At 46.4% G+C, this 142,052-nt stretch overlaps 8 protein-coding genes and 1 long non-coding RNA gene across 15 annotated transcripts in view; 2 read left to right on the top strand and 7 right to left on the bottom strand.

Moving 5' to 3' along the window:
• Positions 1-787: 787 nt before the first annotated feature.
• LOC121849564 (small glutamine-rich tetratricopeptide repeat-containing protein 2-like) lies at positions 788-10,055 on the bottom strand. Its single transcript, XM_042337380.1, has 4 exons — positions 9,916-10,055; positions 3,437-3,721; positions 2,388-2,481; positions 788-870 (listed from the first exon to the last, which is right to left on the bottom strand). The coding sequence occupies exons 1-4, from the start codon at positions 9,979-9,981 to the stop codon at positions 788-790; spliced, it is 528 nt and encodes a 175-aa protein (XP_042193314.1). The 5' UTR covers positions 9,982-10,055.
• Positions 10,056-12,191: 2,136 nt separating this feature from the next.
• tfip11 (tuftelin interacting protein 11) lies at positions 12,192-24,703 on the bottom strand. Of its 2 annotated transcripts, XM_007910533.2 has the most exons (13): positions 24,575-24,703; positions 22,884-23,092; positions 22,152-22,311; positions 21,632-21,788; positions 20,976-21,103; positions 20,440-20,598; positions 18,170-18,673; positions 17,397-17,503; positions 16,768-16,936; positions 16,304-16,547; positions 15,182-15,324; positions 14,134-14,299; positions 12,192-13,699 (listed from the first exon to the last, which is right to left on the bottom strand). In XM_007910533.2, the coding sequence occupies exons 2-13, from the start codon at positions 23,084-23,086 to the stop codon at positions 13,344-13,346; spliced, it is 2,496 nt and encodes an 831-aa protein (XP_007908724.1). In that variant the 5' UTR covers positions 23,087-23,092; positions 24,575-24,703; the 3' UTR covers positions 12,192-13,343. The 2 variants fall into 2 exon arrangements, with proteins under 2 accessions (XP_007908724.1, XP_007908723.2); XM_007910532.2 differs by lacking the exon at positions 24,575-24,703 and having other exon boundaries at positions 22,884-23,275.
• Positions 24,704-25,733: 1,030 nt separating this feature from the next.
• On the top strand, positions 25,734-29,299 carry srrd (SRR1 domain containing). Its single transcript, XM_042337728.1, has 7 exons — positions 25,734-26,172; positions 26,450-26,490; positions 26,573-26,814; positions 27,468-27,566; positions 27,924-28,075; positions 28,182-28,227; positions 28,658-29,299. The coding sequence occupies exons 1-7, from the start codon at positions 25,997-25,999 to the stop codon at positions 28,874-28,876; spliced, it is 975 nt and encodes a 324-aa protein (XP_042193662.1). The 5' UTR covers positions 25,734-25,996; the 3' UTR covers positions 28,877-29,299.
• A 1,228-nt stretch (positions 29,300-30,527) lies between these two features.
• Positions 30,528-47,179, bottom strand: LOC103189952 (clustered mitochondria protein homolog). The gene is given in 27 exon segments (XM_007910531.2): positions 30,528-31,320; positions 31,856-31,929; positions 32,352-32,498; positions 32,664-32,757; positions 32,947-33,068; positions 33,288-33,413; positions 33,591-33,671; positions 33,977-34,116; positions 34,705-34,858; positions 35,206-35,290; positions 35,799-36,040; positions 36,376-36,438; positions 36,567-36,719; positions 36,971-37,071; positions 38,055-38,150; positions 38,587-38,678; positions 38,976-39,670; positions 39,816-39,908; positions 40,076-40,223; positions 40,363-40,488; positions 41,158-41,312; positions 41,909-42,063; positions 42,280-42,378; positions 42,381-42,422; positions 42,572-42,743; positions 42,847-43,007; positions 46,871-47,179. Coding segments are annotated over 27 exon segments (4,482 nt in total). The 5' UTR covers positions 46,944-47,179.
• A 2,428-nt stretch (positions 47,180-49,607) lies between these two features.
• LOC103189956 (testis-expressed protein 26) lies at positions 49,608-50,390 on the bottom strand. Its single transcript, XM_007910535.1, has one exon. The coding sequence runs from the start codon at positions 50,388-50,390 to the stop codon at positions 49,608-49,610; it is 783 nt and encodes a 260-aa protein (XP_007908726.1).
• Positions 50,391-59,046: 8,656 nt separating this feature from the next.
• On the top strand, positions 59,047-60,665 carry LOC103189949. Its single transcript, XR_489109.2, has 3 exons — positions 59,047-59,365; positions 59,898-59,973; positions 60,143-60,665. It is a non-coding gene; the product is annotated as an uncharacterized LOC103189949 (long non-coding RNA).
• A 1,562-nt stretch (positions 60,666-62,227) lies between these two features.
• On the bottom strand, positions 62,228-93,440 carry LOC103189950 (protein-tyrosine sulfotransferase 2). Of its 5 annotated transcripts, none has more exons than XM_042337211.1 (9): positions 93,381-93,440; positions 79,862-79,957; positions 75,571-75,653; positions 70,328-70,429; positions 66,656-67,586; positions 65,362-65,560; positions 63,954-64,004; positions 63,253-63,301; positions 62,228-62,879 (listed from the first exon to the last, which is right to left on the bottom strand). In XM_042337211.1, the coding sequence occupies exons 5-8, from the start codon at positions 67,513-67,515 to the stop codon at positions 63,266-63,268; spliced, it is 1,146 nt and encodes a 381-aa protein (XP_042193145.1). In that variant the 5' UTR covers positions 67,516-67,586; positions 70,328-70,429; positions 75,571-75,653; positions 79,862-79,957; positions 93,381-93,440; the 3' UTR covers positions 62,228-62,879; positions 63,253-63,265. The 5 variants fall into 5 exon arrangements, with proteins under 5 accessions (XP_042193145.1, XP_042193144.1, XP_042193147.1 ...); XM_042337210.1 differs by having other exon boundaries at positions 66,656-67,591; XM_042337213.1 differs by lacking the exon at positions 75,571-75,653 and having other exon boundaries at positions 66,656-67,591.
• Positions 93,441-94,439: 999 nt separating this feature from the next.
• Positions 94,440-100,923, bottom strand: LOC103189948. Its single transcript, XM_042337495.1, has 7 exons — positions 100,616-100,923; positions 98,169-98,279; positions 97,843-97,998; positions 97,042-97,178; positions 96,404-96,554; positions 96,064-96,199; positions 94,440-95,511 (listed from the first exon to the last, which is right to left on the bottom strand). Exons 1-7 carry the CDS (start codon positions 100,901-100,903, stop codon positions 95,411-95,413), a joined length of 1,080 nt encoding a protein of 359 aa, XP_042193429.1. The 5' UTR covers positions 100,904-100,923; the 3' UTR covers positions 94,440-95,410.
• Positions 100,924-110,337: 9,414 nt separating this feature from the next.
• The window catches only part of grk3 (G protein-coupled receptor kinase 3), a 69,769-nt gene continuing 38,054 nt past the window's right edge, over positions 110,338-142,052 (bottom strand). Inside the window, exons 1-20 of one of the 2 annotated variants that reach the window (XM_042337252.1) lie at positions 140,579-140,601; positions 140,242-140,315; positions 137,422-137,523; positions 136,650-136,724; positions 135,352-135,413; positions 134,401-134,452; positions 131,650-131,741; positions 130,680-130,779; positions 127,544-127,622; positions 127,055-127,185; positions 125,992-126,086; positions 125,501-125,608; positions 123,979-124,045; positions 123,213-123,313; positions 121,962-122,028; positions 121,226-121,321; positions 120,650-120,812; positions 119,429-119,565; positions 112,525-112,638; positions 110,338-111,975 (exon numbers count right to left, since the gene is read on the bottom strand). In XM_042337252.1, the coding sequence (XP_042193186.1) occupies positions 111,814-111,975; positions 112,525-112,638; positions 119,429-119,565; positions 120,650-120,812; positions 121,226-121,321; positions 121,962-122,028; positions 123,213-123,313; positions 123,979-124,045; positions 125,501-125,608; positions 125,992-126,086; positions 127,055-127,185; positions 127,544-127,622; positions 130,680-130,779; positions 131,650-131,741; positions 134,401-134,452; positions 135,352-135,413; positions 136,650-136,724; positions 137,422-137,448 (1,728 nt within the window). In that variant the 5' untranslated portion in view covers positions 137,449-137,523; positions 140,242-140,315; positions 140,579-140,601 and the 3' untranslated portion in view covers positions 110,338-111,813. Of the gene's footprint in view, positions 111,976-112,524; positions 112,639-119,428; positions 119,566-120,649; positions 120,813-121,225; positions 121,322-121,961; positions 122,029-123,212; positions 123,314-123,978; positions 124,046-125,500; positions 125,609-125,991; positions 126,087-127,054; positions 127,186-127,543; positions 127,623-130,679; positions 130,780-131,649; positions 131,742-134,400; positions 134,453-135,351; positions 135,414-136,649; positions 136,725-137,421; positions 137,524-140,241; positions 140,316-140,578; positions 140,602-142,052 lie in introns of those variants that run through there. The other variant, XM_007901920.2, reaches the window with a different exon arrangement.

Here is a 142,052-nt window from a genome sequence, read left to right on the forward strand (position 1 = left end):
CCTGGGGGGGTGAGGAACCAGTGGAACCGGGCGAGGATGGGGTGATCGGCTCACGGAGAGGATCCGAGCTGCAGAGTTCTGAATAATCTGCAGTTTATGGAGGGAAGCAGGATGTTAGGCATAGTCATGCTAGATGTGATTAAAGCATGGATGAGGGTCACAGCGGCCTGAGGGGAAAGGCAGTGGCGGAGGCAGGCGATGTTGCGGAGGTGGTTGTGGGGGGGGGGGGGGGGGGGTTGGAGCCAGCACAGGTCGTGGCACGGATATGGGGCTAAAAGGACAAGGACAATTGAGGGTCGAACAAGGTGCCAAGGTTCTGTACTGGCTCGTACAGCATCCATGAATTGTGATGCTGTCAGCGCCTGAGGTGAGGAGGCGCTGATGGGAACCAAAGCAAGGAGGACCTCCGTCTTGTCGACATTCAGCTGGCTCATCTCACACATTACAGCCTCCCACCTCCTGACAGGAATGGACGGTCGGATGGACAGTTGGCTGGCACTGGGCTCGGGGGAGGAATTGTCCTACATCAGAGGCTGGAGCAGAGCGTGTGTTAAGAGACACACCGTTACACAGTGAGTAACCCTCACCCCGTGCGGAGCGCTTGTTTGTACACAGAGAGGAGAGTTATTTGCTGTGTAGCTGGTCTCCCTCTGACACGCACATGTAGATTTGCTAATGGAGGGCAGGTACTTGTTAGTGCTGGATGTGTATCAGGGCCAATCACGGAGGTTTGAGAGCAGGGAGAGCCAGTGTGGGAATCGTGGCTCGCACAGGTGCGTCCTGTCCCTCAACAGGAAGCAGGTTCCCGGGGGCAGAGAGCTCCTTCCATTCTGTATTCTTCCATCAGGAAGTCTCCCGTCTGAACCTCAGCTGCCGGCAGGAAGTTTGGGAATTTCAAGAGCCTGAAAAAGGCCCCACCAGAGACATGAGATGAAAATTACAGTACATTGTCAAAGAATAGAAATCAGTAACACAATATCAGCCGCTCGCTGTGTGTTTAGCGGAGGGAACCATGGCAATTCTTAGGAAAGTGCTCTCTCCCCACACAGCTCCCAGTCGCTCTATCCACTCAGCTCCCTCTCTCCCCACACAGCTGACTCTGTCTCCTGCCCTCTACGCGTTCCCTTTCTCTAATTTAAGTCTCTGTCTACATCATGTTATCTCATATTCTGTCTCTTGAGGCCCCTCCTTCAGTCTCTCTCGTTCTCTCGCTCAATAGAATCAGCCACGGTTGATGGAAGTGGACTAACGCCCTATCGTAAACATGGCTGGTAGCGCTCTGGGGCTCTACCCAGCACGAGGGGCGCGATATAAAAGCAAGCTGTTGTCGTCGGCGCGAGCCGTGCTGTGTTCTGCACGCCATGGCCTGCGTGAGAGCTGGCGTTAGCCCCTGCAATGCACGCACTGTAACACACGGTCAGTGAGCTGGAGCTGTGCTGCACATGCCCTGCGTTACACATGGTCGGGAGAGCGCTCGATTGAATCACATTTTAGTTTCCATTTAATCAGCACAAACTCACTGACAAAGTGCCAGCAGTCCTGCAAGTAAGTGTGCGTCAGGTTCCCTCTGCTGGCGCACACGAATCGCTGCACACTCCATCCAGCACACCAGGATCAGGCAGGTACCCACTACGTATGATCAGGCAGGTACATTATTATCCCAAGAGAATATTCCATCTTGGTTTGTATCTGGCCTCGTTTATCACCGATCGCTGATCAGATACCCTTTATTTTCCTCTTTTACAGTGGCTAAGAAAGAACGTGCCTTGTTCGACAGCACCTCATCGAACTGGAATGCTTAGTAATTATTTAGCGTTGTGACTGATTTGGGGCAAAAGCAGCATCAATGTATCTGGAGGACTGTTGACCAGGACAAGGGGAGGGGAGGGGGGGCGAGAAAAAGTCCCTTCTCTTCTCCACGTTGATTTCTAACATCAATCTGAACAGGCAGACGGGACCTCAGCTTAACGCTTGACCAATGATTGGCATCGCCGACAATGCAGTCGCCTGCCCCGCTCCGTTGTTTCCTTCATTTAGTTATTCATCACAAGCCCGATCAAGCCTTGCTGCTTTGAGTTCAACTGACCTGCGGACACAGTAACTCTCAAACGTGCCAGCAGAGGCGCGCCACATCCACAGAATCCTAGCGATATTCCCACTTTACGGCACATTATTACGCGTGGACAGACAGATGTACACATTTTGATATCGTCAGCTTGATCCAACGGTAGCGTTCTCGCCTCGGAGACTGAAAGCTGTGGGTTCAAGTCCCCACGTCGAGACTCGAAATCATATTGTCTAAGCCAGTGGTGTCCAGTCTTTTTGGTCGGCCAACAAAATAATTGATTTATGCCATAAACGCAGAACCCGATAAAACGCGGACTTACCTAGACTCGTGTGGCCGTAGTTTGGCTGTCCCCGGTCTAAGCTGACATTCCAATACAGCACTGGGGTGTGTGTTGCGTTGTCAAAAATGCCGTGCTTCGGATGAGACATTAAAACACAGTCCCGCCTGCCTGTCCAGGCGGACATCAATAGATGCCCCTTGTATCTCCCAATTGATATCTTTCAAGATCTTCTCGAGCTACGCAGAGCCATAATAATATCACCCTCGTGAGCACCCACCGCTGTGTCTCACTGAGTAGTTCAATGAGCGCCACACACACACACACACACACACACAATGTCCCCAGGTGCGTCAGTCTGCCCAACAGCACAAAATCATCTGCAAACGCAAGCACCGCAATTCTATCGGAAATACCCGGGACAGACACACCGAGGCCACCCCAATAACATACTGGTGAGTGAGTACGTCGAATAAAGCGCGTGACAGGTGGACCCTGTTTTAGAGAGGGAGAGGTTTGGGGAGTGCATTGAAGCACAAGAGGTTCCGATTGCAAACACTGGTGCAATACTGAGCGCTATCCCTGGAGGGCACCAACTCTACCAGAACCACAGACATGACCCATTGGTGAGACCAATACATAGCTTTCCCCCCCCCATCCCCACCCCATAGAGATGGGATCAACGGCTGAACAAGCATCCTTTACAAACCTCTTGTGGAGTGAGGAGACGAGACAGGAATGACGTTAATCCCTGCGAACCCAAGGCAAAGCCTTGGTTTGCTCGTGCCCCTCGCCCAGCCACAGCCAGTGTTTGGCCATCAGATTTCTTTCCGAAATGTTTAACCCGCCGCACAAGAACGGAATAGTTTGCCGGGCGAAGGAAGACCAAGCTCCGTCTCGTTCGCCTTCCACCATCCAGGCCGTCGCTTGCTTGACGTGTCGTGACCCAAACTACATACTGTGCCCCCGAGATATTACTTTCTAGCAGAAACGCAATACATTTCATCGCGATATACCAAACACCCTGTGGAGCAGGAAGCCCGGAAGAGAAGCCCTGAGACTGGGTACAATAAGGTGTTGCTGGCTCCTACCTTGGCCCACTTGGGGTTCAAGTGACACGCTGTCAGAGCGTCCTCCAGGGCTGCTTGATAGTCCTGCAGCCTGACCAGCACAGCGGACCTGTTGCTGTACAGGATGCAGTTCTGAGGGTCGGCTGTGATGGCTTCGGTGTAGAGCTGGACGCCGGCGGCGAAGTCTCCGCGCTGGCAGGCCGCATTGCTCTCGCGCACCTTCTCGATGAACGCCGCTTTGCTGAGCGTGTGGGCCCCGCTGCTGCCAGAGATCCTGCGCATCAGACTCTCCTCAAAGACTGAACTCTGCAACGGGAACAGCCGGACCTCAGCACCTCCGCACGCATGCGCACACACACGCGCACACACACACACGCGCACACACACACTCGCACACACACACTCGCACACGCACACACACACGCGCGCCTCACCATCACACTCAGTCTAACACCAGTTCAGGTACCAGATCTTCGTAGTCCTCACCCTCGCACAAAAGTCTTCCCTTTGTCCCCTGGCCCTTTAACCTGCCGCCTTGCCCTCCCCTGAAGCCCCCCCCCCCCATCCCCCACCCCCCACCCGTGTGCCGTCGGACATCGACCTGTCAGTCAGTCGCTCTCGGAGCCGGGAGCAGGTCAGGATGTGGCACTGATAAATGTTTCTCCTTCACAGCGACGTGTCTCAAGAGACCCACAGCAGCACCGAGAACGCTGTGCCAACACCATAGCAACCAAACATCTTCACCATAGTGACGGCCATCCGGGGAGGTGAAGGGGTGGGTGGGGTGGAGGGGGGTGGGGGGGAGTGAGCGGGGGCACCAAGTGGCGACGAAGAAAACTCTCGACCTTCCACCCTTTAAGCAGCCGACGTCTTTCCGTTGCAGCTGCTCAGCAACGGCTCGAGCCGCAAAGGAGAGGAGGCGCACGTCAGCCTTCGCTCGTCTCACGCGCACACGCAGCGCACACGCAGCGCAGCGCACACGGAACACACATCCACAGCACAGCACACACACACAGCGCACCCACAGCACAGCACACACACAGAACACACACACACAGCCCAGCGACACAGCACACGCACAACAAACACACACAAACACATACACAGCTCACAGTCCAACACACACACACACACACAGCACAGGCACACAGTCCGGCACACATACACATACACGCACGCACGCAGCACGCTCCAAAGCATTTTCGGACCCAGAACAAACTCCCTGATTCTCTGTTTGAGACCTGAAATTGAGACCTTTAAGCGCTCCGGGGGCACTGCCCCGTGCGAAGGGCGCTGTATAAATGCAAATTGTTGCCGTTGTTAAAATGTTGGGACCGCGTCATTCCCATGGCCTCCCCCTCCCTGCAATAACTACGCTGCTCAGACGAGAGCATTCTCTGCAGAGAAGATATTTGGGGGACGGGTGTTCGGGTGAGGGTGGGGGGACAGAATTTGGGGACATGCAAATAGCGAGCCAGGAGGCAGAGCGTGCGGGACTCTGTGTCGCTGCGAGGGCTTTAAAAGGCCTGAACATTGGTTGCTACAGTAACTGACGGTGGAATTCTGCAGCTCCGTCACACAAGCTCTCGACACCAGGAGCCAAATCTGACTTGAGGTTTAAACCTCACTTAAGACATTCGGGGATTAACTTGCGAGTCCTTTCTCCTGGGAGGCAGCTGGCGAGAGAGGTGGGCACCCACGTCAAACAAGCTGTATATATTTCTGTACGTATATATGTGCGCGCGAACGTGTTTTGAGACTGTGTTTGTGATGTATGTGTTTATTTATTTGTGTATAATAATCCTTGCATTTGATAGTGCGCCACAGCACGTCATCGAGACGTCTCAAAGCACCTCACAGGATTATACTGTACAGTGAATTGATTGTACATTTTGTGAGATAAAAATGTAGCCTGACCCCAGCACGCTCCGACAATTCACTGCTATGACAACCCGGGAGCATTGGAGACTCCAGAACTCATTCCAGCTTCTGTCACACCACTCACCTCTCACTCATACCCTCACTCATATCACCCAGAGGTAAATGGGAACCCGGTTGTTAGACAAAACCAAAAAACAATAATAAATTGGTCATTTTCAATCCACGACTGATTGCGGGACATTGCTGTGCGCAATTGGCTGCCGCGTTCGCCCACAAATATACAGTCAATTCACTTTACGGTGTGTTCTGTGAAGCGCTTTGGGACGTCCTCCCGACGTGAAAAGCGCTATATCAAATGCAAGGATTATTATTATTATTAATAGACGATCGGCGGATCGCTTTTCCAGGGGTAATAATCCCTTCGAAAAAAAATAACAAATTGGTCAATTCAATTCATGGCTGTTTGTGGGACACTGCTGTGCACAATTGGCTGCGTGGGGCGTTAGAGGATGTGACGACAGCATGATTAAGGCAAACAGAGTTTGAAAAGCAAGGAGAGAAATCAGAAGATGAAGGTAATTCAGGGAAGGGTTCGGAGGGGGGGAGGCAGGAGGAGAGTGGGTAGATATAGTGGCTGAAGACTGGACAACTGATGTCAGAAGGAGTTAGAGGAAATGGTTCAATCCTGGTCTGCCATCCGCAGTGCTGGGTTAAGGGAAAGGGGAGAAAAATCATCATGGGTTCACTTTCCTGACTGTCTTCGGGAACATAAAAACACAAGAAATTCTAGACGGAAAAAAGACCAAGGTCCATGAAGTTCGCCTTCCACCTTCCCGGGCGGTGGCTTGCACATATGTCCCGAACTAGAATCCCGTAGCTCAGTGGTAAGAGCACTCGCTTTGCAAGCGAGAGACCTGGCTTTGATTCCCGGCAGTGTGAAACCTTGGGCAAGTTTCCTTACTCCATACGCCTGGTAATAATCCCTCAAGAAAATAAAACAATAATAAATTGGTCACTTCAAACCACGACTGTTTGTGGGACAGTGCTGTGCGCAATTGGCTGCCGTATTTCGCCCTCAAATGTACTGTCAATTCACTTTACGGTCTATTCTTTGAAGCGCTTTGAGAAGTCTAGAAGACGTGAAAAGCGCTATATCAAATGCAGGGATTATTATTATTATTGTAACTACTTGTGCAATATCCCACAATGTTATTTCCTAAAAGAAAACTATCGAATCTGCGTTTAAAAGAATCAACACTTTCTGCTTCAACCAGTCTCCATAGGTTCATTATTCGGGGAACGACTGTCCACAGGGGAATGACTTATTGCCCTGAACCTGAGGGTGTGTGTGTGTGTGTGTGTGTGTGTGAGAGAGGGAAGAGTATGTGTGTGGGGGGGAGTTGGGTGGGGGGAGGGTGGGAGCCAAATTATAGATTTCTCTGGCAGCTGTCATTCTGTTCTCGAGCATAATGGGGAACATGTTAAGTGTCCGCCTGGGTCAAAGACATGTAAAAGGTCAGGGTTTTGTGCAAAAGGTCATAAGTACAAGTTATAAGGTTGCCAATGGGTGGATTAATGCTCTCAGCACCCCCCCACCCCACCCCCCACCCCCCACCCCCCACACCAACACACAACGTGAAAAGTGGAGGGAATCCGACAAATCCCACTTTTGCTTAGAAATAAAAACTGATCCAGTCCTGGAGTAGCCGAGGACTTTGCATGCCTTGTCTGTTTCCATGTGAATTCAGTCTGTTGCGTGTGTTTGGAAAACACAACAAAGGGTCTGACAGCGAACAGAGGCCTTTCTGCACAATATACCAAGCAACGTCACCTCTAATCAACTGCAGATCAGGATTCCTCTTGATCTTATGGGGATTGCATCAGACTTTTATTGCCATTTTTCTCCTTCTCTCAGAGGTACGTTATCTGATGTTCAATCTACCTGGACTCACGAGGAGTCCATCTCGTCCAGAATCCCCTCCGCAGAGCTACTCGGGAGGTACAAGTCCCCAAAAAACACAAACACAAACACATACCAGCCCCCTCCCTCCCGACACACACACACAAGCTGGATTTACACCATCCAATGTGCCTCTGTTATTCTTAACTCAACATCAGAAACCAAGTTGGAAGTGAGGGGCAGCTGGTGACAAGGCTGGTGACGCACACTCATACTCCAGACCCCTTAATGCCTCTTTAGCCAACAAAACCATTATCATCTGACACACCACCACCCCCCCCCACCCCCCCCCCACCCCCACCGCCGTAACCAGCAACAACTGTCCCAAACACCAACAGTACACCAGTTAACAAGCAGGGATTGCCGAGTGCTTCGACCTGATTTATCATCACTGACACACAGTGAGTGTACGTGACACACTCGCTTGTGGGCACGATCAGGGCAGAGGATCCCACTTACGAGCAAACCCAAGGGGGTTGGGGCAGGTTAAACTGGACTTTATTTATCAGGAGTGGGAAGGGGGGGCATCTAAAAGTAAATGTCTTTTTAAAAAAATACACAAAATACAAATTCTTCCACAAAATACACAGTGACTACGCTTTACAACAACAACAACAACAACAAAATACATTTATAGAGCGCCTTTCACGTCGGGAGGACGTCCCGAGGCGGTGAAAGTCCATTCTGTGAAGCGCTTTGAGACATTTCGAAGATGTAACAGTAATAATTTTACTAATAATTAAAATAATAATAATCCTTGCATTCGATACAGCGCTTTATCACGTCTTCAAGACGTCTCAAAGTGCTTCACGGAATATACTGTAAAGTGCAGTGACTGTGTATTTTGTGGGTGAAAATCACTGTAGAATAATATATAATAGTAAGGCACGATATCAAATACAAGGGTTATTAGCGTTATTATTGTCTACGTTAATGGGATACGTTAATGCTACGATCGTTACCACGTCTGCTACAATTGCAGAAAATCTTGTGTCGGTGAAGCTATGAAGAAGAGGCGGAAACAAGAGGCTCCGAAACCGTTAGAAAAGTGAGACCTGTTTGCAGGTCACTCACTCACTATTCCCAGGGGTTGTTTCTCAGGTAGATGTGTGTGGGGGGGGGGGGGGGGGGGGGGGGGGGGGGGGGGGGAGAGAGACTGAGTGAGTGGGGGAGAGAGAGACTGAGAGAGGGGGGGAGAGAGAGACTGGAGGGAGAGGTGGGGGGGAGAGAGACTGAGAGGGAGAGGTGGGGGGGAGAGAGACTGAGAGAGTGGGGGAGAGAGAGACTGAGAGGGAGAGGTGGGGGGGAGAGAGACTGAGAGAGTGGGGGAGAGAGACTGAGAGGGAGGGGGGAGAGTGGGGGAAGACTGAGAGGGGGGGAGACTGAGAGAGTGGGGGAGAGAGAGACTGAGAGGAAGGGGGGAGAGTGGGGGAAGACTGAGAGGGGGGAGACTGAGAGAGTGGGGAGAGAGAGACAGAGGGAGGGGGGAGAGTGGGGGAAGACTGAGGGGGGGGAGACTGAGAGAGGAGTGGGGGAGAGAGAGACAGAGGGAGGGGGGAGAGTGGGGGAAGACTGAGAGGGGGGGAGACTGAGAGAGTGGGGGAGAGAGACTGAGAGGGAGGGGGGAGAGTGGGGAAAGACTGAGGGGGGGAGACTGAGAGAGGAGTGGGGGAGAAACTGATAAGAGAGGGGGAGAGAGAGAGAGACTGAGAGAGAGGGAGAAGGGGAATGACAGAGGGAGGAGGGGGGTGTGGGGGGGAGAGAGGGTCTCCAGCACAGCACAGGCCCTGAAAAACTCTCTCAAATTCTCTCAACAGTGGCAGAAAAAAAGGGGGGGAAGAGGAGGGAGGGAAAGAAAAGGGAAAAGCTTTGGGGGGGAATTAACTTAATGCAGGAGAGAGAGAGAGAGAGAGAGAGAGAAAGAACAAGTCGCACTCAAAGAAAAGAAAAGAAAAGCAAAACGAGGGGACAGTGATTTATTTATTTTGTGCAAAACATTACCCCCCAAAACCCCCCACAACCCCACAAACAACAGCGAGGACTCAAGATGGGACTTCAGGCTGTGTGTGTGTGTGTGTGTGTGTGTGTTTCCCCCCTTCTCTCCCCCCAACACACACATCTTCCAGGAAAAAAAAACAAGAGAGAGAGAGAGAGAGAGAGAGAAAAAAGTTATATAAAAGTGGGACCCCAAGAAAAATAAAAAGTTTTGTTTGACAGTTCTGCCCCACCCCAAAGCCACAGAGAGAGAGAGAGAGAGAGAGTGTGTGAGTGTGTGTGTTTGCTACAGGGATCCTGCACTCTTTTTTTTGGGGGGGGAGGGGGAGAGGGGGGAGAGAGAGAGAGAGTTGGGGGGGGAAAGGGGAAGGGAGGGGGAGACAAAAAGGGGGAGGGAAGAGAGAGAGAGAGAGAGAGTGGGAAAGAGTGTGTGGGGGAGAGAGAGAGAGAGTGGGAAAGAGTGTGTGGGGGAGAGAGAGAGAGGGAAAGAGTGTGTGGGGGAGAGAGAGAGAGTGGGAGAGAGTGTGTGGGGGAGAGAGAGAGAGGGAAGTGGGGGGGGGGGGGCAGTGGGTGGGTGGGTGGGGGGTAGACCGGGGTTCCCCCCCCACTCCCCCCCCCCACTCCCCAGGGAAACAATGGGATCAGGGGCTGGGAATGGCCTCACCTTCTCCCGGGGCTCAGGTCTCAGCTCCATCCTCACTCCGCGCCTCAGCGCTGCGCTCCAACCCATCTCACTGCGGCCATCGAGAGGGACAAAGGGCTTCACTCCTCCTCACCCCCACTCTCTCTCTCCCTCTCTCTCACTCTCTCTCTCACTCTCACTCTCACTCTCTCCTCTCTCTCTCTCTCTCTCCCCCCTCCCCCTCTCTCTCTCTCTGGCGGCTCCTGTCCCACTCAAGTTAACAGTTCGCCATTGTTGTTGTTGTTGTTGTTGTTGCTCCTCCTCGCACTTTGCCTTTGGCACCACAATCCCGTCCCGTCCGCCCTCCGCTGTGGCTCTGACTCCCCCCCTCTCTCTCTCTCTCTCTCTCGCTCTCTCCCCTCCACTCACTCACTCACTCACTCATTCACACTGCGGGAGGCTCACACACCCCGTTCAAAGGGGGAGGGCTCCACTGAACCCCAACCCCCACCCCCCAAACCCCAGCCCCCAAACCCTCAAACCCCAGCCCCCCAAACCCTCAGACCCTAGCCCCAACCCTCAAACATCAACCCCCAAACCCCAGCCCCCCCCAACCCCCAAACCCCACCCCCCCAAACCCTCAAACCCCACCCCCCCAAACCCCAGCCCCCACCCCCCAAACCCTCAAACCCCACCCCCCAAACCCTCAAACCCCACCCCCCAAACCCTCAAACCCAGCCCCCCCCCCAACCCCTCAGACCCTAGCCCCAACCCTCTCAAACATCAACCCCCAAACCCCACCTCCCAAACCCTCAAACCCCAGCCTCCACCCCCCCAAACCCTCAAACCCCACCCCCCAAACCCTCAAACCCCAGCCCCCACCTCCCCAAACCCTCAAACCCCAGCCCCACCTCCCCAACCCTCAAACCCCAGCCCCACCTCCCAAACCCTCAACCCAGCCCCCACCTCCCCAACCCTCAAACCCCAGCCCCCACCTCCCCAACCCTCAAACCCCAGCCCCACCTCCCCAAACCCTCAAACCCCAACCCCCCCAAACCCTCAAACCCCAACCCTCAAACCCCAGCCCCCCCCAACCCCTCAGACCCTAGCCCCAACCCTCTCAAACATCAACCCTCAAACCTCAGCCCCCCCTCCCCCAAACCTCAGCCCCCCCCCCCCCCCCCGCAAAAAAAACCTCAGGCCGCAACCCCCAACCCTCCAACACCAACCCTGACCCCTCTAAACCCTCAAACCCGAAGGCCTCCGACCCCGAACCCCCTGACGGAGAATAACCGAACCCATCAGCCCCCGGGGACCGGTCTCGTTTTAGTTTGACCCCCACCCCACCACACTTCCTCTCTCTGCCCCCGCAGGATATTTTAGACCCTGCATTCTGCTCATTTCATTAAACCTCGAGCAAACCCCCCCCCCCCCCCCCCAGGACTCTGACCCACAATCTACTGATGTCAAATCTGGTGCTTAACCGCCTAAGATTAATCAACGCAAGAATTAGCAGCCATTGGGGAAATTAACTTCAATACCTGGTTAGGAAAATTGTGCGCACACACAGGAGAATATGGACCTTATATAGAATATGAATTATTCTTATTATACTGAGTTTGCAGATAACTGGGGATTTTTTTTTTCCTCCCCACACTTGTGAAGGAAAAATATAAAAGCAGCAATTTCGTTTAATAATCATTGCATTTTACGCGGCACCTCATCACGTCTCCGCAAAAGTCTCAAAGCCCTTCGTAGCAGTCACTGGCCACTGGAGAGTGTGTTTTGATGGCAAATGCTGCAGAGCGATGTCCTACAAGCAGCCATAGAGCCAATCAGCAATTTTATTCAAATTTAATCCAAAACAGAGGGAAATAATAATTCTTGCATTTGATATAGTTCCTCATCACATCTTCAAGGCGTCTCAAAGCGCTTCACAGAATATACTGTAAAGTGAATTGAGTATGTTTTTATTATATGGGCAAAAAGTGGCAGCCAATTGTGCACAGCTTATCAGGACAGGAGATACCTTATATGTTATATAGAATGATATGGCATAGAAATAGGTCTGACAGAGAATCCTTGCCCACAGTGACAGGTCTGCCCTTCCACGTCCTGGAGTATGGAGGACCCACCTGGTTCAGGAACTAGACCACCACAGAGGGTTGAGTCCATTCTGGCATACGGTTGCCAAACACGTCACCTTAGAAGAACCAGTTCAGCTCCGAGGAGACCCCGCTTACCTCTCCCCCCCCACCCAACCCGGCCGAAGGATTGTCGCAAGTTGGGCCAAAGTTGAATAACACTGAATGAACATCTTCAGAATGTCAAAACTTTGGTCACTTTAATAAGCCATTGTCACAGATATTTACTTTGTACGTACAGGAGCTGTATGTGTTGTACAGGAACAAATCACTACTCGCTGTACTCACAAGAAATATTAGATGAATTAATCTCACCACCAGCACAGTTTGCCCACGGAGGGCAGAAAATAAAGATGAAAATCAACCTGACCCAATCTTATCCTCACCCAATACGATATGTACACTTTAGTACAGTGAGGATCAGGAGCTAGATTTGACTCTCCTGAGCCCAGGGAGCAGAAAAATTGTACTTCATCAATAACATGACTTTCCCCGAAATGAAATAATTCAGGACAGACCAGAACTTGTACCTGGGACTATTCCCCCCTTGCCCTCCGCCCTCCCCCAGCCTGACCCCCAGCTCGGATCCGTAACCGTCTGTCCAGCGCCTTGGAACGTCCTCCTGACGTGAAAGGCGCTTTACAAATGTAATTATTTTGTTGTTGTTTGGGCTTTGTGGTTCAGTGGTTTGATGAACCAGACCCCGGGAGTGCTTCATTTATGTCGCATTTTAGAAAGACTCCAGAATTTGAGAAATTGCTTTAACTTTGAAGTCGGTTTGCTATAGTTCTATAATAATAATCATTGCATTTGATATAGCCCCTTATCACGTCTTCGAGACGTCTCAAAGCGCTTCACAGAATGTACTGAAAGTGAATTCACTGTATATTTTGTGGGCGAAACACACAACATATAAGGACATAGACCCAGATGGAATTTTTCTCCTTGGGAGAGTGAATGTGGTGTCCTGTCTCAGTTATGTAACACTGACGTTTGACAGAATATCACAATTGGGAGTTTGAAGTTTTAGATAAAACTCGCTCAATTGCTCAAAAACCATAGATTGCAGCAATTACTCCAGTTCATAGTCCAGCGACCGGGATGGGGCAGTGAGCGGCCCTTTTTACACTGGGCTCGATTTTACAGATATAAAACAAAGGTCATCCATCTTCTCAGCGATGACGATGACTTAAGGTTCTTCATTGAGATGAACCTGGGGCAGAACGGATGCCATAGCGCAGAGCTCACCACCTAACGCAGTCAACAGAATGAAACGGGGAGGGAGGGAGTGGCAGAGCCTCTGTTATGAGAACACAGAACGTCCCATTATTTAGCCATGTCGATCAGGCTCTGCAGGGAGGTGGGAACCCAGGTTTTCTCCCCCTGGACAAACACGACCCCCCGGTCTATATAGATGATGATTCTACCAAAGGTGTAGAGCTGTTTGCCCTCGTGCCGTTTGCCCATGAGGGGCATGAAGACAATGTTGTGCTCCTCAGCTTTGGCCTGGATCAGATCCTTGAAGTTCATGGGGATGGAGGTGGAGGTGACCCCGATGCCACGGTGGGCCATGCTCTCTGCCTCCCGACGCTCCTGCATCGCCTCGTACTGGAAGTCACGGCGGCGCTCAGTGTGAGTGAGGTAAGCGATGTTCTCCCGAGCCCCTGGCTGCATGTATCCGCCTGGTCGAGAAAAAGCCCCACCATGAAATGTATCACACAAAGCAAGCAAGCCACGACTTACGCTGTAATTGGCCAGAAGCTGATTATCCATTGGCTGCCCGACAGCATTCACATGGCACTCTTCACATGGGGGGGGGGGGGGGGGGGAGAGCTTCAGCGCGTTTCAGGGTGGTGGAGTTTGCCGCCGAGCCAGAGAGAGAGTGAGAGAGAGTGAGAGAGAGGAAAGTGACCGTAGGCACGAGGGTCGAAGAGGAAGATCTTCAGGTGCGGTATGGAGGCAGACAAGGAAGGGCAAGGTGGAAAGATTGAGGCAAAGAGTTCCAGAGACTCGGGGCTGAAAACACATCAACTAGGAGTGGGCGGAGTAGTACGAAGCCAAGAAGTAACCCAGTCAGTAAATTATCCGGGAGACCATTAAGCTCTGACACACTTACCCACTGTGGAGGTGACTGCCCTGTTCATGATATCCAGGGCCTCATTGAACTTCTCCTTGATGGTCGGATGTGCCAACACCTGGTCAGAGAACATGGATTTCCAGCCCAGGTACCACTTAGTAATCTCCTCATAGTTGGGGCTGTTACTGAGCCATGAGCACAGCACCTGGTAACAAAGATCAATCCACAGGGATGAAAGTGTCGTGTTTCTGGCTGTATAAAGTAAATCACACCTCACAGACCCAGCGAGAACGAGCCTATTTGGTGTACTATCCCAGGTGTTAATCGTGTGTAAGTTAAAGGTGCCCTTAATTCTAGAAACAGACACTTTCAGACATTTGATCCATGATATCAGTGCCACTTTTTAGTATTCATCCCATTTTCCACCCGTTTACCCAGATTGCCCACTGCTCAATTGTTATCCAGTTCTGTTTTGAATGAATCTATTGATTAGCCACAATAGCCATTTGTAACAAAGTCTAAAACCCAACCAATACCAGAGTTCAAGAGGACATAAATTTCTCACCATTCCGCTGCTAAAAAAAAATTGGGCACTCAATCCCATTCTGACCAATTCCTCAACTGCTAAACAACAACAACAACAACAAGATTCCATTTATAAAGTGCCTTTCACGTCAGGAGGACGTCCCAAGGCGCTACAAGCAGTTTACCGCTATTTACCTTGCCGTGCCCCTTTGGAATCTTAAAGGCCTCAATCATACGCCTCTCAATCTCCTCAAATGATGTAATTAAAGATCACAGAATCAACTAACAGAGAAATACATCTAATACACAAAGACACCACAAAGTATCTAAATACACCTACCCTGCACCGCAGGGACATGCATCTTACACACATACACACAACACACACACACACAACAAAGAAGAGATCATGACTAACACACTTACAAGATGCAAGGATTTATACCGTAGCACAGGGACGCACCTCTCACCTTCTCACACTTGACAGAGACAGGCACCTCACACTCACGCACCGCACTCAGAGAGGCAGAGCACGCACAGAAGAAGTGCTTCTGCTGCTTACCTGCAACCATTTTGCGAAGAAGTGTTTCTCGAGGATTCCGATGAGGCTTGACGGAGTGATCATGTCCTCCCAGTCCAGCACCCAGTGGAAGGTATCCATATGTTGCTGGTGAGGGTTGATCACAAACTCGGTCAGACACATCCCTTGGGGTGGGGTGAGGAAAGAGAGAGTGTCAAGAAGAAGAAAAAAAATCCTTTCACTTCACCTTCCGGGTGCCTTTCACATCAGGGGGTAACCCCAAAGCGCCTTGCAGGATGTACGTGAAAGTGCAGTGACTGTGTTTTGGTAGAGGCAGCCGTGGAAAAATGGGAATCAGACTGCAGCGAATCGAATCGGGAATTCTCATTCAACGGGAAGTCACTGATGTGAACACAGCAACCTCGAGAATAACTTGTTAATAACTAGGGCTCTGGATTCTGAAGATGCTTTGTGACGTACGCGTGGGAAGGAAGGGAGAGCGAATGAACACTGACCGATTTCAATGGGAATATGATTCACTCAAAAATGCCACTTGAAAATTATTTATCACGAATTGCGCGGGTTCTGAATTGAACGCAGGGTTTGCTGACTGTCAGCTCAGTGTTACTGCAGCCACATGGAGCCGGTCGGTCCCAATTAGTGCAGCTATCGAGTGCTCCACTCTTGCCGTAAGTAATTGTGATTAACTTTAGCCTCTGACTTGTACTGTCGCTCTCAGATAGTGCTGACAGCAGAGGTACTGGCGTGAAGGAGTAATTGAGCTTGACATACACTGCAGCACCCCTGATGTTTCTATCAGTGCAACTGTCTATCACTTTGCTCCCTTCCCTGCTCAGGCTCACTGATTTTCAGTCCAGCAGCGCCAAATGGGTCAACAGCACTTTTGCTGTTTAACCAGTAGAGATGGACAGAAAATAATAATAATAATCCTTGCATTTGTTACAGCGCCTTATCACGTCTTCGAGACGTCTCAAAGATCTTCACAGAATAATACCGTGAAGTGAATTGACTGTATATTTTGTGGGGGCCAGGCTGTTCACAGCTAATGTCGTACTTTGATTATTTATGACGGTAAAAGTTTAACGCACAGAGAGAGAGGTGCTGCTGCCCGAGTCAAGGCGCCATGTGGCTGGGAATTCTTACCTAACTTTGGGACGATGTTCTTCAGCATGAAGGCTTCCCATGAGCCTGGGGTGAACACCTCCTTCCACGGCAGGAGGATGAGTTTAGCGGAGGAGTCGCTGGGATGCCACTTCTGCAGGGCGTTGGCGAGCTTGTTGCGGATGGGCGAGTACAAAGGCTCCAGGCGTATCTGCATGAGCGGCAGCCAGGGATGAATCCAGGCGTGGATTGGGACTGTATCCGTCAGTGGGTTCCAGCTCTCAACCTGGCAGTGTAATAATAATAATAATAATCCTTGCATTTGATATAGTGCCTTGTCAAAGGGTTTCACAGAATAAACTGTAAAGTTAATTGACTATATTTTGTGGGGGAATTTTTTTTGTGTAAAATAAAAGTCTGAGGCCTTTGTGGGGAGACTTGATGGGCTAAGTGTCTCGTTTCTGTGGCGTGACGTTCTACAAGTTAAGAACAGCGAGTTTGCCTACCTCGTGCTGTAGTTTGGGAAAGATCAGCTGATCCAGAATGTTATCCAGGATCCAGAGAGGAATCACGGGCAGCCAACTCTCCAGGAAATCCACCATCGGAGCACAATTCCGGGGCTGCCACTGAGACACGACATTCCGAACATACGGCATCCACATCTCCCACATCAACCTGTGGAGTTGCCGGGAGAGAGAGAAAAGGAATTCAGCTTCAAGTAGGCAATGAGGAAAGGCCATTCATCCCCTGGTGTCTGCTTCTTTCCAAAGAGCTCAGATACAATATGCTCTCTGGATTCTTCCCCAACGTATTTCATCTATTTCTTTCAGTCCTTTTAATTAGTTAAAATATTTTTCTCTTGTGTCTTTTTGAGGACATCTCTTGGGATGTCCTCCCGACATGAAAGGCGCTATACAAATGTAATTGTTGTTGTTATTATTAGCGGTACTAACCTGTCCAGGCACCAGCAGGGCTCTGGAGCCTTCACTGAGTGGCCAATCAGACGGCTGTGACTGTAAAGGAAATCACAGCCAAACCCAAACCTGTACTCAACCGACGTCCGTCCTTTGCGATATGCACTCGCAGTTCCAGCTGTCAGTTTGAAAGGCTGGATTACTCAGTCTCCTGGTCTTACCTGTGGTAGGGGTCTAAAGACAGCAGGTCCTGTCCTCCATGTGGTAGCTGATCCCGTTCCAGGAGACGTCTCCACTTATTTATGAGCTCCGTGCCATACGCATTATCCTGAAAAAGTTAAAAACAAACAAAACTGGGTAACTTCATCCTGCGCCGTTTTGCAGACCATGAGAACTCGGCTCCGATACAAACCATTTGTGTGTCGGCCTGAGCAGTTCCTGCAGGTTGACATGATGTTCACCCGCTTCCTCGTAGGAGGCAGTAAACAGTATGACTTCCTGCTACAACTATTAATTTCTAGCTCATTGTGAGCATCCTACACTAGGTCACCTGTGGGGGGAGCCATGTGTGTTTTTTTTACGGCTCTGGTCACTAAGAATGCCCTGAATCACAATTCAGACATGCATCATCTTCGTGCAACTACAACTTGCATTTAGAAAGCGCCCTTCACGAGGGGTAGCATCCGGGAGCAACCAACTCTTCCTAATGGCACGTAACCTAACCTAGAGAGTGATTTACATGGTCTGAGGGCAGGTCCTAGCTCCCTTTCCCATTAGTCGATTCACTTATTTCAAGTTACTTTTTTCCTTCTCGTTGAAATGAACTAATGCTCGACTACCACCACTTTAAGAGGCGACACGTGGGCAGTAAGGTTTCCATACAACAACAACAACAAATTACATTTCCACAGCACCTTTCGCATCAGGAGGATGTTCTCCAAGGTGCTGGATGGTCAGGAATCCGCACCCGAGCTGGTTGTTTTTAAGTCTTTACCTGTAAAGGATTCCAGTCCTTGAAGTACTCTCGGAGCAATGGGAACACGATGGCGATGGACAGCTCTGCCAAGTCGAACACTTTGTACTCCTCGTAGTACTTGTCCTGCAGCATCTCAAAGATCCTCGCACACTCTTCTAGGGTCAGGGGGTCCTTGCAGTCGCTCTGCAGTCGGGCCTCGCAGTCCTCTACGATCTTCAGCACGTGGCTGAGCTTCTCTATGGTCTTCTCCTCGTGCGTGAGCACCTCGGACAGTTTCTCACTCTCGTGGGACAGGTTGACCACCATGTCTCTCTCGTACTGTAGCTGCCGGTCGTTCTGGATGATCTCCTGCTCAGTCATGTCTATCAGCAGCTGCAGGTTGTGCTCCAGCTCTGGGAGGGTGAAGCCCTCGGTCTTGGCGTCTTTGGGCAGCGGCTGTGTGTCATCTGGGATATCGTGCTTCTGGTTCATCTGCTTGTAACTGTAATAGACCCGCTGCTCCTTTCCAGTCATGTCTATAACCTACAGGAAGAATCAGCCTCTGAGTTCACTAGGAATTACAATATCACCAACTAGCTCCAGCAATTAGTTTTACTGAACTAATACCCACAGTTAGCAATGTGACTATATTGGCAGATGTGTTTAATAGCTAACCACCAAACAGGCCATTTTAGTAGGTAAGCATTTAATTATTTGAATGTTCCTGGAGATAGTAGCCAAGGTCACATCTCTGCTCCAAACCCCTGGCTTAATGCAACACGCATGTAATAATAATACTTGCATTTGATGTAGCGCCTTATCATGTCTTCAAGACGTCTCAAAGCCCTTCACGGAATATACTGTCAAGTGAATTGAATGTATATTTTGTGGGCCAAACGCAGCAGCCAATTGAGCACAGCAGCGTCCCACAATCAAGACGCGGATTGAAGCAACTAATTAATTACCTTTTTTTTTAAAAAAAAGGAATTATTATCCCCGGAAAAGCGATCCACCAATCGACTAACAACCGGGTTCCGTAAGGAAACATGCCCAACATTTCGCCCTGCCAGGAATCAAACAGTGGCTGTGAAGTGGGGAGCACTGTATGGGCAGTGAAACAGAGATGCTGGAGGTCTAGAAACCGTAAAGAGACCAGAATGCTGCAGCAAGCAACACACTGCAACGAGTCTAGCACAGTAAAGAAAAACTTATAATTTGAAGGGTCTTGTGACCACTATCACAACACCAGACATTGAACAGTGGCTGCTGAGAGTGTGCCAATCTCACAGATAATAACTACACTGGTTAGTATGTGCAGCATACACTGCATTTGGGGAGGTTGAAAATGACTACTCACCCATGTTTCAGCTATTTGCAAACATCACAGGAAAAAAGGATAGAATCATACAATTGTTCAGCACAGAGAAGAATCCAGCCCACCGTCCCTGTGCCAGTTCTCAGTAATTGCTAACTGTTTAGTCTCCTACTGTTCTTCTTACCCTTTTATATTCTTCCTTCTCAGTCGTTTTAAAAATCACTTTTGAAAGCAATTATGGAATCCGCTTTTACCAAAATCACAGGTTTTGGTAGAGCATCCCACGTCCCAATAATCCTCCAACAAAATACATCTTTTGCCCTCTCTCTTTGTGCTTTTGATAATGATGTGAAATATATGCACTCTAGTTACTAGCTAACCAACTAGTGGAAGTAGTTACCTGGATTATTCCCCATAGTTACCCAGATTATTCCTTTAGGAACAGAGGTTACATTGGCAACACTCCAGCACAACATTTATATCCAAGGATGTTTGAAAGATTGTGGTCAGAGACACAACAGGGTTGTGATCCCGGTGCTCTTTCTGAATCCTGGGATATTGGAATTATAATGCTCCAAATCCTGGGATCCCGACATGCTAAATCTTACCTTATCCAAGATATCTGTGGTCATTCTCTGCACTATCATCACAGACTGGAAGATCTGAGAGAGAGTGTCCCACTGAAGGGGGGAGGGGGAAGGGTGCGGGGAAGGGAGGGAACGTCCAGGAGGTTTAAAGGCAGGTTCGCCCAAGGGGCAGCTCCCGAAATTTAAAGAGAATCATGGGATTTGGGGAGCACCATTAACACATGGGATTCCCGGGATTGCTACCCCCTATTTTCTAGACTGTGCTCGATGTTCTCCTGGATCGGTCGGTCATATGTCTTTTATTTTTTAAAAAAACAACTTCTTTTAGTTTCTCAGCTCAGCCACGAGGTTCAATAAACATTTGGAAATATTAACGTGAAGCAGCCTATTGTTAATTCACTGCGTACCTTGACCTGTGAGAGCTCCATCTGTGGGACTGTCATTTTCCTGCCGATGCCAGTGGCTCCCTTTGCCTTCAGCTCCTCCACCGTCTTGTACGAGTACTTGGGTTTCTTCTTCCCGCCTGTGGGATCCTTGCGCCACTGGCTCATCTCCTTTTGATAGTCCTGAATCACACACATTCAGTCAGGCTTTGTGTACCAGCAGCTCCTTGCAATTACAGGCTATGCAATGCTCCTTGCACTGTTGCCAGCAGCTCAGCAATTGCATGTCTGCAAAATACCAATTGTTTCTCTCCCGACCCAGCCTCTTATTCGCATTCTCCTTTATAAGAAGGCCAATGTGTTGTGGCTGTGAAATCAACTCCCCACCAGACTTCCCCCCACCTCAACAGACCCCATATATTCCCACCACTTTGCTTCCCCACCGCACCAACGCACTCCTTCAGAATCTGACACATAAAGTGACTTGGGGAAGGGGATTAGCTGTCCTGTATCTGACCCTACGTAGGTACAGAAACAACCCTAAACTTTCTTGCTCAAACCTCATCGGCTTCTTCGTCTGAGTCCACAACGGGGAAGTCCTTGAGCGACTGCTCAGTTCGCTCAGATCCGTAAGCACCGATTGCTCCTTTCCCCTTCCTCATCTTTGCCTCGATCGGGGCCACGATACCTGTATAATAAAACAATCAATGGTACCAGAGACCCAGGAGTGTTCATCTCCATCTGCATTGGTGATCACAGAGCAAGTACTGAATCTTGTTCAGTGCACAACTATCCTTCAAATGTTATGCCCTGGCTCTCACTAGTTCACCTTTCCTCCACCTGCACATTACCCACCTCCAATACTACATCTTCCCCCACCCCCACCAGCTGAGGAGACCCTCTTTCATGCTTTCATCCCTCCAGGCTCAATTATTCCAACGCTCTGCTTGCTGGAGTCCCTCGTCCCTCCCTACACAAGCTTCAGACCATCCAGAACTCTGCAACCTCTCCTGTACTGCACCACCACAAGCCCATCACCCCCATTTTTGCTCAGCTCCATTGGCTACCTATCCCTGGGACATCAAACTTTGCCCTTCTCTCCCACACCGGTTATGTTTTGCAATCTCTGAGTAAATTAGCTAATTTATGCTGAAATATGGTGAAGTTGGTGCTGTCTCGTTACCATTACATATTGTGATAGTCGGCCAACTCATACCTTGTGCATTTTTTCCCAGGCCTCTCCCAGGGACATAACCCATCTTCTGCAGCAGTTTCTGCCCAATCCCTCTTGTATGTTTCTCCCAGGTCCCAATTTCTTGGCCGGTCCTGTGTCCTCCTGTGAATCCTTTTGAACTGGATTTGAAAAAGCCGCCCTGTGAAAATACAGCAATCAGGAGCAGTGCAGAATGTCACACCATGGAAACAGATTAGATAGCAAAGAGCCATGATTGTGCAACCAGGAATAACGATAATAATAATAATAATAATTAGAGTACAACAGTCACTTGGACTTCTTCTGCCGGCCAAATCCGATTCCCTTTTAAATGGTTCAGCTTCAACAGACACTCAGTAAAGACTCTCTTTTTCTCCCCCCCATTTCACCAACTTGTGGAAACTTTGACAATCAGACCTCGGGTTCATCCACCAGATGGTGAGCGTTCCTCCACCCCAGTCGTGTCCGGGAACGAAACAATAAGGCTCTTCTTTACTGTGATGGGAGGTAATGGAATACTCACAGTTTTCAGTCTCCTTGCTGCAAAGTCTTTTGGAAACTCCTCACGTTTGACTTTCTCTTCCTCAGAGTCTTCTGAGTCCCCTTCTTCCTCCTTCTCCTCAGCCGCGGGTTTACGAAGGCCGGCACTGATGAAGCTCACTGGGACAGTATAATCTTTGGAGCTACAGAGGGACGACAAAGATATCGCCAGGTTAGTGCACCGGCATCACACTATAGCGTTGAGAAACAGTTGCAAGATATGACAGCAGCGCAGATCATATATGGTGTTAATCTGTGTGAGTGCGTTCCTGGGTTCACTGCAAGTGTACAGTCAATAAACAAAACCAGTAACTTAATTAGTACACGATATCTCTTGGGTCCCTGCCCACTGCATATGGCGACTTTGAAAGAAGGACGGACAAAACAACACCTCCCAACAAGAGAATGACACAAGAGCTTAGAAGAAATGTGGTCACTCAATCCACCACTGCCGCGTTTCGCCCATAAATATTCAGTCAATTCACCTTACAGTATATTCTGTGAAGCAATTTGAGACGTCTCGAAGACGGGATAAGGCGCTACACCAAATGCAAGGATTATTATTATTGAAAGCACCGGCAAACATGAACGCACAAGACGAGAAACCACACGATTCACTAAACCTCAAGGTCTTTATAGTCTAAAAATCTCACGACTGATAAACGCAGATGTTAAACAGTGGCTAATGGATACACAACGTGACAGGCTCAGGTACCGTTTGCCGCCAAAGCTCGGCCTCTCGTCGTCCGAGTCGTTCTCAGCCCATATCCCGTAGATGGCGTCCTCCTTGGTCTGCCGGTAGCGCATTCGGTCCGGGTTAAACTCGTTCTCCAAGTCCCAGTCTGAGATCTCAAACCGCTCCATCTCCACGCCATCGTCATCATCCTGATCCTTCCCGTACAGATGCGACATCGACATCCTGACCTGCAGGACCGGAACGCACCAACAGCAGCAGTGAGACCCCGAGGACGACGACGACAACGACGACGACAACAACAACAACCACAGATGACGTGACATTCCTGCGATGGGACGCGCACCCTCTGCCCGGAGGGAGCGACGCCCCACTCTCTCCCGCCTCGTGTCCAGCTGGGACCACCCTGCCCACCCCCGGTAGGGCTTTGGCTCGCGAGGTTAGCGAGAGCGGGAGGATTCCCTGCCCCCAGTGACTGGTCTGCCCTCCCAGGTCCGGCCGGCGGGCGAAGCTCGAGGATCCCCTGATGATGATGATGATGATGGTGGTGGTGGTGGTGGTGATGGTGATATTATAGTCACTGGGGGTGTGTCTGGGGCTCAGCTCCAACCTCAGGAATTCCAGCGGCAGCTTCGCCACTGACTCTCACCTGCACTTTCTTTCTTCCTTTCTCTCTCTCTCTCTCTCTCTCTTCCTCTCTATTTCTTTCTTCCTCTCTTTCTCTCTCTCTCTTCCTCTCTCTCTTTCTTTCTCTCTCTCTCTCTTCCTCTCTATTTCTTTCTTCCTCTCTTTCTCTCTCTCTCTTTCTCTCTATTTCTTTCTTCCTCTCTTTCTCTCTCTTTGTCTCTATTTCTTTCTTCCTCTCTTTCTTTCTCTCTCTTTCTCTCTATTTCTTTCTTCCTCTCTTTCTCTCTATTTCTTTCTTCCTCTCTCTCTCTTTCTCTCTATTTCTTTCTTCCTCTCTTTCTCTCTCTCTCTCTTCCTCTCTATTTCTTCCTCTCTCTCTCTCTCTCTCTATCTCTTCCTCTCTATTTCTTTCTTCCTCTCTTCCTCTCTCTCTCTCTCTTTCTCTCTATTTCTTTCTTCCTCTCTTTCTCTCTCTCTCTCTTCCTCTCTATTTCTTTCTTCCTCTCTTTCTCTCTCTCTCTTCCTCTCTCTCTTTCTTTCTCTCTCTCTCTCTTCCTCTCTATTTCTTTCTTCCTCTCTTTCTCTCTCTCTCTTTCTCTCTATTTCTTTCTTCCTCTCTTTCTCTCTCTTTGTCTCTATTTCTTTCTTCCTCTCTTTCTTTCTCTCTCTTTCTCTCTATTTCTTTCTTCCTCTCTTTCTCTCTATTTCTTTCTTCCTCTCTCTCTCTTTCTCTCTATTTCTTTCTTCCTCTCTTTCTCTCTCTCTCTCTTCCTCTCTATTTCTTCCTCTCTCTCTCTCTCTCTCTATCTCTTCCTCTCTATTTCTTTCTTCCTCTCTTCCTCTCTCTCTCTCTCTTTCTCTCTATTTCTTTCTTCCTCTCTTTCTCTCTCTCTCTCTTCCTCTCTATTTCTTTCTTCCTCTCTTTCTCTCTATTTCTTTCTTCCTCTCTCTCTTCCTCTCTCTCTTCCTCTCTCTCTTCCTCTCTATTTCTTCCTCTCTCTCTCTCTCTCTCTATCTCTTCCTCTCTGTTTCTTTCTTCTCTCTCTCCCTCTCCCTCTCCCTCTCTCTCCCCCTCAGTCACTCACTCAGCGCTGACGCGGTGCGGTTCTCTCGGCGCTGTTCTCTCAACGCGACCGAAGTCGAATCTCTCCGACGACGACGTTAACCGGAGACACAGCGATGAGCCGCGGCGGCCATGTTGGGGGTTCCGGTCCGGTCCCGGTCCGGGTCCGGGTCCCCGGGGGGAGCGGCGGGTCCCCGCACAAAGGTTCCGCCCGCGAGCGGCGGCCGTTGGGGGGACTCTGCACCCGCCGTCCATCCGGTGTTCCTGACCTGACCACCAGCCGCCTGGACCGGACGCGGCGGTGACCCCGACGACCGCGCGGCACCGACGGCCCCGGACTGTGCGGTCAACAGCGGAGATCCGGAACCGTCGGCGAGAGTTGAGCGCTCGGCAGCCGAACCGCGGGGAGTGCTGCACCACAGCGGCAACCACTGGGGCAGGAGAGGGACACACACCCACACACACACCGTGACACACACACACACACACACAGTGACACACACACACACAGTGACACACACACACACACACAGTGACACACACACACACACACACACAGTGACACACACACACCCACAGTGACCAACACACACACACACACACACACAGTGACACACACACACACACACACAGTGACACACACACACACAGTGACAGACACACACAGTGACACACACACACACACACACAGTGACACACCCACACACAGTGACACACACCCACACACACACCCACAGTGACACATACACACACACACACAGTGACACCCACACACACACACACAGTGACACACACACACACCCACAGTGACACATACACACACACACACAGTGACACCCACACACACACACACAGTGACACCCACACACACACACACAGTGACACACACACACACACACAGTGACACACACAGTGACACACACCCACACACAGTGACACACACACAGTGACACACACCCACACACACACACACAGTGACAGACACACACCCACACACACAGAGTGACACACACCCACACACACAGAGTGACACACACACACACACAGAGTGACACACACCCACAGAGTGACACACACCCACACACACACACACACCCACACACACAGAGTGACAGACAGATACAGGGAGTAAGAGACACACACACACACATACTAGAGAGAGAGAGACAGACAGACACACATACACAGACAGAAGTACAGGGAGGGACAGACACAGACGTACAGAGTGAGACACATACACACGAGGACACGGAGAGAAGAGAAAACAAGTGTTGAAGGTCCCATCGTTGATGCGGATGTGTTAACTGACTGAGGAATCCTCTCCTGGAGCGTTTGCTGGAGACAGCGAAGGGGATCTGGTGTGACCCAGTCCTGTCCCAAACAGAACCATTTTTACCCTGAAACAGGGAAACCAACCCCGACTCAATCAATCGGGGACTGTAACATGTCTGTCTGCTCAGAGGAGGGGAGAGAATGGAGAACTGTCCAGAAGAAGAAGAAGAAGGGAATGAATAAGAAAAGAAAAGATAACGTCAAAGACACAAGGGCCATTCTGCTGGAGACAGAGTCGCTGAGTGCGCTTGAGGGACAGAGGATCCGAAGCAAAATAAAAGAATCTGTGTGAGTAGTCGGGGGGGGGGGGGGGGGGCGGTTGTCCACCCCAAATGAGAGCACGGAGTCTCTGCTCTCTCGGGTGGAGGTGTCAACCTGCCAAACTCGTGTCACGATATCATATTGGATTAAATGAGTAGGATACGGTGTGCTGGGGAGCGCTGTGGGGGAGGGATGGTGGGGTGTGCTGGGTGAGGAGGATACCTGGTGCTACCCTCACATCTGACAGCTGCAAAGATGAACAGTTCAAGACGACTGACCGTGACCTGTGAAATCTGTGCTGCAGGGAGGAGCTGCGGGGGTCAGAGTTCGGAGCAGCTTGCCTCGGTAAGTTAACACGTCTAAAATGGTTCGACATCCCCTCGAGTTTTCCGTCAGCCCTCGCCTTCTGACCGCAACTGCGTTTCAGAAACCATCGGCAGAAGCTTGAGGGAGAATCTCGGCGGGTTGGAGAGCAGCAGGCCCTGCCCTGAGGCTGGTGGGGGAGTCGCACACCTGGTCTGTCCTGTGCCGCAGGATGTGGAGACGGACAGTGTGGAGCCTGGGGGAGACCCACTGGACTGCGTGTGTTACGGAATCGGAAACTTCTCTACCTCGGTGACCTCTCGCTATCAGCTCGCTCTGCTCCTCCTGCTCCTGGAGTCCTTACAGGTGAGAGCACTCAGGACAAAACACCATCGTTCGCACCGGGCCTGTGACAGCAAATGTTGCATGGAAGCAACGGAAATTCTTTTTTGAAGGGGAATTAGATTGTCGAAAAGGAGAGACGTCAAAGCAGTAAGCAGGAGAGTGGCATTGCACTAAGTGGTTCACCTGGACTTGAATGGCTTGTTTCTGTCACACTGTGGGTAACCCCCCCCCCCCCCACCCCCCCCAACCGCTGGAGGGCACTGGTGTCAAATCACCAACGCTGCAGCAGTGGGCCCCCGTTCTCACTCACTCCGTAGAAACACTCCATAAAGGGTTAGTGTTAACATGTTATTCCCTTTCAAGAACAAAAAGCCTCACATCGCATTGTAGCTGAAAGATGTACTCGTTTAGGTCTTATACAGACCAGTACAAGACCGAAACCTGATGAAGTACTCTTGACCTCCCTAATCCACAGGACAGAAACAAGCCATTCAGCCGTCAAGTCTGCGTGCGGGGGTGGGCACCAATCTCTTCAAACACAATAAAGCTCGGTGACCGCTGTTGACAGGAACGCTGGGCTGTGCTGAGCTCCTCCATCTGACCCCATCACTTCCTGTCGTCGTAGTTTTGTTTGGAAAACACTGAGTTTTGAACAGCACTTTCCTGTATGACAGGTCCCCAGAGCTCGCTGCCTTCTCTTTGATCCTTTGTTCAGTGAGTGGGAGAGAGAATTCCTGAGGGAGCTCGGGATGACAGTGCTGAAAGACAACGAGGTGAGAGTTCGGTGACGGGAGTTTGTTTATTCCTTCGGGAGACCAGCTGCAGTTTGTTCCCAATAGTCAGCACTTGCTCTTATACAGTGTCTCACTGAGGATGAACCACTTTATGACAATAGGAATGAAACAGGGAAAGTTTGAGCACATTTACCATAGACACAGTCAGAGATAAGAGTGACCTGAAGTGAGAGAGAGGGAGAAATGAAGCAAAGGGATTTGGGAAGAACTGTTGAAAGCAGAGTAAGTGTCTTAGGAAACCGTCCCTCTACCTTTGTGTGATGCCCTTGTTCACCTGTGAGCTGATCTGAAGCTTGGCTCAGTTTCTTGTGGTTACTGGAGTTTTTGTTTCACCAGGAGGGGAAGCGAGCTGTGGACAGACCCACACTCTTCTACATGATTCACTGTGGTAAAGCTCTGTACAACAACTTGCTGTGGAGAAACTGGTCGCCAGGGCGGTTGGCGCAGATCACACTGATTGGAAACAGTTTTAAAGGGATTGAAGAGAGGTAAGAGGAGCAGCAGCTCCGGTCAATCCCAGGGGATGTTGTTGCAGGTTTGTAGGTGTGCGTTTGGGGCAACCGTTCTTCTCAGACGTGGGTTTGTGTTTTACAGATTGCCATCTCGGACACTGCAGAGCGAGTACACCTGCATCGCACACGTATCCTTCAGTGAAGTGAGAGAAAACTATTGAGATGAGAAATATTACCATTAAGTTTAGGGAGAGTTGGCAGTTGAGAGTATAAACGATCTTGCACATTCCAGCTGGATTGGGAACAGAAACCTCTTCTGTTCCGTTCCTCTCACCTCATTTCGGCAACAACAATTTGTATTTATAGAGTGCTTGTGGGTAGGGTCTTAGAGCACTTAAAACAGCAGCATATCCATCTCCAAAGTCAGTACAAACCAGGGTGGATATGTATAGATATGTGTATTATATATATATATATATATTTACACACACACACATCAGGGCAAATCTTCAGTTAAGGTTGGGTAAATGCTGTGTTGCCTGCTTTGGGTGTTGCAATGTGACTATTTCTGTACATTGTGGGTACTTGGGAATTAAACTCTTAACCCCCACTTGTCAGATTTTGGACATAACTGAAGAATGCGCTCTACCTGCCAGCTCCAGGTACATGGATGTCTTCAACGACACTTCCCTTCATCACTTTCCCAGGGACAAACTGAATGTGAAACCTCCAGTATTCTGGGATGTTCCTGCCGAACCCACGTACCAGGAGTGTGAGGACCTGGAAATAATTCGGAACCTCGTGATCACAGAGACGGACCAGAGTGGAGTTAAATAAGTTCAGTGTGGGTGTCTGCTGGGTTCAGCCTTTCACACACACAGGGAGCGGAGGGTGTCTCGTGGTTTGGGATCACCACCCGCTGCACAGAGGATCCTCCTGGATGTTAAGCTGTGGGAGCGGCTGGTTTTGCAGGGTTTGAGGAAGTGAAGATTGCTGATGATGATAATCTTGCATTTGCTGTAACGCCTTATCACATCTTTGAGATGTGTCACAGGTTATACTGTAAAGTGAATTGACTGCATTTGGACAGTTTGTCACCTTTTATTAAAGGAACACCCATTACCCATACAATACTGCGTTAAAAACAACTTCCAGAGAAAACTTTCGATACAAACAACTAAAGTCACACTTGGGCTTATAGAACCTGCAGCCACAGCAAGAGGACAGTCGCAGAAAAATAAAACCAGTTTGAAAACATGATTCGGTTGGACTTTTGTACATTTGTTCAGTCAGGACCGAGCAATAAGATGTGTTTGTTTAGATGGGGGTAAATCAAAGGGATGTGAGCCTGCACCAGTGTCTCATAGTAGCTTCTGATCTCTCCCTCAGCCATCAGTAAGCACGGCCTTGGTGGCAGGTTTTGGACAGTAAAGTTTCCAGTGCAGAGGAAGAAGGGTGGTTTGTTGAGCGGAGGCAGACTGCAGGCAGGTCAATACTCACTCCACACACATTTGCTGAATTTCCCCATCCTCTTGCTTGTTTTTGTCATGGTGGGGGGACAGGGATCCAGCAACTCACAGCTTCAGTATCTGGCTGTTCACCAGCTTTTAACCTTGAAGACAGAGAACTCAACAACAACTTCCATTCGTAACAGCGCCTCATGCAGGGTAGCGTCCCAGAGCGCTTGACCCAATCATGACCCAGTGAAACAATCACCAGGATAAAAGTTTCATTACAAAAAAAGGTATAAATCGGAAAAAAAAAAGTTCCAAGCGGGAAAGGGTGTGGAAAGAGTGAGGTTTTGAGGAGGCCTCCTCCCTGCCCTGCCTCAGACTCCGGTCCGGTACAACAGGTGGAATATGAGGTGAAAAATGGGGATTCCTCGTGCCTGCACGATTCCATTTGTTCACTCACGAGACTGACACCAAACAGTGAGATGTGAGAATCACTATCTAGTGAGAGTGAGGAAAACTAGTGTCTTATATACAGTTGCTGTACCAGTGAGGGAGCTGCAAACAAGGCAGTGAGGGAAGGGTATGTGGGAGTGCTCTGAGACACTACCTTTACGTAAATGCAAGTTGTTGAGTGTTACAATGTGAGGTTTTTTGAATGTTACAGTGAAGCGCGTGTGTGAGTGTAAAATAACCCAAAGCTCACGACCATTTCAAATTGGAAACTAAATAAGAGCATCGAGTTGTAAACATTAAGGTACAATTAATGGAGGTCGAATGGTGTCAGCAACGGGCTGTTTGTTAGGCCAGGTCCCAGTGGAGGGTTATAGGGAGGAATATGTGCCAACCCCGACCTAAGCACAGACCTAGAGGGGAAGGGATCTGCCCCTTTCCCTCCAACAGTAGAAAAGCCACCCTTGCCAGACCCAGGTCAAGTCAACACTTAGTTACCCCACACAATACAAATTCAACCACTCTCCAAACAATGAAGTGTTGTCAGAAGCCATTGCAGCACATTCAGAATTAAAGCCACCAAGTTACAGAGCATTCTGTCCCAACTCAACTTTGCTCTCAGCCACACCTACAGCCACACCCTCACTCACTGCCACACCTCCAGCCACACCCTCACGTATGGCCACATCTCCAGCCACACCCTCACTCACAGCCACACCCTCACGTATGGCCACATCTCCAGCCACACCCTCACTCACAGCCACACCCTTACTTATGGCCACGCCTCCAGCCACACCCTCACACACAGCCACACCTCCAGCCACACCCTCACCCATGGCCACACCTCCAACCACACCCTCACTCACAGCCACACCTCCAGCCACACCCTCACTTATGGCCACACCACCAGCCACACCCTCACTCACAGCCACACTCTTACTTATGGCCATGCCTACAGCCAAACCCTCACTCACAGCCACACTCTCACTCACGGCCACACCTCCAGCCACACCCTCATTCACAGCCACACCTTCACTCACAGCCACGCCTCCAGTCACACTCTCACTCCCAACCACACCCTCACTCATGGCCACGCCTCCAGCCATAGCCTCATTCACGGCCACGCTCCCAGTCACACTCTCACTACTGGCTACGTCCCCGGTCTCTCCGCCAGCTGAAGGCTGGTTTTCAGTGAGGGCTTTGGTGCCATTAGCAAGCTCCCTCAGAGCTGCAATCTGCGTGATCATTGTCGAGCTGCTCGTCCCACTAGCACCCGCAGCCTTCAGTCGCTGGGTCATCTCGGCCTCGGCCCGAATCAGCTGTTTTATCCTCTGCGCCGTTTTCTCCAACTGGAATTTTCTTTCTGCTTCAGGATCACTGAAACACACAATAGAGCAGTGAGATCAGCAGCCAAAGGAGGGATTTCGCAAACTGACAAACCTGTGTATTGGGATGGGATGCGCACTCTCTCCCTGGAGTTACAGTGAGGGGTATAGAATAATAATCCTTGCATTTGGTATAGCGTCTTATGTTGAGACGTCTCAAAGCGAATATACTGAATAGAGAATATACTGTAAAGTTAACTGACTATTTTGGGGGTGAAACTCTGCAGTCAATTGCGCACAGCATTGTCCCACAAACAATCGCGGATTGAGTGACCAAATTATTTATTTTGAAGGGATTATTATCCCGGTAAAGCGATCTGCCAATTGACGAACAACTAGGTTCCTACTTACTGCTAGGTAAACAGAAGCTTGTGGAGTAAGGAAACTTGCCCAAGGTTACACCCTGCCCGGGAGTCGAATCTGTGTCCTCTCGTTTGCGAGGCGAGTGCTCTAACCACTACAGGACTCCACAAATATCAGAGAGGTTTACAGCGAAGGGTTTGGGGTATATTCTGGGGCAGGGTTACCTGACGGGAAGGATGGAAACTCCATTGATGGTGTTTAGCTGCTCCAGCATTGTGTCAATACTCGGGGGGGTGATCTGCAAAGCAAACCATGGAGTGTTAGTGACACACAATGCGCCAGCAGCCAATACTCCAAACACCAAAATATCACTGTGACCCTCTTTTACCCCTACCCCGTGCACACGATAACAACCAAGGTTCAGGTTTCCGTTCCGCTTAATGAGGCTCAACACTCAAGTCCTGAAATGCAATCCAGTCTTTATCCGGGTGAAGATATGTAAAACGAAGAGCCAATGTGGCTGTGAAGAGCTCATGCCTTTACTCACATTCTGCTCCTCTGGTTTAACCTCTGACGACTGGAAACTACAAGCAGCAAATTAGACAAGAGTCTGTGATGTGGGTGTCTGAAACCCGGTCGCTGGAGGAGCCAGGATTTCTCTCTGTACAGCCGCTTCTGTGAACAGAACACTGAGTAGCCAGCCCTCGCTCTGACACTGACCTGCACCAGCGGGAGGTTGGTGTTGGTGTTGGAGCCGGAACCATTCTGGTAGATCTCATTCATGGTTCTCTGTAGGTTCACTGCTTGCTGGGTGACGTGTTTCAGGAACTCGGAGCTCACTCTGGTCTGCTGGTGACTCTCACCGAGCTGGTTTGCAAGGAAACGGATGCGTTCGGTCAACAACAACTTGTATTTATACAACGTCCCCCCACGTGGCGTAGCGTCCCAGAGCACTTAAAGCTACACTGCTTGAGGGGTACTACATAAATACAAGTTCCCATTAAATATTGGACGGTCTACCCTTCCACAGACCTGGGCTCGGTAGATGGTGTATGTCTCCTTCTCGTGCTGCATAGCTGTGCGGAACTCGGCTTTGCTGGCGCACACCTGAGCCAGGAGGTGGTAGCTGGTCAGTGCAAGAGAAAACTCATTAGACAGAAGCAGAATCCAACTGATTGGCTGTAAAACACAATCCACAGACTACACTACACGGCCTGAGAGTACAGACTGCAGCACCTGGAGGGAGGGGTGACAGTCGGGGGGAAGGGAGGGGTTTTGAAGAAGGTGGGGGAGGAGGGGAGGTTGACGATGGTACCTGAGCGCAGTCTGCAGCGACTGGAGCCCGAAATACTTGAGGTTTATCTCGAGAGCTTTCTGCAGGAACCGAAGAGCGAGATCACACTCCAGCACAGCCTGCAGTACCAGCCCGATGCTGCTCTGTGGGCACAAGACATAGTGAATTAGATCTTCCTCCAGAAGTCAGACAGCGAAACACCCACTGACACCACAAACAGTTTTCACATGCACAAACATACTGCAAAGATCTCCCCATGTACACACACACATACACAATGCACAGACACATGCGCGCACACACACATCCTGACGCCCCACCCTGTCCACACATACATTTAAAGCCAACAGTTAAACACTTACATCCAGCACTGCCATGGCAGGGTGGTCCTCTCCACTCACGGTGAGCGTCAGGTAGCGAGCACGGTACAGCAGCTTGAGAGCCACACACACCTGGCTGTTGGCGAAGGAGTACAGAGCCAGGCTGATCTGTGAAGAGAGGAGCGTGGTCAGCAGTGACTGAGCAACGGAACACAAGACCTCAGTGATGGACGGATTAACCGAGTCGACCAGACAAACCGATCCCACTGACACGAGTGTTTATACGCGAGGGATGAACCGGAAAACTTGGAATGTAAGAACGGAATGAGAGTGGGAGAGACTCACGTATTCCTGGGTGGTCCTTGGATGGTCAAAGCCCCGGGTTCGCTCGCTCATGATCACAGTTTTCTGTTGGTGGTTCACAGCCTGTGTAGACACAAGAGCAAAGGTTTGTACAGCACAATATACAGCACAGAGATTCGCTTCCTACGGAGAAGCAGCTATCAAGGTTTTTGGGGAGATGTGTGTATGTGTGTGTGGAGAGGCCATCAAATCCTAAACAGTACAAACATTTCCCTCAATACATGGAATCGACACACAGAACTCGTGTAACAGGCGGCCTGGGCTGCTGAGCAAGACTCTCGGGGAGGGGAAGTTAAGAATCTGTCGCGGTCATTCGTCAGGGAGACCTAGACACTCCAAGCTACCCAGTGTCTCAGGCGAGGCCTCACCTCGGAAACGTCTCCCTTCAGGTAGCGGAGCCGGGCGAGTAGGTGTAGAGCATCACACATGTCCGGGTGCATGGCTCCGTACACATTGTTAAACTGATTCAAAGCTTCAGTCAGCAGCTCAAAGCCTTCTGTGAGATTGCCTGTAAACAGAGAAACGCTTGCGGTCAGTGTGTGAGGGAACAAGCTCTGGGAGGCTGCTCCAATGTGAGAGGCGCTATATAAATGTAAGTTGTAAGAACAAAACCACAAGTGGTCAGGATTATAATAAATATACTACTAATTATAATAAATATACTACTAATTATAATAAATATACTAATTATAATATACTAATTATAATAAATATACTTATTACAATAATATACTACTAATTATAATAAATATACTACTAATTATAATAAATATACGACTAATTATAATAATAAACATATGACTAATTATATTACTAATAATTACAAGACTTGCATTTGATACAGTGCCTTTCATGTTGGGAGAACATCTCAAAGCTCTTCATAGTATTTACTGTGAAGTGTAGTGACTGGTATTTTACAGGTGAATGCAGCAGCCGGTTTGAGCACAGCAATGTCCCACAAACTGCTTTCCCAGACATGGTCTAAAATAGGTGAACTCGGGAGGTGTAACTGAGCCATACGAGCTCCTCAATCACTGGGTTGACACTGGCTGGGAGCAGCCCGTCTCTGACACCCTGCTCACGGGAGGTTACCCACCTTTCTCCACCTTCTCTTTTGCGCTCTGATAAATGCGCTCGCCATCCGTGGCCCTCACGCTGACGTGCTTGGCCACGGGGAAGATGTTAAGGACGTCTTCCTCTGTGAAGGTTGGCTTGTGGCGGCTGTCAAAGCTGTAGTCTCGCAGCAGAATCTGAAGGTTTCCAAGAGAGGAATGAGCAAGGAATGGACAGCAGCAAATGGCTGCGTGGTGTGCACGTTTCTGCATTTCGGTGTGTGTGTATTTGTGTGTGCATATGCACATTTCTGCCCTGGTTGTTGTAACTGTGTGCAAATACGTGTCTGTTTTCTGCCAGCATGTTTCTGCTAGTGTATGTGTGTGTGTGTGTGTGTGTATGTGCGCGCGTGTATATATATATTATATGTTCCGCTGTGTGGGCATGTGTGCGCATGTGTGTCTGTGCCCGCTGTGTGTGTACGCGAGTGCATATGTTTGTTTATATCTGTGCATCTCTGTGTTTGTGTTCTGAAGGGCAGCACCTGGATTCCAGCCTTAATACAGAATTCCCGGAGAAGAGACACCTTCTGGAATCCGAACCGCTCAACAGCCTGATCGATCCCATCACTGAAACACCAACATCATCATCAGCAGGCAGCAGAGAAAGGGAAATAAGCCTTGTATTTGAAGCAACCCCTACAGTGTTGAAAAGGCTTCGCAGACAATTGTCAAAAGTGTAGTCCTACAATCAGCCATGAAATGAATGATTAATTTTATGAGAAGTACTGCTGGCCAAGACATTGTTAAATTCCCTTCTCTTTTCAAATAGCACCATGTGAACTTTAACGTCCACCCAAATAGGTGGACAGGACCGAAGTTTGATGTCTCATTCAGACGGCACCAAAAGCAATGGGAGTGCCCCACTCAACACTCCACTAGAATCTCTGTGCCTCACAGGAAAATGTGCCTTTCACAGTGCCGTGACCAAGTGCTTGGAAGGCGCTATATAAGTGCAAGTTGTTGTTGTTGGAGGTTCAGAGTGGGTGATGAAAAGGGTGGAGGATACGTGTAAGGGCATGGGGGGACGGGGGGCGGTGGAAAACCAAGGGAAAATGTGACTCGAGCCAGGACCTACCATGCCAGTGTGTAGTTGAAGCACTCACTGGCCTCGCTGTTTATGTGCCTCCACAGCTCACAGGGCGCCAGGCTGCTCCAAGCTGTGTCAACCGCCCCAGGGCTCCGCAGCTTCCGCTTGCTCTTTTTCCTGCGAGACACAAGTTCATCGGGGGGCAAGTGGGCGACGGGATTGGGGTAGGAGCTGAGCAGACAGTTCAGGAAGCGACTGACCGCAGATGACAGCCCTGACATCTCCACGCCCTGGGGAAAGAGAAAACAAAATCCTTCCAACATGGAGACAACAGCCACAATGCTATAGCCCACCACCATGTGGCACTGTCCTACCTCTGCCTGCTTGGCGAGAGAATCTAGTAATAATCCTTACGTTTGCTGTAGCTCATTACATTTTTAAGACTTGACCAAGCATTTCAGACCTCGATTTTGTATCTCATCTAAAGGATGGCACCTCAGACAATACAACGCTCCCCCAGCGTTGCGCTGGAATGCCAACCTTGACTATGATATGAGCTCAAAGTCCCAACTTGAGGTTTGGGGTGCGGTGGGTGGGGGGGTAACGCAAGGGGAAGAGAGGTTACCTGGAGGTAGGTGGTGAGGATGTGAGTGGCAGCCCGGGTGATGACCTCACTGACCAGCAGCCTCTGTCGACAGACAACAAACGTTCAGCGTTTCAGCATATGGAAATCTGCTCAAAGGTTCAAACCGGAAACTCGAGGTGTGCGGGCAATAATAACAAAGCCCAGCCGGGGCCAGTACCCACACGACTCACCATAATGTGATCCAGTCGTTGCCTCTCCTCTGATTGACTGACCAGCTGCGCTATGGTGCCGATGTATCGGATATTGATCCCGCGCCGGTGTAAGGCGTCCGTCATGGTCACTCCGTCGGCCGGCACAACCTTGTGCCTCAGGCAGTCTGTGATCTGGAGATCGGGGAAGAGAGCTCAGACCCTACTTTACACATTAAAACCTCATTCTCTCTCTCTCCAGTTCTCGACTTCATTCTCTTTTGGTGAGTCAGCCCTTGCCCTGGCCCCCACCCCACCGCGTGGTACACTGGCGATCCACCCCACCAGGCAACACCTCCCCTCCCCCCCCCACACACACGCACAGCCTTGCCCACACCCCCCCACCCTCCCCCGCCGAGTTCACAAAAAAACAAACAATGACGTACGAAGCTGGGGATCTGCTCTGCCACCAGGAAGGCTGCAGCGTCTCTGAGCAAACGCTTCTGGATCACAATCGCCTCGTTCTCCAACTCGTGGAATCTCACACCTGCAAACAAATCCCGTTCGGTTACAGCCCCGCTACACCAGCACCACACATTCCCATGGCACCAGCCCACACACCTGCCTTCAGCACCCACACCGCACCAAATTCAGTCTTGATGTTATTTCACAAATTCCTATTAAGATCTGGAACATTGGCGTGACCAGATGGTGCAAGGACAGACACCGTTGGAACTCGCCCCTTAACCACCTTCCAGGGCTCAAGTGCTGTATCTGCCAACAATCGCTGTCCAAGCTCACACGTGAAGGACAGTCACTTGGGACAGTGACTGCCGGAAAAGAGCTTTCGAATCAAGAGCGAATTTAGCAACGTACAAAAGTTCTGCACGTTCCTAAATTCAGAGCTTGTCTGTACATGTCTGTCACTGACACCCATTGCACCAGCCCCGAGTAAAGTGGATTAGTCGGCCCAGCTCCGGGTCCCACACATTCCCCTAAAAGTTTCCTCCTTAATGTCTCTAAACTCCCCTTTATGGTATGGGATTAACTCCCACATGCATGCAGTTGACACCCAACTCTATCTCTCTTCCATACCCTCAATTCCAGGACCACTGCTGTTCTGACTAATTGCCGATTGTCGGACATCACTTCCTGGATGAGCTCTAACTTTCTCCAGTTGAATGTCTCCAAAATAGCTTTCCTGCTTGGTTCACATCAGCACCTTCTGACCTCACGTACTGACTGCATCAATCTACACATTATGCCTCATGGAGCCATTGCATAGTCTTGTTCGATTTGAGTAAGCTGAGCGGAGGGGACGAGAGAAGGAGGTAGGGTGGTGAATGGAATTGTAGGCGAGGGTGAGGATTTTTCTCCGCTGAGAGACTGACAGGACTGTAGGTGATGAGTTTGCGGAGTTCTGTACAGGTGCAGATGTGGGCAGCAGAGACTTAGATGATCTGTTTATCTGTTAATCCTGGAGTTTGACACAGCGCTTTGTCATATCCCCACTGCCTGCTGCCTTGTTACCTGAGGAATACATGTTGGGGTTGAAGCGAATGTCAAAGACAACGTCATTGACGGAGCCCACAGCACGACACGCTGCCTTCAGTGCACTGCATTTCTCTGCATCACGTGAAAGAACAAAAATGATTTATAAATAAGGCCCAGCGGGCAGTCACCGTGCTCCATCACATCACAAACACTAGCACACCGAGTCGTCCACACGCACACACCACAACCTCCGCCCCTCACACACACAGCTAAACCCCACACACTCACTGGCAGAGAGCAGAGACTTTTGTGGTTTTACTCATCCAAACCCTTCTCTTCCCTCCTCCCCCCCCGCCACCACCTGTTGTTCTCTTGTTCAGAATTCAACACAATTCTACAGTGTCCGACTGTTCATGATCCCAGATTCCAACATTCTGCCAATTGGAATTTGTTTGGTTGATATCTGATCCAGACCCGCACATCCTAACACACACACACAGATACGCTCCATAACCCCCTCCCCACAACACAACTCCCAAACACCACAACAACCCCCCCCACACCTTACCATCAGTCTCGCTGTCCCCCTCCTCCTGGCCGTTCTGCATCGAATCACTTTCCTTCATTTTCTCCTTCACCAGTTTCGTAAAAAGTGTGTATCTAAAGCACGAGACACAGAAGCGAAATGCTACAGGTGATGACCGGGAAACTGGGGGGAGGGGGAGCATAGGCAGCAACCTCACAAGGGAGGGGGCATAGGCTTACTGTAGAAGCGTGTGGAGTTAAGGAAACTTGGTTTAGGTTTCACCCCACCCGGGAATTGAACCCGGGTCCTCTCGTTTGTGCAGTGAGCGCGCTAACCACTGAACTACGGGACTCCACCGAGTAGCTGTTTATGTAACCCTTTCCCTACTCCTTTGCACACCGGCTGTGATGTTCTCAGGTCGCCGTCCTTACTTGTGTTGGACGAATCTCTCGAGCAGCTCCGGCCGGAAGCTGCACAGCTTGTGTCGGTACTGCCTGGGGAAGCCCCATCTCCGGCACTCCTCCGGCATCTCCTCGCCCTCCACGGGCAGGAAGTTCAGGTCAGGCGGGAAAGTGCGGAGCAAGTCCAGGATGTAGAAGCGGCCGTCGTTTCCCACAATCCCTTTACACTCGACCGAGGAGCAGAGGAGCACGGGCTGGTCGTGTTCGTTCAGCACCAGGTGTTTCTGGACACACAGCGCCTTGGCGCTCTTCAACAGCAAGTCCACGTACTGATGGTTGGACATCACTGTCTTCCCGAAGTCTACGGATCCATACACCACACTTTGCTCCTGCTCCCGTTCCAGAATTCCCGGGATGATGGACTGTGCCGTGACCCGGTATCCCCGGTAATCCAGCACCACGGTGCCCAGCGTGTACAGACCCGAGGTGTCCTCCAAGCTGAACGCTCGCACCCCCTTCAGATCATGGCCCGAGGCTACGTACGCGGCACAATCGCCGCCGAAGTCCTTGTAGTGGTCACGCACGTCAAAGCCCAGACTGAAGAAGATGCTGTTCCAGATGAACATCTGCATCTTGACCTCCTCGCCCGGGTTGATGGCCATGACGTTCCCATCGATGATGGCCATCGCTCCCCGCGTGGCGGCAGCAACAAAGTCACTGTTCACCTGCAACACAGGGTCACCAACTACTGTTTTGTGTAGTGATTGCATTTCTAGGCCAAACACAATAGCCTCCCTCCCTCCCTTCCTCAGGCTGACAACACTGATTGACTGGCTGCTCATTGGGAGGGGTGTAACTACCATTCCACACCTTAAACATGGCGCGTTCCCTCTGCAGCCGCTGGGTCAGAACCTCACGGGGCAACTCTCGCGTCGTCTGTAACTCCTCATTCCAGTCCCGCGTCTGCCAGGGAACAAAAGTAACAGCAGTGTCAACGTCATCGCCGCTCGCACTGAACCACCCCCCCCCGCCCGCCCTCGCGCCGTCACCCCACTCCTCGCACCCGGCCCCCACCCGACTATTTCAAATGGTTTATTTTATTCTCTCTCAGCGCCGCCACGCCCCCTCACCTGGCCGGGAATGTGCTCCTCATAGCCGAGCCGGGAGGTGAAGGCATCCTCTGCCCGCACACAGTCGATGGTGTGCTCGGAGTGGGGTGTGGTCCAGCTGTACAGCTGGTAGGGGGTGGCGATCCGCTTCAGCGGGTGGCACTGCACTCTGCCAGCAAGGTGCACAGCACAATCAGCACAGGTTCAGCCTGACATCCCTCAATCACCCACCCACCCACCCGTCCACGCACCGCAGCCGGGCCAGCATCGTCCGCCTCCACCAGTCCCCCGGAAGCCTCCAGTCTTACCTTTTCTTCTGCAAAGCTGTGAAGTTCTTTTTGAAGGCGGGGCTGATCTGGCTGAGCAGCTCCACCAGCGAGTGGCACAGCAGGCTCGGGCTGGCCGGCTTCGGGTTAAACACGTCCATCGTGGATCTGGACAAAGGCAGGAGAGGAGCTTCTACACTGAGATCCGGAATGAGAGCCCTACAGCTATCAGCTTTCATCGCTACCTGCTGCATAGCACTATTTCCAGAGGCTGATCACTGAGGTTGGAATCTACATCTGTTTGGGGCACAGCACACACCAGACACACGGCACAACATGGCAACAAGACCAGACACCACATGGCACTGGTAAACTAGCTGAAAAACCTACAAGCCAGTTGGATCTTTCAGGTTTCCCAGCCTCGGGCGTGGTCTCTGTGCTCAGTCACTAAGCAACAAGAGAGTGGCTTTTGTACTTTCACAAAATTCAGGTTCTTCTTTTGTTCTTTCTTAAATGACATAATTGATGAGCCGGGCAACTCTCACAGAACAAACCGGGGATCCACCTATACACCTATACATTAAAACTCCCTGTGTCTGGGATGAGATGATCATGGGGTGGTAGGGTAATCAGAGAGTGCTGGACTTACTTAGGGTCTCAGAGTGAATGGTCCATGGTCAGACAGTGTTATTTTCCCTAATGTCTAAACCATAAGAACGTGTCCGAACCACAGAATTTCCCAGATCCCCAATACACCATTCTCTGAACCATTCTGGAGCCTCAATCTCCCTCAACGCGCGCCCCCCCCCCACAGTGCTGCCTGTGGGTGTCACTCACTGGTTGATGTAGAAGCCACGAGTGGAGGCGGTCAAGCTGACATGCCGCTTCTCCATGGTGATGACGTACAAGTACATCAGGTCCCCATGCATCCGGCGGTTCCCAGGGGGAGGGTTCCAACCACTTAGCATCAGAGCTTTCAGGCACTGCACAGACTATAGAGAGACATGTGTTAGTGAGAGCCCGACATGGGAAACCCAAGCTCCTGCCCACTCCTATACTCGTGCTCCTACTCCCTCCCCCCAGGCCACCCACAGTGAAGGGAATCAACATATTCAGTAAAATAACTGGATCAAAACTTTGATCAATGCCACATAACCAGCGACCACATACACTGGTTTATTTCTCCGGGTAGTCAGTCTGACACCTGATCTCAAACAAACTGGGCTGAATTGTGATGTTTTAATTAAACTCAGAAGAGCCACGCTTAACCTGAGCCCGGGAAGGTTTCCAGATTTCCTGCTAGAAAGTGAAGTTAGAAAGAGACCATTTGATAGCTCCTGATACATCAAAACAACTTACACTTACGCAGCAGCGCATTCATGTTGGGAAAGCCTCAATACGCTTTACAAAGACTGAGGGGATACTGGGTGCTTCCAGCACAAGTCCAGGGCTGAAAGTTCAGCCCCTCTGTCCCTCCACATATATCATTGATCCCCACCCCACCCATGCTAACCAGACATTCCAAGCAGACAGTGACATTACAAAGGTTCATTGCCACACATCAGGCCGGGGATTCCTCGTCATGCACCTTGTTATCCAGGACTGGTGGCTGAAGAGGGGACAGAAGCCGATCCTTGGATCCCGGTAGGATATACTCTGGTGGGGAACAGTCAACGGCATCAAATATCTGATCCGAAACTGAACGTCTTTTCTTCTTTCCATTGTTCCCAGAAATTGATTCACCTGGAAAAAACTGTGTTGAAACGTTTCTCCTCCTTCTCTTAACAATAATAATAAACCTAGCGTTTGCTACAGCGCCTTATAAAACTGTTGAGATGTCTCAAAGCGCTTCACAGAATCTAAAGTAATGTAAAGTAAATCAACTGCATATTTTCTGGGCGAAACACGGCAGCCGAATGCTCTAACCACAAAGCTACCGGGCACCTATCCAGCTCCTACCTGCAGCATCACCCTCTGAGACCTCAGTGAGGAAGGACAGGGAGTTGCAGTTCATGCCATTGTAGGCATCAGCCAGATCCAGACTCTTCAGCAGATCCTGATATGGCGGATGTGAATCCGAGCTTCTCGCGCAGTGTAAGGCTCTGGGAGGGGGAAAAAAAATAGCAAGAACTTTATGCCGGAACGGACATGAGTTCATCTTCAAACTGCTGTAACCCCAGAGGGAAGGTACATAAATTCATCCTTTGGCCACTAAAGTTGCTGTCAGTAAAGGAGACTCCAGAGGCCTCACCTTCCACCACTTTGAGGACCGATCCGTCCCCCAGCCCCTTCACGCTGCTCAGCTCAGAGAAGTTGTCCAGGATGTTGCCCCTGTGCTGCAGCGAGAAGCAGGTGCGATGACACGTGTCCTCTCTGTCCATCAGCACCTGGATAATCTCTTGCACCAGTTCCTGGGGGGACACCTTGCAAAGGAGCACAGGGGTTGAAGGTCAGCCATACCAATTACCATTTCCTCACCCAACTCCATGCGAAAGGAGCTTCAACGGTTATGGTGACGACACTTACCTGCAAGTCAAACGCATCACTTCCCGTCACCTGTATTTTGATGTTCAGTAGATCCTGATCAGGAATTACTTCCTCACCATCAGGCTTCATGACCTGGCCATTCACAGATGGAATCTCCTCCCTTTTCCTGCCATTCAATGCGACTCGCTCAGCCTTCGAGTCTGCACCAAACACACAAACACAACCTTCAGCAAACTGAGCCCAGCAACCGTGAGCTTAGCACCTTATTGTCCCCAACACCATCCCTTCCACATCTCCTGCCAACGCCTCTCCCTCCCCACACCTGATGAGAGTTTGGGGGTCACTATTTATCCAAGGTGTCAACTTGGCTCAGTTTATCGTACTCGGGCCATTGGGTCAGACAGTTGTGGGTTCAAGTCATACATTGGGGTGTTTGAGTTCACGGGTCCAGGCTGATACTCCAGTGTCATCCAGAAGGAGTGCTGCATTGTCAGTGGTGCCATTCTTCAGATGAGATGTTAAAACCAAGGTCGATTCTTCTTATTCAGGTGGATATTCAAGATCCCACAACGGTATTTGAAAAGGAAGAGAGTTACTCTCAGTGCCTTGGTCAACAATACTCTTGATATTGATCATTCACTTGATGGTTGTTTGTGGGACCTGACTATGAGCAATTGGCTGCCTAAAAATACAGTCACCATGAAGTGACTACCATCAATTACGGTCACTATAACGTGACTACCATCAAATATCTGTCCCTGTGAAGTTCTTTGAGGTGCTTTAGGCACTGCATCCAATATGAGTCACATGACCAGTTCACTCCATTTAAAGCTTCACATTGGCTTCATCCTCAGGTTTTCATCCCAAACAATTCCCCCGCTCCCCCATTTGAGGCATATTTTCATGGTTTCTAAAGCTTTTTCCTCCATAATGGTGCCAAGAACAGAGGCACTCCTCTCACACTGTTTGGGTGGGTGGCTGTAAACACTTGTTTGTGTACAGGTCTCACTCAAATGTACTGTAAGTAAATGGAGCAGCCAATTTGCATATAGCAAAGTCTTGTTATATTATTGTTGGCTCGGGCTCTCTTCTTTGAGGGATCTTTATATTCGTGGAGCACTGCAGAACCGGCGTTAAAAGTCTGAAGCAAAGACAGAGAGCACTGAATGAAAGTTCCTGGTCTCTTGCCAGCAACTAACTTGATGGCCCCACCAAGAGTGTGACAGCTCTTCATCCAGCACGATACTGACGCACTGCAGTACAGGCAGCAACACGACTGTGCACATTCAGCCAGGCTGATTGCTCCCAGCACCTAGTCACAGCGCAGTACACTCTAGCTACATGGTAGAAAATGCGTGGGATTCTTCCAATTCAGCTCCTGGTATCAAGTGCCAAAACACAACCCAGGGATCCAATGACACAAGTGAAACTTCCCCAAGGCAACATGGTTCACAGGAGCCTCCTCACCCCACCCTGGGTGCAGCTCAAAAGCTAGGAAGTGACTCTTGAGAGTACATCAGAAGCATGGAGCTGACAATGCGGAAAGCCATCCACAGTGACCACCAGCAGCTGACACGTAGGGTGGCAACTCTAATCTGTACTTATGTAGTACTTGTCACACAGGGCGTCGTCTGAAAGTGCTTCACAGAAATAATGATGAGCACCACACAAGGAGAACAAGAAGTTAACTGTTGACCAAAGGCAGCTGTTATTTTTAAGAGGGTTTTGAAGGCAAGGAGAGAAGGACAATTGGATCTTATAATAATAATCCTTGCATTTGATATAGTGCCCTTATCACATTGTTGAGATTCCTCAAAGGGATTGACGGTAAGGTGTCAAGTCAACTTCTTCCAAACTTTCTTGGGAGGGAAGCAATAACAAAGATGCATTTTAGCAAATGGGCCTTTAACCCAAAAGGTAGAATGGAAAATATTAAAATGACACCAATAAGAGATCTGTTCCTTTACAACTGTCAGCCTGGCTCAGTTAGTAGCAGTCTCACCTCTGAGCCAAAAAGGTTTTGGGTTCAAGCTCCGTGTGGGGGCTTGAACTCACATAGTATAAGATGATACTCCAACCAGTCCCGTGGCTGTACTGTCGGAGGTGGTGACCTTCGGATGAGATCAGATGTTGAAATGAAGTCGTATCCGCTTGTTCAGGTGGATGTTAAAGATCCCGGACACGACTTAAAAAGAGAAGCAAGTTTCTTGTTTTCTGGCCAACAGGCCCCCAAATAAAATTGCTCATTCACTTCATGGCTGTTTATGGCACATTGCTGTCTTTGATTGGCTGCTGCGTTCACTTAAAATACATGTGTGGTCACCTTACTTCACAGGAGGTCCTGAGAAGCTCTTTTGGAAGCCTTCCCGACGTGGAAGGAACTATAGTGAGTGCGAGGATTATTATTATTATAGTAAAGGGCACTGAACTTGACCAAGAGTGGAGTGTGAAATACTTTGTGTCAAATGGTGTTGGCAGCTGTGCAGACAATCGTCCAGGAGTCACGCCGGAGCTTAATGACAGCGAACTTGTAATTCCAGAACCTTCTGCTGCACCCACAGGAGACTTCCACGTTGCTTTCACAGAACAGGTGTTGGTGACAACATTGAGTGGGGCTGGGGTTTGTCAGAGAGTTGCATAAGCGTTTGTTCCCAGTCTGTGAGGAGTCAGCAGATCACATCCAGGTCGGTACAAGTACCACTGCAATAAGCTGGGTTCCCATTCCTGATGCCTCACTGGTGCCCACGGAACACAAATTAACATCGGAAAAGGGCAGAGTCAGACTCCGCAGCGATGCCCCCACGGCTGAATCACCAGCCCACGCTCACTGCCCAGAAAATACGCTATTCACTAATGGTGTTCCTTCCCATCGACCCACAGCAGGTCCCCTCCTAAGCAGAGCTCCTGTGGGTCAGCGCGATGTGCCTCCAATTACCCGGTTTCGTTCCCCCATTAAAGTGTGACAGCGATTCCTTCTTAGGTGTCCCATAACAATATAATAATCCTTACACTTGATATAGCGCCTTATCACATCGTTGAGACGTCTTAAAGTGCTTCACAGAATGTACTGTGTGGGAAAAACTTAGCAGCCAGTTGCACGCAGCAGTGTCCCACAAACAGTTGTGGACTGAGTGAACAAATTTTTTTTTATTATTTATTACCCTCAGAACGCCAATCGACTAACAACCAGGTAACTGGAGGCACATCGTGCTACTTATTGCTAGGCTTGTGGAATAAGGAAACTTGCCTAAGGTTTTGGCCTGCCCATGAATCAAACTCGGGCCTTCACATTTGCGAGGCGAGTGCTCTAATCAATACGCTACAGGGCTGCAGCACGAAATATCGCACATAAAGAGTATCTACTTGGGTGAGAAACCAGGGGACGCGACCTACAGAACTGTGATCCACCCCCAACCAGTAGGTCCAGGAGCCGGAAGCTTACAGCGAGCAACTAGAATGTTCAGCCTCCATGCTCCTCAGAATAAAACTGTTTTAACTTCAGTTTGAGCAGCATTGCACAGCCTTCCACTGACAAGCTGCACCACTGCTTAAAAGAAACATTTTTCTGATAGATAGCAAAGCCGAGTGTGCCGGGGGGCAGAATCTTCCTCTCTCCACCCAGTGCCACTCCCAGCTCCTGTAGAGCAGATTAGCTGCCGTGAAAAGTCCACACGGCACCCCACGTCCTTTAATCTCACTGCCACAGCCCCAGGAACACATTCCCCACCCTCCCTCCCCATCACCAACCGACCCGAGACCCAATACCGGTTCGGCCGCAGTCTCTGGAGAATAGGTTATCAGGTCTTAAAACTCATTTGACAAGTTTCCTATCGACTGTGCACGTCCCAAAATCTTGTTTATGGTAATCCCAGTCCAGATGTCAGTGTTCAATCCTCAGCAGAAAACTGCACACGGACATGGACAGAAACAATGACCGTCTCCCAAGCGTGATCCTCACCAGCTCTGCACATTACGCTCCTCGTTCCCCGCCCACCCACACCCCCCCCCACCCCGGTTTGCCCCCACCCCGGTCAGGCCGGCTCCCCCTCCTCATTCCTCTCACCTGCTGTGGTGGTGGCTGCCGTGACTGGGCCAGGGCGAGAGGCGATAGCTTTCTCCTCGCCCCCCTGCACCATGTTCCCAGGGTACGTAAGCACTTAAGAGACACTACCCTGCGTGAAGGGCGTTATATAAATGCAAGTTGTTGTTCGCGGTCACTCCCTTGGATTGGGTGCTCTCTCTTTCCCTCAGTGACTCTCTCCCCTGCCCTGTGAGCCTTGACTATGTGTTCCGCTTCTCTCGCGTGTTTATTCCTGTCTATCCCTCCTTCCTTTCCCTGTCTATGTCTCTCTCCCACTTCAAGGTGTGTGTGTGTGTGTGTTGAGTTGCAGGTGTCTGTCTGTCTGTCCTTTCCCCTCCTATACCTGTTTGTGTGTCTCCCTTCCCCACTCCTCTCTCTCTCCCTCTCTCCCTCTCCCAGGACTGATGTGTGAGCTGGTTTCCGCCTTATCCTTTAATGAGTTTTGGGCAGGTATAACCAACCTTATGTCTCCCATTGGCTTCCCTACACACACAGCCCCCGCCCTGTGCTACACATGGTGCCAATGACCTTGTGTGGAGAGGGAGTGGCCCGAAGCCACACACACACAAACACACACAGGGTGGGAGGTCGAAGCAAGGACATACTGCAGGGAACGCCTGACTGGGTTCACACACAGCACAGAAACCAGCAAAGGGACAGCAGTGAACAGGGAGGAAAAACCCAGACCAACAGCAGCACCTGGGAATCAGGTCCAGGTCCTCAGGGCAGTGTGCAGGGATCAGCACTGGGCACACACATCTGCCCAAGGAACGAATGTGTAGCTGAATCCCAGTCACAGCCTCAGCAAATCATTCTGGTCTCTGCCCCACGCCCTTCCCTGTCTATGTCTCTCTCCCACTCCAAGGTATATATGTATATATATATATATATATAAACGTGTGTGTTAATCTGCCTGTGTGTGTGTGTGTGTATGTGGGTGGGGTAGAAGGAGGCTGTGTATCTCTCTGCCCCTCTCCTCTGTCTCCTTCTCCCAGTGTGAGATGGTTTCCCAGACAAGCCAGAATATTTGCTGAGGCTGCTACAAGTCAGCCACTCTGTCCCTGTCTCTCTCTATCTCTGGCTGGTAACTGTGATGAGATCACTGAATGAGTCACAGCTCCTGGGCAAGTCCCCGAAAAGGGCTTGTAGCCAAACAATCAGCAAGTGTCTGTTTGCGGTCTCACTTCCCCGAGCAGGTCGGCGGGACAGGCAGACCTGTCTGTCTGACAGATGGCACTAATTCAAGGGCTTTTGGTGGCGGCAAGCCACTACATCGAGGACGGTGCTGTCAGTGCCAAGGATAAACCCAAACTCCTTGACTTGCCTCCGTCATAGTCAAGTCAAGGTAGAACGCAGTAATAAATACTGTGTGTCCAATCAGCTTTGTTAGAATCAGGTTAGCAGGTTGCTGGTAACATGTCAGTTGGATCATATTAACTGGGTACAATCCTGCACATTTATCCACCAACAAATTCACTCTCACAGTGAGTGACAACAATAATAATAATAAACATCCTTGCATTTGATATCGCGCCTTAATAGATATTCGAGACGTCTCAGGTGCTTCACAAAATATGCAGTAAAGTGAATTGACTGTATATTTTGTGGGCCAAAGATAGAGGAAGAGTTGCATTACATCCCTCGGCCACGCTGCACTTTCTTGTGGCCGGTCATAAGAGCAGGAAATGTGGGGGATTCCTTGGACCTGACATTGCTCCTGTCAACCAGGCAGACCCAACAATTCTCCTTCCTCCTTAAGAATAACAATAATCCTTACATTTGGTCTAGCACTTTCATGCCAGGACGTCCCAAAGAGCTCCACAGCATATACTGTAAAGCGTATGTAAAGTGCAGTGACTGTGTGTTTTGTGGGTGATTCAGAGTGGGAACTCAATTGTAAGGAACCACAGCTGTTAAGTCTGTACTAATTCCCTGCCAGAGGGTGTTGGGGGCATCACCAAACCGTCCTGCTATGAAAGCAGTTTTACGACAAGAATTTGAATCGCAGTTGTTTCTCCTTATCTGTCAAGGGTCCAGTCTGCAAATGGCTTCTAGTTACTGGGAACAGCAGTGAACAGGGAGTGACCAGAGAGTGACATTCTGAGGCGCGTGACTCCAGCTATTGATCTAGCCTTTTAAATAATAGTCTTTGCATTTGATAGTGTCTTATCACAGCATCAAAATATCTCAAAGTCCTTCATAGAATTTACTGTAAAGTGTAATGACTATGTAGGAGAAATTAGCTGTAGATGTATCTGTGTGGGTCAAAGAACCTTGGAACTGTGACACAATCTGTCCCCTCTCTAGTGCAAGGGACTATAACACCCATTGAACTGCCATCTTAAACATCTTAAACAGTTCAGTAAATGGTGGATACAATTCCCTGTGGGTACCAGCTGTTAAATTAACACTTTGTTTACTTTCCTGCTATTTGAGCACAGCAGTGTCCCACAAACAACAATAAAGTGCATTACCAACTAATCTACGATCGTTGTCCAGGACACCGGGAGAAACTCCCTTCGCTTTTCTCATATCATTAACGGCAATCCAAAAAGAGGGAGCCAAGTCCTCAGTTTAATATCATTCCAAATTTCGGGCACCTCTGAAATGTGTGCTCTTAGCAAAGTGAACACATTTTTAAAAAAAGTAGCTGCAACATTTTAATGAACTGAGAATTCTTGGACACCAGCAGCTTTCTGCCTGGTCCTTGCCACGGGGACTAGCAGATCCTGGATGCTGTGGGCCTCGTTTTACAGGGTGAGACCACACTCTTGAGGAACTTTTGCAGCAGAGCTTTGTCCCTCTTAGACACCGTGCACAGGTGGGCATTGATTCTGGCAGGTTCCATGTTTTTTAGGATTGAGGCGAGTCCATCGTAGACGTTGCTGTAGTCCGTCTGGTAGGTGGTCATCTTTTTCCTTTTCTCCTGGTTTTTGACATGAGCGTAAGTTACATTTGGAGTTATTCCTTTGGGAGGATAATCCCGGTGGGCATTGCTTCCATATCGGGAGGTATCAACCATCAGCTCGCAGTTTATGTACGGTAAGCGAAACTTATCCCGGAATTCAGAAATGAGGGGATGTGGGACTTCCTTCTTCCAGTCAGGGGGTCTGGGGATAATGGGTTTCATCTCAAAATCTTTAAACTTATCTGGGAATTCTTTCCGGTACATAGTGCAGTAATCCCCACTGAGCCGCTTGAACACTTCATCCTCACTCAGTGGTTTATCCCAACAATCATCGATCTTGTGGTCCTTGTCGTGTTCTTTGCGATGCAGATGGTATATCATGAAGGTTTTGTTGGGGTGGGGATTGTTCCTCTTACTCTCAGTCAAGCAGCCGGTTCGGAATATGGTCGGTCTGGAATAAGGATGAGCCACATAATCGTGTCTGTTTGTGGTCTCGTGTGGGTCAAAGTGTTTTAAGCCTCTCGGGCAATCTTGTTTCTCTTTTGCTCTATTCTTCCTTTTGTCCTCAGTTTTGATACAGTTTAGTGACTCCATTGCTCTTGAGGAGGCTGGCCTGATTCCAGGGAGCTACCTCATCACTTACCGATTGTTTGATCCTTTAAATCTGGCACAGGGTAGATTTGCTCTCACAGCCAAGGTCCTGACCAGAGACTTTCCTCAGAGATGAATAGATTGTGGTTAAATTGTTCCAAGACGCTATCCTGAGTAAAAGGCGATATATATAAATGCAAGTTGTTGTTGTTACTATGCGGTTGACAGTGAACTGAAAGGATTGTGATGTCTCCAGCTGATGGTTACATCATGCTGACATGGTCTCTGCTGGTCTTTGCTCCTGTGTCAGTGTTTTCTCTATTGTATGACACACGTTACAAACTAGGCAGAAATGCATAAAGGAAAGTGTTTTTCACTTTGTCACCCTAATGTTCGCACAATCCATCACACTTTACCATAATTCCTGTGAAGCACTTTGAGACGCCTTGATAATGTGATAAAGTACTATATCAAATGCAAAGATTACTATTATTATACATCACCAGCTATTTTGCAAAATAAACATGGTCTCAGGGCAGCACTTTTGCCTGCGGGTCAAAAGATTACGGGTCAGTACCTATCACGACTTGAGCTCACACTCTAACATGATATTCCAATACAGTACAGTGGGAGCACTGCATTGTCGAGGTCTATTATCTTTTGAATGAAATCCTAAATCAATTCCCACCACCACCAGTGACGTGATCTCATGAAATTATGCCCAAGATCTAATGGCTGTTTTGTGGGCTATTGCTGTATGCAAATTGGCTGCTGTGTTTGCCTACAAGAGTGCTTGCGATTGAGCCAAGCTGACAATAATACTTTTGACATTACCTTCTCCAGCTCCCTGGCATCATCAGTCTCAGTACGGTGTTAGTGACTTTCTCTGGTGTACCTGTACCTTGTGGGAATGTGACTGGACTACAAATTTCAGAATGTGGTGTAACAAACACAGCATATACATATGCCTCATGACTTTTTCCGTTTTATTATTGAAACAGGCCTTGTTAGCACTTTCCCCTTTCCGTTTCTAAGAGTTCTCTGCAGTAGTGAGATCTATTTCACCCCTGAGGTGGTGAAAGGCTGGGATCGGAATCGTGGATGCAGTATTGGCTGGTCTCACGAGCCCTAGGATCTATCACTTTGCTGGTACAAGCTTCAGTCACATTTTCCAGAAACTCTTCCAGCACTTCCCTCTCTTTGCCACTGACAGTCTGTAGGTATCTCTCAATTTCCGATTGTTTCAAGGAGTTTACGCTTGGTGAAATCTCTATGCAGCTGTTGCCAAAGTCTCGCTCATATGTGGTCAAAGGACTATTGTCCTTGCTGTGGAATCGAGAATACTTCACAGTGGGGATCATTCTTGTCTGAAGCTGGCTAGCATTAAGTTGACAATTGTTTTTCAGCTTGGGCAAACAGCACGTCTTCTTACTGCAAGACAGTTCAGGAAGAGTGTTTTTTCCCTTGAAATACTCTGACTTTTTCCGATAATCTCTCTGATATGTGCTGCTGAACAGTATGTCCATCGCTTTCTTCACCAGGCCTTCGGGAGGTGGTTTCTTCCAGTAGGATTGTTGGTCAGACACGGCTTTGACCTGTTGCTGACTGAGGTTCACATTAGCATTCTTGTTGGGGTAAGTCACAAACAAATGAGGGTACACAGGCTGCAGGCGCCCACATCGTTGCCAACACAAATTGGCAATGTTGCTAGGCACACACGGGTAAGTATATCCTTTAGAATAGTGTGGATGCATCATCTTAGTTCGCGAAAGTGGTCTGTAAACATAGTCATGTTTAGTTGTCGTCTCGTACGGATCCCAACGATTTGAATATTTTGCACAATCCACCTTGGTTTTGGACGAAGTGGCTTTGCTGCTTCCTTCATCTTCATTTTCACTGCAGTCACTTTTTTCTTTAGCTGAAAATGTCTGATTGGCAGCATTTTTCCTCTGCCTCATTCTTCACTCTTTTAGTCACAGGAATGACACATTTAGGGGTATGAAAGAAATCCCATTAGATGTGACGGAAGTTCTTAGAAGACCAAATTCTGCCCAGGAGGGCTGATGATCTTCTTAACCTTCAACTCCTGCGTTGTGTCACTGGTTAGATAAGCATGACATTGCGTGGGATAGGTATTTGGACTAAAGATTAAAGCTTGTTAGATTACTAATGGTGCAGCAGCATATTAACATGGACATGGATTAACATGTGACATCACATTGATGTTACACATCACAGCACACGGGTCACTGCCTGGTTAGCGCCACTCAGGGATCAGTATCAAAAAGTCTCTTGTCCTTTAATGACCTTCTCTGGTTGGAACCCAACTGGACACGGGACAGCTGTCAGTCAGTGCATTCCAAGATAGCAACTGCATGGAAAACTTGAAGGGGGTGGAGGGGAAGAGGATATGTAGAATAACAGAGAGCAGCAAGTGATTACCATGTATAATCTGCAATGTTAGTGTGAAAATCAAAGTGAGTTCATTGACTCCTACTCACTCATTCTTCTTCATACTGACCTCCTTCTCAGCCTCCTCCTCCCACAACCCACAGGCTTTTAAATCCCAAGTTTGGTGTTCCCCTAACCATTGGTTCTTGGGTTATGTCAGCAGCTCCTCTTCTCTACTACCTTTGGTGGTGACTTGCACTGGGATCCTTGGCCTTTCGTCCAGATATTTTAATGAACAAAAACCTAATCTGTGTTTGTAAGTGTTTCTACAAAGAATACGTCAATAATTTCATAACATAAATCTTGAGTTGACAGTGATCACTGTCCAATGTTATTCACGTGGCTTCACATTACCATAGAAGCTTTACAGACGCACATTTCTTCTGGTGACACAAGCTTGCTATTACTTGCTGTGATAGTGGTCTGACCCCGAGGCATATCCTTAATTCATAACATTGTATAAATAGCTGTAAATTTGCTTACAAAAACAGTCGTTTTTGTAATTACAAGTGTAAATTATTGTAAAGTCTCCTTTCAGCACACTAGGGAGCAATAGGAATGAAAGTTCTTTTCCGTTTCTGTCGAACCGAAACAATGAAAATCAAAAGCAGCATTCAGTTAAAAGTTACGTAAATCTGTATTAGGACATGCCTGCTGTGCTGTGTCTATGTCATTATGAAAGTATATTAAGGATTATTATGTCATCATTAAAGTACTCACCCAGTCACATCTGCATATCTGCCAGTACTGTGCTACCCTGAAAGTCCATAGATAATTTCTGGAGGTCTACAAACCTCTAACACAGAGACTAAATTCAAGCCCCAGCAGAGCCGGGACCTTGGGTTCAGCTGCCACAGTCATTTACCTTCAATAACCATTTGCAGTAATCAGATTGCCAGCATCAACAGTACCGGGGTCAAATCTTAGGTACTGTTGATCAGCAGGATAACAGACTTGTTGGTAAAGGCCAGGGTTAGGTCACGGTTGTCGAGTTGCTATCCTAATTCCTGCTGAGTCTTCAGAACACAAATTGTTCTAAGAATGAGTCTCACGCTGGCCTGAACTGATCTATCTCCTTCTCGCTCTTGAGGTGAGAGGGATCAGCTTAAAAGCGTTTAGTGCTTAATTACAGGATTTAGTTGCTGCAAACCGTTCCACTGAAGGACTTTGTAAATTTCTGGTCTCATTTTAGGCTTTGTTCGTGAGTTGCATTTTTAGACCATAAGGAGTTAACAAAATATTGTTAATCATATCAGCAGAAAACCAATCGCTGGGTGTGCATGCTACCATGCCCAAATTTTACAGATTAGTTTCGTTTTTCTCCCTATCCATTTAGCTCAAGTTACTCTGAATCCACAAGTGGTGCAGTGTGATACAGTGATGACCACACTTTAATGTTAGAGATCAGTGCAAGAAATCTCACCAAGGTCTAGATTTACTCTATTTACGTAGGTTTTAGAATATCAACAAATTGGTAAATTGTTGAATTCCATCTTAACTTTGCTATTGATTTTCTGAAAGCTCTTAAAAGAAACTTAACAAAAAGCAACTTCAAAAATAAGTTACTTCACTGGGGACACTATAGAGGTACAGTTATTAAACGGAATTGAGAATATTTAGCACAGAACAAAATGCATCCAAGAGGAGGGAAGAAAAGGATATGGCAGGGAGTAAGAAATAGTTGAAAATTCATATAGGGTATAAAGACTGGCACAGACTGGTTGGGCTCAGTGGCCTGTATTTTCTTTGTAAATACTTTTGGTTGCAGAGACAGTAGAAGACGATGTAGGTTTAGAGCTGCAAATGACAATATCAGGACCGACACCAGGTTATTTCTTTAACCAGAGGTTAATTATCAATCACAACAGGTTACCAGGAAGAATGGTTGAGGCCTCTACGTTGGACTCATTTTAAAAAAACAGCTTGATGCTGTGATGGGAAGACAGTAGGGTGGACATTCGGGAATGATGAGATCAGATGGCCTGAAGAGCCTTCTTCATCCAAACCAAGCTCGTGAACATGAACTGGAAAAGAATTAGTTGGCAGTGTCTGCCCAAGGTGTGCTTCAGCCCAACACCAACAGAACATGGGCAGAGCCTGTGCTGGAGGCACTCCAAGAGCAAAACACCTTCAAAAAGGAATCTCACTTGCAGCAAAGCGCAAGAGAAATACAGAGCTAAGAAGAAGCTCATATAAATGAGTAAAGATATAGGCCAGGCATGCTGTGCACTGGCTCCTGAGGCACGCCAGCTGTGGAATGTAGCAATGCAGGATTGTGTAACACAGTGCTCATGCTCCAGTCACTTTGCGGTCTGAGAGGAATTTCACTACTTCACTTGGTTTCATCCATTCAGTCCGAGATGAAAGGATGTTGTCTTTATACTCAGATCACTAACATTTTCACTGGGATTATTGTTGTATGAATCACAATTAAAAGATCCAACATTCCAACTAGTCTCAGCATGCAAGAACCATTTTGTATTCAAAATTAAGATCACAAGAAGTGGTAAAATATTCTTAAACTTGGTCTTAATTTGGAAAACTGATTTCCTTTTAAGCATGAAGATGTGATGAAGCACTATATCTAATGCAAGGATTATTATTATTATCTATATTGTTGGCAGAGTTCAGTAAAGCGGTGCTTACATCGCATGGAATGGGTGAAAGCTTCCTGCTCTTCATCAGATGAGCATGATATTGTGTAGTGACTGTATATTTTGTGGACAAAATATATACATATGTATGAACTCCCATATGAACAAACCGAATTAAATTATACCCAAATTCAAGCAATAAATATGGTTATGGCAGTTTTTTTTAAAGCCATAAAGCACTGCAACATACTCAAGCCTCTGCACCCAATGTATTCCCAATTCCAACATGGACATCTGTCTCTCACTGCTCTGTGCAGGGACATCATGGAGTTAGAAGTAATACAATTTTCAGACACCTTTCTGCTCCCAGTAACACCACCAATCACCATGGACATTTGGCCCAAAATCTCCATGTGGAACAAGGAGATCTAGCCTTGGATTTTTTCACAGATCATATAATTTGTCCCATCAATGGTTCAACGCTACAGATTTGACTTTCAGAGGGCAGTGACTAAACACAAGTAAACCATTCAAAACACCGTAAATGTGTGAAACTTTTCCCAGGCTCCCTCCCCAGCCAATTTAGTGAAACTGCAATCTAAACATCACAACTTATACCAGCAGGTCTCCACGGGAGACAGTTCCAACATTGATCACCTTTGTTTGCACTGTACTTTCTTACCTATGGGGGGAGAATATAGGGTCTGTCTCTGCAGCAGAATGTTGGCTGATGGAACTCCGAAACTAGCTCCACAGGACAGTCAAGTCACATTTAGTCTTTCAGGTAATGTGTGTCACATCCAGAAAATCCTTCAATCAGGTATCAAGCTGAGAAAGGAAATTGAGAGTAAAGTTACAGGACTAAAGTGCTGTAAAATCAGTCACAGTAGTGTACAATTGGGAACAATGGAATCCGCCCATTCAGCTCCTGTTAACCCTGAAAACAGGTAGGGTGGACCTAGCTGTTTACCTGTCTGAGTGCCCGCACGTGACACCTCTGTGCTCGGGGTAAGTTCCTCGCTGTCAGGAGCAGGCCTGGAGTCTGGCGTGACCTTGAGCGAGAGGAGCTAGGATATTTGGGAAATGTCCACTTCCCGTTCCTCTGCCCTATCCAGACCCCCCCTGCCTCCCACTCATTATCATCATTGGCATTTTGGTGTCCGCTGCTGTATTTCCTGCTATCACAAAGAAAAAAATAAGAGTCTCCTGGGGCTGTGAACGGACATTCACAAATATATCCCTCATTATTTTGTCGTTTTCCCGGTCCTCCTAATGAGAAAGGAAGATTGTGATTCACAGACTCTCAGCAACACTGACAGCCTTCGGCACACATCACAGGAACGGCCACGCTTTAACATGATCTTTTGGTCTGAATGTAAATTTTTACAGAACGTGTCACTAAGACAGTGACTGACACACAACAGAGCAAGGGAAGAGACACTCACCAATTCACTCTCTTCTTCTCGGCCTCGTCACCTGGAATCACACCAGAAACATCAGTTGGTGTTGGAGCATATTCTTCTTGGCTCAACCTTTAAGATCGTTGCTAACAATGCTGAAGATTGACTCTAACTGCAGTCTGTCAGAGCGGAGCTGATGGCAGTCTCACATCACAAGCTCTGGTTTAAGTCTCTCCACACCGGACCAGGAGTCCAGTCGGCCATGACTCTGGTAAAACATGTTTTGCCAAGCATCACTGACTCCTTTTTAAATCTCAATCCATCATTATCTGTGTCTCTTCTGGGGCAGGATATCATTCTTATTCCACAATCAGGTTTCCGTTACTTTTCCACCCTTGAGGCTCGAATTCCCGTCGGTGTAATGGGGAAATCTCGATACAGTGTCAGCGTCACTGCTCCTGATCGACCAGTAATTCCAGCCTCTGAACGCTTCATTTCACCAGCGATCAAACAGCGGCGCAATGTAGTGACCTTCAATTGGATCAAATTCACACATTTTTGCAGCTCTTCATTTATCCCCAAAACTAAATTCATGCTCTCGTGGAGCTTCCTGGAATCATGGGCTTGGGAATGATGTGAGGCAAACCAGATGCGAAGCTGTATTAAAAGGGCAATATTGAGTCAAAAATAGTGAGGTAATCCTGCCACTTTATAAATCACTGGTGCGAACGCACTTAGAATACTGTGTGCAGAGAAGAGAAGGTCGAGGGGTGATACGATTGCAGTTTTTAAGAATCTGAAGGGAATAGATACTGTAGTAGACAACGATAAGCTGTTTTATCTTGCACTGAGCAGTACAACCAGAGGACAGGGCCTGCAATTGAAGGGGGGGGGGGGGTAAATTCAGAATAAATCTGCAGAAACACTACCTCGGTGAGCGAGCAGCGAACTAACTAACGGAACAGGCTCCCTCGAGAGACGGTGGAAGCAGAAATTGTCATTCGTTCCAAGAACAAATCAGTTAAGATTTCTGCTGGAAAATAATAACAGGACGCAGTACGTAGTTTGGGACACGGCATGTCAAGCCACTGCCGGGTCATGGTGGAAGGCCAACGAGATGGACCTCGGTCTTCTTTCGCCAGCAAATGATTACGTCCTTACGTGCCGGAAGGCGTGTGTTTATCTGTCCCAGCGCTTGCCTCACGGGGTGGCACCGGTGTGCAGGGAGTGCGGAGTCTCTCACGGTCGGGAGCTGGAGTTTGGTGTCACCGCAGAGGGACAGAGGAGCTGTAGACCGTCTCGCGAGCGCGACTCCCCCGACGGTGTTACCAGGCCTCGAGCTCCTCCCGTTACCGGCTCTCCCCCCCTCTCCCGTTACCTGCTCTCCCCCCCCCTTCCCCGTTACCGGCTCTCCCCCCCCCCTCCTGTTACCGGCTCTCCCCCCCTCTCCCGTTACCGGCTCTCCCCCCCCCCTCCTGTTACCGGCTCTCCCCCCCCTCTCCCGTTACCGGCTCTCCCCCCCCTCTCCCGTTACTGGCTCTCCCCCCCCTCTCCCGTTACCGGCTCTCCCCCCCCCGTTACCGGCTCTCCCCCCCCCTCTCCGTTACCGGCTCTCCCCCCCCCCTCCCGTTACCGGCTCTCCCCCCCCCCGTTACCGGCTCTCCCCCCCCTTCTCCCGTTACCGGCTCTCCCCCCCCCCCCTACCGGCTCTCCCCCCCCTCCCGTTACCGGCTCTCCCCCCCCCTCCCGTTACCGGCTCTCCCCCCCCTCCCGTTACCGGCTCTCCCCCCCCTCTCCCGTTACCGGCTCTCCCCCCCCCTCCCGTTACCGGCTCTCCCCCCCCTCCCCGTTACCGGCTCTCCCCCCCCCCTCCCGTTACCGGCTCTCCCCCCCCCTCCCGTTACCGGCTCTCCCCCCCTCTCCCGTTACCGGCTCTCCCCCCCCCTTCTCCCGTTACCGGCTCTCCCCCCCCCTCCCGTTACCGGCTCTCCCCCCCCTCTCTCCCCCCCCCCTCCCGTTACTGGCTCTCCCCCCTCTCCCCCCCCGTTACCAGCTCTCCCCTCCTCTCGGTTCTGTGGCGTCAAAGCTTTGGCGGTTCCCGCCTTTTCTCCCCCACTCCCCTTCCACCGTTGGCGCGTGCGCACTTGGTCCTTCGGGAAGGTCCCCCCCCCCCCCCGGTCCCGCGCATGCGCACAAGGAGGGTGGGGGGGGGGGGGGAGTGTGTGAGTGGCTCGAGGGCGTCAGACTCGTCAGAGGGAGAAGGTTGGAGGGCCACAGAGGGAGAGAGGGAGAAGGTTGGAGGGCCAGAGGAGTAGAGAGAGGTTGGAAGGCCAGAGGGCATCTGACAGGGACTCAGTGGGAGACAGTTTCCAGGAGCAGAAAGAGACTGGAATGGGCTCGGCGGAGGGCAGGGAAGGAGACTTGGTTGAGGGCCTCTGACTGACTGACTGTGATCCAGGATGAATGACAATCCATTCCTTTCAGCGGGAAGACACTCTGAATGAGATGTCTCCGTCCAGACAAGTGATGTCAGGTTTGCCTCTTGTCCAAGTCTACATGAGTTGGTATTATTAATTGCTGCGCGCAATTGGCTGCCGCGTTTCGCCCACAAACTATACGGTCAATCGATCCAGTTTACAGTATATTGTGTGAAGCGCTTTTGAGACGTCTCAATGATGTGATAAGGCGCTATATCAAATTCAAGGATTATTATTATTTAAGAGCTTCTACCCACGCGTTGAGTGCCTTCACGTCAGTCACTGAATTAGCCACTGGGAGACAGGGATCAAACTCCAACTTTACTTGGGATTCCCACTCTGGCAGCCATCGTGTGGCAAATCCTGATCCGACTGCGCTGCCGGATGTGCACAGAGACAATCTCAGTCAGTGGGAGGATGCCAAATCCATCTCACCTGGCATTCAGCTCCGACTGAGACATCCAGAACAGTGGTTGGGGAGTGTGGAGATGTCCCTGAACTAAGAGGCAAACACAGATGACAGCTTTTGAGTGAAGATATGGAGTCAACACTGCTTTGAATTTCACTTAACACAGCTTTGAATTTCAGCATGACCCCCAAACACTTCTTCTGCAACATGGTACTGGCCTGGAGCAGCCAGGCTGAGGAGATGGATGCCAATCTGGTGAGTGTTACACCCCGAGACTCACAGCTGGTTGAAGAAACAGCTGGATGCTGTGATGAGGAGTTTGAAAGATGAAATCAAATGGCCCGAAGGGTCTTCTTGATCTGCACCTGTCCTGAGATCTTGTTAATATTCCAGGAATCACTAATATTTCCTTTGGTACCCACAGGATGTGCTGCTTCTGCATCCCTTGGAGGAAGAGGCAATAAAGAACTGAGGATTAAGGCCACGGGATAGGATAGGATTATCCTCCTCACTTTTCCAAATGGATCATTTCAAATTGGACGATGTCTGGTCACCAGCCTCCATTTGTGTCTGTCCTTTGTCTTTTAATTAATTGTGGGTAATTTTGTTTTCAGGGGTACCTGAGAACCATAGATATTTGCAGCCTAGTCGAGGCCATTCGGCCTGTCCACTCGTTCCCAGACAAAACACAGATACACGGCTCTCATGTTGGTGGTGGCGTGGCCTCTCCTGGAGCTCGCTCGACTGCCCTCGGGAGTCAGGGAGGAAATTTTCATTTCTTTAATAAACTTTTACTTTGTTTGTGCCAAACTCTGATGGGCCAGGGTTCCAGTCTTGCCTCATTAAACAATGACGATAATCCGTGACTTGATATTAAACTCTGACTTTTTTTAATTTATTAATTTTATTTACAAGCCAATGGCAGTATGAAACAATGATTGGCAGATACGAAAGGATATGAAAAGCACAATATCTACATTATAAAACGCAATGAGAAAGTCCTCAACAGATTAAGTTTTCTTCGGAAGAGGAGTTCTTCATTTTAGTTTAAGAATCTCAGTGTATTGACAAAACTTGTTACCCTGGGTGACAAATTCACTCTTGTCTCATTCAATAGAGATCATGAGAACTTGTGATCCATTCAGTTTCTCCTTTCCTCCCACCACCATCCCTTATCTCCTAACCCCCTCCCCCCCGTAACATTTCAGAACCAAAATGTTCTTAGCAACTCCTGTAATACGTCTTGCATGTAACCAAATACCATGTCAGTACCATTGAGATTTCATGTATACCTCCATTAAAACAGAAGATACATTTTACAAAATATCAGTCGGGCTTTCAGCCCCCATCCTTTGGAATTCCAGTCCAGTCCCTTTGCCTTACTTCCTCCCTTGACTCCTTCAGGCCCATCTCAAGATCCCCCTCTTTGACCCTACCTTTGGTCACCCTCCTACTCCCACCCCAGCTGATCTCAACCCCCAACTCGGATCCAAAACCCTGATTGTCCAGCCCTTGTCATTTAACGACCCATCTCTTTAATCGTGCCACTTACCTAATTCCTCTCCTACCCCCAGTTTGCTGTAACTGTAAAGTGCTCAAGAGAGTTACTCTACTTGAAGAGTGCTGTATAAATGAAAGTTGTTTAAACAGTATGGCAGAGCAGTTATTTGGACCACCTAGGCCAAAGCAGGTCACCCCCTCCCAAAGGAGCCACATAGTGCAGGAATGAACAAGTGGTGGAAATCACGAGCCAACCACAGGAGGTTCAGTTGAGTGGCACAGCTGAGTGACCGCCAATGGAAACGTGGAAGAGGGTGTTGGCTCAGTGGGGACCGAGATTTAGCTGAGAATTAAGTGCAGCCTCTGGCTTGAAAGAACATCTCTCCCAACAGTGGTTTGTCCCAGTGGTTCCTGCTAGCAGTGGGAAATCGACTCATCTGGAGATGGATCTATGTCCCCGTAAAATGAGTATCGTTTCAAGTTTATATTCAGTGGTCTGTAGAACAGCCTAGGCAACTGATGTCCCTAGAGTTTTGATGCTTTACTTAGTTCAGCTGTTTAATAAATTTACTTTGAATTTTACATTCAAATATGGGTGGACATCATCTTTATCTTTCCACTACACAATCCTGCTACAATATACAGTACCACGGATATTATTGGTAAAGTAAGTCACAGTTATTGGAGGTAACTCGCTGAATGCGAAACCCTCAATGATCAAAAAGGGAAGGCGATCTATGCCTTCTGGGTTCAAAAATATCTTCCCGATCTGAAGGCAGTGTTGTTGGATATTAACAATATTCTCCAATGAAAATCTTTCCATTAGAGATGTTTACAGTCTATTAACCAATTTATGACAGGCCAGGGATGGTGACAATTGTGCAACTCTATCAAGAATAACCTAGCATGGCTTCACAGCAAGAAATTCTGCTCTGTCAGATGCTAAGTCATGTGAACTTTGCAACATCCAATGGTCCAGTTACCATTTATTACTATTTATTAAAATATTTTTAAAAAATCATTATAGTCTAAATGTATAAATAATACCAGATGGCTATCTGTGGATTTAACACTTACCAACCTATAGGTTGGCTGATGAATAAACTACTGCACTTGTCCCTCATTTGAAATATTAATTCCCCATTATTCTATCAAACTTTGGAGTTTCCACTTTTAAGAATTCTTCACTATTCTTTTACTGACGGGTGTATTCATTGTCAGGCATGGTTTAGCAGGAAAATCGTAACGAATACACATTCTTGACTGTCCCAGTGGTCATATAAAGTAACACAGCAGTTTGAAGCATCCCCCTCCCCCAATCTGTTATAAAATACTTGGAGAAAATGCACCTGTATATAAAAAAAATCACATTGGAGACGTGCTTAAACTATCGACACGGTCAGAATACAGACAGATAATCATTGTACTGATGAGTTTCTCTCGGAATCAATGAACCAAGCCTGCTTTGAAGAAGGACATATCAATAATATATCCATTATGAAAACATTCCAGTTCAGTGAAGAGAATCACAGGCATACCCCCTTAATCAGACACCACTGGTTGGAACAGATATAAGGCTGTAAGAGGTTTTGTTGGCTCTTTTTTTTCATTCATTTCTTTAGATTCCGCATTTTTTTTTCTGGCAGCTACATCTTATGAACCTGAAACAGAAGATTCCTATTAGCATATTAATCTTGCACAAAGTCTTCAAAGGTCCGGGTGCACAATGTGTAGTTACTGCCTATATTAAGAGGGCTGAAATCCTAACATTTTTTAACATTCGGCAAAACATTTTCGAATGTTCCATTTTATAGCGGCGTTCCCAAAACAATCAACAGGTTTATAACCTGAACACAAGCCTTGTGGGGAAGGCTTGTGAGTACGGTTAGTGCTGTCCTACAAATCTGTAGGATCAGTGTAAATGGAACACGACTGAAAATTTCTAAAGCTTTAGAAGTATATATATAAATGAATAAAATGTAAGGATGAATTATTATTGATGAAGTCAGATGCGAAATTTTGACACACACACACCTGTATCCAGATATCACTGCAATCCATTTGTTGAAACATTCAGCTTTACCTGTACGAAAAGCAATTAGAAAATAAAATTCCATCCAGCTGCAGAATTCACACAAACTTTCGCAGGTTCGTTATGCTTGAAAGATACAGTTTGGGGGAGGTTGCTGGACCATCCCATAACAAGCCATTTCTGCTGCATTGTGCCCCCATTAGAAGATGAACTGTTGATGTCAGTCTTCTGTGGCAATACTCTGAGTGACCAATTGTCGCATCTTTTCTGCAGTTGTAATGGAAGCACTTCCAGCAACCTCAGAATGTATCCACCCCTTCCATCTCCCACACAGAGGAGAAGCGCTGGACAGAAGCTGAATGCTCCCCACATTAGAAGGGAGAATCACTCCAGAATACCATTGGGCATCACCAAGAGGCTAATTTCAGTGCAGGGCCTGGGAGCAGGCTGCTCAGTTTGTCTTCTCTACAGATGGCACATGGGTAGAGGAACCATTGGTGGAAGGAGAAAATCTTAATAGTATCTTGAATATGGCAGAACTTTCAACATTTGTTTTTTTTACACATCTTTCTCATCCTCCAAAAAAATTACATGGAGATGATCTGTCCTACTAAACAACATGATCTGATAGATTATAAGGTGCACCCTGAATTTGAAGGTACATGAAAAAATAAACACAGAAACAGTAATAAAGCTGTCCTACCGGTAGAGGTTCTTTCAAATTGGCCGGTGTTTTAAAATCACCTTTCATGACCTGTGAAACATTGATAGGATGAAGAAAAATTAATATAAAGTCACAGCAAAGCAACATGCAGGCAGCACAACACGTACCAATGTGCTGCACAAGATCGTCACAGCTCGTCTTAGTTAGTAGCACTTTTGCCTCTGAGTCAGATTCAAGTCCAATAGAATTCTGGAGGTATGCATTTTGTTGGAGGTGCTGTCCTTCGGAAGAGACGTTAAAACCAAGGTCCTATCTTCCTGTTCAGGTGGCCTTTAATGATTCTACAGCACTATTTGAAAACAGAAGAGATTTTCTCCCAAAATTCTGGCCAACAATCCTCCAAATACAAATTGATCATTCACTTCATGGACATTTGTGGGATGCTGCGGTGTGCAAATTGGCTGCTTTTATTCACCTATACAAATGCAGTCATTACATTTCACAGGAATTATACAGAAAAGGCATTGTATCAAATGCAAGGATTATTATTTATTCACAAGTTCTTTTCAACAAATGTGCAGATACCATAGTGACCAGGGGATGGCTCTCCAGCCTAATTCATGGCTCCATCATTCTTATCACATTCAAAGCTAAACAACATGAATGAAATCCTGGATAATAAATGCATTGAAACCCAATTTTATCAAAACATTATTGAAAAATTGGGGCCCTTGAATTCTTAGCTCATTTATCTTCATACAATACCATTACTGTTCAGCAGCATGCCTAAAGTAAGCTTCATTTTATCACATAATACTCCAAAACCACAACTCTCCATGGGTTTGAAGAACAATTGTATTGTTTTATAGGGACAGAGACTGGTTTATATGGAATGCTTATTCTCCCCCAAATCAGTTGGAAGTGCCAGTGGTCAGATACAACAATTTGCTATTATTAAAAAAGTCTCTCGGGTAGGATGAGAGGCACAATGACAATGGGGAGCCCAGGAGGAGAAAGTTGGCCAGTTGGGAAAGACTGGAAGGATTTGAAGGTTAGGGTGTGGCCCTTGAAGTCAATCAGATTAATGAGCTGAATGTAAGGATAGCAACACAGCAGTGCAGAAAAACACAGGATTATAAATAGTTACATCACAGCTAGTGTCAGCCAGAAAAAAACAAGACCAAATTAGCCAAAGCTTCACTCACACACAGCACTCACACAAAACCCAAGGAGATGTATTGGGCGTGGGAAGAAAATTGGACACAGTCACCGCAGGTCACTTTGGTTCAACAGTATATCAGCAGACCTTGTGGTGACTGTTCAGCCTTCCTCTTTTAATCAGGAAAATGGTGACACATTCAAACGATGCAAGAAAACAATCTAACTAATAAAATATAATATATAGAATATAGAATAAAATAAAAAATAAAATAATTATTGCACCTACCCTTTTGGTGTTATTAACTACTAGTGCGTCAGGAGCTCCATAATTTGGCGGATTGGCGTAAGGATCGTATCCGAGTTTGGCCAACATGGGTGCTATCTGTGCCATGTCCTGCACTACATTGTCGGGAATGTGTCCCACCCACTTGCTCAAAGCCTCCAGGTTAACCGGCTTGATAACCTGGTCGGTGGATCGCTCTATTCTATGGGAAAAAAACAGAAAACATTTCAAACAAATTGTTGGTCAAATTAGTCATATCCACTTGTTGCACTCCACTTAACAATCCTACAGTACAGTTCAAGGGTGGAAGCTTAAGAATTACTGTGGGCTCAGCTTCAAGTTAAACTGGACACATTTCCTGTAACCCCGTTTATGTTCATTTGATAAAAACAAAGCAGGAGGGTGTTATGCCAAAGTTTCCCAGTCCTCACCCACCTTGTTCTATTAAAGTCTTCTCTATGGCTAGGAAGGACATGAGATTTAAACCCACCTTGCACTGTTCAATATGCAATTTATAACATGTTAATCCACCCTTCAGAACCTCCTTGATCTTCAAATTGTTCAGGATTGTGCTGTGCATATTTTCATCAAATTGATGGCGGTAACTGCATTTACAAGAACATTAATGTTTACATATGGTATGAAGATAGATAAAGTGGAGTCCTGTTGCTCAGTGGTTAAGAGCATTCACCTCGCAAGAGAGAGGAGCTGGGTTCAATTCCAGCACAGGGCAAAATGTTAGGCAAGTTTCCTTACTCCACAGGCCTCTGTTTACCTAGCAGTAAGTAGGAAGCCAATTTGTTAAGTCGATTGGCAGATCGCTTTTCCAGATGTATTAATCCCTTAAAAATTATTTCTTTTAAATAATAATAATTTGTTCACTGAATCCACAACTGTTTGTGGGACACTGTTGTGTGCGACTGGCTGTCGAGTTTCGCCCACAAAACATACAGTCAATTCACTTCACAGTATGTTCTGTGAAGCACTTGGAGATGTCTTGAAGACATGATAAGGTGCTGTATCAAATGCAAGGATTATTATACATATATTATAAGATCGGCAGAGTGGTCTCGACACACTGGTGTGATGAAAGCGCAGTTTTCTCGCATTAGTGATGGGTTAAATTATTGGATAGAGAACGGGCATAAGGACTGGATGCACTGGCAGGTACACACTGCACCAGTGTGTGCCTGATCTGGGGTAGCTGATACAGTCACTGAATTTCATACAGAAATTTCCCAATTCTATCTTCCTTCATTGCAACCAATTAATATACCAAAAAGAAAAAAACACGCACTTGGAAAGCGACACTCCTCCAGCCTTTCCGATTAGTTCTTCATGATGTAAAACTGCATCGTTCCACGGAATATTGAGGAATTTCATGATCGTCTCCGTGGACTTTCTGGGATGTAATACAAGCTGTTCATAATAAACAGAGAGACACCTCAAAGGCCCCACATCCATACACTGTCCATACATGATCTCAATGGCCTTGTTCCATTTGATTATACAATCTCTGTAGCTGTTCAGATCGAATCCAGCAATTGTCACTTTTCTTGTGATCATCGAGTGCACAGATGCCCGGCCATCCCGGATCATCAGAATGAATTTAGACTGTGCAAACAGTTTGGAGAGATAAGTTAGAGACTTCAATGTGAAGGGATCCTTATTGCACAAGTATTTGGCAGGTTCCCCGTGTTTTGCAATGATTTCCAAAATAAAGGCTTGCAACGCAGAGTCTATGACTTGGTCCGTGACCCCCGCCTCATTCAAGCGCATCTTTTCCCGCTCCGACCGAGACCACATCTGGCGCATGGTCAGCACCCGGGGGATGATCCGTGTTTCTTCGCCACAGCGGATTTCAGGATGAGCGTCCATCATGGCTCGCATTAACGTGGTCCCACTTCGCGGCACGCCACCGATGAAGATGATAGGCATGTTCTTACTGTAGCGGTATTCCACATTCCGTGAATTGTGCATGATCATTTCCTCGGATTCTGGTTTCATCATACCATGTGTTCGTCTGCCTTGATACCAGCCCCCTTCCTCGTTTATCATTTGTTGACATTTCCAAATTTGTTGGCCGAGATGAAAGACCATCATGGTAAGAACAGCACAGCAAATGAATAGAACAGCGCGCCTCATTCTGATGCGCATGTTGATGCTTTCGCTCCTGCAGAGCGCTTACTGCTGTTCAGTTGCCAGCCACTTCAGTGGGATGATCATTTCTGCTCTGAGAAAACAGATGAAGAAAATGAGTCCACTGAAACATTAAGTGCCGGCACAATACTTGGCAAGTCTATTAATGCTACAGTAATTGTTCTCATCAGTTACACACAGGCATTCAGAACAGTGAAATTAGTAGAATACCAAATTTTGGGATGCAGTAGACCTTGTAACTCACAACTATGCTCATTGCCTGAACACAGTCAAAACATACCTGAATTAATATATCATTTTACAGCATTGCTTCAAGGTGGGATCATTTCTCCAAATGTTAAGAATTCTTCCAAATAACACACACTTTCACAAGCTGGTTATTACTCACAGTTATTTTGTGCTGAAAAAGCACTGCCCGTGCAGACCTTATGCAGCTGCTTATCGCCAAGCTGGAATGTTGGCAGGAGAGAAGGAGCCTCACCAGCAGTGGGAGGCAGAGACATTTTAAACCGGTTTTGCAGCTGCACACATGAATCCCTGTGGTATATGGCAGTGTCTCCCTTATCTCTTCCCTCCCAGAAGAGATGCAATGCCTTTACTTCAACAGAACTCGATACTAATAGCCAACTGACAGAAACAAGTAGATTTCTGTAAGATTTTACAGCCCACTGGATAAATAGAAAGCCAAACATTTCTCGAAGCAATACATCAAGACTTTGCAAATATTCTGCCTGATAATATTCTTCCCTGGCAATATTTACTGCACCTGGTTGGTATAGATTGACACAAACATTTACAACATCTATTACGCAGGTTAACACTGAAGCACGGCAAATGTATTTCACTCACCGAACCTAGGTGTAGTGCTCCCAATGGTTCAGCTAACCCACGATGAGTCTAATGAGCAACATTACGTGGGCTTTTGTAAATAGTTCTTGCTGCATAATGGAGTCACTGATTTCAGAACGTATTAAATATGTACAAATATAATAAAACATAATAGCTCAAATCTGGATGGGAGGATATTGACCTTCTGGATTTTTCACATTATATTGTCAAGGTAACGTGCTACAGATAGAGCAAATAGTGGGCTCCCTAAAGAAGTCAGTCTAGCTCAATCGATAGCACTACCCATCTTGAATGAGTCAGAAGGTTGTTGGTTCAAACCCCTTGTCAAAACTTTGAACAGTCTTGGATGACACTCAAAAGCAGTGCTGGGGAAGTGCTGCATTGTCAGAGGTGCCATTCTTTGGATGGGATATTAAACTAAGGTTCCACCTCGGTTTGTTCAGGTGGATATTAAAGATTCCATGGCACTATTCATAAAGAGAAGGGAGTTTTTCCTGGTGTCCTGGCCTGTGTGCAAAATTAGCAGCCATCATTGGCTACAAATACACGGTCGCAACACTTAACATAAAAATTCTTTGGGAAAGGCCAGGGAGGTTGGGTAGGTCAGAGCCGCAGGAGAGAAGACGTTGATGTGAGCCAAAGTGTATGACTTAGGTCTTGTCGACTTTCGGTTGCTAGAAATTTGCGCTCGTCCAGGACTTGATGTCCGACAATCAGCAGACCTGGAGTCGCAACCTGATAAACTTTCTTCAACAAATTTGTGCTCCAAAGCACATAATTTCTCACTACACATTACACCATACTAAGCAATTTTACCTCACAAACTACTGTGTCGAGCTTTTCACTTCTCCTTTTGCATTCAACAATCATTCTCGAAAGTCAAATGACACACACAGTCATTAACCTACAAATACATCACTTGAGTATTTTTGATCAATGCAGACAGCGTGTCCAGACAGGATAAAAGACCAATGTTTAAAAGGGTACAAAAGGAACTTATATTTGGTGCACAGATGTCACTTCACTTAGGTAATACAAAACTCATTCATCCATCATTTAAAAATCAACCCTGTCTTTACACAACAGCATCATCTGTTATATATTGGAACATAAATATTGGCAGCACTTGACTATAGTGGTAAACAGATGGAAAAGAAGGTTCAGCCAAATTATTCCAAATAGGTGGATCAATACACAGGCATTATGTTCCCATTTCCAAAAGCATTTGCAGCACTCATTTTAGCTTATTAGATTGCACCAATGGATTTCATAATCACTCGTCAGCATTCCCAAACAATATACTGCCTTTGTGTCTTTTTGTTTTTGTTTTTGTTAACAGCTCTGTTCCACAAACGAGTCTCTAATCTTAGCCATGAAGAACTCTCAAAAGCAGAGTTTCAGTTTGCCCACCGCTGAATTGGGTAATCTACCCCTGGGGAGGGGAACACACCATGCTTTGCTAAGCGTGCAGAACACAAGTATAAGTTGGCAGGCGCTGGGTTTCTATACAAAAGTGTATATCTACAAAAATGACGCACATCTACATAAAGCAGTTACGTTCCAATGGCTGGCTGGTCACAATGTGATAGAACAGAAGCTAGCAATTTACCCAAGAGCTACGCAGCAGACCTGAGTCAAGCGAGTGAAGGCGGATAATCAAGGTTTAAATTAAGATGCAAATTTCATCTCAAACTCTCTGTAAGTTGTTAGCTACACACACACACACAAAAATCACACACGCACTCGCGTACGCAAAAACGTGTACATTTTAAATACTCACACAGAGGCTTATTAGGATGAATAAATCCATTTCAAACAGATATAGAATGATTAATTTGCCTAATCGCTGGCTGTCATTACCCAAATTACAAAGGGAATGTCATGCCCAAATGCGACAATAATGGATTATCTACACCTTCAATTTGGGGCTACAGTTGTTTCAAACCATTTCTAAACTTACCAATTCCTTGCGTATCTTGTGTTGATTGAAAATGGTTGCACATCCTAATACTGGCTCCACTTTCTCTTCCTTTTCTCTCAGGACATCATTGGAATATGAAAACTAGTGCAAATGAAACATTACAGGTTCACTAATAATATACAATTCAGTCCATCTGCTCAATCCCTGTACAGTTTACCCAAAGAAGCGTACAAGTCAGTAAAGTCTACAAGGAGCAAGAAATGATAGAAAAAATAAAGGCGAGGAGAAATATAACACAAAGGGGAAATTGAGGAGAAAAAGAGCAAGATAATAATGGTGGAAAAGGGTAGAAGAACCTCAAGCAAACAGAAAGACTCAGTAAATTAAAACATCTATCAAAGCAGCTGGGTAACAATCTACATACTTTCTCTGTTAGACCAGCTCATTCTTATATTTAGCTTAATATATTCTCAGATGCAAAACTCACACTGAGAAAGTAGTACAGATCTGCCCATGATACAGAGTAGTATACTGTAGTTATTGCTTTGTGCGTTTCCCTACAACCCGTCAGGTATTTTCACCACAAAACGTTAACAGCCAATGCTTTAAGTGTCAGCGGTGCTTTCAATATGAACTGAACCTTTCGGGGCTGTTATCTGATGCACTAATATGGTAGGAAGTTACAGAGTTATAGTCTAATAGAGGGGCTCAGGTAACAGTTGTATGCATCACTTTTGTCCCCCTCCCCTTTCTTTCTTCTTTTACGTATAGCTTTTTAAAACCATTGTCAGTTCAGGTCAGTGTCCCACAATACACACTGGCCCTGGATTCTAATGTTCCACCTAATCATATAACAGGTGGTATAGCAATACAGGAATATACAGTGGATCGCTAAGATTCTACAATATACAAAGTCTCTAACAGGCTCTTTAGGATTCATACCACAATAAATATTAATAATAATAATGATAATAATCCTTGCATTTGATATAGCGCTTTTCAAGTCGGGAGGACGTCCCAAAGCGCTTCACAGAACACACTGTAAAGTGAATTGACTGTATATTTGTGGGCGAACGCGGCAGCCAATTGCGCAAAGCAATGTCCCACAATCAGTCGTGGATTGAAAATGACCAATTTATTATTGTTTTTGGTTTTGGACGGATTATTATTAGTCATGTGGAGTAAGGAAACTTGCCCAAGGTTTCGCCCTCTGCCTGGAATTGAACTCAGGTCTCTCACTTGCAAAGCGAGTGCTCTCACTACTGAGCTACAGGACTCCACAACCAATAAAGAACCAGTACACAATTTAAAACTTTATATTATACGTTTTGTTTGGTTCTCAAATAGCCGTAACAAACAGGATGAGCTGAATGATTTAGAAACCTAGATATCAAGCAATTACAATCATGAGGTTCTCAGAGGAAGGTTTCTCACCCAAGAGGATTTTAAAAAGATACACCTTTTATTTGTTTAGAGATGCAAAAAGTGTACACTCTACGGAGAAAAGGCGTTGCCAAGGAAATGTTGAAAGAGGATGTGGTTATCTTACTCATATAGAGGGCGAATTGATAAGATACGGTTCTAAAGAGGCCTTATATCAGTCGATGTTCCACAAAGTACTCCGATTTGAATAACGAACCAAGATTAGTCACGAACACTACACATTCTAAAATAGGAGTACGGATCATTCCATTTAAAGGGGAATAACCTGGGCTCTGACCAAGTCTGATTTTCTCCATTTCTGCAATATCACCTGCCTCTGCCACTACTTCCACCCGCACCCCTCCCCCCACACCCCCAGACCATGTAGATGAAAACCCTCACCCTCACCTGTGTCACCTAGTATATTCCTAAGCCCTGCTTGCCCGCCTCCCCAGCTCTACCCTCTCTTACCCTCAGCTCTGTAATCCTACCCCCAATTCCACTGGCTCCCAAGTGGATCAATCTTTAAGACAACGTTTCCTACAATTAAATGTAGCCGGTAAGTGTGGGAGTAATGAAGGATCGGGGAGCGGCCTTGTGAGTTAGGAGGTGATTAATATGGATAGTGCAAAGAAATCTAAGCGGTTTTAATAGGAAACTGAATGGGAATCGGGTAAATGTACAACTTAGGCGATTATACGATTTGTAAAAATAAGACTTATTTACGATAGTTGAAGCTTGATAAATGCATCTACACAACACTGCCGAGAGACAAATGGCCTTTTTTTTAAAAAGCAGGCATATTGTTTGGACATTGCCTTAACAATTAGTGCACAATAAGCTTAAACGTAAGAAAGTACAGCCAGCCTTTTGTACTATTGATGTTTAGGGAGAAAAGAGAAGCTGCGAGAGCCAGGAATGGTGTTGTTATGACAACGCTGTATGGGTAGCTCTCAGTAAGAGCTGCTTTCCACTTGACCTTAATGTTTTTCTCTTAAGAGAAACATACCAATGAAGCTTCTCTCTGGTTCACTGTACTGACGTGCCTTGCCCTGGAGATTATTCAGCAGAATTTTTAAAAAGTAAGATAGTTTTAGAAATGGGGTGGGGCAATATGCTATTGAATCTCTTAGGTACCACCCTTTGAATCAGATGCTCATAAAAGGTCTGCCAGTTCAGTTGGATATTAAAGAGCTCACATGCACCATTCAAAATTATAGTCCCCTACATAAGTGTTCATTCACTTCATTTCTTTTTATGGGAGATTTCTGTATGCAAATTGTTCATGTAGAAAATATACTGTCACTATATATATACACACACAGTAATTAAGGTATTATTATTATTGCAAATGTTTATTGCACATAGAATGTGCACATGCAACAGAAATTAAAGTAGAGAATACACAGCGGGGATTAAAAATATCACCTTGGACCATTGTGACAGCCTTCGAAGAGATCAAAGAACCTGTGTTTCCTGCCAGCGTAAGCAATGCGATGCGCTACCCTACAGGAAGAGCACTATGTAAGTGCAAGCTGCTCTTGTCTTCACTGTGCAAAGTCCTATCTTAATTTATTTGCAAGAATCTTCTTTTTTTATTTATAAAATGTATACTTTGTATATCCTACTCATTGTGGTCATGGTAAATGTGCAGGAAGTTATTCTAAAACTACTGAAGTCTTTAAATTAGATTCTTGGGCCATTTGTGGCTCACCCATGAACAACTCTACCAAACATCTTTGTCAGCCAAGAGCGGAGTTGTTTTGCACCACAATACCACATCTCTGTGGTTTCTTTACAAATTAACACTAAGCATTGCAAGGCCCTGAGAAGGAACGGCAAGCTCTTTAAAGGCAAGAAAACAAATATTTTGTTGAATCGAGGAAACAACAACAACAACTTGGATTTATATAACACCCTCACAGCGTCTCAGAGCGCTTCACAGTAACGGATCCCAGGGCCGAGCCAGGGGGGAGGGGGAGGAAGGTGACCAAAGGCGTGGTCGAAAACAAAGGTCTTCAGCCGAGACCTGTAAATAGGAAGAGAAGTGGTGAGGCGAAGGGAGTGAGGAAGTGAGTTCCAGAGCCTCGGGGCGTATTGGCTGAAAGCTAGACTGCCGAGGGTGGAGCGGAGGACTCGGGGGACAAGGAGGAGGACAGACCCAGTGGAACGAAGGCAACAGGCACTGTTGTGAGGAGAGAGGTCAGAGAGGTAAGCAGATGCAGAGGAGTGGAGGGATTTGAAGAGTGCTAAGCATCGTGATGTAGCGCATGATGCAATATATTTAGACTTTGTCACTACTTTTCACCAAGTTCCACCTGAAAGGCTAAAACAACAGTGCTTGGGAACAGAGCATAAGATTGGTTAAAAAATAATAATCCTGACATTTGATATAACCTTTTATCAATTTGTCAAAAACGTCTCAAAAAACTAGACAGAAGTTGTACGGTGGGGGGGGGGGGAGGAGGAGAGAGAAAGGAAGGTAAACTGGGTCTCATTGGAGCTAAGCTGGCTCCAGAGTATCATGATTCCTAACAGGATCTTGAAATTGAGTCAGCCCTCTATGGCAGGTGGATCCAGAGCAGAGCTCCAGGACAATGCCGAATCACCCAGTCTGCTCATTAGCAGCCCTTGAAGGGGTAGACCAGTCACATGGACAGGAATTCTTCTCATTAGGCTCTATTAGCCCTGGAAGGCAAAGCCCTAACGAGTGCTTTCAATAGCAACGATTTAAATGGGTCTTACATCTGTGCAGATATCCCCAAAAAAGTTAAAACCAATGAAACATACCACAATTAGAAAACTGGTTTGTTGAACAAAGCAATTTGAGATATTCTGACGTGATAAGGTTATATAACAAATGTAAGGTTGTTAAAGAAGGGTACCCATTTAGAGCAGAGATGTATTGGGACAACAAGAGAAACATAGTTTTATACTGTAGTCTGCAAAGAAGAGTTAAACGGAGGACATCAGACTAACTTTATTGGTGTAAATGATTTCTTTAAAGTGAGGCAAGAAACAGAACCAGAAAATTTAGAACAAATACAGGTCTTTTGTTTATTCAGTTATAATGTTTGGGATGATCTATCAAAATGCAAGGGTTATTAATTATTATCAAACAAGAAAAATGAATCAAAAATGATTCCTCAGACCCATTGCTGGAACGTCACAGGTATTACTGTACCACAGGTATGAGCTCCAGCGATTCAATGGCCCCTTCTCAATCCCAAATGCTATGTTGGGAGTTCCCTGAAGCGCTTTGAGAATCCTTAGTCTTCCTGATGTAAAAGGTGCTATATAACTATAAATTATGATTGTAAAACTGCAATTGTAACATTATTTGGCATATGAAAGAGAGAGAGCTATGTGAACATTTTGTGATAATCCTTAGTTCTAATTAAGAGTTCTGCTCAGAACATCAACAACAACAAAATTACATTTGTAAAGTACCTTTCCCGTCGGGAGGATGTCCCAAGGCACTGGACAAACAGAGTTACGGACACAAGCTGGGGGTCAGGGTGGAAGGGGCGGCGGGGAAGCAGGGAGATCAAAAGCACAATCGAAGAGGAGGGTCTTAAAGGTGGCAAGGGAGTTAATATATATATTATAATATATCAAATTATATATATTTGCTAAATATATCACATCATCGAGAAGTCCTAAAATGTTTCACACAAGAGGCACACCCAAATACTTTCAAATGTTAATTGACCTGCTGCAGATTCTCAATAATTCTGTTAATATTTTTATACCGTATTCCAATGTTTTACTATAGAGAGATGTTAATATAAATCCTTAACTTGTGTGTTTTGCAGCCCAAATAAACATTTACATTTAAAATTTACAGCACTGTAGCCTACCTTATTGATGCATTTGCATTGTCCTGTTCTGTGTTGTAAAATCATTTTGACATTTCTCATGTAACTATAGAAGTCAGGCAGACCTGGGGAGAAAAGACAAACGTCCAAAAATGAGGTACTAACTGTTCCTTTAATGACTGAATAAGGTCGTTTCCTGAATTTATTTTAATACTTCCAATTGTGAGATAAAGCAGAAAGGTTAGCTATAGTTCATTCAAGTTTTATTTTGAAAGGGTACAAAAGAAGCCTTTTATAATGCACTTCATTATAAGGTTCCCATGGAGCACAATTAGATAAGGACCCTGACACAGGCCATTATGCTTCAAAACCTTGTCTGGCTTCTTTCATATGCTAACAAACAGCCTACTTCCAGAGGTTGCTGCCAATACGTTGCACAGGAAGAACATCGGAAGAAACACTGTTTGGAACTCCATCCATGAGTTCATCTGCCTTTCCCCCTTCTTCCCTGACTTCAAAACCTACTTTAAGACCCATCTTCTTAACCATACTTTCATCTACCTTCCACCTCTCCTCAGGCTCCCGATCAATTGTATAAAGCTATTTAAGATGTCTTTTGAATGTAAATGTACATTTATTTTTGTGTCTGGTTTCTGGATTAAGCATCATTTTGCCTTATGCCAAAATTTCCCTTAAAAATAATAATCCTTGTATTTGATAAAGCACCTTATCACGTCATTGAGAAGTCCCAAAATGCTTCACAGAAGAGGCACACCCTACTTACACATATTCTAAGTAGGTCACCCTTTGATATCCTAGTAAGAACGCCTCAATCTTCCAATGATCATTGTATCGTACCTCTCAAGAGAGGTGCGATACAACTTGCTGAGATATAAAGTGTCAGTACTGAAATTAATATTTTGCTGCTGTCTTCACAATGGAAAAAGGGATGTCATCCTAAAGATAGAAAAAGTTCTCCTTTAGTGAAGGAGAAAATTTAAAGGGATTAGTAAAAGGCAGGAAAAATATAATGCAAAAACTAATGAGACTTAAACTGGGCAGATCGCCAGGCCCTGATGTTTCTATCCGAGGATACGCTTGGAATTAATTATAGAACATTTACAACATAGATACAGGCCAGATGTTAGTCGATTTGCAGATCACGTTTCTGGGGGTAACAATCCCTTTAAAAAATAAATAATAATTTGATCACTCAATCCACGGATGTTTGTGGGACACTGCAGTGCACAATTGGCTGCTAGCATTTCGCCCATAAAATATACAGTGAATTCACTTTACTGTTCTCGTATTGTAGAGGAAGCTTTACCTTCTATCTAACCAATACTGCAGCTGACTCAATTGAGCTTGATTCTGAAAGTGATGAAGTATTGAATATTACACTGCTCAACATGGACTGTGTAATCTTGTTGAGCAGAAATTTTCATTCCCCAACCCCGAGGGAGAAAAAGTTCTTCCCGCAAACATCTAATAGCCGTTGCTGTGCACACCAGAATCTTTGCACGTGAAAGTATTTAGCTGTGGTAAATTAATCAATGTTTCCAACGTTACCCTAATTTGTTTAGCAATTAAAAGAGGAAATTAGATCTGGGAACAGTTATACAGTACTTTCTGTATGTTTGAGTACTTTGCTGTATGCACTAATGAGAAATAAAACAGCATACGTATTTAGTTTGCTCTGTGGTGGCATCAAGAGTGGTGCTACTGTGAATGGTTCCCACATTTTGTGCCATTAGATTTAGCTTCTGGCATTCACATTTCCTGTTCGGCTTTTCCTTTCATACAGATGGTTTGTTTTACAAAATATAATCAGTTCAAAATACTTCACTCTATTTTCCTTTTCAGGTCTCCTCCACCCCCAAATCCCACCCTTAAGAGCAACCGTTTGCCTATCCTTCTCCCTGCAGGTTTCTTAACTGGCCCCTCATCCTGTAGCATAGCAAGATAAGAAGATTTAACTTGCAGCTAATCATTAAAATGCAACATATATTTTACCACAAACCGTTACAGCATAATACTCTGCAGCATTTTGCGTGCACAGTTTCTGGTAATTTTTTGAGCAATTTTGTAAGCCACTTTAAGTGCTTAAAATAACTCCTGCATTAAAAGACAAAAAAAATCACAGCTTACTGAGATGTCATCATTTACTCAATTTTTATTATAACGATTAGTACCTCCAACTAATTTCTGTGCACTCAGGAAATTTGTTGTTTTGAAGCATATAATTATTGTGAAACTTTCCATTACATACAAGCCAATCAACACTGTAAACATCTGGATTGCTTCATTGACTTGAGGTACAGTCATGAACGTTGCTGGAAATCAGAACTGAACAGTAAACATTTCACACTTTTGCAAAAAATAAGTCATAAGCGTACCACCTAAATAGGCAAACAGTCCTCAGTTTAAAGTTTCATCCAAATGACGGCAACTCTGACAATGCAATGTTGACTCAACACTGAATTGGAGCGTCAATCTGGATCATTCGCTCAAAGTCCACATTTGGGGGTCATAACTGCAACCTTCTGACTTGCAGGCAAGAACGTTTCCAACTGAGTCAGGCTGACACCATAGGCAACAGTAGAAAACACTCTTGGGGGCGGAGGGGAGAGAGCGCTGAATAAATCCTAAAGGATCGGTCCACTTTAAAACAGGTGAGCCGTTGGCTTGACCGACAGAGGTGAGGACGCACCGACAAGCAGCCCACTGGACCGGATGTAGCAGACGCCGCCAGTGAGTTGGGAGAGAGGCAAGAGGGTGCTATATAAATGCAAGTTGTTGTTGTTGTTGACAAAACTGAAGATCCTGGTTTGCAGGTAATGGGCTCACCAAGGTACTTGTAAACTGAGTAATGGCAATGGCAAACTCAGTAGGATTTTCTTTTGTTCAAGGGGAAATAAAAATTTGAATGATTTTTTAAAATCACATTAGAGGGGCTTAATGCTGATTTAACACCATCGACTGCCATGGCACATGGTTCACAATGATTTAACTTTGGCTAAGATTTATTGAAGTAACAGTTTTCAACCAGTAGCTTCCATGTCTTACCTTTGACACCTGTACCCTCACACCTTCTTCAACCAGTAACTTTTTAGAGCTCACCGTCTCCTTTGACTCATTCTCCTCATGTGTTACATGGCCACCAAGAAGCTTGTCTTCTTTCGTGTCAAATACAGTATTTCTTTTTTTCTTCAGTAAATCTCAGGTCTCTTACAATTTGCCGAGCGTTTCAAAAATGTGAAATGTGCAGAGTCACCCAAGAATTGAAGACTTGAAACGTGCAGTTTGTGAAACATTCACACACTTAAGCATCACAGCGCAGATTGGGCAATTTTAAAGGAAACACTTTTGTAGCTTTCTCAATCGTAACTGAGCATACATAGTCACCTGTACATTAAAACAGTACAAAAGAACCAGATAGGTGAAAAAACTCCACTGGAGTTTTATAACAGGAATGGTTCAGTCAGCAGAGTTCACCACATACGTGAACCACAAACGACTGACTGGGCGTGAATGATGCCTTTATCTGATGTGCTCTTGGCATAATAAATGGGTTTCCAGCAATTCTGAATGCCAGCAGCACTGCACAGGACACACAAACTAACAGCAAGTAGCCTTTCCTCTACCCACAATTTAATTAACTGGTGTTCCCTTTCAAACCTAATCCCTGTAACAAACGAGCAATTTTCTCAAAAGCAGCTACAGTATTGCAAGATAAGCAACAATAATCCTTTCATTCTACCTTCGTGCTTCCGATACTTGCAGTTATCAGAGCATGAAATGGGTATCAAATTTCATTGGAACCACTCTATAAAATCTTTTGTGCACATAAGTTTCAGAGCACTTTGATTTCCAACCCCCCCAAAATAAAAATTGCAGTTGCAGCAGTTTTTTCTTTTTACTCAGTCTTCTCTTATGTAGAATGTGGTGAAGAATGTGTCTTCAGATAGCATGGAAACTAGCTTTGCTCTACTAGCTTTTTTCTAAATCAGAAGAGAACCCATTTACCAGTGCAACATTGCTTTGTGGCCTTAAAACAAAATTGGTGATTTAGTTCCAAATTCTGAAGAATATTGTTCCATCAGTGTAGGAATTTGGTTGAGCCTATCAAACAACGTAGATTCTAGAGCCTCCAACAGATTTTCATTGCAATAGAAGAGTAGTTTACACGGCTGTTCTCACTACCTGAAAATGTGCTGAAAATTCATAAATAAGTGACAATTTACAAATGAATGTCTTACAAAACTTGATGTTACACAAGGCGTTTAATAGGTAACCATGCAGTTTGGTACTTGTCAAGCTAGGAACGCCTTACCTGTTAGGGCTTTGGCTTGGAGGACTGACGACACATCTCCAAGTCTGCCTTGATTTGCTGTGGACATGCCTGGCTTTTCATGGAAACCAGTTAAGCCTGAGGGAGAACTCAATCAGTTAAGTCCAGAAGAACGCATTTCTTTTTACAACAATTTACCACAACAATTTTGAATTCGACGTAATCCTGGCTTCTAATGCTCTTTAGAACCAAATCTACCCTGGATAGATGGATCTCTGCTGCACAGTGTTGGGTCAAATGCCTAACCTGCATAATGCTCCCTCCAGATCTCAAGGATGCCCTATAGACCCAAACTTCACTTTGGACACGTCTATTCATCAAAGTTTCTCATCAAGTTACCAGTTAACTCTGAATCATTATGGGACATTTTGATGTTATAAGTGCTATGCCAAATACAAAGATGGTTGTGTGTATTGGGGGTACTTCTGGAGTTTAACCAACTAAAATGGCATAGCTTGCCATTGTGAGCACTGCCTGGAAAGCTTCCGGCCGCTTGTCCAGCTGGAACTACCGTTGGCTTACAGGCTTAACAGGAGACGAACGGAAAGAGTCCCTGCCCCAGTATGGATCCACAGTCATGAAGTGAACGCCCGATTAATCTAGAGAGCATGTTGGCCACTACAACTGGAAAATTTATAAATAGTGTTATGGAATCTTCAACATACACCTGAACGTGCAGATAGTATCTCCGTTAAAAATCCCATTCGAACGATGGCACTTACAACAATTCAGCAGATTCCACCCTCCCCCACCCCAATATTGTACTAGAGTGTCAATGTGACACAAGTAGAACATTTTCCCACAACTGTATTTTTAATTAAATCACATTTATCATAAGATGATACTTAAGAGAAATGAGAGAGTGAAAGACACAAGATCTACAAGTGTGATGTCTGTATTGACTTATTTGAAATTCTGTGAAAGCTCATAAGGAATCAGTTGGGAATTATTCTGTTTTAGATATACTTTTACATCATTCTATTGAATCAACAACAACAACAAGATTTCATTTGTATAGCATATGTGAATCAATAAAAAATTATAGCACAGAACCCATTATTTCTGTACTGGATCTTTGAAAAAGCCTGAAAGAGTGGTGGGAGTAGACTCGATAGTAGTTTCATAGGTGCTCGAAAAAGAAAAATTTGCAGGACTATGGGGTAAGAGCAGGGGAGGGGTACTAGTTGGATAGCTCTCTCAAAGAGCCGGCACATGCATGATGGGCTGAGTGGCTTTCTTCTCTTGCATAAAAGATTGCATAAAAAGCAAAAGAGGGAAATCTCAAGTTAATATTACCACAGAATGCAGTTCTTTTCGAATTGTGTAAGATGGATATTGAACAATGTCCCGACTAAATTCATCTGAACTGTTAAAATGGTTAAAATGAAGGTCAGATTTTAGGAGTGGCTATTTGTTGGTATAGAAACAACTCTGGGGAAAACACCAACCACAAGAAAACTCTTGAGTTTCCTTGAAAAGGAATGGTTACAGATCATGTAACCTATAATCCCAAGATCACTGACATTTCAATCTTCTCAGAACAAAGCTCAATCTTCTCAATGCACATCAAGTTTCAGATTTTCCTGTAGATTTGTTCGTAATGGAAAATTGTATGTGTTGTAAAAGTAACAATTAAGCATTAAACCATGCAACTTCAATTTCCTTATTTGAAGGAGGAACTAAAACTAAACCTTAACATTCAAATGTCCTAAATGTCCGGAAGTAAAATGTAAAAGCACTTTGAGGAAGAGAACATTGGAGGACTAGATAACTGACATATTTCCAAATAGCCCAATGAAAAAAAGTGTAGGGCTGGGTGGGGGTGGGGTACACTATCTACTTTGCAGACGAAGCCGTCAATGTCAAGTCCCTGGCTGCAGAAGGGAAACAGGAAGAGAACGGTGCTCAAAAACAATATCCGAGCAAAGTAGCTCGTATTTATGTAGTTAAAAACGGTACTCTCAGCAAATGCAACTCTTAATCTAATGCAACAAACTTGGAGCCAATATTGGAATCAACAGTGATTACATTGTGCCAAAAATGGAATAGCGGGATATAATTTTGATTCATTGTGTTATCAGCCACTGTGGTGGGGATACACCGTGCTGATCTACAAGATTATGTTGTGTGTGTGTGTGTGTGTGTGTGTGTGTGTGCGTGTGTGCATGTGCATGTGTGTGTGTGTGTTGGGGAAGGGCAGTGAGTCACGGGTGGAGATTTATCTTGTAAAGAAATGATTCTTCCAATTTATAACGTGCAAAAGCCTAGGCTATTGCTAGAACAACTTAATTAGATTTCTGCAACTATACCTGGGTTAAAAGTTAAAATATGATAAAGATGCTGTGATAACACGTGCATGTTTTGTTATGTGCGGCAGCAGGGAAATCATGCCATTTTCACTTCACTCAGAGCTGTAAAGACAATGGCCCGCAAGGCTGACAGTGTGCTGTACAACAATTAGTGGTCAAGTACAGTTTCTTTTAACGGATTTCTAAATTCTCCTTCACAAATCTGGGTTCTTCCTACGTAAGCTTAAATCCTCACGCTCTCCTACCTACTTCTATTTGCCAACTTATATCAGGTTCAAAATAACTGCTCGGAGCTAAGAGAACTCAGCATATTAAGAATTCCATACCCTCCGCATCAATAATTCTACACTAATCAGTCAGATGTAGTTCGGGTGAATAGAATTCAGATGCGTTAGTTAGTTAGTATCCTTGAACTCTTCTACTCTGCCTCAAGACTGACTGTCGCATAACTTCAGGAAAAACAAGATTACAGACCAGACATTGTTCGTGTTAACAGCATTTCTACAGAATCATTCCCCATCTATCTCAGCAGAGCCTGAGAATTTTAGAAGCGCTCCACATTTAAAAGATGACATTTCCTTTTTTCTAAATAAAGGAAGTTTGCTGCACCTATTAATAGCTGTTCTCCTTAGGAGTAGGTGGTTAAATGAACTCATCAAAGTTCATGCTGAGTCACTCACCAGATAAATGTTAGAAACAAGACGTGCCATTTTTTTCCTTTTATTCTGTATTTGTAGATAAATAGTGGGAACATTTCCTACTTCATTAAGTCTGATGTTTAAGCAAAGCTATTTGCTTAATCACAACAAGGCATTGGGCCATTTCTTAGCACTGACAATATGGGAGAGAGCCAATTATCCACACTCATTAGGAACCTTGACACTCACACAGTCAGTCTCTTTCCTCCAGAGAGAGACAGACTCTGGATAAGGCAGGGGTGATAGAGAGAAAGAGAGTCAAGAGATATAGAGATAGATACCAACTCAGAAGAGAGCATCAGAAGGGGGAGAGATTTGGGGGTGTGGATAGAGAGATACAACAACAAAATAACATTAGTAAAGCACCTTTCATGTTTGGAGGACATCCCAAGACGCTGAACAGTCAGGGATCAGGACCCAAGCATGGGGGGCAGGGTTGGGATGAGGGAGAATAGAGAGAAAGAGGCTCTTGACTCTATACTGAGAGACTCAACAGAGAATCAAGTGGCAAAATATAATTTGGTAGAATATCACAGAATACTTCTGAAGTCTGTTTTTACTGAACTAGTATAAATGGTATTTAACATTTAGTTACATAATCAATGAGAGAGTTGGAGGTTATTCAAACTGGAATAAAATAATGTTCTGCATAACGTTCTGAAGAATGTTCTCATTAACTGGCAGAGAATGAATTATTAATTTTAACTGTAAAGTGAACATATGGAGTGGGAATTTAATGTGCATTTTAATAATTTAGCAAAACAAAAAGTATATTTTGGTCAATTACTGCATTTCACATCAAATGGAATTTTTGCTTAAAATGCGATTTACATAACTTACATAAATATCACAACAATGCTAATTATTCTTCACAGAACTGCCCTGTTACTGCACCTTTAATGTATTTGGGGACAATTTTAACGGATGCAAGCTATTAACTTCTCCCTACAGTTTGGTCCTTTCTAGCAGCTTGCATAGAGTAGTTAGCCAGCGTTCAGCCATTTGCCGCTAAATCTTTCAGTGCCACATTAATATAGCATTGACCCTTTCTCTTCACTGAATTGTGAAAAGCAAATATTATCATGTGCTCTGTTGTAACAACTCACATACGAGGACTACAGGCAGACTACATCTGATGCTGATCAGGAAATTTACATGTGAGCAGGCAGCAAGAATTTTGCCCGCAAAAATGCAGTCAATTCACTTTACAGTATATTCTGTGAAGCACTTTGAGACGTCTAGAAGACGTGAAAAGCGCTATAACAAATTCATGGATTATTATTATGAGCAGTAAGAATTCAACATGTGAAGACAGGCGGCTGTACTGTTCTTTCCGTTTGAGGACCTGCCGCGGAATCCCACACAGATTGATGTGATGAAAGTTCCGTCTCTAAGAGAGCAGCGAAAGGATGCATTACAAAATGTCCAGTACATCCACTGCCAAATCTGAGTTTGCAGGACTCCATGAGGGCACTCTGCAAAAAGTAAATACAGTAAAACCCTGATAACGCCACCATGGCTTAATTTGTCACCACCACGCAAGTCAGCATGTTGTCAATATTTATTTCTTAATTATTTATGTATTTTGCTTTCATTGTTTACTCTGGATTTAATGATTATACTTGCATATATGTACTTAGTCCCTCCGCCTTGCCCCCTCCCTTGCCTCCTTGACAACCCGCCTCGTCAACCGTGCCTCTGGTCACACTCCTACCCCTACACTCCCCACCCTCCACCCCTCCTGATCCCAACCACCAGCTTGTGTGCGGTTCCCTCACCGTCCAGCGCTTTGGGACATCCTCCTGACGTTAAAGGGGCGATACAAATGTAATTTGTTGTTGTTGTCACTGCCGCTGCCCCTACAGCCTTTTCCCCACTCAGGATCCAATCACTTTCATGAAAGCTCTTTAAAAGAAATGGGAGATCTTCAATCTTTTCTGTGCCAGAGTCTTCTCACTATGGTAACTTTTGAGTGGTCTCTTACAAAACTGGCAGGTTTACACAGGCTGACAAGCCTGACAAACATGACACAAATGTGACAAACAAGGCCACTTCTTACTTGCGAGCAGGGACGCTAGCTACAGGAAATGGTCTCAATGCACAACATCCTGTAAGTGAAGTGGAATGCTAGTTACTTTTTCTGAAATAGCCGAGTGTACCTTATCCTGCGCTTCACAAAGACCAAGCAAACAGACATTATATAATATAATATATAAAACATAATAGACTTTAGATTGCAATACCCAGCGTTGCTGTTGCTCTCAAACGTTCTTGAGGATGGACAATTCAGTTACAATTGTCTATTTATAGGATGTCTAATCTTGAATATTAATGCAAAATAAATTTGCAAAACAAATTTAGAGTATACCACTTTAGCCATATGCTAAACCCGTGAACGTTGCATTTTGCCCCCAAAATACACAGTCACTACACTTTACAGTATATGCTGTGAAGCGCTTTGAGACGTCTTGAAAATGTGATAAAGCGCTATATCAAATGCAAGGATTATTATTATCACTGAACTGGTTTTAACTATTCTCAATTAAAACTTGTATGCAAAAGTATGACCAAGGCTAGTCATTTACAACTCACATTTCAGAATCAGAAATTTTGTATACATCCACATCCAGTAGCTATAAAAAGGTCTCAGATGAGTTTACAAAGTCCCCATGATAGACGATATCAACAAGTAACAGACACTGGAGCAAACACGGAAAATACATACATCAAGATTGTACTTGGATTCCAGCTGTAAGCATTCTGTGCATAAACAGAAAGCTAGATTCACAAGCTGTAGACTCAAGACTTCTTACATAATGTACCCTCTACATATGCAGTGATAATTTAATTTTGTTTTCTCCTTTTAAAGTATACATTGCTGAGGTGTTAAACCGAGGTCCCATCTGTCTTTTCAGGTGGACATTAAAGATCCCACTGCACTGTTCGAAAGGAGGAGGGAGTTTCTCACAGCGTCCTGGCTAATAATCTCCCGAATAAAAATCGGCCATTCACTTTACTGCAGTTTGTAGGACATTCCTGTGTGCAAACTAGTGACATTTTTCAGTTCATTCTGTTTAATGCTATGAGGTGACCTCCTGACAATATCAAATGCAAGGATTGTTATTTATGATAATTTACATAGAACGTTATAGCACAGAAACAGGCCATTTGGGTCATCTAGTCCTTGGCATTGGTTATCCTCCACATAAGTCTCAAGCCCTCCTTATCCCCTCTCGTATTTGCGACTATTCCCATCTCTCTTACATATGCACCAAGCCTCCTCTTAAAAATACTTGGATGTTTTCTGTTTCAACCACAGCTTTTGGTAGTGCATTCCACCAAGAAGTTACTCGTAAACTCCCTTATGATCTGCTACTTGGTTATCTAATGTTCATACTCCTTTATTTTGGACTCACTAACAACTTAGTAAAATCTTTCATAATTTTAAACAGCTCTATCAGATCCCCACTCAATTGTCTCATCTAAAGTGGAAAAAAAGCTTCAATCTGTCTACCTTTATCCTATCAGCAGACCTCTGCTAATAGTTGCCAGAAGATTCTCTCAAAAAAGTACCTCTGCCAACCATTTGAGGTTGAGTTGAGGTGAGGTGCAGATCAGCCATGATCTTATAGAATGGCGGAACACGCTCGAGGGCAGAATGGCCTACTCCTGTTCCTATGTTCCTAACCATCTTGTTTTTAAAACTTCTCCAGATAAATTTGAATCTGATGATTTAAAACCACTAGTTTACTGTTTCAAACTAGCATCCGACCTTGAAAGAATATTGTGTGATTCAAACCTCCAATTCAATAAGACAAACATGCAACAATATGAACTGTAATGGATGACTTATTGCCACAATACAAACAGAGTGCTTTACTTTTAGCACATTTCCACGAAAATCAATAGAGTATATCTTCGCTGCTGGTAAACTGAATGATGAAAACACTTAAGCTGTAACGAAAACACCCCGATACATTCAAGCATCATTAGCATCAGTTCATCTTATTAATGTGAAATCTGCTCCCAACTGTAACTCAAGCATCAGGCAATAAAAAGGAAACAAGAAAGCTCAGCCTAGGAGGTTTGCAATAAGAGCTGCTGTCACTACAGTCCTAGGTTTATATGTCAGACGTGCTTGAAATACTTCAACAATTTCACAGCATTGTGATATTAAATAATAAGGGATAGAATAATAAATGCAGAACACAGAATTCCATGAGCGTTGACTCATTATTGGTAGATACATTTTTCCTCTTTTCCTTTCTCGGTATCCATAACCCACAACTATCCGAGGCCAGGCAGGCAGCCAATCAACCTGCTCCGAGGCCTCTGACAATGCTCCAAAAAAGAGCTGTTAAGGTATCCAACAGTGATCTAGGCCAATGTCACTTTTTCCCTGTCAAAACACGTCAGGTATCGATCTTTGCTTCCTTATCGAGGTGTTCTATCTTTCACTATTTTAATAATAATCCTTGCATAGCACCTTATCACTGAGATGTCTCAAAGCGCTTCACAGAATGTATTATAAAGTGGATTGACCGTGTATTTTGTGGGTGAAACGCAGCAGCCAATTCTGCATTTCAAGGAACCCCGAAATCAGCACCAGCAAACAAGGAATTTTATTGCAATGCTAAGGTACAATTGATTTCATGGCACATCCTTATTGAAATACTTTTCACGAAAAAAAAACGTCTTAGATTTGAATAAATTGGTGAATAAATATCTTGGCACAGCAAAGTGCACGTATGCTGGTTCAATTCTTGTTTTGGTCCCTGATCTCAGAGATTCTTTTGCAGGAAAGCAGTGAGTAAAAGCCAGGTGTTTCCCCACACATTGCAAAGCAGGAAAAATCATGAAAGAATGAACAAGCTCCCCATAACATGCATACATCGCAGTGTACGTTGACAACTGCCAGCAGATTAACTATTGGCTAGTCGGTATCTGACAGAAGCCAAGAGGAGCAGGAGAGATTCAGATCTTCAAACAATAAATCAGTTCCTCCATTCCACTTGCTATAAAACTGGGAAACGAGACTTGTAGAGTTTTTTTTAAAAAAAAGACTAAGTTTGACTGGGATTCCCATTGTTCCTGAAATGTTTGTCACATCCCCAGCCACTCAGTGTCATGTCCTTTGGTTGTGTAATATGGTCAGAAGTCTCAAAGTTAATTAAAAAAACGGAAGTGCTTGGTCCGACACACTAAGCTGCAGAATCAGACCAGAATGCTAACAACAGTAAAGAGATATCCACAAGATGGAATCAACTGCAGCAAAGAGGAGATTTCCTTTCACTGACAGGACAAGACCTCTGTAGGAGTCTTCTTTCCCCCTCGAAAGCTCCTAACTCAAACAGCAAGTAGACTGAAATCATGAATAAATGCACCCATACCTGGTGAGTCTTCCTCTGCATCTCACTTACAGAAAACAAGAGGTTTGTCATTTCCCCAAATAATCCTCTCTCATTTATAGTCTCTAACCTCTCTCTTACGGCTGGAACCTTTATCTTTCATCATTTTATTTATACTACCAGTTTGGTTTCTCTTCTTGCATTCAAAATTCCACAAACGCTCTTCCCCCTCATGTTCAAATGAATATTCTGCAGTCATTCATTCCAGAACCTTTAACTATGGGGGCCTTACATTTCAAATTTTCCCTTCCTCCACAATCTATAGGCTTTTAAATCCCAGCATCACCACGTGTTCGTGTATTTTAAATGGTAGTCAGCCTGTGAAAGGGGTCAGGGTTAATAACGATTAACTGATAAAGTGCAACCCAAAAGTATGGCACAGCCTAAATTACCAGTATTTCCCCCTTTATTGTATGGCCTGTCTGTACAAAAATACTTGTTTGACATTTAACACTGATATTTTCAACAGGCCTCCAGGTCTCAGAATGATGTAATAAAAAGTGCTTTGGTTTATAATTATCAGCAGTGAGCAATATAAAAGTACCGCCGGAGAGCACCTGCTTAATAATGCAGGACTCTGAGTTTATAACTTTGACCTTCAAGAGAATAAAAATGCCAAGGGGGAAGGGGTAAAGAAAATCTTTAATAACCTCTCAGAACACCCACTAGATGTTTTCCCATTTATTCCGCAGACTGGGATTAAACCTTTTGGGATACCACTGATTGAAACCTTAACTAAAAATAAATTCAATCCATATGCATCTTCCTCTACTGTGTCTGAATGTACAGCAATTTCTATCAGTATTCCTAGTGAACCAAAGATGTTTTATTCAAAGGAAAAATGCTTCTCAGTAAGTGTATGTATACTGATTATTGAAGATCAGAACACTTACTGTGGCAGAATTTTAAATGAACTGCAAACGATAGCAGTTATTTTAACACATTAAATATAATGTATAGCTGTGCATATACACACACTGATAAATAAGGCATTAAGCTCCATTACTCTGCCTCTGCATAATACTAAATAATATTTCCATTATGCAACAAGCATATATACATCTCCTCATTTACATTTCCTTTGCGCTCCTCTGGAAGTGATACTGTACAGTATATCAAACCACCAGTCACGTATGGGACACAGGTCATCTGCACTCTTCCAAGGACACTCAGCAAGCAGCTGCTTAAAGATATACAATTGCCCAGGTCTTCTGCCTTTTTCTTCCTAAGGAACACTGGTCTATCAAAATCATGGAAAAAAAATCGCCATCTTTAAGGTCATCTATTCCTTGAATCCCAGCATTGTATAACTCATCATGGATTGGAGTCCTGTAGCTCAGTGGTTAGAGCACTCGCTTTGCAAGCGAGAGACCTGAGTTCAGTTCCAGGCAGAGGGCGAAACCTTGGGCAAGTTTCCTTACTCCACACAGAGCCTAATAATAATCCCTCCAAAACCAAAAACAACAATAAAAAAAATTGGTCATTTTCAATCTACGACTGTTTGTGGGACATTGCTGTGGACAATTGGCTGCCGCGTTCGCCCACAAAATACAGTCAATTCACTTTACCGTGTGTTCTTTGAAGCACTTTGGGACGTCCTCCCGACGTGAAAAGCGCTATATCAAATGCAAGGATTATTATTATTATTTGTCAGCATGAGATGGAAAATTCTACACAAATTCGTTACACCTTCCAAGCAAAGTATCTTTTCATCTGCATATCACGACTTTTCAGCACTAGGATGTAGCACAGAATGAGAGCATTCAATATCAATCTATGTTTATGCCAACAATCTCCAATCCATTTCAAAAGAGATATCTATCCAGCTCCTTTTTGAAGAAGAAAATCAGCTATGCCTGAAGCTCATTTGATGGGTGACTATTTCACATATCCACCTCTCATCCGACCAATATCATTCTTACGTTTTTTTTTTAAAAAAACTTTGCTTTTGTCACATTGGCAGGACTTATAAATTGCCGTAGCATCCATTTTAATTGAAAAAAAATCATCCTTTATTAGAACCAATTCAAAACTAAATCTCACTAACTCTCTCTCCCCCTTCGTCAGCATGACAGGGCAGTCACATCCTCTGCTCTAAAGTCTCTGCCAATGTTGCTCTATGTGCAGCTGCAAGATGAATGAGAAATAGCCAAGGCTGTGACCCACTACACAGAGAAAGCTCTCCTGGCTTGATTGAAGTGTTTAGAGGTACCAAGTAACTGACAGCAAACTGGTAGTTATACAACCATGAAATTGACTCAGTATTGCTAGAATGTTTCGGCCAAAACTAAGTGTACTTATCCAATTTGCTCATTGGAAAAACAAAAATGTCTCTTTGGTGGCAATCCTACTGATTGCCAGAACATGAGAATCAATTAAAGAAAAATAGAGTATTCTAATAATAATAATCCCTGCATTTGATATCGCGCTTTTCACGGCTTCGAATCTTCTCAAAGCACTTCACAGAATAGACTGTAAAGTGAATTGACTGTATATTTGTGGGCGAAACGCGGAGGCCAATTGCGCACAAAAGTGTCCCCACAAACAGTCGTGGTTTGAAGTGACTGATGTTATTGTTGGGGTTTTTTTCTTTAGAGATTATTATTAGGTGTGTGGAGTAAGGAAACTTGCCCGTGGTTTCGCCCTGCTGGGAATCAAACCCAGGTCTCTCGCTTGCGAGGTGAGTGCTCTAACCACTGAGCTACAGGACTCCTAATTGCGGTAATAGTCTGAGAAAGTGCTCACTTCAAATCTTCATAAAAATCTTAAAATGTATTGACAAATGGTCATTTGAAGAAGGATTTCTATGCAATATTGATGAATAAAACCACCTCAATGTTCTGTATATGCAATTATGCAATCATTGTTGGCCAATATTTTAAAAGTGATTGCATTTTTATACAATTAGTGAACGTAAGAGCAACAGAAATTCAGTATATGACTGAGCCTGTAATCCAGCACAACAACAACAAAATTACATTTGTATAGCGCCTTTCACGTCGGGAGGACGTCCAGGGCGCTGGACAGACAGAGTTTCGGACTCGAGCTGGGGGTCGGGATCGGGGAGGGTGTAGGGCGGGGGGGGGGGAGCAGGGAGATCGAAAGCATGGTCGAAGAGGAGGGTCTTGAGATGGGTCTTGAAGGAGGCAAGGAAGGAGGCAAGGCGGAGGGACTGCGGGATGGAGTTCCAGAGAGTGGGGGCAGAGTGGCAGAAGGCCCACCCGCCAATAGTGGGGAGAGCGAGGCAAGGGACGTGAAGCAGGCTGGAGCCCTTTGAGTGGAGGGAGCGAGCAGGGGGTTAGGAGGTCGCAGAGGTAGGGAGGAAGCAAGACCATGGAGAGCTTTGAAGGTGAGGACCAGGATTTTAACCTGTATTCTCTGTGTAATGGGAAGCCCGTGGAGTCGGGCGAGGATGGGGGTCATAGGGTCACGGAGCCTGGTGCGGGAGAAGACATAGGCTGCAGAGATCTGGATGATCTGCAGTCTATGGCACAGTCAAGCCTCGATGTAATGAAAGCATGTATGAGGGTTTCAGCGGCCCGCGGAATGAGACAGTGACAGAGCCGGACGATGTTGCAGAGGTGGGGGAGGGCAGAGCAGGTCATGGAACAGATGTGAGATAGATAGTTGAGGCTTCACACAAACTGCCGACTAGATGCACCTTGTAACCCTCAAGTGTCCTGCACGAGTGAGGTCCAAGAGGTGAGCTATCCAAAACGTTATTTTTAAAATTGGAAACGAGTATTTTTTTAAGCTTGCAAGTCATTGCATTTATGTTGCGATAAAATTGCTTTGATAGAATTGTTTTTAAAATAAAAGTCTGCCAGGTCTCTGGCCCTGGAAACCATGCATCAAGTTTAAGGCACCAAACCAAAATAGCTAATTACAATAGACAGTTAATCTTGCACAGGTCTGATCTATATAAATCGCATACTGTAAACCGCACACAAATCATATCAGTTGGGACTGTACACTTAATACGATTTATGCAAAGTATGAGTTATGCCGGTGGAGTCCAATAGCTTCGTAGTCAGAGCACTCGCCTCGCAAGCGAGAAGACTTGGGCTCGATCCACAGAGAGGTCAAAACGTTGGGCGCGTTTCACACGCCTCTGGTTACTGAGCAGTAAATAGGAACCCGGTTGTTAGTCGATTGGTGGATCACTTTTCCGCGGATAATTATCCTTTCAAAAAAATATGGTCACACCTTGCTCCAGCCCTAACCCCCTGCCCCAGAGGGGAGACACCCCCTGCCCCAGAGGGGAGACACCCCCTGCCCCAGAGGGGAAGACACCCCCTGCCCAGAGGGAAGACACCCCCTGCCCCAGAACCCCCTGCCCCAGAGGGGAGACACCCCCTGCCCCAGAGGGGAGACACCCCCTGCCCCAGAGGGGAAGACACCCCCTGCCCCAGAGGGGAAGACACCCCCTGCCCCAGAGGGGAAGACACCCCCTGCCCCAGAGGGGAAGACACCCCCTGCCCCAGAGGGGAACAACCCCCTGCCCCAGAGGGAAACGACCCCCTGCCCCAGAAGGGAAGACACCCCCTGCCCAGAGGGGAAGAGACCCCCTGCCCCAGAGAGGAAGACCCCCCCTGCCCCAGAGGGGAGACACCCCCTGCCCCAGAGGGGAGACACCCCCTGCCCCAGAGGGGAGACACCCCCTGCCCCAGAGGGGAAGACACCCCACCCCCTGCCCCAGAGGGGAGACACCCCACCCCCTGCCCCAGAGGGGAGACACCCCCCCCCCCCCCTGCCCCAGAGGGGAGAGACCCCCTGCCCCAGAGGAACCCCACCCCCTGCCCCAGAGGGGAGACACCCCACCCCCTGCCCCAGAGGGGAGACACCCCACCCCCTGCCCCAGAGGGGAGACACCCCACCCCCTGCCCCAGAGGGGAGACACCCCCTGCCCCAGAGGGGAGACACCCCACCCCTGCCCCAGAGGGGAGACACCCACCCCTGCCCCAGAGGGGAGACACCCCCTGCCCCAGAGGGGAGACACCCCACCCCCTGCCCCAGCGTCGGGGACCCGTCCCTCAGTCGCGCTGCCGGTGGGTCGGTGGGTCGGTCGGTGTGAAGCGCTTCCTACCTCACATCGCAGCAGCCGCTCCTCCCGCCGGTCTGCCCTCCGCTGCGCGCGCACCCAGCAACCGCCGCTGCGCGTGGGGCATTCAAACTGCGGGCGGCTCGCGGCGCCGTGACGTCACGCGCCCGGCATTTACGTCACCTCGTGTGTGCGTGGGTTTTTTTTGGGGGGGCGGGAGGGGGGGGGGGGAGAGAGAGGTGGCCGTGTGGTCCTACCGCCCGCCGGCTACCGACCCACCCACCCACCTGCCTCCAAATGGACACGTGCCTCCCGGGGCCATGCAGTGGTGAGAGGCTTCCTTCCTCCAGCCCATTTCGCCCGCACACTACACAGTCACTTCACCTGGAGGGCGGATTTCCGGGAAGCACTTGGAGACGTCCGGAAGCCACGACGGAGTCCTCTGCGTCGAGGGCAGGGATTGGGACCGGATTATTTGCCGAGCCCAAGACCACGGGGGGAGCTGGATTTGCGGCCGACACGGGAAGCGGCTGAGCTGCAGGGCGGGTGGGCTCCAGCCAACGCTGACCTTCCGCTGAGCGACAACAACTTGCATTTATACCGGGCTCCTCACGTAGGGTTAGCGCCCCGGAGCGCTTGACGGCAGCAGGTCCGGACGGACTGCACCCAAGGGTCCTTAAAAGAATCCGAGGAGGTAGGGGAGACTCTCGTGGAGATATTTAAGGACCCCGTAGAAAATTGGAAGCATTGGTGAATGTAACACCTATTTTTAAAAGAGGGTTAGAGCTAATCCGGGAAACCGCACACAGACCTGTTATCTTTACGTCTGTGGTTGGGAAGGAATTGGGAGTCTGTAAAAAAATGTTGAAGTAACTTAAGCATCTCTAAAAAGAGAGTATAATTAAAAGCGTCCAGGGTGGTTAGTGAAAGGAAGTTCACGCTTGACCGACCTCATTGAATTCTTTGATAATAATCCTCGCATTTGTTACAGCCTTTCACATCAGAACGACGACTCAAAGAGCTTCACAGAATGTACGGTGAAGTGCAATGAACCTGTGGGCAAACGCGGCAGCCCGTTTGAGCCCAGCAACGTACCACAGCCACGAAGTGAATAACCAATTTTATTTGGGGGAACTGTTAGAAAATAGCATCGCAACCTTGTGCCCCGTCACAGATTTCAGGCCAATTCAGCAGGATCTCTACCGAGAGCCCCAGCGCGCAATGGAGTGACTGTAACACAATGAAGTCTCTCTGTTTATGGTGAAACAGGACCAAATCCCTCAGTTTCTTTGACTGGATAATTCTGGATCGATTCAATTACAGTGGAACTGCTGCCGCCTTGTGTTCGAAATGAAGTTTTGCGGCTACAGACATCCCGCAGCAATAGGGGGGACAGCACAGCGAGCGAGCAACACAATATAAATTTACATTTATACAGCATCGTTCGCGTCGGGAGGTCGTGCCAAGGCCCTGGACAGTCCAGGGTTTGCACCCGAGCCGAGGGCCAGGGAGGCGACAGGCGGCCGAGAGCACGGTCCACAAGACAAGAGAGAGGAAGTGACTGGAGTAATGGAAGCTCTGCAACCGTGGAATATCCAAAGTGAGAGAAGGACACTGATAGAGACGCTATTACATACTGTTCTTCTCATATACGTTAAAAGATAAATGCCCTCACCCACCCCACCCGCCAGTGTCCAGCTCCTCCTCCCATGAGCCAGGGCCCCGCAACACGCGTTGACATCCGTCATCCATGTAGCAATTTGCGGATGAATTTTCACCAATCGGCTGCAACCACTTTATTCTGATCGGAAGTTACAGCGAGCTGATCCAGTGTCAAATGGTGACAGTTTGCGGCAGCTGCTGTATTCGCCTCGGCCTCGGGCAGTGTCCATCAGACAGGTGTCCAAACCCATCCACCTCCGGGCAACCCACACATCCTCTGAACGTAACCCCCAATCCACTCTATCCATCCCTGCTGTATTCTGAAAGCTTCCACCAAACAGAGACAGCGGTTCAACCATGAACAGCACCACACTGGTTCCTTCCCAACACAGGTCCCGCTCTGACCCGGCCACTTAGCTGGGGTCCTGGAGCCAGTTACCGGTTGCAGCGAGTCCAATGGCAGTGGAGGTAATCGGTCGATACTGAACCTCCCACATCTGAAGAGGCACGGAGACTGTACAAGATAAGCAGCAGGTGAGCAATTCTAACCGTGTTCATTTACAAAAACACCTCCGCTACCCAACCCACCCCTGACAAATACGCTGCCAACACTTCCCATCGTAATGAAAAATAATAAATTGGTCACTTCAATCCACGACTGTTTGTGGGACGTCGCTGTGCGCAATTGGCTGCCGCATTTCGCCCACAAAATATACAGTCAATTTACCTTACAGTATATTCCCTGAAGCGCTTTGAGACGTTTCGAAGAACGTGATAAGGCGCTATATCAAATGAGTGGGGGGAACGAGAGCCTTTGAGGAGTGTTTCCAAAGACACCAACCGGGACCAGTTGTCTGCAGAATATAGTGTGTGCAGGACTGCCAAGGTTCCCTCCACCTCCCAATGTGAATAAACTAATTAGTGACATAAGTCTGCCTCCATGTGCATCAGTGTCTGTCTGCCTTGATGGTCCACAGTTACAATAGCATCAATAAGAATAGCCCCTGTACCTCTCTCCTGCTCCTCTCTTACACCAGGTGATAGCCACCTTTCACACTCTATGTACCTGTCTCTCCAGGTGAGAGCTGTAAGGCGTGATGGGCACAGGTGTCTGCGCAGGCGTCCCTGGGCAAGAGCTGAACCTCAAAGACCCCCTGGACCTGAGCGATCCACAGCAGCAAGTCTCCGTCATGATCATCAACCTGCACAAAACACAAGTCACCATCAACAACACTCTGCCACTCTCCACACTGCCGAGCAACCAGGGAGAAGGTAGGAAGAGATCCGAGAGAGGGCAATGAATCTTTGTTGTTCCATTTTGCAATTGGATCCCAGAGCTGCTCTTCCAGTCACAAAAGGGATAAAACATGCAACGACCGACAATCAAACCTGCAGCGTGTCCTCACCTTCACAAACCCGCCTTCCATCCCACTGCCCTCTGCCCGCGAAGCCATCAGCAGCCAGTTAGACTCGGCCAGCTCCACCATGGGAGGCAGGAAATATGGTCGTTGGTAAAAGGTGCGGATCACCTTGGCAGCCGCTTTGTTACAGTTCTTCCTGTGGCAGAGACAAGCTGGTCAAACGCAGCCTAGTTCCCCCCCCATAACCCCCGACCCAACCGAGGATCCCGAACTCCCAACGTTCTCCGACCGCGACCACAAGTCACCAACACAAATCCCGTCAAACATGCTTACTAATCAGGCAATGTGTGTGGGTGGTGGGGTGTGGAGCAAGCCAGGGGAAGAGACATAGACTATAAAGGATGGTCTCTTGGTGTGAGAACAGCTATCATCTGCCTGCACCCTCTCCAGCCCCCCACCCCTCCCCGCCAGGCACCTTCTGATGCTTTGTCCAAGAAGGGAGAATATTAATAATCCTTCGATTTGATATAGCGCCTTATGATGTCTTTGAGACGTCTCACAGCGCTTCACAGGATATACTGTAAAATGAATTGACTGCGTATTTTGTGGGCGAAATTGCTACCAACTGAACCAAGCTGACAGATGAACTCTTTCATTCAAGTTATCAGTTGTCCATATCTTACCACTGAAGCGTCCATTGGGTGAGGGTCTGCCGGTGGACGTGTTGCAGGAAGGAGGCAGGGCTGTGCTCGGGGGAGTTCTCCGAGGCCCAGTAACTGCACACAGTGGAGCTCTGCAGCACCAGGTGCTCACTGTACAGCTGCAAAACACAGAGCAGCCACTGAGGGCTCAATAACCTGATGTGGCGCTGATTATACCAACACCCCTGACTCCACTTACCCCTCTCTGGATGCTGGGAGTAGGGATCAATAGCATCGCCATCTAACAGTAAAACTACTTAGTGTCTAAGGTAAAACTATCCTCTGGTGCCTCGTCCAAGAAGGGAGAATAATAGTGATATAGCGCCTTATCGCATCTTCCAGACGTCTCAAAGCGCTTCACAGAATATACTGTAAAAAGTTGTTTCTTGTGGGCGAAACGCAGCAGCCAATCGCGCACAGCAGTGTCCCACAAACAGTCGTGGATTGAGCGGTCAATTTTTTTTAAAAAGAGCATCATTACCCCCTGGAAAGTGTCCCTCCAATCAACAAACAACCGGGTTGCTACTTACTGCTCAGAAACAACCTGGGATGTGAATGTGGGGGAACCTAGAACAACACCCGGTGCAGTGTCCCCGAGGAACTGTTTGAGGTAAGTGACAACACCAAATCCTGGCTGCGGTTTTGCAGTGACGAGGGTTAATGATGATGATGACCAAACCACTAACTCACCAACTAAACCCTCCAAACTCACCTACACGTAACAGGCTGTGCCCCACCTCCTACAGCCCTGTTCTCTGTCGGCGAGGGGGAGAGGCCACTGACCTGCGTTAGGCTCTCCACACTGAAGTCGCTGCGCGCTGCCCAGCCCGTCATCCCGTCCACAATCACCAGCGGCCGGTTCTGTCGCAGGTAATTCTGAAGGACGTCGACTGCGTCAGCGTTCTGCAGCCTTTCCACCACCTGGTAGGCTTGGCACGCCTGCGTACGACAGGACACGCGCTGAGTCGCTCAACAATAACGGGCACTCGCACGGATAGCTCCCTTTCATTCAGGAGGGTGTATTTGTCCCACCCCCGACGCGTATACAATTATGCCCCCCCCCACCCCACCCCACACACACACACACACACACCCATTGACTGACTCACTCTCACGCAGTCCACTGGCTGCATGGACTCGGCTCCCGCCTGCGAGTAATAGGGGTTCCCGATCAGACAGTCCATGTTGTGGTAAAGCGTCCAGTCCCAGTACGGCAGCACCTGGACACAGAAGAGAGCCAGAGTTACACGGCCCTGGAAGGGTCTCGCTGGAAAGGGGGGGGTGGGGGGGGGGGGGTGCAGGGTCATCAAATTGCAAGGATGATGATTATCATATAATGATTATTATTATACGCAATAACTGCCGCTGCGCGCAATTGGCTGCTGCCGGCGTTCCGCCCGCAGAACACACAGTCACTGCACTTTACGGTATATTCTGCGAAGCGCTTTGAGACGCGGTAAAGGAGCTATAATCCTAACTGCAAGGATTATTATTGTTGTTGTTGTTATTGGTGTTGTTGTTGTCGCTGTTGTTATTGTTGTTATTGTTACTGTTGTTGTTGTTATTGTGTTATTGTTGTCGTCGCTGTTACTGTTGTTGTTATTATTGTTGTTATTGTGTTACTGTTGTTGTCGCTGTTACTGTTGTTGTTACTGTTGTTGTTGTCGCTGTTGTTGTTATTGTTATTATTGTTACTGTTGTTATTGTGTTACTGTTGTTGTTGTCGCTGTTGTTGTCATTATTATTGTTATTGTGTTACTGTTGTTGTTGTCGTCGCTGTTACTGCTGTTATTGTGTTACTGTTGTGGTGTCGCTGTTGTTGTTCTTGTGTTACTGTCGCTGTTGTTGTTGTGTTGTTGTTGTCGCTGTTGTTGTTATTGTGTTACTGTTGTTGTTGTTATTGTGTTACTGTTGTTGTGTTGTTATTATTGTTGTTGTGTTGTTGTTGTTGTTATTATTGTTGTTGTGTTACTGTTATTGTTGTTGTTGTTGTGTTGTTATTGTTGTGTTGTTGTTGTGTTGTTGTTGTTGTTGTGGTGTTGTTGTTGTTGTTATTGTGTTGTTGTTGTTGTTATTGTTGTTGTGGTGTTGTTGTTGTTGTTGTGGTGGTGTTGTTGTTGTTATTGTTGTTGTGGTGTTGTTGTTGTTGTTGTGGTGTTGTTGTTGTTGTTGTGTTGTTGTTGTTGTTGTGTTGTTGTTATTGTGTTACTGTTATTGTTATTGTCGTGGAGTCCTGTAGCTCAGTAGTTAGAGCACTCGCTTTGCAAGTGAGAGACCTGAGTTCAATTCCAGGCAGAGGGCGAAACCTTGGGCAAGTTTCCTTACTCCACACACCTAATAATAATCCCTCCAAAAAAACAAAACAATAATAAATTGGTCATTTTCAATCCATGACTGTTTGTGGGACATTGCTGTGCGCAATTGGCTGCCGCATTCGCCCACAAATATACAGTCAATTCACTTTACAGTGTGTCTGTGAAGCGCTTTGGGACGTCCTCCCGACGTGAAAAGCGCTATATCAAATGCAAGGATTATTATTATTATTATTATTGTTGTTGTTGTTGTTGTGTTGTTGTTTTTGTTATTGTTGTGTTACTGTTGTTGTTGTTGTTGTGGTGGTGGTGTTGTTGTTGTTGTGTTACTGTTGTTGTTGTTGTGGTGGTGTTGTTGTTGTGGTGGTGGTGGTGCTGTGTTGTTGTGCTGTTGTTGTTGTTGTTGTGGGTGTTGTTGTTGTGGTGTTGTTGTTGTTGTGGTGGTGGTGTTGTTGTCGCTGTTGTTGTTGTTGTGGTGGTGGTGGTGGTGCTGTTGTTGTTGTTGTTGTTGTTGTGGTGGTGTTGTTGTTGTTGTTGTTGTGGTGGTGCTGTGTTGTTGTGCTGTTGTTGTTGTTGTTGTGGTGGTGTTGTTGTTGTTGTTGTTGTTGTGGTGGTGGTGGTGCTGTGTTGTTGTTGTTGTTGTTGTGGTGGTGGTGTTGTCGCTGTTGTTGTGGTGTTGTTGTTGTTGTTGTTGTGGTGGTGGTGTTGTTGTCGCTGTTGTTGTTGTTGTGGTGGTGGTGGTGGTGGTGCTGTTGTGGTGGTGTTGTTGTTGTTGTTGTGGTGCTGTTGTTGTTGTTGTTGTTGTTGTGGTGTTGTTGTTGTGGTGGTGTTGTTGTTGTTGTTGTTGTTGTGGTGGTGCTGTGTTGTTGTTGTTGTTGTTGTGGTGGTGGTGTTGTTGTGGTGTTGTTGTTGTTGTGTTATTGTGTTGTTGTTGTTGTTGTGGTGGTGGTGCTGTTGTTGTTGTGTTGTGTTGTTGTTGTGGTGGTGGTGCTGTGTTGTTGTTGTTGTTGTTGTTGTGGTGGTGGTGCTGTTGTTGTTGTTGTTGTTGTTGTTGTGGTGGTGCGGGCGGCCATGTTGTTGTTGTTGTTGTTGTTGTTGTTGTGGTGGTGTTGTTGTTGTTGTTGTGGTGGTGGTGGTGGTGCTGTTGTTGTTGTTGTGGTGGTGGTGTTGTTGTGGTGGTGGTGGTGCTGTTGTTGTTGTTGTTGTGGTGCTGTGGTGGTGCTGTGGGCCCCGCGGGGCAGTACCTGGATGAGGAGAGCGCGGCCGCAGAAGCGGAGGAGCGGACAGTGCGAGAGGCCGAGCAGCAGTGAGCAGAGGGCGGTGAGGGCCGCGGTCAGTGCCCAGGCCCCGCGGCTCCAGCCCCGGCGCCCCCTGTCCGGCCCCGGGGGCCGCTCGGCCGCACCGCAGCAGCGGATCAGCGGCTCCAGCGCTTGGCTCCGCCGCTCCGGGCAGTCGGGCAGTCGGCGGCACAGCCTCCGGAACCGACCGTTGAAGTACGAGAGCTTCCGAGACAGAGTCAGGTCCCGCCCCATCCCGTGTCCCCGCCGCCAGGCCATCGCCTGTCCCGGGGCCGGGAGGGGAGGGGAGGGCAGGGAGGGAGGGGAGGGAGGGGAGGGCCAGGCAGGGAGGGGAGGGCGGGGCCGGGCAGGGAGGGCAGTGAGGGCAGGGAGGGGAGGGCCAGGCAGGGAGGGAGGGAGGGGCAGGGAGGGCAGGGCCGGGCAGGGAGGGGAGGGAGGGCAGGGGCCAGGCAGGGAGGGAGGGCAGTGAGGGGCAGGGCCAGGCGGGGAGGGAGGGGCAGGGAGGGAGGGCAGTGAGGGGCAGGCAGGGAGGGGAGGGAGGGGAGGGCAGGGCCGGGCGGGGAGGGGGAGGGAGGGCACCAAGAGGGGGCGGTTCCCAGTTATCAACGAGCCCCAAAAAGTAGCCCCAATGTTATGCCCCCCCCCCCCCCCCGGGGAGAGCAGATCGAGGGGCGGCATCAGGTCAGTGTTTTTGAAACCGTGTCAGAAAAAAAGGGTCTTCGATATATATTATAATCTCTCACTCACTCTCTCTCTCTATATATATATATATAAAAATTTTAAAATGTCTTTTTAGGGGCAAAATAATTGGGCGCCCGCCCAAAGCCGCGCTGTTTTCAGGCCCAGGACGGAAACCCGCCCAATTGGGCGTGAAAACCCACGTGGCCGCTGATTGGCGGCTCCGGCCTTTGCGTCATCGTCGTCGTCATCATCATCATCATCATCGGATACACTGTCACCGAAAGAGATACATTGTCGCCGTCACCAGTGGATACAATTCCCCGAATGAGGAAGTCAATAATCATAATAATAATCATAATAATAAAAATCCCGGCATTTGACACAGCGCCTTAACCACGTCTCCGAGACGTCTCGAAGCGCTTCGCGGGATACGCCGTCGAGTGAATGGACCGTACACTTTGAGGGCGAAACGCGGCAGAGTCCCCACACACAGCGGTGGATGGAAGTGACCGATCGTTGTTATTGTTATTATTATTTCCCCCCCCCCCACCCCGTAGGGGGTACGTAGGCCCTCATTCACGTCGTCAGCGGAGTCCCGCAGCTCGGCGGTGAGAGCGCTCGCTCGCCTCGCAAGCGAGTTTCCTCACTCCACGCGCCTGATGATAATCCCTCCAGAAAAAAAAACGGTAACCATTTGGTCACTTCAATCCGCGCCTGTCTGTGGGGACGCCGCTGTGCGCAATTGGCTGCCGCGTTTCGCCCACAAATATACAGTCGGTTCACTTTACAGTCTATTCTGTGAAGCGCTTTGAGACGTCGAGAAGACGTGATAAAGCCCTATATCAAACGCAGGGATTATTATTATTATCATCGAGACATCTCAAAGCGCTAGTATTATTATATACTGTAGTTATAGTATTATTTTTATTGATTATAATTATTATTTGACATCTCAAAGCAAATTAGTATTATTATAATCAATAATACTAATCCTTGCATTGGACGCAGCGCCTCTTCGTGTCTTAGAGACGTCTCGAAGGGCTTCACAGAATCTACTGGCAAGTGAATCAACTTGTGTATTTTGTGGGCGAAACTCCCCTTTTTATGGGAGTCTTCGACTGTGTATATTTTTGTGGGTAAAATGCAGCAGCCAATTGCGCACAGCAGTGTCCCAAACACAGTCGTGGATTGAGTGACCAAATTATTGTTTCAAGGGAGTGAGGAAACTTGACTAAGGTTTTGACTGCCCTCACAGCTTTACACCAGGACGACCAGCCAGCAAAGATTCTGGGCTGCGAGACAAAGTCCAGGTAAATGTCTTTACTCACAGTATATTTGATTTTTTGGGGGGCCAGCCATGTGTCTGACGCATGCAACCCATCACCATGCTTAAGAGTTTCCAAACTAGATTGAGATAGATCCCACCTACAACTGGAAATTCCAGATAGATTGTCTCTCTCTCTCTCCCTGGAGGGATGTATCTTACTTACCTAATTCGGGAAAGTATTAGGCATAGATTGCCAAGACTTAGGACCCCGGTGTGTGCTGCTGGAGTCTAACCAGCTAAAACCGCATAGCTTGCTATTGATATCGCTGTCTATCAAGCTTTCCCGCTGCTTGTCCAGCTAGGACAAGCCTTCCCTAGTGATCTGTTCCATACCTCTCATGATCAGCAGCGTGATGGATGCCTGATCATTTCCCTCGTGTCAGACTCTGCCTGTTGTAGGTATTGACAGTACCACCACCCGCATACGTTCGACCTTCACTCAGGTTGGAAGCCCTCAGTGATTGGGGTGGGAGATTTGGGCGTTCCATCAGAAGAGGTGCCATTGGAAGAGGCCTGAGCTCTGCCACGTTTTCTGCTCTCCAATCCATGAACAGCAAGCGATAGAACTAATGGGAAAAACAGATGTGAGATGCCAAGAGTTCTGTTGGTATGAGGTGACCCGCTTTAATCAGTAACTCGCGCTACATCCCTGGAAGTTGTTTATCTTTTTGACCCTGCTCTATCCACGTGAATGTAGTTTTGTTAATTCAGTAACAGGCAGGAGGGCACGGTGATGTGATGCAAGATTCCTTGTGCGCACAGGGTTGAGAGATCGCTGTGATGTGAGACTGTGTGCGCGCACTGGGCACAGTGATGCAATGTCACTCTCCATGTGTGACCTTGGAATGAACAGTGTATGTACAATCTTTACTGAGACTCTTGTGTAACCTTGTCTCCTGGAGTGGGATGTTCCAGAAAGCATCACTGCACAAATCACTAGGACACACCAGGCGGAAGGGTGAAATCCCTGGATTGTTCCAGAGGGAGGAACGACAGTTCAGGAGTGGAACGAAGCAGATGTCAGACATCCTGCCATTTAATCTTTATTTCTTCCATTCCCCCACCACACCTTTACTCTTTTCTCTTTGCCTGTGTGAAACACTTTGAGACGTTCTCCAGACATGAAAGGCGGTATATAAGTGTAAATTGTTTTCTGTTTCTCCCAATTTTTAAATGTACTGTTATTGTGCCTGTAAATTTCAATGTAAATATAAACATGTCCTGGCTAAAATTCTTTCCCTTTCAAATTCACCCCCAACATCAGATTCTTCTTCTCACTCATGTTTGTAGGACATTGTTGTGCTACACTGTGCACAAATTAGGTGCCTCGTTTGCCTCCATAACATTCTTTTCTAATGAATGTCATTCTGTAAAGCGCTTTGGGATGTTTCTTTCATATATAAGGCACTGCATAACCTAACATGGGTCGATTTGAATGCATCGTTCACATTCCATGCTGGCCACGCTGACTCACAGGCAAATGCTGTCAGGCTCGCTAGGGACTAGCGAGCAACAAAGTCTAAGCCTGTACTGGATACAAGGAACCACTTTCCATGGACAATTGATATCTTTTATTGTCTGGCAAGCTTTCCTGCTGCTTATCCAGTGAGGAACACCCTACCTGTTAGGGCTTTGTCTTGCAGTGTTAATAGGAGCCGAGTGGGATGATTCCCTGCCTCCAGTGACGGGCTGTGCTGTCATCAGCAGTGCCCTGGAGTACTGCGGACCCGCCTGGGTCAGGAACCAGACCACCGAGACCGCCACAGAGGGCTGGTTCGATTCCGACATTCCATTGCCAGTTCAGCTCCATTGATATCTTCCACAAAGATGGAATGCCGGGAGTAATCTGTCCCAGCTCTCTCACGTGGAGCCCTAAACCAAGAAGGACCGGCATTCTAACCCCACACCAAGGGCCACCTACCCTACGGTAATGTGGCAACAAGAACTGGCAGATGGGACAGTGGAGCAGCTGGAGGAAGAGTCAGTCACTGCTATGATGCTTTGGACCATAGATAAAGCGCAAGTTTCACAGTACTTTTTTTAATTTTAATCGCATGGGGCCAGACTCCATACTGAGCTGCAACACTTTCTCTTCCCCCTGCTACCCCACCAACCCCAAAACATCCCCATGTGTGCCGAACGCTGTTACAGGCAGAGGATCAGAAATATGACCACGAAACACAGCAATGATACAGTCGAGAGCTCGGTTTGGAATGTCAGATTGATGTTGAAAGGACAGTTTCACAATAAATAACAAAAGATGTCTTTTCCCCTTCCTCCCCTCCCGCCAGTCCCGACTTTTACATTGAGAGCTTCAGTCCAGTTCATAACATCAAAAATATACACCTTACACAATAGAAACCTTTCGCAAAGATTACAGAGTAGAGACAAAAAGAGGGAAAGAAAAAAGAGTTGGGGAGGGGGAGAGGGAATAAGGGCCGACATTCTGTATATAAGGATGCTCATTTCTTCAGAATATATACATCAGTTTGATACACTAACAAGATTCAGTCAAAAAAAAACAAAAAGCTTAAAAAACTTTTTTTTCCTTTTTTTTTTAAGTTCAAGCACTGTACAGACTTTGAAGAGGCAGCATCTCTGGCCTAGGCGAACGTGGGCAATATATTGGGGTCTCATCAGCACAAGAAGCATGGCTGGGGAGCAAGACAAGGATAGTTAGCAAGACTGGCCCCCAATACTTTATTATAATAATAATCCTTGCATTTGATATAGCGCCTTATCACGTCTTCCGAGTTGTCTCAAAAGCGCTTCACAGAATATACTGTAAAGTGAATTGACTGTATATTTTGTCATGTTACATTGATCCATGTAAAGATGGGACAAAAGGATTTCCTAATACAAGGAATAGTCAATAATACCCATATCCTCACTTCCCCTCCCAACTGCACTGGATTGATGAAATTATGAGCTTATTCCTAGAGGATAGTTTAAATACCTTGTCGTGCCCTGTACCCCAGAGCCAGAGATGCTGCGACTCTGATACATCAATAAAGCATTTCTTCAGCAGTAAAAAGTACAGGAATTAACCTGATTCAGCCTCATTAATGCAAAGCAGCTTCTTTCACATCCCTGAAAACTGGTGCAAAAAAAAATTATTTCAAAAAATATATATACCCGCGGAGCTAATGAAAAAAAAACTAGTCATTGTGTGGCGACAGACCGACCGGGAAGGGCTCAGAATGTACCACAGGGTGCTGCAAGCACCTGCCAGCTCACACAGGAACTCAACAATAAATAGCAATGCCACAAAACCAGCAATACAGCAGCTGCCACACCACTTGCATGTGTCTTTGGGGAACAAAAAGAAGAATTAGCAAGACTACAAACTAAATGTATTAATCTACAGGACAACGCACAGGAGAGGTTTCAGGAGGGTGTGGGTGGACAGATCGCTGAAACCACCAGAGAACAATACTGATGGCAATTTGCACAGGGCACTGGTCCAAACCCACCGGGAGTGAAGGGTACAATTGTGATCACTGAAGGGGCAACTGGATTAACGGAGGGAATTAAGACTGCTGGTTTTATGAGAGGAGTTGGGAATGATCGTACAAAAGAGGAGAGGCTCAGGGTAGATCTGATCGAACTGTTCAAGATCCTAAATGCTACAGATAACCTGAACCACAGTACAGCAGAGTTCCATTATAACGCGGTGGTTGGGATTCATAAAACCCCCACACTAATGCTCTCTAACAGGCCGTGATCGCTGGTCAGCCCTCGCACAAGTGCGCAGAATTTCCCCGCCCGCCAGCGGCTCCCCACGCTAAAAGACGGTCAACGGCCAGGCCACGGCGGTCACTTCCTGTGCGTAAACAATGACGACAGCGACCCGCTGACCCGGAAGCAGGCCGTTTTGTAGCGCAGGGTGCTTAGCCAGCACGAAGGAAGCCAAAACGGTCGATTTCCAGGCAACGCGGCAACCGCACTTCACGTGGAAGTGACGTTGACGGCAGTCTGGAAGTCAGCAAAGCCGAATTTTTAAGACGTTTTCACAAGTAAATACCAGGATCCACGCACCGATTGCAACGTGCGTTATAATGCGGCTCTGCTGTAATACATCTAACAAATGCAGAACAAGGAGCCACCAACTCAAATTCAAAAGAGGGGACAGTTCATACTGAATAATGTTACACTTAGAGCGATGCATATGTGGAATAGATGATAAGCCAGGGTGGTGGTGGAGGCAATCTGTGTCCGTGGATTCAGGAGATGCTAACTAGCATTTCCCTCACCCTCCAGCAACACAATCCGACAGCCCCCTGCCCCCCACCTCCTCCCGAAACATTCTCCGCTCCCAACTAATAGCACAACGTAGCCCATTTATAAGCAAGTAATGAAAAGGTGACGATTCTTAGCAATTGTCTTGTGGTTCTATCCATTATTAGAAAATAATTGTAACAGGTAATGTGTAGACCAACAGATCCCTGATTTAAAGGCTGCTATTTCAAAGGGTTTGAATGATTACAGAATTTGCGAGAATGGAGTTAAACCATCCTGTTCACAAGAGCTTGAAGCCCAGAATCATTCGCTGCTATTGATAAAACTGCACGATTTTCAGTGTGTATTTCACTGTGTTTAGTGGAGCCAGACCAGACACCAAACTGCTACCTGACGACGACGACTATCATCAATTTTACAACCCATGATTACTAGGGAAACGCTATGTCTATGACAAGGTGTATGGAGGGCATCTACTCCTTCCTCACTGTGACTGTTTGGCGTCTGCCCTGACGAGCACAAACGAGGGTTCGGATTGTCCCTCATTTCCAGTTCTGTGATACGTCCCTGAATCCGAGTTTAACCCAATCCAAACTCTTAAACCCAGGCCTTACACCAGAGGCATGGAGAATTACGGTGCACACACACCTTGCCACCCCCAGCAAAGGCACCGCCCTGCCAGCACAGACCACATCCCCTGCCAGCACAGATCCCGCCCTGCCAGCACAAGCCCCATCCTGTTACCCTCCAGCACAGGGCCCTGCCCCCCCCCCCACACAGTGCCACCCACACCCCCCCAAACAAAGACTCTGCCCTTGCCAGCCACAGAGAGCACTGGGCGCCCTTGCACTTGGTGTGCTCCCTATAGGTTGATGGTCCACAAAATTCAGTATTTACAAACCTAACTTTACATAACATAATATTTACTCTTTTAGAGGCTTTCTGCAGTGGGAGGACAGGGGTGTGGCTCGAGTGGAGATTCCTCAATGGCTAGCACCTGGAACTCCTTCGGATGGGCACTCTGTTTTTGGGTTCTGCTCTGTAATTCTTGCAATATATACAATAAATATAGAACTATTGGTAAACCTCACAGGGACTCGGTGTTAAACACTAATTTGTGGGGTGGGGGTTGGGGGACGACGACTGCTCAGCAGACACTGATGAACAAACCGAATGGTTCCTGTGAGAATCTGGATTGACCAGAGGATGCCTCTGTCCAGAAGAGGAGACCCTGACAAAAAAGAAATGACTTTGTTTTATACAGATTAATATTTACACTTAATGCCATTTCTGTTCAATCTTCCGTTATACAGCTGCGAATGTATGAAAGGGGAGCCAGACAGCATAGGGGTCAGTCTCTACCGTTCTGTAGCCCACTGCTTACACACCTCAGCTCTGCAACACACAAGTGTGTGCACTGCAATTCCTAATGTAACATGGATTGTTTATGACGCCATGAGCCACAGACCCTCTAAAATTATGGCAGGAAAGTGAACAAACACTGGCTGCAGGCTGCAGTGTGTTGGGACAGATAGGATTGCTGCCGTTACTGTGGGAGGCAGGAAGACCTTTTGCAGAAGCGATCAGGAGATAGTGGGCTAGGTTCAGTCCTTCATGGTGTGGACTGTAAACACTTTGGGGAGGAACTGTTTGAATGGTTGTTTCTTGTCCTACGATTTTTCGATCTTACATTCGTAAACCAATTCTCCACATTAAGCAGAACCCTCCTGCATGTCCCTTGCCTGGACTGAAAGGTGAATTCCCATCAAAAACTTCCAGACGTGAAATGCGCTGTATAAATGTAAATTTATACTGTAGTCATATGTTCGCCCACAAAATACTCAGTCACTTCACTTTACTGTGTATCCCATGAAGCACTTTTGAGACATCCTCCTGACCAAATGCAAGGACTATTTTTGTATTATTAATATTATATTCTGCTCTGTAATAACATGCCACTCACAAACTATACTCCTCAGCATCATTCAGGTGCATTGTCAATTCCTCCCCCAGTAGTCCACTCCACTCCCTCTCCTTATCTATAATACACCATTCACTCTTACACTCACAGACATTGTACTTGGTTCAATGTTCCTTCACCAATTGAGGAATCTATAGAGCATGAACAAAGACAGCCTTATAGAGAGCTTCCTATAATTTAAACCTTCATCTACATACTTCTGATGTAAATTACTTTTGGATGGAAATTCACCCTTTAGAGAATGCAAGCAAGGGACTTGAAAGCAATGACAGATGGGTACTGTTTAACATACAAAATTAATAACTAGTTTACCATGTAATCTCTGAGCCTTGTTTGAAGATGCATGAAACAATTTAAGCAGTGTTTCAGTGAGGTTGGTGCTAACACACATAAGGGTCTACTACATTGACCCTTGTGCACCTATCTGTAAATTGATATACAGACGAGCATAGCATGTCTTCACATGCAACCTATTTCACCATGATAAATCCTAAAGCGTAATTTAGTTCTCGGGAAAGTACAACAACCTGTTTGTAACCATTTACAATGGTAGTTTTCCATTATAAGTAACATTAATAATACTTTTTTTTAAAAAAGTTTGCTATTTGTTGTCAATCTGGCTGCAATGGATCTTAGCGTCTTGTTGGTTGTCTAACACTGGCCAAAGCAACTTCCTGGAAGAGCAAGAGAAGTACACGAGGTGCATTGCGGTAGCCTGTAGCATCCAACCAATAAGATCAATTCAAAATAGTCCATATCCTTCTCAACATTCAACAGTGCCCTCCGCACACGCTAGAGGAACAAGCTAGAAGCCAGTATCAATTCAAAGCTGGAAGCTGGAAAACAATAGTATCCTGGTTAGCAAAAAGGGAATTATGGCCCTCTTCATTTGGCAATTAAACAAACTTCACCACCCATTTGCAAACCAGCTTGCTTATTCCCACAACCAACCACTATTGAATACTTTCAAATCTTCCTCTCTTAAAGGGGTAGATCAAGGCAGCTGCTATGGCAAATTCAAAGCCCAATCCACGTCTTATTATTTTTCAGTACGCACTAAAAGCAGTAAACCTTAAACCAGAATAAATCCCCCCCAAAAAAACTATACACATCATCTGTGTTTTTATACAGTCAAAATATGAGGTCTTAACATTTCAGTGGTACTAGAGCTAAAACGTAACAAAAAAAGAGGAAATGCAGTTCTGACAGCAATATCTAAACTCTGATTAATATCTGACTCTTGTGTTACAACCAGTTTCGATAAAACAACGTAAAGCTGCTGTTCAAACATTTTGATAAACTCATGCCATTCAATCATCACTTCAAGATTTCTGAAGTTGTCACCATGGGATCTCAGTATATTAGATTTTAAACATTATGTACACTTTGACAATAATATCTATGATAAATATTTATTTTGTTTCCTGCTTTTTCTTTTTAACTGCTTGATTTTTTTTTAAGTCTGTTGGCACTTTGCACGTCTCGGTGGGAAAGAAGGGAAGGGAGGCTTTGCAATAAAAAGAGCCATGTGCTGTGAATATGACGTTTCAATCGCCCAGAGGAGTAACACTGCATGTCTCATGTACACGATGAGTGAAGCCTGGAGAGGTGCAGATCCAATAAATCTCGACAAGGAATTTCACAATCAAACGGAGAGCAGTAACTGGTTCAACACACTGAGACTAGGAGAATTCTGGCTCCACGGCTAGCTTCCAATCAAGTCACCAAAAATTGCCTACAGTAGTCAACTGGTCCATGTCTAGATAGCATCCGGCCATCACAGAAGTAAGATGGGTCATAATACTGTAATCAGGTAAACAGACATCCATAGAAACTTGAGCCATGTTTCTGGGGAAGTTGGCATTGAAGAGTGGCCGTGTTGTCGCCTACCAAACCCCAGTACCCTAGCAACAGAAACAAGCCACAAAGCAGCATTCAGTAGCCGTGGAAATGTAGCGACAGCTAACATATCGAGGTTATTAACATGTTGAAAAAATATGCAATCCAGCAATCGTTCTCTTGTAACCATAGAAACACTGCAATCAACCATTGGGGGGGGTGGGGGTCGGAAGAGGAGGGGGAATTAAGTACCAACGCACGCACCACTGCGTTTCACAGAATATAACAAAAATAAAATGCAACTGCTCTGGTTACCAGGTGACAAACTGGCATCTGGTAATCAAGGGAATAAAGTGATCATACAATCCAACTGAAAATTCCAAGGCCCGGATGTTGGATACTAACGGAGAGCAGCATTCGGTAACCATGAATATGTGGCAGAGGATATGTGAGACTGGGAGGTAAACCCAGGTCAAAATATTGATTAATGGCACCATGGCAACTCATAAATCAGCATTTCTAGAGCAGAGAAACCATGGCAACGGGTAGACAACTGACCATGCCTCAATGGTTTGCAATATGTTGTAGTCTTGGTGCTGGAGGAGAGGAGGTTCCTTCTGTCTCTAGTCTTGTACTTCAACGCTTCCCAAAGTAGTTCTTCCTTGCGATCCTCCGGCCCCTCTGATATGAAGTGAAGGACGCCCGCCAGGAGCCCGATGGCACGTGACACAAAGCAAAACAGTTTCCAAATGCGTTTGGCATCCTCTGGTCTATTCCTGCAGAGTTGGCTCATGAACTGCAGCTGCAGTCAGTCACTGGCGCTGCACTCATTTGTCAATACTTTCAATAGAAAATACACAGCGGACTGTTCCAAAAGTCTCTTATACACGTGTGTGTGTATATATAAGATATATATAGAGACACACACACATATATATGTAGATACCCACCCTGGTTGTGGGATTGTATATTTAGCTAATAACAACACGCTGGACCACATATGAGTGATTATAGTAGTTTGCACAAAACATCCTCAGATCTTTCACTTTCTTTTCCCCCACTCACACATCATCTCGCTTAAAGGCCGTTGCTGTTCCTGTGGCTGAGGGGGGGTTTGGTGAGCTCGACCACCGCCGAACGCGACTTGTTCAGAACCTTCGGAGCCCTCCGCAGGACCCTCTGAGCCTCGTTAAAGGCTTCCGTCAACTCTTTCTTCCACTGGATGAACTCCGGGTCACTCTGAATAATACAAGTGTGTTTAAAAAAAAGTCAATGCTGCAACCACATTCTCCTTTCTTCTCCCCTCCCCATCTTTCCTGGTGGATTTAACTCATACTGGGAGTACCTACTGCTGCTGCTAACCTGCTACTTCACCCAAATTGCCACCGAGCCTAGAGCTAAGATGGCATCCAGTCTTTTACCCTTTCCTCTTTCAACTCTTCCTGTCCTCTCCCCTCCTCAGCAGGATCCACACACGGGCATTTTCCAGCTGAGGCCAGACAGAAATTGCTATGAGTTCTGCATTTTATCGCAATCCAATGCTCCCTTCCCCGATTGAGGTTAGTGATCTCAGTGTAGATCTGGATTCTAACCTGTGACCTGCATGGCCCTGTCTATGTGCCTTTGCCAAATAGGCCAATGGGAGGCACTGAAGTGACTCGTCAGAAGAAGGTACTCTGTGCTGGGCTGAATGTGATACTGAATATCAAAGATTAACATTTTCCAAACACATTACCCTGACTGACCAACCTATCTCCAGGTTGATGGTCCCATCTGTATGCCACTCACCTCACACTGCAGAACGAACTGCTTTCCTCCCTTAATCCGTAGAAGAATACATTTCTTGTCCTTAATCTGCGTGTCCTCCACAGAAACGATCTGCTCCATTGTCAGCAGGCTTTGCTGGATCACAAAAACACAGAACTAAATTTATTTAGTTGAACCATAAAAATGTTCCTTTTATTTCAATTCAAAAAGAACAATTTTCAGTGGGTTTTGCTCTGAGAGCTTGTCCAGGCTTGAAAGGTCAAATGGCCTCCTTCTGAGCTGTAAATTTCTATGTTTCTATCTGATCGATGCTGGGGTTATGGCAGCAAAATGTATTCCAAAACTACTGATTCCCAAATCCAGGGCATAATGGGGTTAGAGCTGAAATATATCTTGTGAATGAAGGCAGAATCTCAGATAATGGCATGAACAGGCACTGCATTAACAGGTATCAGGACTGACACAGAGGTAAAGGCTGAGAAATTAACTCACTTTTAATAAACCTTTGATGGAAGACTGTTTGCTAAACAGGGAGTTACTGCCACCCTCTGCAGACTGACCCGATAATACCAGTGTGAGTGCAATTGTGCTCAATGATGGGACACTGAGAAGCATATTACTACCATTGCACCAGATGCAAGAAACACCAGATTGAGAATCTGACTGATGGGAAGAAAGAGAAAGCTCATCAAGGTAACCAGGGCAGCCCAGGCACCTGCCTATCACAAGGAAGGTTTGGATGAAATAAGGCCTTCAGCCTATTAGATCCCATTCTTCCACAACTCCCACTTCTGTCTTCCCATTATAGTATCATGTTGTTTCTTAAACGAGGCTTGTTCCTCAGTTACCATCCTTCTTCCAGTTGTTGATCAGACACTTTGAAGAAATAGTGCTTGTCCTAAAACTGTGCTTCACACCCCTTGAACCTGTGATTCTGATTCCAATTTGCATTTACACAGTCGTTTTCACATACGTTGAACATCTGAGTGCTTGACAATTACAATGGGGAGCAGGGAGAAGGGAAGAAGAAAGGGTAGCTAGCCTGAAAGATTACGGAGGGAGTGAGGAACAAAAATAGAATAAAATGAACAGGTGATGCAGATAGGAGAGCACAGTTGGAGGAGATTGCAGAGGAGGGGAGAAATTGGGAAGAGCTCAGATCTAAATTATTTGTCCAGTTTATTAAATGACAGGAGGCTGCTCATCTTCCAGCAGACTGCAAAAATCCAATAAACAAGTGAAAATGGCTCATCCCTTAAGCAGATGGAAGGGGACTTGTCCTCTTCCATCTCCAGCTCCCATAGGAGGTAAAACCAAGGCACAAATTCCAACAATCTGCTTCCTGCTAATATTCCATTAGCACCTGGTCTCGTCAATTTGAGATGGGATCTTGGAAACAGAGTCAGATGGCAGGCAATTCCAGGTCAATCTTGTGTCTCCAGTGCCTTATGGTATGGTTATCAAGCTACCGGCCCATCTCCAACCTCCCCTTTCTCTCCAAAGTCTTGGAAAGAGTTGTCGCCTCCCAACTGCGCTCTTTCCTCTCCACCCATTCTCTTTTTGAACCCCTTCAGTCAGGTTTCCGTGCTGCTCATAGCACAGAAACTGCCCTGGTCAAGGTCACCAATGACATCCTGACCATCTGTGACCAGGGCTCCCTCTGTCTCCTCGTCCTCCTCGACCTATCGGCAGCATTCGATACGGTCGACCACACTATCCTACTCCACCGCTTGTCCTCCCACCTCAACTTTCAAGGCACTGTCCTTGAATGGTTTAGGTCGTACCTTTCTCACCGTCTTCACTTCGTCTCAACGAATGGCTTCTCCTCCACCCCCCGTACTGTCTCATGTGGTGTCCCTCAGGGCTCTGTCCTCGGTCCCCTCCTCTTCACCCTCTATATGCTCCCCCTTGGTGACATCATCCGCAAACATGGGGTTAACTTCCACATGTATGCGGATGACACCCAACTCTACCTTTCCTCCTCTACTCTCAACTCCACGACCACCGATGTCCTGACAGCCTGCCTGTCCGACATCGAGTCCTGGACGAGAGACAACTTTCTTCAGCTCAACGTGCAAAAAACCGAGGCCCTCCTGATTGGCTCACGTCAGCGCCTCCGCACCTCAGGCGCTGACACCATCAGCATCCAAGGCTGCACTCTCCACCTCTCAAAGCCAGTCAGGAACCTCGGCGTTTTGTTCGACCCTGAGCTGTCCTTTCTCCCTCACATCCGCACCACAACTGGCACCGCCTTCCATCACCTCCGGAATATCGCCAGATTACGGCACTACCTCACCCCTCACGCTGCTGAAACCCTGGTTCACGCCTTTGTCACCTCAAGGCTGGACTATGGGAACTCTCTCCTCGCCGGCCTTCCCGCCACCTCCCTCCACAAGCTGCAGGTCATTCAGAACTCTGCAGCTCGTGTACTGTCCCGCACCAGGCTTCGGGACCACATCACTCCCACCCTCGCTCGCCTCCACTGGCTCCCCATCCCCCAGAGGATTGATTTCAAGATCCTCATCCTCACCTACAAGGCCATTCACGGCCTTGCTCCCTCCTACCTCTCCAACCTACTATCCCCCTACCTACCTGCCCGTACCCTCCGTTCCTCTGGCTCCGGTCTGCTCCACGTCCCCCGCCCCAACCGCCCTACTATCGGTGGTCGGGCCTTCAGCCTCTCAGCCCCGAGGCTCTGGAACTCCATCCCCCAGTGCCTTCGCCTTGCTTCCTCCCTTTCCTCCTTCAAGGCCGGTCTCAAAACCTTTCTCTTTGACCGTGCCTTCAGCTCCCCTCTCGACTCTCTTCCTCCTCCTCGCTCCCTCCCTTCCCTCCCCTCACCCTGACCATTTCCCCTCCTCTCTCCCTCCCTTCCCTCCCCTCACCCTGACCATTTCCCCCCTGCTCGGGTCATGACCCAACTGTGCAGCGCCTTGGGACGTCCTCCTGACGTGAAAGGCGCTCTATAAATGGAATCTTGTTGTTGTTGTTGTTGTTGTTGTATGACTGACTCTTAGAAGCTCACTGTAAACAGACGTTCAGTGCTAACTGTGCTGGCTAAACTACCTTCCACAAATTATTACCCTGTATAAATATTCAATAATAAGCAATGTCCATGGAGAAGGATCTGAGTTTCATTCTGCCTTTGGTCTCTTCATATGGCCTTGAGGGGGTGGCTGGGACCTGTCTCTCCAGGTGGGACACTTCACAGTTATCAGGCTCTCACCAGGCCAGACCGTACGCACCTCCCTAATGTATAATCTGTCCTGTTGGACTGGCTGGAGTGCAAAGTACACTCCTCAGACTGACCGCTGAGCTCCAAGCGTCAGGTACGCTGTGCCTAGAGAGCAGACCAGACCAAACCACAGAATCCAAACTATGTAGGAGCCACACCACATACCTTTGCTGCATTGCCTCTGAGCTGCTGCTGCTTCTTCCCATTACAGGGAGGAAAATTCATCCCAGGAAGGTTTTTTTTAAGAAAAAGAGAGCAACGGATTCATACCAATCCCAATTAGAGACCATTTCAAATCAAGAAAAATCTAATTTGCCTCAAGTCAGTTCTAATTTGCCTCTAAATGCGTCAAACCTGTACTGCGACACGTTTATTACGAAGTGTATTTTGCACTTATAAACGGAAATTGCACTAGAATTTGCCTATTTGAGTAAGTGAGGGGCAGGTTAGCCTTTCACTATCTCTGACTTATGCCCCTTGCTGGTGTGAGGAATATCAGCAATGCACTCTGTTGGCTCAATACCATCATGGTGGCAATTAATCATTGTTCCCCATTGGTGGGCGAGCCTTCAAACATCTACCCCCACTTTCATCCTGCATTCCCTCTGCCTTGACCCCTCCCTCTCCATCTTCAAAACCCACCTTAAGCCCCCCCCCCCCACTCTTCTACTGTGTTTTCAGCCACCTGTCCCCTTGGCCCCCAGCTTGGGCTCTCAGTCCGTTGTGAGAAGCACTTTGAGATGTGCTGACCTGAAAGGCATTGTATAAATGTAAATTGTTGATCTATTTGAGGACACTGCTCCCTCTATTCTCTTTCCTTTTCCTTCTTCTGTCTGACACGATTGGGGGCCAAATACCAATGCTTCAGGCCCTTCCACCTCGGTGGTGGTGGGTGGGGGGAGAAAAAGGAGGTACTGCAACTGTGTCTAATTCTGTCCTCACCCAAAGGCCATACTTTGCTGTAGTTGCTCTCTGGTTAGCAATCAGGAAGGGGAACCTGACCAATTTTTACATAATTAGTTCTGATCCTTTAATAATAATTAGTGGAACCCATGGATGCAGAACAGCAATTTAGGCATAGCAGGGCAGAGTAGGCATCACACTGCCTTTGACAGCGGACATCTTAAATTTGCTACACACATAAAACAACATTGCACACAACAAACACGGCATCAGGGATGTCACGGTCCAATGTAGCAGCACAAGAGCACCCCCCAAGGATCAATTCTGACCTTGGGCCGGGAGGGAATCAGAGCAAGCTGAAATCCAGTTTTATTCCATAGCACAGATCAGCAGCGTAGCCGGAGGGCATCGACGGGCCAAGGGAACAAGCGAGCAATGGCGACGGGCGTGGGATGGACCACGGGCGCGGGTGGGCCTTAGAGATGGGCAGGGGAGTGTGTTACATAGTCATAGGGCATCGGCGGGCTATAGAGACAAGCGAGCCGCGGGGAAGGGATGGGCTGGTCACGGTGACGGGGGGGGTGGGGGGCTGGTACGTAAGGCAAGGAGAAGGGAAGAGACAGAGAAAATGTGGAATGGAGAAAGAATAGCGAAATGTTTTGCGAAATTTTCATTAAATCGCATCGTGACATCCCAGCAGAACACTCAGAAACTTCAACTATAGCATGAGGGAGTGGGGCGGATGCTATAGTTTGACAGCATTGTTCTTACCAGCCTACGTCTTTTATAAATAATCCAGGCATCCTAAGTGGAAATAACATGACAAATCCTTTGTTTGATTAGATCTCACTGTATAGAGTGCTGATGCACTAATCTATTCAATGCAACGAAAGCCTGTTAGAACTAGAACAGGTTTAAACCTTTAGATTCAGCCTCATGCCTGATACTGTGATCATTCAAAAGCGAAACAGGTTCAGGTATAAAACCCATCCCACTCTGTGTCCCTGCTCTTCATGCAGAGAAAGCAGAGGTCCGAAATTACTCACCATCTAACATTTTAAGATTGTACCGAATTTGAGAAAATTCTTGAATTCAGCCTTAAATTTGGGAGTTGGTGTCTTTCAAAGAACCATGAAAAACTTTTCCAAATTAAGACAGTATTGAAGAATTATCCAAAAAGGCATAACAAATTTCAGACCTCTGATCTTAATAGCTGAACACCAATAAACAATTATATAAGGTGCCTTTACTGCAAAGGAGATAATTCATTTTCCATAAAATGGAAAATCTTTGAACTCTCTACAAAGGTTGTTTAAGACTTGAACATTGCTCCGTTGCTTTGGAGGCTCAGGATTCGAGTCCCTCTCATACTGCTGTGAGGCATCCTCCCCTCGCCCAGCTTGCAACCTCTCTCATCACGCCCTTTTGTCTCTCCGTTTTAGTATTAATTCTGGTCATTACTCCTTTAAATTTCCCCCATCCTGTTCCTCCTGAAATGCCACCTCCTTCCCGTGTTACAACTCGGCTCCAACACTTGCTCCAACACTTTTCTGCAGCGCCTTGTTTCTCTGAAACTCCTCTCCACCCTCACTCACTCTGCAGCCATTGAAACCCCGGACCTCATGTCAATCAAACACACTGCCTCCCTGACTTCTCGTTTTCTCTGGCCGTTTCACTGTGACCCTGAATAAACATGATCATTTCCATTACGCGAAAAACTACCACATGGATTTCCCATATCAGGATGCACAATTTAGCAGCCAGACACAGCAGATAGGTAGCCTGCTCCAAGTCCTGCCATTGTGTACTCACCGACAATCATGAGAGCAGTGGCAGATGGACAAAGCCCCCAGGGAAGTGGGTAGGAAAGAGGAAAATGACTTCAGCTTCGCTGTCTGACTCCCTGAACAGAACAGGCTGGATCAGGGGCTGACAGCAGATTAAGCCCCTGCTCCAGGTCCATAACTTCAGCTTGAACTGCTTCAATAGGCAATTGGCTAATTTCACCTCCTCACACTCCACTGACACTGTATCTATCACCCATCTGTGACTGACACTCAGTCTTTCTCACCAGCAGAGCACACACCCAGAGGGTTAAATGACAGACACATGTACCTACTCTGCACCCAGCACAATCTATATCATATGTAGTAAATATACGAAACACAAACACACCAGAACTGCAGTGAGAAGACACTCTCTGCGAGTCTGCACAGCATTACTCTCCTTTGAGCATTTGTTTCCTCCCAGGGCAACTGTAAGCCCCTATCTCACTCTTAGTGGTTAACTGTACCCCACAATTTGTCATCGTGTGGAGTCATGTATGGTTAGAGCATTCGCCTCGCAATCAAGAGACTTGGGTTCAATTCCCGGCAGGGCGAAATGTTGAGCAAGTTTCCTTACTCCACACGCCTCTGTTTAACTAGCAGTAAGTAGGAATCCGGTTGCTAGTCGATTGGCGGATCGCTTTTCTGGGGGTTCCTTCCTTCCTTCTTTTTTCCTTCCTTCCCCCCAAAAATAATAGTGGTCATTTCAATCCACGACTGTTTGTGGGACCCTGCTGTGCGCAATTGACTGCTGCGTTTCGCCCACAAAATATACAGTCAATTCACTTTATAGCATATTCTGCGAAGAGCTATATCAAATGCAAGGATTATTATTATTATCTTAGGTCCTCTATAAGACACAGCGGAGGCTGATATCATGTGCTCGATACTCATCACTACCCTCCTCTTGATGAACATAGTGACATCCCTGTCGCTCACGCAAAGCCGGCTGCCCACTTACCCGGGACTCTCCCTCTCCTCTCCACTCCAGACGATTGGGAAAGAGGTAGAAATAGCGACGCTGCCACTGAGTAAGGAATGGACTTCCGAGCTTCAGCATGTAGCCATGCATGATGCAGTCTTTGCCCAAGGCATAATCTGCAAAGAAGCAAATACACAATCAGCCTGGATTTTTGTCACTTTTATTTGATTATTTTCTTTTCATTTTATAACTTTTATTTATTAATTTGACCATAATTACTCCCTCCCTCACTTGACTTGCCATCCTACCTACCTACCTACCTTTTTGACTGAGCTTTTGGTTATTCTTCCCCCTCCCCGTCTCCCCTGGGCTCCCACCCCCAGCTCGGGTGCTACAGCAGGATTGTTAAGCGCCTTGGGGTGTCCTCCTGACGTTGTGAAAGGCATTGTATAAACAGCAATTTGTATTGTATTTTCAGCGCATTGGCACGTCCGATGTGAAAGGTGCTATACAAATGTAATCTTGGTGTTGTTATTGTAGTATTTGGATCCTCAGAATGGCGACACATAGAACTCATTTTGGTTTTGGAGTCACTCCTGCCCCGTACCTCAAATTCCCCCTGAATTTGGGATGTGCTCCTGACGTGAAAGGTGTATACAAATGTAATGTGTTGTTGTTGAATTCAGCCAGTGCCCGAGTTTCCTTGCTGCTCACTACCACGAGGGGGCATGAGATAGCATTCCAGCAGTACGGTCTATCTGCTCCATTTTTGCTCCTCTAGGTTGGAATTTAGAGTTAAACCTGTTTCCTCTCTCCCCACTCCCCTCACCCCCCTACCCGAGGGACTGACACTCAGTGGTTGGGTCACACACGCAGCTTCCTTTAACATAACTAAAATAGATTGTGCTTTATTCACAATTTCGTTTATTTTAATGTTTAATTTTTTTTACAAAAGAGGGAACTAGATAGAATCAGAACCTTCACTTGACAATGCGAATGGGACTTGTTGCAATCAGCTGTCAAGGCAACATCTCTACTTAAGCTAACTGCCTTAGCACTGACCACTCCAAGACCTCAGCATCTCGCACAGGGAGAACATAGCACCTCCAAGGGCACAGGGTAGACACGGTTCCTCATGTCAATGCTGGTTTGGAGCCAGTTCACTGCAGATGGGGCTTAATGTTAAATGTGAGTGTGACACTGCAGATTTTTTCCCCTATCACTTCTAGATATCTTCATGTTACACATTTGTGGCGTTACCTTCCTCGTGACCGAGTGTTTTATTCTTCGCTCTTTTCTTGGCCTCATTTTTATCTGTGTCAGTGTTCACCGCATCGTACACAGTCTCTGCCACCTCCTGCTGCCACCGCTCGGAGATCACTAGCGGGAAGTTCCTGTACAGCTCCTGATCACTGTCCAGCAACTGAAAGAGGGGAGAAGGAGGGTGGGGACAAGCAGCAGAGAGACAGACAGATGAGATGGACAGATGGGACAGATGTCATGGGGAGAGAAAAAACAAGGTGAGGAATAATATAAGGGGAAGTAAGCAACAGTAGAGTTATGAGAGAGAAGAGTCAAAGAGAGAGGGGGAAGAGGGAGACCAATAAGCATAGTTATATGCACAACACAGTCCCTTTCCCAGTACGACATGCCACCCCCCCCCCCCACACACCCAAAGAAAGGACACGGCCTCTATCCCAGATAGGACATGGCCTCTCCCCCTGGCAGGACACGGCCCCCAAGGGCGACATGGCCCCTCCTCCTGTAGGACATGGGTTGCCTGTGTGACACAGACAGAAGGACCCATTGACTGTGAGTGTACAGCGCAGACAATACCTTTATGCCTTTAGTGTCTTCTTCATCGAATGACCCAATGTCGAATGCATCAGCGGCATTGACCTCTCCTCGGGGAGGAATGAGTGGAGGCTGATACTGCAAACAAACACAGGACAGCTCATTGCGGGTTTGATTGGGTGGTTACAGTGATGTCTAACTGGAATTTCACAACAGAAACCTCTCAGTAGTGTTTTTGTGGAGGGAAACCTTTGCACAATAAAGGCCTGAGACAGGAATGGGGATATTACCAGTGAGGTAAGGGTCTGAATACAGTTCTGCTCATACAGGTCAATGCTGAAACATGAAAAAATTTGCAAGGCTCCAAGGAAAGAACGGGGGAGTGGGGACTAATTGGATAGCTCTTTCAAAGAGCCGGCAGAGGTACGATGGACTGAATGACCTCCATCTGTGCTGTAGGATTCGATGAATAAGTACTTGGGGTGCCAAGGTGCCCGGGCACTCACATCCCCACAGGACTGTAATGTCGAAGGCATCCCCCTCATCCTTACATTGCCCAGCAGCAGCCTGGCAACTAACAAAGAGCTCTCCTGGGTCACACAGGCTGTGCAGCAACTTTTACTCAGACCATGGGGGTGGGGGAAGCTTCCCACACAGTTCCTCACCTCAGGCAGAGCGAAAAAATGAAGAATATGGGAGAAGAAATTATGTGAATAGTTAACCTTTATATTGAGAAATAACTTTTTAAAGCACTTTATTGGAATTAGAAAGCACTTACCTTCTGCAAGTAGACTTGCTGCCAGTCAATACCTTTGAAAAACGGATGTTCTTTCACCTCAATTGCTCTGTGGGGACACAGCAAAATATTCTCATTATTTTGCTTCCTGCAGAAATGGACTGTGCAATGTCACAGTGCAAGGACAAGGTGGAAGGCACTTTACTTTGACACATTACATTTTTCTGGAAAGCATGAGAAGATAGCAGCTGAGAACACCCTGAACAAATCAAGCTGGTAGATTGTGTCCGTGGCTCTGTTCTGTCTCTGCTATGGCATCTCAATAATAATAATCCTTGCACTCTATAAAGAGCCTTATCACGTCTTCGAGACGTCTCAAATCTTCACCCAATGTCCAGCACAGATCACAAGATGATAACCAGTTTGAGAACCTCTGGGGTAGAGAGTGATTTGCCAGGAGTGGCTGTTTCAGGGATCAATTGAGGCGGCATATAAAAGAGAATTGGTCAAACACATGCAATGGAAGGATATTAGAGGGTTCGAGAATAGTGCAGGAATTGGGATGAGGATGGACAGCCTGACAGTGAAGCAAAACAAGGACACAAAAAAAAATCTGGCTGAATTGCCTCCTACTGCGTCATACATTTATTTCTATGGTTCCATGTTGACCATTTGATATAAAATACAGCACCGAATGGCTGGCAATAAATTCACAATGGAGTAATAATTCAAGCCCACTCTTTGCTGTTGTTCATTAGACAGGGCAGTTCTGCTCTGCTACGTCAAGATCAAAATCACTTGATTGGATTTCAGGGCCTTTATTAAGACCAGGGCCAAATGTTGTTCGTCTGAACCGCTGAGCGCCTCCAGCACAAACTCCCACCGACCCTGACTTCCACGTCCCAGCAACAACTTGCATTTATATGCCAACCTTCACACACGGTAGCGTCACAGAGCGCTTGACAGTTGTGAAGTCTAACCCTGAGCCAGGGGAAGAGGGAGGGGGGAGGTGACCATAAGCACAATCAAAAAGGAAGGTCTTTGGGCGGGATTTAAATGTGGGGAGAGAGGGGGCAATGCGGAGGGATTGAGGGATGGAATTCCAGAGCTTCGGGGTGCAGTGGCTAAAGGCACGCCTGCCGATGGTGGAGTCGAGGGGGCGAGGGACGAACAGGAGGCCGGAGCCGGCCGAGTGGAGGCAGCGGGTGATGGAGTGGGGGGGTAAGCAAATTGGATAGGTAGGGAGGTGAGAGGGCATGACGGGCATGTCCCAGCACAGCAAAGGTAACCTACCCCCGGCCCAGGCAGCCCAGCCTCTTGCCCACATCCCGCTGGAGTAAACCTTCTAAGAGAGACTTCAACTCTGGAGAGAAGGAATCCGGTAATTCTACATTCTGTTGGAGAAGATTAAAAAAAAACCTTTTCAAATCCACACACTAATTTGTCCCTCACTTATTTACTTTCTTTTTCTCCCCACCTCCCTCCGCTTTCAGTCATAAAGAATGGACAGTGAGATAGATCTAAGTGCCTGTTTTACCCTTCCCTCTGGCCTATCCATCCTCCCTGACCTCTCGCACACCTGCAATGAGATTGTGAAGCCTTCTCATGGGTCGACAGGAGCGCTACTGCCAATAAGTTTGGCCCTGGTGGAACAAGCAGTGTATACAGATTACTTTGTACACACTAAACTGGTATCACACAGATTGGCAATGCATTTCTTACATTCCTTACGTTTAATGTGCCAATTGTCTGGAGAATTTGATCGGAGTCTGTGACCATGGCTCCTCCACTGTTTGGCAGAGCAGAGGATCCTCATTGAGTCAGAAATCTTATCGCCCCCTCTCCCCCATAGATCAGGGTCAATCTAGCATGATCAGGACAGGCAGGCACTGAATGCTGACCTTTGGCTCTGTGCTGTCTGAGAGTTACACAATTTTATTGAATATTAAATTGGTGTTAAACATTAATTTCTCATGAATCCAAGTGTAACGATTGATTTTTTTCTGCCTCACTCTCTGATTGCTGAATGGTATCTCTGTTGCGAGAGTGGCTTTCTTACCATGGTCAATGTCATGCGGTCAATCTCGTGCTTATCTTTCGTTTTGTGCTGCCGGAACGGACTGTGTCTGCAGGGAAGGAGATATATTAGTTACCTTACGGTGACATTGAAAACAGACCACTGTCCAGTTTGAAATAGCCGCACTGCGCAGAAAGGTCTCAGGATTCATCCCAAAAGCTGATCTCAGAGTGGGTGGACAGGCAAGAGGGGTGTGGAGAAATCCTTTCAGACTCAGCTACAATGCCTCCTACAGTCAGACACTCACTGCCCAGACCTAAAGATGAACAATGACCACTTGGCACTTGGAAAGTCAATGAGTGACCTTATATCCCCCTTCAGTGTGAGGCTCTGCACAAGACAGAGAAGAGGCTAAGGCTGGGGACTTAGTTAAGCTGATGGGAGGAAGCCATAGAAACGTCCGTCAAAAACCCTTTCCTCTTCGAATGGGGACATGTTGGCAAGAAGCTCGTCCAAGAGTCCAAAACAGTTACATGTCAGATTTCCTGCTTTGCGGCCTCGGCAATTTTTTTTTCAGTTATGGAATTGTACCTGGAGCATTTACAGAATGCATATATTGTACTGTGATGTTTATATGTTTTGGTGGTTACAGATTTACTACGTGGAAGTTCTCAGCGAAAATTATTCTGTGCGCAGTCATTTTCCTCTTGGCCATAAGGTTGCAGTTTTTCCATAGGAGAGTGCCTGGAAGCCTTGGCTCCAACCTAAAGGTTAGTGAGGTTTGGTGACTGACGCATTGCATAAGAAACTCTCCCGTTGCTATATCGACCAAGGTAAGAGGAAACTCGTTCCTTTTCTCCTTTCTCTTTGATCTCGCCAGCTTCTCTGACTTTTACTCTCTGAGCACTTCAAGGCCCCACTCACAACAATCAATGGGTGATTCCCGCAGGAGGTCGCTGCTGTGTCTCTAGCTCTTTATTGGATCACTCTCCACAGGCCCTTTATGGACAAACATCAAATGGTGCCAGTGTTACTGCTGCACTGGGTCCAATCAAGCCATGCTTCCTCTCAAATGTGAGGAACCGGCTCAGCCTCTGCAGCAGCACCCCAAGCACTAGTCTGTGGGGGTGGTTGAGGAGGCTGAGGTGGAGAAAAAGCTTTCCACCCTCTCACCCAATCCGTCAGTCTCATCTCTCAACCCCAGCTCTGTGCCATCTCACCTTATCCCTCAATTCCCCTATCCAGAAACACATCTCTCTTGAACACATTTCACCCTCAAAACACAGAGTCAGCTCACTTTACAGTATATTCTGTGAAGAGCTTTGAGACATCTCAACAATGTGATAAGACGTTATATCAAATACAAGGATTACTATTAATATTATTTGCACTGTATCTGCTCCACTCTCCTTCCCTTATTCCACACATCGGTGACCACTTGCCTCTTAACCTCCTGACTTTTACCTTTTCTGTCTGTTATTTGATTCCTTCAGCATATTGAATATTTTGTCTGGGCCCTCTCCACCCCATCTCTTGTGCAGTTGCTGATTAATCAATAACTTACCCTCGGAGTAGTTTGAAGAGCATGCAGCCCAGAGAGAACCAGTCTGCACTGCTGTCGTACGCCGTTCCTTTCTGCAATACCTCGGGGGCCATGTATCCATGGGTCCCACTGCACCAAGCAATACAAGCAATGAGGGCCATAAACAGGCTAATATTAACAAATTGGTTCATAAAAATAATAAAGGTGAACGGCCACCAATTGATTCGTAAGTCGTGAATCCTGCAGGTACATGAATGTTGCAGGCCGATCATCTAGAACTCCGCTCAGCGGCTGATTTGCCAAGTGTCCTCTCCCTCCTCCCCAATCCCTCACGCAAACCCTAACCAGCTGAATGTCCAGGTCAGTTCCAATTTTTTTTAAATCATGTACTTTAGATCTAACATCACATTCATTCACCCTGCAGCTGAATGGCAGGAACATAAAATATACAGCGAGGTACACACAGGGGGACAGAGGCGGGTACATAGAGGGATAAGACAGCAAGTACGTACACACTGGCGTGTGGCTTCTTTTTTGAAAAGTCACAGGCAAGTCCAAGGTCCGATATCCTCACGTGTCCGTGTTCATCCAAGAGAATGTTTGCTGGCTATAAAACACAAAGCGTAGTTTCCTCTGACCCATAAGGTTAAAACTACACAACACACCACCCCTTCTCTCTGTCGCCCGCAATCAGTCCCCACCCCCACACACCAGTCCCAGCTACTCACACACAAAACCACTAAATTAGAGTGGTCCAAGCTGGAGAAGCAAAGGGAAGCTAGCCAGACAGTACTCACAATGGAAAATTATGCTGTGTTAGCTGATTAAACTCCAGCCGCACAACATACACTCTGGGTATGTTGGCACTCACCGTCTTATAATACTAATAATCCTTGCATTTGATTTAGTTCATTTCACGTCTTTTAGACATCTCAAAGCACTTCACAGAATAGACTGTAAAGTGAATTGACTGTATATCTGTGGGCGAACCACGGCAGCCAATTGCGCACAGCAGTGTCCCACAAACAGTCGTGGATTGAAAATGGCCAATTTATTATTGTTTTGTTTTGGAAGGATTATTATTAGGTGTGGAGTAAGGAAACTTGCCCAAGGTTTCACCCTCACCTGCCTGGAATTGAGCCCAGGTGTCTCGCTTGCAAGGCGAGTGCTCTAGCCACTGAGCTACAGGACTCTACAGGACTTGGGCCTAATACTCTCCAGAATTAGGTAAGCAGACACATGGAAACTTCTGTGTGTAGGTGGTATACCTACGTGGAACACTCAGTCTGTTATGGATACTCTTAACAGTGGTGATGGTTTTTCCTGTGTGTCAGGCACCTGGCTGATCAATAAAAACCCTCTGACCATCCGCAAATCACTCCACTGGCCTGCACACCATACACACACACACACACAGAGCCCCCACCCACCGCTCCAGCCCCCTCCACCTGCACACCACTGAGATTCTGGAAGTTTAGCTTCCTTCCCTGTACACCAACTTACTTCCAGCTCACGGTCCACTACCGGTGTATGTATAGCTTCAGGTCTCTGTAAGCTACTATTGGGTACGCTTACCTTCAGGTCCCTGTACACTACGAATCGGTTATGCATGTGCTCCAGACCCAGGATAATCTCAGCAGCGTAAAACCTCATCTCTTTCTCGGAGAAGACACCGTGCTGTGACAGGTGGTAGTGCAGATCACCACCTGGAAACAGAACAAGCAGGTGGTTACCAAGGCGCAGCCCATCAGGGTAATGCCCGTCACTCAGGCTTGTTGACAAATCTGCACCCTGTTAAATGATTCCTTAGTCACCAGTTAACTGAATCACTGATTGGTGCAATACTAAGGAGTTGGCAAATAATAATAATCCCTGTATTTGATATTCTCGTGTTGTTGAGACACACCAGTCTCACTCTGGTGCATCTCAATGACTTGAGAATATCAAAAGCAAGAATTATTATTAATCAGAGTCCCAAAGCTACACAGCAACCAACGGTCATTGACTCCCTCCCATCCATGGCCCAAGATGTAAATTGTACTGTATTGCAAGTCCTTGTCTTACCATTCATCAGGTCGAGAATGAAGCAGAGCTTGTCAGGCGTGTGGAAGGCGTAGGTCATACAGACAATAAAAGGGCAGTCCTGGAATGGAAGAGAAAGAGACAACAGCTGAGCACAACATTACCACATTTTTACACTGTGCAGCAATTAAACAGACATCTCTCTTCAACCTCCAGGGCCAAAGGATGGAGACGACACCAAATTGAAAGCTAGAACAAGACTTTAATTGGCTTTTAATTTCCTCCAGAGGTGCCGAAATGAAGAAACCAGCCTGAGCCAATGCATCAATTCCCTCTATATACACATTTCTTTTCTTTCTCCCCACTACCCTCCCCAAGCTGTGCAATTGAGCGAGCCTGAAGGACAATGAGAAAAATAAAAATATTTTTAACAAATGAAGACAATAAGTAATAAGAGACAAATAGCAACGCACAGTAATTAAATCAAACCTTCGCTGGCTTAGGCAGTTGCACCGCAGTCTGTCATTACCACTACTATCGAGTTACAAACACAGATAAATAAATGTGAAAGAGTATAGTGCTCATTCACTGTCGCTCCAACACAGCAGGTAAACTAATTGGATCCACATTCTTAAAAGCTGTTTTGGGAGCTCGCTGCCATTAGCACAGTGCAGCTAATAAACCAGAGATCTGGCAGCATCACAGACACACCCATAAACAAACCATTTTATGGCAGTCAGTTGCACAATTTCACTTGTGTTGGGAACGCTGGAAATAAATAAACGGCACAGGAAATCCCAGAGTGCTGAACATAACACAAATGAGTTTGCACTTTCAATTCCCTTTTAGTTTACAAGTTTGAGCTGAGTTAAGGGCATGGGTTCCCTGAAAGGGGAAAACATCATTAACCCGTGGACTGCCCAGAGACTCTGATACCCAACATTAATGTGGAAAAACCTGCAGAATATTCAGAACTATAGAACTTTACAGCACAACAGCCCATTGGGCCTAATGTACTTGTAATGGTTCTTTGAAAAACCTATCCATTTGGTCCCATTTACTTCCTTTTTCCCCATACCATATCCCTGCAAATTGTTCCTTTATAAATATCTAATTCCCTCTTGAAAGCTAAAATGGACCACCATTACCGGCAAGACATTTCACATCAACCCAAATTCTCCTCATCTCTCCTATGGCTACTTTGGCTGTTGACTCACCAGCTATTGAAATAAGTATTCCCTATTTATTCTTATCAAAACCAAGCTTAATGTTAACTTGTGTGGAGTATTTGTCTGCTCACACCTCCATATCCTTAAACTCTGCCCAAAAACTGCACCCAATATTCTAGATGTAGCCTCATCGTTGATATAAGGTCAGAGTAATTCTGTTTCGACTGTCTTGCGATACAATCTTATAATAATAATCCCTCCAAAACAAAACAATAATAAATTGGTCATTTTCAATCCACGACTGTTTGTAGGACACTGCTGTGCGCAATTGGCTGCCGCGTTTCGCCCATAAATACACAGTCAATTCACTTTACAGCATGTTCTATAAAGCGCTTTGAGACGTCGAGAAGACGTGAAAAGCTCTGTATCAAATGCAAGGATTATTATTATTGTTGATTCATTTTGTTGAGAGCAGTTTCATATTGTCTAGCAACCTCCAGTGACTGATCAATAATCACACACGCATCCTTTTGCTTCCTCTAATGGGGTACCTAGTCATTGTGTGGATAGGTACTGTTTCTGGTTCCAATCTACCTTACATCCGTCTACCTTCATCTATCTATCTTCCACTTCAGCGTATCACTGGCTAAATTATTCCAGATGTTTTCAATTGTTGTTAGGCATAAACCCAGTTTATCCTCTTCACGATTTGGGACCGCTCTGGGAGTCGATCCTGCTTGAGTGGCACTATATAAATGCAAGTTGTTGTTGTTCTTGAAATCAAACTTGTCACGTGATAGCCATGGTTTGTGAGCTACACAACTCACCTAAAGAGTGTTTTTACCCCAGCTCCGCAGCCCAAACTATCTTCTCCTTTTGCTAAACAATGAATCCCCTTCTCCTGGTGTGAGGGTAGCTATTCATTGTACCAAATGAAACTCCATTCCCAGAGCAGTTGAGGGCTCATATCACAAGCTGTTTCCTTATAGATATTAATCACTTCGAGCTGATTGCGACAGGACTGTTCCTCATTCTGTAATTACTTCCCTGTTCTCTCTGTTTATTTTCTCTTCCCAGTGTCTGTGAGTCTGTCTGCCCTGCCGGCTACCATTTGTCTGTTTTTCTCCCTCTCAGGTCTCAGAGTCTGTTCCGAGGTGCTGCCACACGCTCTTGCTAACCTTGGCCTGTCACTTCGGATTCTCTCTTCACCCTCATGTGCACGCGTGTCTGTCTGCCTGACCCGCAATCTTCCAGGTTAATCAGTCATTTACCATCGCGGTGGGTGGGACCTTGATGTTTGCAAAACGGATGCCCACATTTCTCTATCAAAATAGCCATGACAGTTGAAGTGCTTTGAGACTTTTTGACGTGATGGGGCAATGGAAGAATGAAAGTTCCTTTTTCTTGGTGAGAGCATGGGAGAAGCATTTGCCTGTTCAGGTGGGCATTAAGGATCCCATGGCATTATTTGAAAAGAGTGTGTCTCCAGGTATCATAGTCAACAATCCTCCAAACAAAATTGTTCATTCACTTCACGTCTGTTTGTGAGCTCTGCTGATTCCGTCTCCCAGTGGACTGACTTCAAGATCCTCACCTAATCATCCCTTCACAGGTAACACCTTAATTCTGTGATCTCCCCCAAACCCACTCTTCTACTCATCTCCTCCGCACGGCAAACATGGCCCTGCAGTGCTTCCACCACCCACTCCTGGCTACTGTTAGTGGCAAAGGCTTCAACAACTAGGCCCCTGACCTCCGGGACCTGCTACCGCTGCACGTCAACCCTCTCAATCTGTCTTCAAATCCCGCGTAGAAATCTACATCTTTGAATGGCATGTACTGTCACCTTCCCCACTCCTCCCTCGTACGACCTCTTGTGAAACACTCCCGAGACATTTTCCAAGTGAAGGGCGCTTCTAAAAATGTAACTTTCTGTGTTGTTGAACTGACATTCTGGGCACTACACCTGCCACCCACCAGCAATATGCCAAGAAATTCTAAAGTCTCACCCCAGTGCTGACGAGTGATAACATGATCCGTTCATTAAGGGCTAACGTTTCTCCCTGTTTCATCTTGATTCGCTTTTTATCTAAGCACTTCATGGCATACCTGAAAATAGTAAATACAAGTAAATAATTACTCAGTACTTTTCCTCCCCAAGGTACAAATCACTAGGGAAAAACACACATCGATTTTATTTGTTCTGCTGGGTGTCTGACGCATGCGAAAATCCTTGGAGTATCCGATTCTGACTGAGAGTTCTACATATGCATGCCAGCTAGGCAATGGAAATTTATAATTTGTCTGGAATGGAATGCCCACTCTCTCCCCAGAGGGACACATCCTGTTTACCTGATTACGCAAAATATCAGCCAGAGGTTACCAAGGCCTGGGGAGTCTAGAGTGTGTGTTGGGTGCTGGAATTCAACCAGTTAAAACTGCACAGTTTGCCAATACGAGTGCTCTTTGGCAAGCTTCCCATTGCTTATCCTACAAGGACCACCTTATCTGTGAGGGCTTTGGCTTGCAGTCCCAAGAGGATAGTCATTTGTCATTAGATATCCAACAAGCATAGGTTTGAGAATTTACTAAGTTGATAGCAGGCACCCGTAACTCCTTGTAAGCCACTTGGTAGCAGCACAGCTCAGCTTAAAATGTGTGAGACCACTGAGCTATGGTTTCACGAGTTGGAAGAGCAGAGCTTCAGCAGCAGCAATTGGTGAAGCAATCAAGATGGATACCCAGCCATGGGTACATACGCATAATTTCGCACGATCCCTCGGGTAACTCACTCAACTCCTTGTGGTTTTCTACATGTAACATACCCCAATCTGTGTTAATCTTGTGTGTAACATAGCCCAATCTGCATTAGGTGACATACTCTAATCTATGTCCTCTTTTATATGTGGATTGAATATTAAATGCAGATTTACAAATAATTATTCCTAAAGAACTCTCATTTAAAGTAGAAATACTTACATTTTTCCAGTGTCAGCTTTCCTACATCCGTACACTTCTCCAAATCCTCCCCTCCCGATTATTCGATGTACACTGAAGTCATTCATAGTTAACTGGGAAACAATGGAACATGAGCATCATTCCAATGGACGATTTAGGACAGAAGATATTCCCTGGATATACTAACTTCAGATAGAGGGTATACGCCTTTCATTGTAGCATTTCTATATGTTAAGATACTTGTGCGACTGATGCCACGTCAGTGGGGACGTCCCAAGGCGCTGGACAGTCAGGGATTTGGACAGGGAGGAGGAAAGGTAGTGGGGTGGCCGAAGGCACAGTCGAAGAGGAGGGAATACATTATTGGCCCAAAACCCCACATTTTCTTAGCATTTAATATTTGAAAATTTTGAAAGACTCAGTCTTAATGTAGAACCCATGCTCCACAGATCTCAAAAAGAACTGGTTTCCAATTAAGTCTGCATCTCAAACATTTCCTAAATTCTCCACAATCTCACATTTTAAGTCAATAGCTTAAGGCTGAGCGTGAGAGTTTGTGAGTAAATTTCAGGCTTTCTCACAAACTCAGTTCTGATGTAAGGTCATCAGCCTGAAATGTTAACTCACTTTCCTCCCTCCATAGATGCTGCCTGACCTGCTGAGTATTTCCAGCGACGTCTGTTTTTATTTCAGATTTCCAGCATCTGTAATATTTTTTGCCTTTAATTTCAGGCTTTTGCTTGTTTATAAGCAGCAAATGACCTTGGGAGCTGTGTTGATTGCCGGAGATTTAAGAGCAGCAGATTGTGCAGTGTGTGACCGAGCAGTGAGACGCGTATGCATTGCAGAGCCACAAAAACAGAGCTGCGTAGTAACAAGCCGCACACTGAGCAATGGCAAAGCCTACCAGCCGCGGAGGTGCATTCGGACACAATAAAAGATTATGTTCAGTGGACTCGTGCCTAAAATAACTCCCGCCTCTGCCAGAAAAATCAACGGCACAAAGAGTCTCTTTCTGCTGAGCTCAATAGCCTCTGCATTGAGCCCAGACTGCACTACAAGAGTGTCACTCACAACCTCCACCGATCAATAAATAAAGGCTTGTGTTAACACTTTGCAAAATATAAAGATCGTGGAAAAAAGCCAAACAACTACTAAAGAAATTCAGCAATATGATTAACTCTTGCAAAAGGACCAACCGTAAAATCCTTTGTGCAGAGTTGAGTCTCTCTCGATCAAGCTCCACGTGGAAGAAATGCCAGAGATGTTTATTACATCAAAGCCATGTCAGACAATTGTTTTTGTTTGTGAGGGAGTTATAAACAGTGGAGATAACACTGAACAGTGGAGAGAGCAGTGGCGCAGGATCTTATTATTCTGTCTGTAAAAGCAGTGTAGAAACCAGTCACAAAAAGGCCACAAAGATTACCAGAACATAAAGGGATTTATATGTAAAATTCATTACACATAGTGCTCCACTAATAATAATAATCCTTGCGTCACGTCTTCGACACGTCTCAAAGCGCTTCACAGAATATACTTTAAAGTGAATTAACTGTATATTTTGTGGGCGAAACGAGGCAGCCTCTTTTGAATAGAGGCAAAAAGATCTGTGTACACATGGAAGTAGACTCAATGCCTGCCATTCCCCATAATGTCACCAAGAGGGAACGTGTAGATGATGAAAAGGAGGACCAAGGAGAGAGTGCTGAGAAACACAGTGGGGGATGGGGGGTAGGAGGAGAAAGAAACAGTTGAGGCAAGATTGAGAACCTGGGTTAGGTAAGAGAGAAGCCGTATATATAATATTGTGTAAGGATTGGAACAGAGTCAAAGTTTCCAAGTCACAGAAGTGCCTCCTCATTATCTCACAAGCTAAATACAGACGTAAACTACAGTAAGGGCAGAATCTCAACACAAACTTGACAGCTCTTAATTCAGCAAATTCTTACTAAAGACAGATAGACAGACAGTGAAACGAGTTTTGGCAGCTTTTCAACCTGCAGGGGCATCACATATGATCCTGATCAAGTCATCACACATTCGCACTTTCCAACAAGACTCTCTGGATAGTGATCAGAAGCAGAAATCCTGACGTCTTTTCCCCTCCTTATTTTGAGATCTGGACGTTAATTGTCATCCCCATTGTTGACCCGGTTAAGATCAACAACAAAATGAGGTGAGAGGAGAGGCGGTGGATGAGGATAGAGTGGTTGATGTTGTCGAAAGCAACAGAGAGGTAAGGAGGACGAGGGGGCAAAGGGAGCCCTGGTCTCAGATGGACATAATGACATTTGTCACTTTGACCAGGGCGGTTTCTGTGCTGTGGGTGGCACGGAAGCCCGATTGGAGGGGTTCGAGAAGGGAGTGGCGGGAGAGGAAGGAGCGAAGCAACAACTCATTCCAGGACCTTGGAGAGGAAGGGGAGGTTGGAGATGGGGCGGTAGTTAGGGAGTAGAGAAGATAACACACAAGGAATCAGTTTCTGAGCTGTTAGGTTTATACATTTCTCTCTCTTTATAAACACCTATATTGATTCTGCTTCTAAAGCCTTCGGGGACAGTGCATTCCACATTCTAACACCCCACTGTGCGAAGGCTTTGCATGAACAGGATGTGCCAAGCCTGCCACTGAGATCACAACACATCAAATAACTGCACTGTGAAATAACAGAGTATGCATTGTTCCGGTGGTTCTCTCTCACTGAAGCCCATGACACAACCCGAGGTGCAGGTACTACAATGAAGGTAAAGGTTCCTGGGCAGTACTTACGTGGATGTTTAGTTCTACATTCTTCCATTGGCAGAAACGCGTGAACTTGTCGCTGTGAAGGAAATGAGAGAAGACAATTAGTGAGAAGCTGCTGCTGTGTCTGTAATATTGAGGAACATAACGACTGGAGAAACACTGTGCGGGAGTGCGGAGGGAGACCCCGGTATGGAGCCCCAGGTCACTGCTTGCTGTGTGAGGAGCTGTGCTATGCTGCAGTCCAGAAGCCTATGAAAGTGCCTGTCGTCTGTTTGTTACCTCCATTGCAGATAGTGAATGTAACAGGTTGTGGAATATTTCTCATTTGAATGTACTTGGATCCATGACATTGGCTTGTGGAATGCAACCTTTGGCTAGCGGGATCTCAGCTTTTTAGTAAACACAAATCTCAAAGCCTCTGGCTAGTCAGAAATGAAAATCTGTAACCCAACATTGAAAAAGGCATTGGGGCGGGGAGAGGGACCCCACTCCAGAACATCTAGTTACATTCAATGGGCACAATATTAAATGTAGCACTAAACAGATCACAATATGTACTGCGAAGGCCGCTATATAAATTTAAGTTGTTGTTGTTATAACCATCCGTTTGCCAATAGTTTAAAAGAAAATTCTGTACTTTTAGGCAATTAGCAAGTTTGTACATTTCCATATACACCCATATGCTCACACAGTACTTCTCTTGTCTACGCTCACATCCATCTCTACATACATAATGTGTGCTTCTCTATAAAATAGTCCTTTTATTTGATGCAGAACCGTTCATGTTGGGAGGATGTCTCAAAACGCTTCACAGGATTTACTCTAAAGTGTGCATTTTGTAAGTGAGCACAGCAACCAAATTGCGCACAGCAATGTCTCGCAAACAGCCATGAAGTAAATGAATACTTCTCTATATGAACACACATTCACACATACAGATCTCTCTATATACACGCACACAGGCCCAGAACCTACCTTTCTATAAACTTCTGAAATATCTTCCCTCGTAGACTGTCACAAATCTCTTCAATGTATGGCTGAAGAGAAGGAAAGGGAATTAGATATAAAACTTAAAGAGGCTGTAGATCTGAATATGTACCAGATGGCAGGTGCTTCCACAGCTTCACAATGAACTGCAGGTTCACATTTATGTGCACATACACCACACATACACATCCATAGATAGATCCATTCACACACAAAAAAACACAACTACCTATAATAAAACTGAATCTTGGAAAGTAGACTCTGGCCATTTGCCTCAGACTAACGGCAGCTTCAAAGCAAGCGTGCAGTATGTGCGGCAAGGTCAATGTTTGTCCAGTGCTTTTCTGCACACAACACAGATTGGAAACCCAAACTTGTCAAGCTTTCCATCCCAGTCAGACTACTGCTGAGGTGGGGAAAGGTGCTGAGGAGCAGCCAGAGGGTGAATGGGAGATCACTGGAAAAATCATTGTCCTTGGCTGCTCTTTGTATCACAGTAACAGTGGCAAACATTCAGGAGAACACCACCTATATAATAATAATCCTTGCATTTGATAATAGTGCCTGATCACGTCTCAAAGCGCTTCACAGAATATACTGTAAAGTGAATTGACTGTAAATTTTGTGGACGAAACTCCCCGTTCTGGTGGGAAATGGTGTGAGCTGTAGGGAGAACTGAAGAAGAAGAAGGGGCAAGTGAAGTACTTTATAAACTGTGGCAAAGTCACAGAGAGATGTAGAGATGTAAGTCAAACTGTAGCTGTGTCCCATTCATACTGAATGCGTTTGCCAGTTACACAATGTTTTACTCACTGGAGATGCTATACAATGGACAGGGCATCCTCTCTCACCAGCATTTACTGCTCACAACCGCCATTCCCCTCAGCTGATGGGGACTCGAGCTACGAAGACCCTCAGGAGGTGGGGGGGGGAAACGGGGCAGGGATCTTGAGAACCAGCGACAGGAAAGCAAGACGACAGCAAACAGCAGAGGAATTCTTTATTCCCTACCATCGACTTAAAATGGGGGCAATTTTATCTGGTGCACAGCATGATGAGTATTATGGATTCCCACTTACTCATTGTTTGCAATAGAAGAAAGAGTCAGAAATAGATGAGACAGAGAAAGACACAAGAGAGAGAGAAAGAGATACCATCTTACGTATTGTCAATCTTACAACAATGGGATGCGTGAGAGGTTCTGATTGAATCTGTAAGCAGAATGTCTCAGCTCACTCCCACAGAGTGCTGCTGGGAGACATCACCCTGTTGCTCTCAGCACCTACCTGGAAGAGGCTGGGTGGAACCTGTTTCTTGGCTAAATGGCTCTGTACGTGGTCTACAGCCCGCTTGGAGAAAGGCTGAAACAAAGTAAACAGAGAACCATGTTAATAGCTAGCCCAGTGAAGCATTTTCATTTTGCTGTGTGTGTGTGTGTGTGTGTGTGTATGTGTGTGCGTGTGCGTCTGTGGGAAGAGACATTACAAACACAATTAACTTTTATACTCTTCGTGAGAGTGCCATTCTCTAACCACTCTGTCAATCCCTGAAGTGGGAGCTTTGAGACTGGAATACAATTAACTAATAATAATATTAATCATAATCCTTGCATTTGATATAGCTCCTTATCACTCACGTCTTCGAGACGTCTCAAAGCACTTCACTGAATATATTGTGAAGTGTAGTGACTGTATGCTTTTGTGGGCGAAACGCGGTGGCCAACTACGCACAGCAGTGTCACACAAACAGTCGTGGATTGAGGGACCAAATTATTATAATAGTTAGGTCAGGGTATCAAGGGATATGGGGCAAAGGCAGGTAATTGGAGTTAAACCACAGATCAGCCAGTTCTTCCCCCCCCACCCCAACATACTGTGAGGTACAAATGCAGAGTTTACCCCGACACCCACTGCAGATACATCCTCCCATATTTGGGCATAAATGAAAAGTTTCCCTTCCTACATTTGGGGTATCAATGAAGACTTACATTCCCCAAATTTGGGTTTAAGTTACACCCCCTAAATTATGGGTACTATGTGAATGAAAATGCAATCTCACATGTGAACAAGATAGCAGCTCTTTCATTATATATCTATCGTAGATTTGCCGACTTCTACACAAGCGATCTTCCTCAGAGTCCAGCTTTTCATAGTCTTTTATCTGAAATAATAATAATAATGTTTGAATTTGATATAATTTTGCAACGTTGAAATGTCTGAAAGTGCTTACCAGTTTTTGCCAGGAGAATATGAGAGAGAGAGAGAGAGATGGTTGAGAGATGAGAGTAGGAGAAAAGTGATCAAAGTCAAAGAGATTGGTTTTGAAAACAAAGGGAGGGTAATAGGGAGAGGGATTTGCGGAGAGAGTTCCAGAGAGTTGAAGGGTCACTCACCTATGGTGTTGCTAAGGGGTGGGAAAATGCAACAGGTCCAAATGAACAGAAAAAAGGGATGGGAAGAAGAGAAGGACTGAAGATATACACTGAGGGCAAGGGTATGGAGGCATATAAAAATTAGAATGAGAATCTTGAAATTGATTCACTGGGAAATAGGGAACCAGCGAAGCCTGGTAAGGTTAGGGTTTGAGGAGATTCGTAGAGGAAACAATACAGGCTATATGTGGTGCGTGCATATACGTAGCAAGCGAGAGAGAGAGAACAAACTGACAGCGATAGTGTGAGAGAAGGCAGACAAACAGGTGTGAGAGACAGACCGAAATGCAAAAATAAGATCAAAGTGTTTAAATAGCTGATTAGTAATCTGCAAATGTGCACAGATAAATTAAAACGGGAGATTAGAATGATTTAAACAGGGCAAGAGATGTTGCTCGTGTACTGGGCTGGACCCTGCACCCCTGGGCTACAAGCATGCGAGTATGTCAACTGTTCTATTCACTCACTAATCAGCAAACATCAGAACACAACTGATTCACAAGATCACAAGACAGGTTCGGATGAAGAATGAAGGCCCTTCGGCCCATTTGATCTCATTCTTCCAAGAATATCCACCCATTGCAGCCTCTAACTGTTTCTTAAATTAATCCTACACATCTGACAGTGAGTTTTCAATGCTGTGAGTCCATTGGGAAACATACAGGGAATAGATCCAGGAAACATAGAAAAATACAGAATAGATCCAGGAAACATAGAAAAATACAGAATAGATCCAGGAAATATAGAAAACAGGGAATAGATCTGGGATATTTAGGAGGAAATGGGTGTTTTTGCAATTCAGTCAGGAATGCTGTTGGGGCTGAGAGCACATTGGCTGGGAAATTCTGGGAATGGGAGAGAGACAGGCAATATTTCAATACCTGTAAACAATCTCCCAGCACTAGGAAAGTTGAAGAACAGAACCTTGCAGTGACTTGTGCTGGAGTTGATTGAATCTGATAGCAATAAATAATTCAGAGTATTCCCGGCACACCCATAAGCAGCATGCATCAGTGTTGTGGGGCTTTGCAGCATCAACACAGACCTGGGGTTAACCCCTTGAGGGCCGTAGGCCAAAGACTAAACCAGAAAACAGAGAAAGGAAGGCTCCTTCCTGACAAGCTGCGCTTTTCATCACAAGCTCAGCTACAGAGGTAGCCCCATCTCCGCTGAATGAAAAGCAGCTGAATTTCCAGGCTCCTAAATGTTTCTTGGATCCCCCTAAGAGTTGAATCTAAAATCCGCACAGGGAATTGGTCTGTCACTGGAACAAAGGGTCAGTGCCAGAGTGAGGGACCGCGAATATGATAGACTAGTCAAATTTGTGCAAAAGCTTTACATTTTTACTTCCCCCGATTAGTGGGACCAAAATAAACACAAGACAAAGGCAAAACAAAAGACTCTAATATTTCGGGACACGAGCAGAAAATGTGAAATACAAAGTTAGTGAGTGGGACTTCATGTCCGTGTCATTCTCTACTTCACTACCACTCCTTTGCATCGACCATGATATACTATAGGCCACAGAAACTTCCCTTCATCAATAAAACCTCTGTACGAAGGAGTCTGGTGACATATTTCCAACAGAAATATCTGAGACAGGGTCAGCACAGCAAGATGTCAAGATTGGCCTTCCAACATTAGAAACCAGACAGAGAAGAATAAATCAACTCTGAATTGTCAGAATCGTCTATCTGAACGTTGAAGTGACAGCCTGTCCTGTCACAAGGATGCAATGATGGCTCTTCGTCATAGAAACAAGTGATGTACAATTGAGACACAATGACAATGAGAATGTATTGAAGCCTTTGTGGAACCCTAACCTGCCGGTAGATATAAAAAACAGGGAATAGATCCAGGAGATCTAGAAAACAGGGAATAAATATGGGAGATACAGAGAGATGAAATGAGATGTTAGCTAGAGTGAGCAACCAGGGAGATATATACAGTTGGTGACAGAGAAAAGGAAAGGTTGGCGGGAGCTGAGCAGGAAAGGTTTGGTTTTTATCACTGTTGTCTATACTTGTTGCACGTCTCAAACTACCTCCAAGGCTGAAATGCCCTTTTGAAGGCAGGCGCTCAAAATTACTAGGGACACCCAATCACCACTCGACAAACATAACATTGTTAAGCTATTGTTAAAGCCAACGCCATAAATTCATTTAAAAGGGAATGCTTGTTGGAGACGAGGAATATTGAAGGGAATTTGGAGAAAAATGCTTCACTGCTTGTTACGAGTTTATTAGTGAAGTTTTTCTGAGTATTTGGGGGTTAAACAGGGGGGTGGGCTCCAATTTCAATGACATACAGTCTACAGAGTGGAGTCACGTGTCGTAACTGCTTTGACCCTGTACTCTGCTCGTTTGAGAGGCACTATGACACCAGGCGTTGTGAGACAACTGACTCTGAGAACAGAGACAGGAGAGTAGAGAGGTCCATGTTCTTACCTCCTCATAGAACTTGAGCTGGGGAACTGCCTCGTCGATTTCATGCAGACTAAAATCCTTAAACAGCAAAAACCCTGCAAAACAAAAATGTAAGAAATACGGTTATAAAGATCAGAAAAATCTGAATTGCTAGACTTTTGATGCGCAATAATACCTCTATTACTTCTCCATTGATTGGGCTTCTGTCTTGGGGAAATCTGCCCACAGAAGTGTCATGTATTTGCATTTCATTGCCTTAAGGCTGGTTGGAGCAGGTTTGGTCAGCCTTGTTCAGTGAGTAGCGCCTCTGAGTCAAGTGGTTGTGAGTTCAAGCCCCAAGTCTGCACTTTGAACTCACCCACTAAGGTGACGCCAATGCAGTATTGAAGAAGAGCTGCACATCTGTGTGATCAAGTTGAACCTTAAAGATCGTGCTGCCGTTTGGAAGAAGAGCAGTCAATTCTCCTGGTATCCAGGCCAAAACTCCCTCCCGTCCTAAATCAGATGCACTAGTTATTCATCTCACTGCTATATGTAGAACATTGCTGGTTTAGATGAGCCGCCGTGTTTCCTACAGAATAAGTCATCGCAGCTCACAGCTCAATTACTGCCCTCCCTTCCTCACAGCTCTAACATGCAGCTCAACTGGTGATTCCCCACCCAGCTAGACTTACAGATGGTTACTCTGCCAATAAGAGATGAGGTCTCCATACTGGGCTTGGGTTTTAAAGTGGGAATATTCTGAATACGAATCCAGCAGCAGTACATCAGAGCCGGCAACACCATTGCTTTACTGCAGACTAAAACGAACCTGACCGGTGTTTATATCCAATAGTTAACTGATACAATCTGCCAGAGGGTTTAATTCCAAGCTCAATAATCACACCAGAGGAAACCTAATAAAGATATAATTTGATCTCTATCCACAAATGCCCTAAGCTATAATTTCCATGAGCTCTTAATCACTGCTTGCAGTAAAATAAACACTTCTCACTTTTTAGTCCAGGTACAATGCAGTCCTTAGTTTCAGAGAAGGGATCTCCATCACAGGGCCTGAGACACAGAACAGGACAAAGTTGCATTGTGTGACGCATTGTTGGCTTGGGGCCTGTACTCAGCTACAGTGCTGAGGAGATAGCAGGTGGTAACTACTGTACAGATAATACTGTGAGTCCGGAGCAGCAAAGTATTCCCGATGAACCAGCAGGTTATTATTCATAGGAATTATGGCTCAGAAACAGCCTGTTTGGCCGAGTTGGTACGGCCAGTAATAAAGTGATAGAGTGCACTGTCCCTGCATCAAAGGAAGGAAATGTTTCTAGATTCACCCTATTCTCAGCCAGACAGGGATATGACATGGAGTGGGGCAGAAGCAGGGAGTGGGACAGAGGGAGGGAGGGGCAAGGACAGAGACACAGAGAGGGGAACAGAGAGGGAAATGGAAGAGAATAGAGAGAGCCAGGGAAAGATGCTGACAGGTACACAATATACAACACATTAGACACTTGGGTACTTTCCCTCAGTGATTATGCGTTTGGGCAGATTGCATACGGTTCTGTGGAAGGAGTGAGCTGAAGGAACAAATGGCCAATTAAATCCAGGTTTTCTCATAGTTCTTTTCTCACGTTGGGATTCTGAACTCATACGGTCTCAGATGACACTCCAATGCAAGGATAGGGGGTGTGCTGATTCTTGGAAGTGGTGTCCTTTGGTCGAGAACTTGCTGGGCGAAAGAAGACCAAGGTCCATCGAGTTCACCTTCCAACAGGATATCCTGGCAGTCGTTCGACATGTCGTGTCCCAAACTGTACCCCGAGATATTACGTTCCAGC

This window comes from Callorhinchus milii, unplaced genomic scaffold (assembly GCF_018977255.1).
Source record: "Callorhinchus milii isolate IMCB2004 unplaced genomic scaffold, IMCB_Cmil_1.0 Scaffold8, whole genome shotgun sequence".
Classification (NCBI taxonomy): domain Eukaryota; kingdom Metazoa; phylum Chordata; class Chondrichthyes; order Chimaeriformes; family Callorhinchidae; genus Callorhinchus; species Callorhinchus milii.

Bases quoted from the DNA above. Each gene is read 5' to 3' on its own strand.
- tfip11 (XM_007910532.2), bottom strand. From the start codon at position 23,188: ATGTCACGTCATCTGTGGTTGTTGTTGTTGTCGTCGTCGTTGTCGTCG. The intron at 20,599-20,975 runs GTTTGAGCAAGA...TGTGTGATTCAG, and splicing joins CAGACGAAGAAGCCGATGAG to GACTATCAAAAGGAGATGAG. The intron at 16,548-16,767 runs GTAGGCAAACTC...TTACACTGCCAG, and splicing joins TTCCCAAACTACAGCACGAG to GTTGAGAGCTGGAACCCACT.
- LOC121849564 (XM_042337380.1), bottom strand. From the start codon at position 9,981: ATGGGTTGGAGCGCAGCGCTGAGGCGCGGAGTGAGGATGGAGCTGAGA. The intron at 2,482-3,436 runs GTAGGAGCCAGC...TCTCATCCGAAG, and splicing joins TGAACCCCAAGTGGGCCAAG to CACGGCATTTTTGACAACGC. The intron at 871-2,387 runs GTAAGTCCGCGT...TCCTGCCGGCAG, and splicing joins CTACGGCCACACGAGTCTAG to CTGAGGTTCAGACGGGAGAC.
- LOC103189950 (XM_042337213.1), bottom strand. From the start codon at position 67,515: ATGCGCATCAGAATGAGGCGCGCTGTTCTATTCATTTGCTGTGCTGTT. The intron at 65,561-66,655 runs GTGCGTGTTTTT...TTTTTCCCATAG, and splicing joins GGAGGAGTGTCGCTTTCCAA to AATAGAGCGATCCACCGACC. The intron at 63,302-63,953 runs GTAGGACAGCTT...CTTTTCGTACAG, and splicing joins ATTTGAAAGAACCTCTACCG to GTAAAGCTGAATGTTTCAAC.
- LOC103189956 (XM_007910535.1), bottom strand. From the start codon at position 50,390: ATGGAGTCACTAAACTGTATCAAAACTGAGGACAAAAGGAAGAATAGA.
- LOC103189948 (XM_042337495.1), bottom strand. From the start codon at position 100,903: ATGGGGCGGGACCTGACTCTGTCTCGGAAGCTCTCGTACTTCAACGGT. The intron at 97,999-98,168 runs GTGAGTCAGTCA...TGTCGTACGCAG, and splicing joins AGCCAGTGGACTGCGTGAGA to GCGTGCCAAGCCTACCAGGT. The intron at 96,555-97,041 runs GTAAGATATGGA...TCTCTGCCACAG, and splicing joins ACCCAATGGACGCTTCAGTG to GAAGAACTGTAACAAAGCGG.
- srrd (XM_042337728.1), top strand. From the start codon at position 25,997: ATGTCTGTCTGCTCAGAGGAGGGGAGAGAATGGAGAACTGTCCAGAAG. The intron at 26,815-27,467 runs GTGAGAGCACTC...CCTGTATGACAG, and splicing joins TGCTCCTGGAGTCCTTACAG to GTCCCCAGAGCTCGCTGCCT. The intron at 28,076-28,181 runs GTAAGAGGAGCA...TGTGTTTTACAG, and splicing joins TTTAAAGGGATTGAAGAGAG to ATTGCCATCTCGGACACTGC.